General features: G+C 42.8%; 1 protein-coding gene across 7 annotated transcripts; it reads right to left on the bottom strand.

Moving 5' to 3' along the window:
• Window positions 1–24,878: 24,878 nt before the first annotated feature.
• Window positions 24,879–90,897, bottom strand: epha7 (eph receptor A7). 7 transcript variants are annotated; one of them, XM_071899252.2, is made up of 17 exons: window positions 90,742–90,897; window positions 89,040–89,104; window positions 87,600–88,269; window positions 73,840–73,995; window positions 66,639–66,974; window positions 41,063–41,187; window positions 39,330–39,498; window positions 36,967–37,111; window positions 35,918–35,973; window positions 33,880–34,005; window positions 33,230–33,415; window positions 32,749–32,810; window positions 32,310–32,519; window positions 31,855–32,070; window positions 28,823–29,016; window positions 28,020–28,175; window positions 24,879–27,045 (listed from the first exon to the last, which is right to left on the bottom strand). In XM_071899252.2, exons 1-17 carry the CDS (start codon window positions 90,833–90,835, stop codon window positions 26,931–26,933), a joined length of 3,081 nt encoding a protein of 1,026 aa, XP_071755353.1. In that variant the 5' UTR covers window positions 90,836–90,897; the 3' UTR covers window positions 24,879–26,930. The 7 variants fall into 7 exon arrangements, with proteins under 7 accessions (XP_071755353.1, XP_071755355.1, XP_078146228.1 ...); XM_071899254.2 differs by having other exon boundaries at window positions 31,855–32,004; XM_078290102.1 differs by having other exon boundaries at window positions 33,880–33,993.
• Between the last annotated feature and the right edge of the window lie 53,282 nt (window positions 90,898–144,179).

Raw genomic sequence — 144,179 nt, 5'->3', positions numbered from 1 at the left:
GAACGCCGGTGCCAGGGAGCAAAGTGATAATTCACTTTTGAAGCCATTTTAGCACATACTACATTACTAGGCTGAAAAGATTGCTATGTCCGTCTTTGGGTCCAACGCACCAAGACAATTACAAAAGTAAGCCATGCATATCAGTCATGCGCTGGCTTGAAATAAAGCCCAGCCATCACATCTCACATAATGCACCGATATAACCTTGTTTGGGAAATTGGACACTGTGGCAGTTATTTATTACTCATCACCTCTAACTCATTATAGACTGGTGTCACCTTTCATTTATAAAAATCTCCATATTCCATTTCACTTCATAACACAATGATGAGCAAAGGCTGGATCGTCTGTGATAGCCTTAATATTGTGTATTCCAATCCAAGAAAGTTTTTTTTTCATCTGTCAGATCAAAACGCTGTTGTTGTCTGTATTTGTTTACTTTTTCACACGCCCTGCACATGTTATACACTGTAATGAAGCAAGATGAATAACCCAACACACTAAAGAGGCAAGCTACAGCTAATTATCACAATGTCCTTGGTAAAAAAAAAAGACATTTATTGTGACAAGACAGCTGGTCTTTTGCATTCGGCCGGTGGACCAATTTGGAAATGTGATTTCACAGTTTCAAAAAAGCCTCTGAGCTGAGCCTGCAGTACCTATTAGACAGTTCAAGCCCTAGAACCAAAAACCTAAAGACCGGTATAATGTCAGTCTGCTAAAATTCTACCTAAGTTGTGTGCATATAATCCCTAAATAATGTAACATATGGTATTGACAGTGGAACCTGTACACTAAATCCCTATTTGTTCTTGGCCAGGAACGGAGCGCAGCAACAACTAAGTGGATTGTTTTCTAAAAGTACTCCATCAATCACACACCCACTGTAACAGTGTGTTTCCAATATCCTCCACTCCTCCTCTCCTCTCCTTTGGGGGGCTCTCCCTAGACAGAACTGGGCCGCTCCTCACAACTCTGAAAACAGGAGGCATCCCCCAGGTTCAAAGACCTCGGAGCAGTCAATGAGAGCCTCACTACATCCTAATGAGGATTAATACCTTACACCGAGGAAGCACATGGCAAAAATATCAGCCCCCGTGGGATATGGACTAAATATGACAGGCCCAAAGACTTCTTGGCCCTCAAGGATCGCGCAAAAGTATCTCAAAGGTTTGCCAATAGAAGAAGTGTGCTGGGGGAGATAACTGTAAAACTGTAGGAGAATATACTGTTGCCTCTTGTTTTGTTTATCGGCTCCCTAAAGCTTACATGGGTCCAGAGCATGGAACAAAGGTTGGGACCCCGAGCCCAGTGCAGAGGCTCTCCCTCCAGCTGGCCAAGGCCCGACAGATGGCTCCACGAGAGGCTGTTTGCAGCACCGCAACACACGGTCATATGGCAAAAGAAACTGGCCGTGACAAAGCCTGAAAATAAATACATAGAACACAACCGGTGGAACGGCGCGCGTCGCTTTTATGTGTGTGATTTGGCCTGACGATTGGTAGTCCTGCTCCGTAGCTCATTTGCACAGCTGGACGGCTCTAGAGGACATCGGTACCGGCGCAGTGGTCAGCCAAAGCTTCGACCCATGGCCTCCCGCTCCCCACAGACTCAGCTGCAGTCCGCTCCTCGCTGACAGCCTGAACCTGCAGTCCAGGCAGCAATCCAAGAGATGCCAGTGTTGCAGCAGAGCAGAGCCTCTCAAACACACTGTAAATGTAGCTGTAAACAATGACAAGGCCAGATACAGCGGTCCAACATTGTTTTTTGGTTTTTTTTTCTTACCTGTATTTACACGGGCTAGGTCTGCTGAGCACAAAGTTCTCTTTCCCCTCACACACTCACTTTGTACTACACATGTACACCAGGGAGAAGCCTGATGTAGCCACTGTTTTATGGTTTCCCTGTTTGTCAGTTTTCGCCGGAGCAGTTGGGGGCTCATTGTCTTATTATAGGGAACATTGTCAGGGGAGAGCTCATTCTCTCCCCAGATGGTACCAGCTGATCCAAAGGAATCAAACCAGCAATCGTCCAGTCACATGCTCCCTAATCTTCAGGCTTCTGCTGCTCTAGGAAATGGACTTGTTTGTTATGATTTACCTATGCTGCACATCCTATATATTATTCTGCTCTGAGCTATTTTTTTTTTGCCACAGGGCTGGTACTGTACGCAGAGGTACGCAGTCTGCCATCGGAGAATGTTCTAAGGCAACGGGGGAAAACATTTCTGATCAGAACCTGACAGGTGAAACAATGAGCTCTCCCGATTGGGTGCCGATGGAAATGCACCGCTGCAACATGCTGTAGCCGTTCTGTCATAAACACTGTTGAGTATTAATTGTGTTTCTGTCACACACAAGTTAATTACAGCCACCCCGGATGAGGCAGTGGGGTCCACTCCCCTTTCCTCTCATTGTGTCACATTTAATTTCATTTCACCAAACATTTAAATAGGTGCCACACTTGTTGTCTTTGCAGCTTTGGATCACTGTCATTCTGCCAAACTAGCACAACAAATGCACTCGCCTCCCAGTGCTGTCCAGCCCAAGCTGTGTTTCACATCGACACAAACTCAATTATTGTCAGTAATTACAAGTATCTTGGGGTGTTTGAGTGGAAGTCGAATTACAAAAGCTACAAAACATGGATTAAATCGCTTGAGCTCTTGATGAGAGGAAAGGGGGCCATTAAACTGTCTTTCAGATTCAATTGCCCTAAGTTATCCAAAACCGATAGTGTGGCCGGTAGTTTGTTGTTTATTGAAGGTTTTTGTGGTCAGGTTGAACAAATATGTCTTGGTCCTCTTCATGCACTAATCAGAAGGAAAACCCAGTCCCGGGTGGACCTGCTGCCTGGAAGGATCTCCTGAGCTTCTTGGAATGAGCAGTCAGCAATTAAAATATCATCTAAGTAAGCAAACCCCATTTGCCAAAGATTGGTGTCATGAACTCTCCTCTGAAACAGGAGAGGAGCTGAACCAGAGGCTTGACCTAGCCTGCAGATTTTACCAAATAATTGGGAAACCATGATAATGAAGATAATGAAGGAAAAAGGGCTTAGCATAGAGGTTCAAAACAGGAATTTCACAGCCCAAGATTTTTTTTTTGTCAATTTCTACAAAACAATTACCTTTCTGAATATATCAGCTTAATAGCTTTTTATTGCTACAACTTCAAAAGACAATGGAGGAAATGTTAAAAAAGCTTTGGGTGGCAAACAGAGAGGTTACAATTAGGTCAGCATGCTGTAATTGCAGGGATCTGAGTAAAAAAAAAAAACACTCCCAGAGGGTCTGTTTTCTGTTGCGACTGCTGCACCACATCTACAATAGAGCCTCGTCTGTTAGCAAATAGGAATAGCTAATATAATAATACAGTATAATAATGATTTATATTCTAAAAGGAAACGAAAGAGTGCCCTTGTAATAGAATTTTTCATTTGTGAATAAAAGTTACAATCATACAAAACTGTAAGTGCCATTAAAGATTTACTATAATGCCTTTTCAGTGGATTCTCATTATGCTAGATATACACAAGCAGGTCCTGCAGTAAGTGTGCCCTTGAGTGTATTACACATTACAACACATTCATTTTGAGGTGGTCTGCATTCCACATATAGGTAGCTGGCCACCTCTGGCTTTTTCAGGCTTATCATCACATCTGCTTGTCAAACCAAAACATTCATGAGTCACTTCCTCAGAGGCGGGCAAAACACCTCGCAGCGAACAAACCTCTGCCTCCTTACAAGCTCCCGCTCCGCTTCCCACCATCTATCCTCCTGCAGAAGTAGCTTCTAGAATAAGAGCCTTTAATGTGAGAGACACATGCAGGCTGTCCCAAGAGAGCAAAGTAATCTGATTTAAATTCAGCCAGCGGGGTCATTATCGCACGTTAAGCACCCGAGGACTCCAGAGGAACTCGATGCACACAGCATATAGATATATGATGGAAGGTACATGGTCTATGGTGTATATATATATATATATATATATATATTTATATATATATTTCAACAGAGCCTGCAGTATCTCACTATCATGCTGCAGAAGCACATCCCGCTGTACGCAGATCCAGAGGCAACAGCAATGCTGTAGACAACCGCAGCAACGGCAGGAGCCACAGAGCGGCCTGACCCACTTTCAGAGCCGAGTAGGAATGAAGTGTTAGCTCCTCCGCTGGGTGGGGAGGTGGGGGGGCTGGACAGAGGAACGAGCATCTTCTGTAACACACACACACACACACACACCAACATCACCTCAGGTCACACACACACACACACACACACACACACACAAATACACGCTCACATCAGTCAGCATGGAAAGTGTCAGGGTGTCAGGTAGGATGACAGACGCTCCGCCGGCGAGGCAGTGCGGTCTTTGAAGGGCCTGATGGGGCGTCAGTACCGTCACTGTCACCGCCCTTCTCACTATTACTGAGCTAATCACTTGGCCTGTCCACTACCCAGAAGCCCCCTGTGCTGCTCATCACATTAGCCAGGCAGGAAGAGAGGACAGATTTGCATTTGCCTTTCTTCTCTCTCTCTCTCTCTCTCTCTCTCTCTCTCTCTCTCTCTCTCTCTGTCTTTTTTCCCCTCTCTCTCTCTCTTTCTCTCTCTGCCTCTCTCTCCCCTTAGCTGGGCGTTAAAGAGCTTTGTTCACAAAATAAGAATTGTGATAATTAATGGCACAACATGTTTCTCATTTAAAATCTAATCTAAAAGAGGTGGACACAAATTATCTGGCCTAATTGAAAAGCTAAAAGCAATAAAACAGCTCTCCACAACCTTAATGTGATTCTTGAATGGGTGGGGAATGAAGTGAGGGGCTTGGAGTTGGCTAATATCAATGGTGGTAATGTACCTTCAATAACCTTCTTCGCAGTGCTGCTTGCCTAGACCGAGCTCCCGAATCACTATCTGTGGACACATTGTAGGAGAGCAAAATTAAGGGTGAGAGTCGCGCCATAGTGTTCCAGTATAATTATTGTTATGAATGTTTTTCCCAATGATAACTCATATGAAATGCATTTCCCTGAGTGTTATGAAAAGCTGGCCTCATGAAAGTAATAAAACATGGATGAAGATAGCATCCGTCTGTGTGTAAGTTTCCCAATTCCTCGGGGCTCGTTGGAAGATGATAAGATAAAGTTGTTAGCAATGACTATGTTTGATTATGAGCTGTCTTAGTTCACCCGGTTTAAAAATTTTTAAATGTGCAATAAAAAACATTAAAAAGTTATAGTTTTTGGCTTTCTGCCAGAGTAAACATTTTCAAAATCGGCTTCTCCAAAACAATTACCGAGAGGGAATAAGGCGAGAAAAACTTCAACCAGATATTATGCACTTCGGTTGAACTACATTTTAATAGAACGCGGTTTTGCTTAGACGAAGTTGCAGAGGTTTTAATCATCGGCAAATCTCCAGGCGGACAGAAAGGATTCACAAAAAAAACAAGAAAGGGCCGCATTTTGATCTGCCGGAGGGCCACAGGAACCTGACCCTCGCCACTCGGCACCTCCATGAGTCCATTGACAGCCAGCAAATTTGTCCCTCACAAACCGGCCCGTTCTCAGAGATGCTCAGACGGCGGGTGAAAGAGAAATCTACAGGCTAATTATCCCTGACCTGGGAGGATTTGGAGGACCTGCTAGGCATCTTCTGATTGGCCCTCTCCGGTTGTCAAGCCTGGGATTAGCGAGGACAGCGAGAGAGGTGGACAAGCCCCTGTGGTGAGCCAGTCAGCTCCCCCCCGCTCCTCCTCCTCCTCGCCGCAGACCTGCACCAATAGGCCTCTTTATCAGGGTGCGAATGGAAATGCCTGCCACGATGGCCACAGAGAGCGCCAAGTGTGGTATGTGGCTGCCCATTATGCTTGTCTTTTGTTGAAAGATGGTAATGGTGGGGAGCGCAAGGGGGGGGGGGGGATTTCATCTTTTTTCTCAGGCAGGCCTTCAAGCCCCAGAGTGGAGTGTGATCTAACTCCAGCAGAGTGTTTGATGCTTTCTTCGGTGCGGCCCCTCCCCGCATCTGGCCGGCCCGGCCGCGCACCGCGAGGCAGCGCCGGGCCTCTTATTAGCAGACGTCCAGTCCCGGCCTCCAGAGCGCCCCAGAGCCCCACCGGGGTAATGAGCGGGGGGTTCTCGGAGTAGCAGGTTAATGTGCTTTTATTGCCGTGGTGGAGCTAATAGAGTTGTGATGACTCTACACCTGCCACAGGCGGACGTGGGGAAAAAAGAAAAAAGCCACCGTGAAGTCTCCCACAGGGCCCAGGGCTGTCTGTGGGCAAGAGTGCAGCTGACAGATAAAGCATTTGACAATGACACATTGCTATGGGATGACAACAAAAATGACTAGAATTTTAAAACATACACTCTCTCTGTATGTCTGTCTCTCTCTCTCTTTCAACCCCCTCCTCTTTCTCTTTCTTCCATGCTAGTTTCTTCCTCTACTTCTTTCTGCCCTTGCTTGAATTTTACATAACCGAGAGGATAACAAAGAAAATTACATCCAGACATTAAAGGTCCGTTCTGTGTGAATTATTCCATGCTTTTTCCTCTCACAGACATCATTTGGCTGATTTTCTTTCACGGACTAGTACTTTTCATTCATCCACCCTCCATAAATTCTCCAATTATTGATCATTACACTAGAATGTTCTTCATTAAGGTTGCACTATTGTTTAGAATAATCTTAACACAGTTGGCAACAAAGTAATACTACAAATTAAAACACTCACTTTGCCTGTACAGCCTCATTCTATCCGGGACACTCACAGTTAGGAAGCATACTTTCACAATGTAATCTGTTACAGAACACTGAACACCGGCTTAAAATTATAATGTAATCCACTGGAACTCTGAAACTCCAATGTAATCATATTACTTTCTGTTGCTTTTGGATGGCTTTCCCTCCAAAATCCATACAATGCAGTTAAAACATTTTTTTTCTTACAGTTTAAAGTTTATATTTTGAAGTGTGTTGTCACCCTCTGTAAGAACTCTCAACCACTATTTCAAGATGTTACATTTTTTTGCAATTAGATTACTGGAATTTAATGACAAAATACATATATAATCTGACTCCCTAATCCTGCTCATACTGCTAATAGGTAACAAGATAGCTAGCGATGTAGATAGATAGATAGATAGATAGATAGATAGATAGATAGATAGATAGATAGATAGATAGATAGATAGATAGATAGATAGGTAGATAGATAGATAGAATTTTATTTATGTATCACTCCTCAACATACAGGTCAAACAGAGCAACAAACACAGTACCCCAATAAAAAGGAAGTTGAGGACCACTCATTTAGAGTTATGAGACACAGGCTAAAAATAATACACATAAAAAAAAATACTAGAGTATATAGATAGATAGATAGATAGATAGATAGATAGATAGATAGATAGATTGGTGTGGTAAAATTGTAAAATACAGCAACAAAAAGATAAAGGGATAATGACAAACAATAACAAAAAATATGCCAAAAAAAAGTACAAAGATGGAATTCCAGGAAACTGACTAATTCACATATCTATATCTTGACATGCAGTAGGCTATTGGCTATTGATTATAATGTCCCTTCTTCATGTACCCTTGGATAATCATACACTGCATTATCAACCTGTGATCTTAAATGCTTTCCAGTTATTCTGTGATGAAGTGTTGTCATTTACTTTTTTGGTTCCCCCACTTCCCCTCAACCTGCCTCGTCTACTTCTACTCCAGCTTCAGTCATTTTCTACATTTCCCAGAATGCCTTTTGACAACCCCCAGAGAAAGAGTGTGAACTAGTTCCCTTCAGCTGTGGGTTGCACATGTAGGTGGAGAGAGCAATAGCAATATAGCACTGTACGTTTTTCCAGTCGAGAAAAAGTGACAGTGGAGAGAAAACAATGCTGTGGTGTGCCGGTTGTTCAAATCACAATAAAGCCGCTGAAGAAGACGTTGAATTTCACACGCTACCGACGACAGATGTGCAAAGATGCAAACTGTGGCTGCATTGCATTCTGGTCTATTGAGGCTATTGTCATTGGTGAAATTGGTCTCTCTGCCTCTTCTACAATGGATTGCTCCCTGTATGAATGTTGAACATTGGTGGAAAATGGCAACTCTAGAAAGAAGCATTTGCTCTTTGATTCTGAGGGACTGACACCCAAACCTGATGTTTACCTGATCAAACTCCATTGTAGCTGCACTGGAAATATTGCGATGTGACATCATGTTGTCTACGTTTAGCCAGTTATCCGTGGGAATAAGAAAAACACACCAAACAACAAAATGGGCCCAGAAATGCAAATCAACAATAGTCGTTTTCAACAGTATTACAGTGTTTTAGGGTGGATTTTTCCTTTAATTCCAGCAGTGTTACAGGTGCCTCAGTAAAATAGAAGTTACTTGTCAGATTAGCTTTAATTCCATTTCACCCCCGCCAGATAATCACTGTATGACAAATCACTCAACAGTTGCATGACGGGGTTTAGTTTGACGCGGCACCAAAGCGACGTGGGGTTTGAGTGAAAAAGTTTCTTTTGCCAAAATGTAATCAGTTTGGAATTTATTTAATCCCTGATTCATAGGGCGAATAGTAATATGTCCTTTCCTTAATCATTGTGTCTCCAGCAGAGTTCAATAGCAAGCTACATTCCTCTTCCCAAGGTCTTAGACTGTGTGCACAGAAAAGCCTTTCATTCCCCGTCACATCTCTCTGACGACTGTGTAAAATGCATAGAACATCTAAGCGCAGTCCAACAGTCCTAAACAGTGTTGGTTCAGCCCCAACAATAATCCACTTTTTATCCTCCTAATTCTGCTAAAACAACAGATCGGAGCAGCTACATCTGACGGGAAGATTTCAACAGCTTATCTTCTACCTTTCCAATGATAGCTGACATACATTATTCCATATTCTGGATTGTTTTATTGTGTGTGTGTGTGTGTGTGTGTGTGTGTGTGTCTGTATGTGTGAAGATTGATATATAGTATCTGCATGATTCAAATGTCTGTTGTTATTCCCCTCAAAAGCAAACAGCAGTATACTTTCTGCATGTTTTAAAGTGGTAATCCGCAAGTTCGTCGATTGTTTGATTTTGTCGACATCTTTGTTGCTAAGCGCTCATTGCTGTGGTGTTTCTGCACTGCACTTCCCACAGATCACCTGTCAATCAAAGAGTGTGGGCGGGACTGTGATTTCTTTTTTCTTTGATTTCCTGTTGATGCAGTTTGAGTTTCTGTAGGTGGCGCTCTTTTCTTTGTCTGTTCAGCCATGGTGGCTATCACTGCTCATGCTAACTACCCAGTTCTTCTTCTGTTTATTCCAAACAAACTGCTGTTGCTGCTGCTGGAAAGGTAAAACGCATCACTTCCTGTGCGGCAGAGGATTTTTCCCGGTAAAGAGCTACCAGACAGCGGGTGTTTAGAACAGCAAATGTAAAAGCTTTTATGAACTGGATATAGGTTGAATCACTGCTGTGTTACATCAAACGGCGATAGAGAGTAGCAAAACAGACATTTATTTATTAGACATTTATTGCTTAGATTTCATATCGACAAAAAATGACACCTATAAAAGCTGCTCAACAATATACAATAATATCTTCTTCTGTACCAACAATGCTTTTGGCTGGACAGGAGATAAACGTGGAAGTCATTTTTCTCAGTTTCACTGCTAACACGGTTAGCACTTTTTGAATTCTGCATAATGTAAAACATGCTGTATGTTGATCAATCAGCTCACTCATTTTGATTGGCAGCTGCAGGTAACCATGTCTGTGCGTTGTCTTTGGCACTGATGAGCAGTTATTGAGACTGATGTGCAGTTAGCCAATCTGACACTGCAACAGACTGTATCATTCATATCTGTATGAAGTTACTTTTAGTCCCCAAAGTCAAGTAATTAGTAACCTCACTTTGTTACTTACCTTGCCTAAAGTAACTCGTTACATTACAAAGTTACTCTTTATTAAAAGTAACTTGTTAGAGTGCTTTTGCATTACTCACTTTGAAAACATGTATTTATTGTGCTGTCAAAGGTGTTGTCGATCAATGTTTTAATATGCAATGCAAGATTAGTGCTCTGTTTTTAATACAGTAATCCAATCTCATTTATACCAAGCAGATTTAGATTGCGCTTTTTCAATTAGCAGCATGTTGTGTAAATGAGATGCTGGGATTTGGGGATTTTCACTTAAGTTCATTTGTGCTAGCAAAAATTAAACAATATGAAAGTAAAATTAAAGTAATAATATTCTAATGCTAAAAACGAACTAATAATGGATTGCAAGAATTGAAAAACACATTAACGTACTACTTACCACAAAAAAGTAATCTGAGTACTCTAATGTTACCCCTTTACACACACACACACACACACACACACACACACCAGTCTGTGTGGCCCTAAGCAAACTCACCCAGGTATAAACTCGACTCAACAGAATCTGTATTTGCCTTCTTGGTTTAACTTATTGCATTAGTGTTTGCTTCCAGGCTGCCGTCACCTGATGTTCACTGGCACATCTAATGTAGTGGAAACATTTTCATTTGTCTGTCGTCAGTTCTGAAGCTCAAATCGTTCCCGGATCCTGGACCTCCTCCACGGTGTTTCCATCATGTCCCGCCTTCATAAGCGGAGCCTCGGCGCTGAATAGCACCCCATCGAACATACTGTGGTCACACAGGAAAGCTGGCCATTTATCTGTGTTTGCCCTGAAATCCAGCACTGCGCAGTACTCCCCTCTCCTCTGAAAGTGGGATTATGTCTCCTAAGGGGCCATTAAATCTCTAAACCCCAATTACGCCGCTACCATTTGATTTATGGGTTTATTTTTAATGACACATTAAAATGCAATTAGCATCTGTATCCAGAACAAACTGTGTGCATCCAATGAAGGTCTTTCAGAATAAATGACATGGATTCCCTTTCACTACATCCAACGGACTCTTTGGCACACTGTTTGGCCTCGCAGTATTTTACCACTTACTTTAGATGAAACAGCACTGCATTTAATGGGAGTCTATTAAACCCACATATATTGACTTCCTTAACAGTACAGCAGAGTAGGAAAGTTCCTGGGTTGTATCTTCAGACCTGGTACACAGTTACCCATCAAAGAAATCAAGTCTGATTTAACTAGAGAACACTCCTCCATTTCTTTTTTTTATTTCTGTTGGTTCGCTTTGCTCGGTAAAACACCCACACCCAGCAACTGTAAATAGAAAATCCGGCCACACAAATGCACACACACACACGCATGCCTGCACACACACATGCCTGCACACACACACACACACAAACACAAAAACACATAATGTACAGTAAGTGACAGAGACTCAAAGTGTTGAAATTAGCAAACACCTATCTGCTGTACTAAGACAATGCAGGCACACATGAATACACACACACACACACACACACACATGCGTACACACTGCATATAAATTCACTTGGACTTGCAGTTGTGAATTTCTGTTAGCAAATGAAAACCCATCGATTTTTTCAGAAATGTATTATGATCCGGTCCGACATGGATGCGGCGTCGTCTCCAGCCACTGACCTCAGGAATTGTCAGTAGATTTAATGTGGCTGAAAACACTCTCAGTCAATACTGCGACTGACCTACACAGCAAAGCAGAAAGACGGCGTCCCTTTAGAAAGTCAGCTTTAGACACGGCGAAAGGCAGAAATAGCACAGAGATCAGCAGCTTGCATTCCTGCATGCCGCGGTGCATGCTGATTGAGCTGCCAGTATTGTATTCTCATAAAAAATAGATTCACTTTACACAGGCCAGCAGACAGACCATCTTTGATATTCTTCCTCCTCTCTGTTTTTAAGAGCATCCTTTTTACAGCCTGCTGTGCCACTTTGATATCGAGGTTAGTTAACTACACCTTAACTCCTTATCAGCTTCTTTGATATATGCTGAGGTGAAACATTTTAGAAACTCGATTTGTCCGTGAAACAGACTGACCGGGTGAATCCAGATGAAAGGTGTTATTCTCGCGCTGGTTTCAGTCCTGAGAGCGAGGATGAAGATGAAGGGTGGGAAGAAAGATGTTTACAGGGGGTGATTGCACCTACAGTTTGTTTTCTTTGGCCTGAACTATAATGGAAAAGTTACATTTCTTTATTTGGTTAATTTCGGTTCACACTGCCCAATTACAAGAGGACCGGGGCTTGTAAACAAAAGTTACATGGACTCACAAGATGCTTGTTTATTGGACAGAGTTTTGGTCAACTGTCTTCTTGCGAGGTTGGAGATTTCGGCAGAAGAAGGGAGTTAAAACAAATCTAATTCCAGTCCCTTGTAACTCTAGCTAAGCATGATGGACTTGTCTGCGTTCTTTGCCATAGTTTACCTTTTGTGGTGCTCAAAACGGTTAAGAACACATGAAGAAATAGCTGAATATGAGCATCAGTCCAGACTGCAATTTGCCCAAACTAAAGGAGTAAACGGTCCAGAATTCAAGTAAACTGCTCCAAACCTGCTTGGTGTGAACATGCGCTATGTCTTGAAGCATGGATTGTGCAAAAGGGGGTGTAACTCGGTATTAAGAAGGTGGTATTACAGTATAAGTTCACCTACTGTCTTATAGCCAAGTAATTCAATTCAATAGACTAAACTGAAATGGTATGAGGCCAGGAATCTAAGGAAAGGGTCAAGAGTCATATTGCATAAATAGTGTTTTCCATGTTTCACAGCCGGCACACCCTTTGAGAGGCGATATCAGAACATGTAGTGAAAGGTAAAGTCGTTGGCTGGATGTAGTGACTATCCTTTGAACGAGGCATTGTGTGCAACGTTCCCTTTGAGTCTCATTGCTTTCTACACGTAGCTCGGCTTCTACTGTGCATCGATACCCAGCCGAGGCCTTAAGATGTAAGCCTCCTGCTGAGATCAGTTGGTTGTTTTTATCTGCGAAAAGTATCTCCATCCTAATATCACAGTGCTGAACACAATCTTGCACCTCTACATGGTAAAAGATAAGTTTTGGAATTGACATTTTTTTTTCCTTTTACAAAACTGTGCTCTCTGAGAGGAAGAATTCAGTACTTTAGAATAAAAAACAGCAAATGAAAAAACTGCTCCCAGACGTATCCTCTTCCTTTTACATGAGGATTTTTCCATATCTTCCAAATCTAAATTACAAAATACAAAACAGTGATTAAATCTGTATGCCATAAATTATATGGAAATACTGCCCATCTCTGCAACCTTTGATCCCCCATTACCATCTGTGTAGAGAATAAACTTTGCCAAAAGTCTTCATCGATTTGTTCCGCCCCCCTGAACTCTCAGCAATTTGGAGAGCACATGTGGCCACATAGATGATCAGGTGAACACACCATTTCATACAAGTGAAGCGTTTCCCTCCAAAATGAGATATCCACCATTTGAAAAGAAATGACTCTTACGAAATAACATTATGGGTTACTATTAAAGTTATGAGTCAGCTCATGACCTTTACTTATAAAATAGTGAGGTTTTTTGAGGACTGAATCATCTGTATTTTGGAAATATTAAACCTGCAGTAGGGAATTTCACACGTTGGCGGCTCCAAATGACAGCATAAGGTAAAAATTTCGCAGCACAATCATGTTGACCGAGGCTGGTCTGGGATGCTTTATAACAAAGGAAACCAAAGAGGCAAGAGAGGGAAAGATCTAATGTTGGTGAGTCCAGCTTTCTCTTGCTCACTGCTGTTTAGAAGACTCACTTTGAAGTCTTGATTCATCACTCCCTGTCAGCGCAGAAGAGTCCACACCTGACACCAGCATTTCATTTAGGCAGATAGGATGAATTTACAGCATCTCAATTAGTAGGGATGGGGCACTCTTCCCTGTTGCAGCACCACTTTGTAATTAAAGGCTGATAAGATGGGTGTGTTTTTACATAAAAATCTTCCCCAAACACAGCTTTAACTGATGAATTTCATGTAGCAATACATTTCTAAAACTGATATAGCTTTTGGGAATGAAATCCTTCAATTAGACATGCAATCAAATACACTTCTGCTGGATAGTCCATCAATGAAAATAAATTCCTTGTGCGGTCCTTTGCATTCTGTGGTGTTAAGGGAAACTACCTGCGTGCCGAAACTCAGAAACTGCCGCTTTTCGCCTTGTCCACATCTCAAATCATGCGCCGCGGTATTTTTATCAGTGAAAATTACAGTGGTTATGTTCGACAAATCAGAAGCAACAAGGAGGAACGACCTGCATGGGCGAGCGGCTGGCAGATCAAGAGGAGCCTGCACATGGCTGAGTTAGTGCACGGTGACAGCTGGAGTGAGTGGACTGACCTGCTACAAGACAGCAGCGTCAGCGGAAATGACATGAATACAATTGATCTTGGCGCCGCTGTTGGAGCGACCTTCTATATAAAGTCTGACAAAGGGTCAACAGCTTCTTCCATTGAGAGGCGTTTCTGCTTCCCAGCTCCACAAGTAAAAAAAATAAAATAAAAAAAAATAAAGTAAATGCCACTTTAAACCGGAGACGACACTGCTATCACCGCACGCAGTTCCCATAAGAAAGAGGCTGTTTTGCAGCAGCAAATTCCCTCATGCTACCATAAACCAATTAACACAGGTGGAACATATGGGTTCTGCAGACTAAAGTAATCACTTATGCAAATGTACAAAATAAAATTTGGAGGATTAATTGCAGCCCAGACACATGCGAGATGTCACGGTTTTATCATGTACAGAAGGAGATCAAAGAGATGTTTTTATTATGCATTCCTGTCGCTCATTTTGCATGTTCAGTGTCCCCTGGTACAAAACAATTCGTTAGTTTTACATATGAGGCTACAGCTGGCTGTTTGTTAGCAGAACTGAGACGCGTAGATTGAGATTTCTCAGGTAAAAATGAGACAAAACTCAGGATGATATTTGAGATATCTTCCGCTGATTATTGTGTTGTTTGGTTTCCACTGTACAGTTGTCACCAGTCATCAATTGCAAAGGCTTATGGGAAATAATATTTAGAGGAGACTTTTGTCAGTGGCTCCGTCTATCAATCACACAAATTACCTCTCACCTTGCAATATTTATGATAATGCAACCAATGACACAGTGTTAATTGCATCCATTTCTCACCTGTTCTGATGGTTTGACACACATATCAGGAATAAGCCAATTCTCCCAGTACTGTTGAGAGTCAATCAATCATGTTCTATCCTTTGTGTTTGATGAATGTTACATTTATGGTCACATTATTTCAGTTGTTTATCCCCAACCCCATTCCAGTTCAGCTGTTAATACAAAAATCTGACTTCTTTCTGGCAAACAGATATTAGAACAAAAGGCAGAGAGATACTAGATCTGTTTTTTATCAAGGTACATTGAAACAGTGAAGACAAGTTTACTCACTCGAAGATCCTGCTACAGTTTTACAGTGAGACTTCCCCTTTTTTCAACTTCTGAAAGCCAAGTAATCGGATTTATGAGGTTTTCACAGGCATCAAATCCTTTCTTCTGAAAGAATACATTACAATATATTGGAGAGGATTCACAATTCCACCAAGATGCCTGTGAACATCTTGTGAGAAATGCCAAGTGAACAAGAATACTGATTTTGTGACAGTCAAACTGGAGTGAAACCTGCTGGAAGAGATCCACTAATCCGATTATTTCATGCCTTAAAATCACTCCGCATGGATATTCAAAGTTATAAAACTGAAATAAATTATTGCATGTCTGGCAACAATGCTAAGTCAGCCTTTATTGCTGTAGGGAAGTAAAGCGCAAAACTTTTGCTTCCCAAGTCAACTTACCAAACATCAGCAGAACAGCACTCTAATCTTCAGGCAATCATTTTATCATGCATTTAGTTGACCTTTCCCATAAATCACAGCTGAATGATCCGATCGAACTCTGCAGGGTTTGGAAAACTTTTCAGTAAAACACCAGGCAGAGTTTCCCTTTCACTGTACCGGGAAGCGTTTCTGTCCCAGGCTTTATGTTCTGTCTCCTATATACTCAATTTCCCTGCAGATGTGCGCTGCAGCTGACAGCTGCATTAGTCGCTAAAATAGAACGAGCAATTGCAAGCAAAAATTTCTGGTTAACAATTACAGTTGAATAGAGATCCAAAGGTTAATTTGGTAATCAGTGAATCCGCAGTAATGATAGTCGCAATAAATTATGACAACAGGAGGGATTATCATTGAATCATAAAAAAGGATGTTTCCCGACTGAAATTTTATAGAAATACCTTGAAATTGGGCATGAAAGAAGGAAGATACAGAGAAAGTGTGGTGAGTTTTGGTCCAAATGTTTACAAATTACATTTTCAGTTCAGTACAATAGTTTCAGCAAAAACTCTCCAGATATATAAAAGATAATTACCATTAGTCAGTTAAGCTTGCTGCCTTGGCAATCACTTGATGATTTTGAATGATAGGAAAGATGGAGAGTGAAGGGATAACATGGGACAAACAAATCCACAACACCTGAAATCCATGTCTTATATTATATTATTCAATTCAATACTTTATTGCCATTTTCACAAAGGTTGATTGTAAATTAGTGCAGTGCAGCTCAGGATACAGTACAGTATAGTCCTTGACACACATTATTTACAGTCATACAGAAAGATAAAAAAATGTACGATGACACCAAGAGTATATTCACCCACCCAAGGCTGATCAAAATAGAATCAGGTCATGATGATTGTTTATCCGGCCTTAAGACTGACGATGACCCCTTGCACCATATACTACACTTCACGTGCAAACACACTTGGAAACCTAGTTTACATTCAATATACCACACCAAGGTCATTAGGGGACATGTACCCTATACATCATAGCTTGTGGCTGTAAGCACTTATTCAAAGGGGAGCAATGCACTCAAGGGCAGCATAGTTTATACAGCGCAAGTTCCCTCAGCCGGTATCTCTCTATATTAGTTCACCTCCGAGCGAACAACTCTGCACTCAATTGCACAGTGTGGGTCCAAATAAACATCTTCCATATCCCCGATGTGTCAATCCGATGCAAATGCCAGAAGACGTGACAAAGTGAATACTTCTGCCCCAATGTGTGATCCAAATTCAGATTTTAAGAACAGTGTGTCCCTTTCTGCTTTTTTTTTTTTTTTTTTTTTTTGTGCTTTTTTTTTTTTTTCCAGCAGTCTTTTCCATTAGACCCATGGGGTGAACACCACGGCAGGATCGATACCGGCCCCATTAGGGACCCCCACTGCGGCTGGTTTCTGAGCATCGACTCGCCCACCCCGGTCGCCGAAGAGACCCTACAGGCCCCGTCTGCCGCACTCATCCATCAGGCCCTCTCCATCGAGCCGCGGCTCCTAAAGGTATATCACAAGCAATGGCAGCCTCTCATGTATTCTAGTGGGGCGGCGTTATTATGAGCGGTGATTACTGGATACTGTGCGAGCGCGTTTATCAGCTGTGTTTATCAAAATCAAGCTTCCTGCGAGAGGACAGCCAAGCAGCTGTTGGCCAGTATGACTGGACCATTATACATTCACCCAACAGTTGCAGCGAATTGTGGCTGATTTCAAAGACTTTCGAATGTTTCCTGCAAATGTGTCGCGGGTGCTCATGCAAAATAAAGCAGGGAAGGGACAGATGTTAACAATTGCAGTTCATTTTATGAAAATCTGAAAATCTGCGCAGTCTAATCATTCCTAAAGGGATGGCACATCATGCACGTTATATATCAGTTTGTAAGTAATCTCAAGGCAGCGCTTCCAGTACAGTGATTGCATAAATACTGATCTATTGTTTTGTTTGCCTGGCTCCACTCGCCCGAGCCTTTGGGATCTTCCATCTATTCATTCTCCATGAATAATGTGGCACATCTCATGTCAGATGGAAAGATAATGGTGTCACAATGCTGGCCCACATCTCTCGCTCAGCACAATTTACAATAGGCCATTCTGTGATTTCCCCAGCACTTCATGCCTCACATTGCTGCCCAATGAGAGGCTGATTTGCAGAGAAGATGCATGTTCTGACCTTACACAGGCATACACCCACACAAATCACTCTTGTTGACCTCTGGCTGCATGGGATGGTACTGATCAATCCTGATTGTACCGGTTTCTGTGCTGTTGACAGGATGCTGGATACAGCGTTGCCTTGGGGGAGAAACATCGGCCTGTGCTTGTTGCTTCGCTTATTTTACTGGAACCCTCTGACAGTGAATGCTGCACACACGATGTCAATGAACTTTGCTCTTCGCTTATACCGCTCTTCACAATTTTTCAAAAGTTATGCAACAGCAATTGTGCTAATACATACAGCTCTGAACATCAAAATATAAAGAAGAAGCGTAGGCTACAGTACATATGTTAAAGACGCCCACATTTAGCAGTACAATATCTGAAATCAGTATTGCATGAATTGTCCTTGGCCCTCGATATCTTTTTGAATCCTCTTTACATTTCGTAGCAACCTCTTGGCCTTTGTAATGTTTAGGCTGAAGACCAAAGGTGATCAGGCCTTTGCAAAAAAATCTGCTTGTTTTTCATGGTGATATATTACCTCTTCACTATATGTTTCTGTTGGATCTAATTGCTGAAATTGTAATAGACAAGACTCTATTTATCTTTTTCACCTGTTTTATTCCCACTGTACTTGCTGGTTTTAATCCTTTTCTTTATAATTTTGATTTTAATTACATGTCTTCTATCGCTTTTTTATTGTTTCTTTTTTGTCTGTAAAGAACTTCATGACTCTTTTGTTATTTTAATTATTATTATCATCATCATCACTTCTATATAATACATTTTACAGTACTGTTGGATGGTGCATTAGTTTATATGGCTCAGCCGTTCTGGAAATAGCGCCCCAACTCGCCATCTGAGCTGCCTCAGCAACCGGCTAGCTAATGGCAGCAGCGCCGTAAGTCATTTTGCTCCAGTGTGTCTTTGAAGAAACCATCATATCTGCCAAATCCATCAGCCTCTCCCACAGAGGCATTTGCCAGCCTGTGAAACTGATCATCTACCTAGGGGATTGCAGACCATAGAGGGGGGGAGCCGTATTTTACTGCCTCCTTAAATACTTAATGCAGGAAGGTGCTATGGGCCTGGCCATAAAAAGGACTCTCTGAATCCAATGGCAGCCAAGCCGCTCTCAATCAAACAGCCTTAGGTGGACAGCGCTGCAAAAAGCATCCAGAGACACTTTTAATAAAGACCTTTGATGTATCTGACCTTAACAATACATTTAATCAAGATGAAATTTTGCTCCGGTTAAAAAATAGAAAGGTATAGATTTAGTATTCTTCAGGGTAAGGCTGTCAAATGTGCATCAGGAACACAAGTATCCATTATCCTTTGGTTGTCCAGGAGCAAATGGCTGTAATCAGCTTTGCATGAGATGGTGGTTTAGTTATCTATACTTTTCATTATCCTAGCATGAACGATGATACCCTACTTAAGGCAAGTTTGAATGCCACTAAGAAAAGACTCTGTTCCCATTATTGTAGAGGGGAGCATGAAGACTGTAGGTATTATCCAGAGACCTTTCTGCACTTAGCCAATTATTTTCAAGGTTTCCAGGGAAGAAAAAAAAAAAAAAGGAATTGTTACACAACAACCCTGAGTAATAGTAGCTTTTGTGTTTGTTCAGACGGGAAGTCGTATCGTTGCCCGATCGGTTAAGGTGATCACAGATTTTCTCTTTGAAATTTGTATGAAGTCATTGCTCATTAACTGCTAATTTTTCATAAAAACAAAGGGGTGCTTTTCAAATGCCCTTGTAACTGTCGCTCCTGCTTTTTAATTACCTTTGTCATATTAATTTATCCTTATTTGTCAATCAAGAACAGCGGGTACTTTGCGTTGAAAATATGATGTTTACTCTTCTAATGATGAAACCAGAGAGAAGATTAAGCTCAGAGACGATGTTTAATTTTCAGATTATTTTGTTGACATCCGACACCTCGAGCTCCATTCGCTTTTTTCTTAGGATTACACACAACATTAAAGGAAAAATCCACTCAGAATTTTGTTGTTATTTTTGTCGCGTCATCCCTCTGTCTCTCCTGTCTCTCTTCACTAGACTATCTAATGAAGGCCAAAAAAATGTTGTTGTTTGCTGAATCACAAATTCACCTCATCGGCTTCACTACTGCACACAGTGCATTTTAGCAAGTCCCATGGTACAGTAGCTGTGCTGTGAAAGAATAAGAATAAATAAAGTCTTTGAATAAGTCTCTCAGCTCTTTGCACTTTGACCCTGCCTATAATTCCCATAGAGCAACACATCTACTCTAATTTGGTTCCAATAGGAGGGGGCAAAGTGATTATTGGGATATGGAGATGCTTACTGAGAAAAAGATACAAATATTTTAAATTACTCAATATTGAAACGTGAACTGTATTTATTTGGGTTGATTAGCAACAACACTTTGGAATTAGAAATGACTGATAATCCCATCCCAAACTTTTTCTCCGATATCCTCAACATAATTAGAAAGGATTGATGCTCCCAAACTAAGTCGATGGCTAAACTTTTGATGAAGCACCTACAACTCTTTTTTAGGGCCCCTTTTCCCCAGAAATCACCTCTATTTTTCTTCAAGACAAGACCAACAGATTAAGTGTGAGAAGTCTACTTTGTTGCATCTGTAAATGCCGTGTTATATTTCCCCACAGAATACACCTGAACTCTGAAAAGCCAAGCCTTTGTTATTTAAATAGGTCATGATCTGTTTTCCCCGTGGAGTCCAACAGGTACACCATTATTCAGGCCACGTTCATCCTAATCAATTTCCACAATTTAAAACCATTCATCTCCATATCCGTGTTTGACTTCTATATTAGATGCAAAATGTCAGATAATAATGCCGAACCAGTGCTCTGGATTATTGCAGATTCACCAAATACAAATGATTTGTTTCCCGTTATCTTCCTCTGGCAGGCTGCCAGTTATCTCCCTGTTTTCTGTGACAGTATATCAGTTTATCAGAGAGATGTAGATGAAGCCATGTTGTATTCTGATTTATAAAGATTACTTTCAAAATGTAATCCATTACAAATTAGTGTTTACCTGCTAAAAATTGTGGTCAGCAACATAATCCATTGAAATAGTCAAACTATTGTTTTCACTTGCTTGAGGGTTACTTAGCCCCCAACATCTGAAACAGAATATGCAGTTAAATGTCATTTTATTACAATTTACATTTTGTACCTTTGAAAAGGGTTATTATCATAATCAATTAGTCAACAAGTCATTTAGCAAATTTTGCAGCAACAAAAGGACCAAACCATGTAAGATAATTAATTGAGTCTGCATTAATGCGTGTAATGCATAATTCCTGTCCAATCACAAAGCTGCAATTAGGGTCCTTACTGACAAACATCCATGATCATTGACTTGCAGTGTTAATGAAAGCTGCACAAGGCAACTTCACATGTTGGCGGCTCCAAATGACCGACACCGGCGATTTCATTTGGGCAAATAGGCAGAATCTATGGCGTCTCAATTAGGAGGGATGGGACGCTCTTTCCTGTTGTATAGCCCCACTTACGCTGATAAGATGGGAGTATTTTTACATAAAGTCTTGTCTAGAGCAGCTTTAAAAACAACTTGACACAAGCCCACTGTTGCACTGTCACTCTAACTGTTAAGTAGGCCAACCAGCCGCTGTAACACAAAGGCCACAGGTTCAATCCCTCCCACAGCAATGAGTCCTGCAATATCCAAGTGTTCTTTATAGCAAGACTCTGCACCGCTACCTGCTCACTCATTATAAGTTGCTGTAGCGTCACCTAAATGCTGAAAATGTAAAAATAAATGGTTGATGTGGGTATGTTTTGACATGACCTTTCAATAAAAGACAGCAGTAATTAGGCTAAAAGGTAGGAATACTGCTAAATCTAGGCTACATGCCGGAGGGAAGGAGGTGGCTATGAGCCCACTCTTCATCTTAAAGGAAAAATCCACCCTAAAACACTTCGACTCTGTTAAAAAAACAGCTTTTGGCCGTGTACCTTGCATTTGTGGGGCCATTTTGATGTTTGGTGGTGTATTTTTGTTTTTATTCCCATGGATAACGTAGACAACATGGCATCACACTATATCCAGTGCAGCTACAATGGAGTTTGATAGCAGAAAATGTTTCAGGGATCTAAAACATCGTCAGGTTTTGGTGTCAGTCCCTCAGAATCAAAGAGCCAGGGCTTCTTTCTAGAGCCGCCATTTTGGACCGACGTTCAATAGTCATACAGGGAGAAATCCATCGCAGAAGAGGCAGAGAGACCAATTTCTCCACTGACAGCAGCATCCCATAGACCAGAATGCAATGCAGCCACGAGACATGTTGTGTTTTGAGTAAGAGGTGCGTCCACAATCACAGACACGCCCCAATGTAGGTTGCCAGCTTACCAGCAGTTTGCCAGCTATAGCTATATTTATATGCTCATACATTGAACGCAAGTCCAGGCACATTCTCTGGGGGTTGTTGAAAGGCATTCTGGGAAATGTAGGAAATCTCTAACTGAAGTATGAGGCAGGTTGAAAGAAAGTGGGTACACCAAAACGTAAATTACAACACTTCATCACAAACTAACCGCTAAAATGCAACAGATATCACAAACTGATGATATATATCAGATGGTGGATTTCTCCTTTAACTCCTGACTATTGAGTATCTATCTATGGATTTTGGACATGGAGCCGAAGACAAAGCACCAGGCACAATGTGTATCTCAGCGTCACACTCCTGTATGTAGAAAACCCAAACGTTTAAGCAGGATCAGACTGTGCTGTAGGAGTTAATGGGAACTGAGGAGCAGCCACGGAGAGACACATGGACGGAAGCCAAATCTGTGTGAAAACCAAAACCATGTTTCACAGCGACAGCGGAGCGGCCTCGGAGACAGGATGGTGAGATGCCACTGGACTTACGAAAATAAATATTACAACTGCTGAGAGACGTGATCAGTAGAAATCCATTAGAGCCCCTTTGCCGAATTTGAATTGCATGAGGATTAAATTACAAAACAGGGGAAGTTTGGAGGACTGTGTGGAGGGTTTCTGGCTGTCTTATCATGTACAAACAAGTATGCAACCATGTAGTCACACACACACACACACACACACACACACATACACACACACACCTCCTGGTTAGACATAATGGTTGTCTAGGATGAGATAAATAATGAAAATACACTCAATCATGGTTACCCAGGATAAGATAAATGATGAAAACACTCCAGTGGACACCCACAATTTCTATAGAGATTGTATTATATTTCCAAAAATATATGTACAGTCTATTACAAAGGTTACAAAGCAAAAAGAATTGTCTATGTAACAAGAAATTGTCTAAGTAAATGATTTTACAGTTCTGCTGTTGGGGAAAATACTTTTGACCAGTGAATATTCTCAATACTTTCATCACAGAAAAATAAATAATAAATCGACATTTTGTATTACTGTACAATCAACTAAAAGGCAAAAAAATAAAACAAAGTAAAAGTATAGATGGAAATCCTATCAGCTGTCTTTGGTCCTAAATGAAAAAATTATGTACAACTGAAATCTTGTGGGTGACAATAATTCATCTGCGAGATAGAAAAATATAGTGCATTTTCAATGTATTCAGAGCTCACTACTGAGTAATATGTGTAAAAAACAATATAAATAAAATGTACAAGTTTTACAATTAGAACATATACAAAGTTTCCCTCGAATCTCGGATCTTTCTGACACAATCAACAGTGCTGAACTCTTTGGAATTATCCACCACCTTTCGTAAAGCGGTGTCCACAATTTCCAACTGTTGAACCCCAAGGTTTGAAAAATAACTTCATATTCTATAATTTTCTCTTATTCCTGAATCCAATCAACCCTCTACATCCTGCAGGTCTGCCTGTTTGTTTGTTTGTTTGTTTGTTTTTTTTAGTTGTTTTTTTTTGCAGAAACACAGCCACAACAAAACCCGGCTATTTTCCAGAGTTGAGCAACCTGAACTTCAAAATGGGTATGAAACAAGCTAAAACAGACAGTAAGGTGACTTTGTTGGTGAAGGTTACAGATGATTTGTATGGTGAATCGATTGTATCCTGGCCTTAATCTCAATTTGGCTCAAATTGCTGTTTCCCCAGCACAGGGAGAGGGACGGAGAGGCGTTTGACGGAGAGGGGTTTGAGGGCCTCCAGGGGCCCGCGATTTAAAATCAGAGCGGGGGGGGGGGGGTGAAGAGAGAGGACTGACTGCTGCCTGTGAACTGGGGAGTTTTGTGCTGACTGAATGACTTTACGCCGGTATTCAATTCAAAGGTCTGGCCCGGGCCCAATTGCTGAGCTTTGCTGTATGGATAAAGGGTGGGTGTGTGACACGGGGCTCAGCGCTGGTCAGAGCTGATTCCTGGTGTCCCTCACAAAGGAGAGTCCCTTCGGATGAACCTAAATGAAAATGGATCTAAGAGAGAACGGAGACAACGGAGAAAGCCACTAATGGCTTTACAAATGCTCGCAGTCGATGAGCTCAAGGTTGATTTCTGAAGAGAGGAGAGAAGAGAGAAGTTCTGCTTCTTCTATAAATGGGAGATTTACAAAAAAAAAAAAAAAAAACTTGCTTTGAAAAATATACATTTATCTATAGGTCACAGCAGCAGTCAGCTTTTTCAATAAAGGAAAAGTTATTATGATTTTCTTTTGTGAGTGCCAGCCCTCTTTACATGACAGCTGAATTACCACGCCGTACTCTTGATGGAAAAGAAATGAGAGAACCACTTATCAGAGAATACCGCGTTGAAAATGTATTCAACGTGACAACATTCATTTTTTTTTTTTTTGTATCATAAGGGGAGGCAGATGGCACCAAATAGGTTGATTGGCTTTTAGCACATCTTCTGCAGAGCCCCCCCCCCCCCCCCCCCGTCTCTGTTCTCCACACAAAAGGTGTACGGAAGAAAGGAGGAGAAATCTTAAGAGACACTTTAATGCGTGTTGCATCACATCGACGCCTGTGAGGGACGAGCAGAGACACGTGAACAAACAAGGGGGGGGGGGGGGGCTCCGGGATGGTCGGATGTGACAGCGTGATCTGTCTGACTCAGGCTGAATCATTTGGTCCTGCTTTTTCGTACCGAAACACAGACGGGACTCTGTGGGATTTCTGGAGACGATGACGTCAGCGCGGCTAATCGGCACCTTTCTAGTGTTTAGTGCCTCTCTCTCTCTCTCATCTTTGCCGCCACATATGCTGAATTCAACATTTCCATGCCCCTGTTACATCTTCATCAAGTGTTTAGCATATCATAGTACACTTTGTGGCAAAATACGACATGATTATTTCATTTGATGCCACAGCACGCCAGTTTACCGAACACTTTCCGTCCATTTTTTTTTAGGTCAAAGTAGATTCCTTTCCCCCGGCGGTGACTGAATTTTTCCAAAGGGTTGTCGCAGCACAACAGACACATGCGTTAATACCTAGCACCTTAAAAATCTCAGGTGAGGACCATTTCTACCTGGTAATTATTGCTCTGTTTGGTCGATCTCCTCCTCTTCACTGACTGTGTCGATCGTGGCATTGCAACCGCGTTCATGCACTTGATTTCATCGTTTCAAGTTCCAGATAAAAAGACATCACACTTAAAGAAAAGAAAAATAGGGAGCTCATCCAGTCACTCCTTTAAATAAGACCACCGTCTAAATGAACCGCATAAAGCATTGCCATTGAAGTGCCTAAAATAGTGGCAATACTTACTCTATAACACATTTTAAGGCAGTATTACTTCTAGAGCTTACACTTTTCATAGATTCACCCTTAACAATTGCATTTGCGGCTGAACGATGCACTATAACAAACACTGTGTGCAACATAGTATTTTAGGCAAAATGATGGCAAAACAATTTGCGGTGGCTTAAGTTTCAATTACAATCTTTCAATAGTGCTGAAACGTTCTGCTGAATAACTTAACAACTGTTCTGATTGAGGACATCTGACAGCAAAAGTCAAACATTTCCTGTGGTGAAGACTAAGACAAAGAATATTGCTACTCTGATATAAAAGTTTGTGATCATCCTAAAAACAATTCGCCTCGTGGGTGTCTCCTTAGTGTCGCGCTCTTCCAAAATTCCTTAATAAAAAAATGGGAAAGGTTGCGCTTTGCCATAAAACGTGAGCATCCATAGTTCAGGAAAAGTAGACAGCAAAACCACTCCGGTAGGCCTAAAACAACCATGTGAATACTATCTCTGAAGCCGAGGAGAGGAATACCATTTTCACTTCAACAACACATGGAGGAAAACACAACTCACTGCAAACAGTTAAAACAGCCCAGCATGTCTCAACACAAACTGGTAAAAAGTACCTTTTAATCTGCACCCAAAAGCTCAGTCTCCCTCTGCTTTTGGATAAGAGTGTTTACCCTGTTGTCAAGTCCAAATAGAAGAAAAATAGAGTGAAGAAAAAATAACTACTGTATGCACCACAACATGTCACTGTGGCTGACGCAAACAAATTGAACAAACTAGAAAATGAAATAAAAAGAGAGAGAAATTACTAAAAAAAAACACCGCAAGGAGACATTTCGTTTAGATTTTTTTTCTTTTTCTTTTTTAAAGGAAATCCTTAGTCATGGTGTGCACTTAAATCATTCGTTAAGTTAAAGAAACAAATGTCAAACTCCTTTTCCGATGCTCCATTTGATATGTGGTTGAGTTCCTAAGCGCTTCCACAAAAAAAAAGTCGTCTCGTCCAGGTAGTTTTTTTTTTTTTTGCCCTTTTCCTCTCTTTAGTGCCCTTTTGTAGAGGCGGACCACAATCCTTCACTGAGGAACAAAGGAATGATTTCACTCCAGACACAGCCGGAAGAGTCAGACATAACAGATGTCCGTATACTTTGACGATTATCCCGGTTACTGCCCAAGCGCTGCTCCAGATAGCTCTTTTTTAGCCCTGTCCAAGGCGGCCTGTGCAGTCCGTCACACCTGGACTCCCGTACCGTGGAGGTGCAGCATCTGGGCTCTCATAGTCTGTATGCTGCTCATGATCTTTTTCTGATGGCCCACCAGAGTGATCCCCAAGCTCATCACGTCCCTGCAAGACAGGAAAACTGCACATCAATCGACGTGCCGGAGTGTCACGCAAAACAAGCGAGATTTATAGCCTCAGGTATTTCATTAGTGTGAATAAGGAGTGAAAAAATAAATAAATCCGAAACATGGGGGACTTGCTAGTAAATCACAACGATGAAATTAAATGTGTTTGGTCACTTTCAAAGGATGAGGTAGAGAAAAAAAAGCTTGATGAAGCTGTGAATTCTTGTTTTTCTTTTATCTTAGGGCGCTTCACACCAAGCATGTTTGGAGGAGTTTACTCTTGAGCATTTGGCCAGGTGGGAACGATGCCATTTGAACTCAGGTGACACCAAATAACCGCTACGAGACGCCAGAAAATGCGAGTCTCAGTCCTCTTCCAAGCGAACTGCAGTGCAGTTTGTTGGGAGCGGGAACGTAATCCGAACCAACTAGAGGAAATGACCCCAAAACACAAGGGTTTATGGGTATAAGAGACGGATGTTGACATCTGATAGCCAGCAGTTGCTCATGCTTGGAAAGCCTAGCGTAACAAAATGAACCGAGGGCAAACCGCAGTCTGGACTGATGCTCATTCAGCTAATTCTTCATGTGTTCTTGACTGTTAAGAGACGGCAAATTACGGCAAAGAGCGCAGACAAGTCCATCATGCTTAGCTAAAATTACAGGGGTGAGAATCTGATTTGTTTTGACTCCCCCGTTGCCAAAATCTCTAACCTGGCAGGATGACAGATAACCAAAACTCTGTCCAATAAACTTCTGAGTCCATGTGAGTTTTATTTACAAGCCCTGGTTCGTTTGTAATTGGGCAGCGCGAACCTAAACAAACCAAATGCACAAATGCAACAAAGCAAACTCTTCCACTGTGGCTCGGACGAAAGAAAGCAAACCGCAGGTGTGATCACAGGCTTAATGTTGCAGGTATTAATGTTCTCTACTGATGCTTAACCCCTTGAGGGCTTCGTGTCTACTTACTCGATTGACATCCTGGCCACAGATTCCAGGGAGCTGTAGCCAGCTGCTGTGAAGTTGTCTCTGTATCGCTCCATCTTGATGGCTTCCAGCCACTCTCCCACTGAGCGGAAAGCGGTGAAGTCTGGTGTGCTCTGATCTAACAGTGGACTAATTGGTCTGCGGGATGAGCACAGAAGATGTTTATGTCTTATGTGAAAGGGAAACGTTCCACAGAAAACACAATCAAGCTGGAGACAAGACAAAAAGACAACCAAAGGCATCCAGTGGTGCAGTAAATTACGAGAGGGGAACAAACCGGCTGATTTGAGACTTCAATCAATACCAAATTCACAAACAGATGCGGCATGTCAGCCCTCTCACTATAAAAATATTTTTTTGCCAATATCTGCTGAATCAAAATGTATCTTTTTTTCAGCCGCCCATACAATCTCCATTAAATGATGCGCTTTTTAACCAGGTTTAGCCGCCTTTCTCGATCTCACATAGGGAAAGTATGTTCTGACTGCAAATAGAAGTCATTTGACAAACGTCAGCGTGGGGTCTGGAGTTCCCACTGCACTTTAAAGTAGCAGGAACTCATTATAGGGATTGATTTAAAAGCCCCGCTATTGACCATAAAGCCATGGAAGCTGCTTTGGGTTATTGATCCTCTGGGATTTATCTTTCATCTGTGAACTACAGAGGGTAAATCACCCACTGGACACTTTGGATCGTCCACTAATGTGGTTAAAAAAAAAAATAATAAAAAGCTTTATTGTATGAAACCACACTTCAAACGGACGATAAGAGGTGGATTCCCTTACCTTGTACATGTTCCCACTGGGGTTTTCAAGGTGTTGGGGTTGCGGATCATCTTATCAAGGATGCCAACTATCTGATCAAATTTGGGACGTTCAGCCCTGTCTTTCTGCCAGCAGTCCAACATTAGCTGATGCAGACCTGGTGGGCAGTCCATGGGGGCGGGAAGACGGTAGCCCTCCTCTATCGCCTTTATGACCTGCAGAACCCAAAACAGATGACGTCTTCAGTATCCGTTACTGCCAGATTAGTACAAAGTGAATAATTCATGCACATTTCACCCTTTAATCACAATGTTTGTAAACAACAGCGTCGGAACATAATCGTTTCATGGCTACCTACTGCCGATGCGCTGGAGAATAAAGGCCCTAACCAGATTTGATGGTTGCGTGCCAGTTTTGTTGCAGTCATGGGAACACGAGGCTTCAAAGCAGCACGGCTCACAGTAGCAGGGCCACAACGACGAGATTTTGGAGAATAACATCTAGCGTGCGGACGGAGGCATCAGCGGAGTTTCTCGTTGTACCAATTTCTATCGCACCAATCGATGCAGTGAAATTAATTAGAGCAAACCAGCGGCGTTGCTTCCCTGAGAGTCATTTTCCCACATTGTTCGTGCGCCTCGACAAAAGGCTGCATTTACACAGCTCTAATGAATAATAAAAAAGATCCGTCTGCATAGCCTTTCAACCTAATCTATTCTCGCTCCACATCATGCATGCAGTTTAGCACCAAGTTCATTGAAAGTCAATACCGTGAGAACACTAGGTGCAGTGGGCACCTTTGATTTCAGCCCCCACCGCCTCTCCCTGTATTCCGGGGATGTGAGGCTGTGTATTTTTCTGCATATACTCATCTATTATTCCTGTCAGGACCACTCAAACAAGAATGAGCCATGGAGGGAAAGGTGTCAAAACACTGAAACTGTTGAAAAAATGCAAATAATGTTCTTCCTGCATCCCCGGAGGAGCTGTTTGCCGACGTCTTGACAGAGCGCAAAAATTTCTGACATTGACGTCTGTCAAGCAGAGGGGCGTCAAAACACCACATACGCCACTTTAATGCCCGGCCGTCTTGTTTAGCATTTCTAACATCTGATTGTTCAATCAGCGGGCCTGCGGTTAGGAGGGGTGGAGAATCCTAATCGTGTTCAGCCCTGATGCTGTGGGTGCTAAACACTGGGCGCCATACAGGATTCTTCAGGCCAGAACACACCCGCCGGCCATCATTAATCAAAACGCGTCAGTGTCCGACAATAAGGGACAGTTTCATGGGGTCTGGCTCAGTTGGACTCCCTCAGTGGGGGTTGGCAGAAGCCCACAGTTAAAGCAGACAGCAGCACTCAGGGAGCTGTGGGCGAGTCAATCATCATAGCAATTTGTGGCATTTGTTAAAAAAGAATTGCCGGACTCGCAAAACCAAACTTGTTCTTTGAGGAAGAAAATGGGCGACGGCAGGAGTTAACGCTTACAATTTATCTATTAACGTAGGGCTGACCGGTTAATGCAAAAATGGCAAATCTGATTTTTTTTGCTAAATATTGTGATCACGCTTTTTAATTATGACTGTTTGTCTCAGTTTCAGGAAATAAAATGTTTTATTGCACTTTTGCACATTGGCTTATATTTCAGTGCAGTATTTCTAAAAGTAGCAGCAGCTAGAAAGTCTGGTTTTCACTCTCACTGTCTTACTCTTATTCTGGTCCTTATTTATGAAATTCAAGTAATAAATAATTACTACTTTATTTCTTTGGGGCGCAGCTACAACCCTAAAGCAAACTTTAGACAGAATCTGTACCTGCAGATTAGGACAGACACGGACTAATTTTGCGGTCAGTGAGTGAGTCAAGGCCTTTACATTCTGGATTTAACATCAGAGCTCATCTATGTCTTTACATTCCTGGCTTTTACATCTAAAACAAAGCAATGAGTGCTAAACTGCAATTTATGCATGAGTTGTTTGCTGTGTAATTACTTCAACTCTGCCATTCATATTGGCTCACATTACCATAACTCATTATGAAGTTTTTAAAAGCTGTTTGAATCAAAAGCATTTTGCACTGCAAGTCTTTTCCATTACTATTCTTAATGGTATTATTATCATCACACCTATTTTCTGAAGACTTCATTTTTATGCATGCCCTATTTTAGGACTATGTCTCCTAAGGCTGGATGCAAACTGCATGATTATGAAGCAGAAATGAATCATGACTTCTTGAACTAATTAAGCCCAAGGTTACCGTCCCAGCCGAACCGTTCTCATGAGGCTCCTGCGAGAACGCCTCGAAGAAAAACTACAAAGTGGTGATTTTTCTACATTTGTGTGGGATGGCTTAATTAGAGCGAAATCTGGTGGAAATCTTGTAATGCGTGTCTCCCTTTAGATGGTAGTTATGCAATGGGTTTTGCATTGGGACACAAATCTGATCTTGTCCATAAAGTAATGCATAAACCCCCGATGTATTCAGTCTTAATACTGGTTTGTTATTCATGAGAAAACATCTGAGAAGACATGAAGGCCTACAGAAAATTAGTATAGCAATAAATGATTTATGGTTCTGAAATCCAATTCAAAGCCCCTGGCACACCTCAGGAAATGTGAAAATCCACAGTTTGTTTATATCTGATGTGAAATGTTGCTGTACTGGAAGTTAGATTTTGTTGTATGTGAAATTTCAGTCGTGGTAAACACAGAAAAAGCACATGGGTTTAGGTGAAGATAGGCAAAGCAGGTGAGGAGACAAGATTGCATCCTAAATCTCCTGTGGCCTCTGAGTTTATCTCACTGAAATGTGAGAGATAATGTCATAAAATGTAAAAGATAAGATGTTTATTTTTACAATCATGAAAAAACATCCGTATTGGTGTTTCACAAGGGTTCCCACATCGTGGACAAAAGTCTGGCATGAGTATTTTTAGAAATGAAGCAGCGTCCTTGGAATTCTGATTATAATCTTTGGCTATGTGTGAGTCCCTTAGCGGGATGAAAAACCTGTTCTGCTGGTAAATGAATGACTTCATATCAGGTAGCAACTCACATCTTGATTGGACATGTCCCAGTAAGGCCGTTCCCCATAGGACATGACCTCCCACATGACAATGCCATAACTCCACACGTCACTTGCGGAGGTGAATTTACGATACTGGATGGCTTCTGTTGCGGTCCATCGGACGGGTATTTTTCCGCCCTGTTCAGTAAAATGCAGGTCAGTGGCTGGAGTAAAGATCAAATTCATTATATCCTGCATCTTCCCCTAAAACATCAATTAGAGAGAGTTTTGACGTTACACACAGGGTCAGCAAAAAAAGACAAAAGTTTCCGACAAACTTGAGCAGAGATTTAGCTTGTTTTGCATATTGAATGGGTGCAGGCATGCAGGGCCGAGCGCCCGCACTTCTGCTCTATTTTCATGCATTGGCTGTGACTTGATTAGAGTATTCCAAGAGGGATCTGAGGAGGGAAGGCAATATGGAGCCGGTTTAATTGACTCACAGTTGTTGTGTAGACAGCCTCCGGATCGTCGTCTATCACCCTTGACAGGCCGAAGTCAGACACTTTACATACGAGATTACTGTTGACAAGGATGTTTCGTGCGGCCAGATCTCGATGGACGTATCCCATATCGGAGAGATATCTCATTCCCGCCGCTATGCCCCGCAGCATCCCGACCAACTGGATGACTGTGAATTGACCATCATGTTTCTGCACGGCACAGAGAAACCAAGTCAGGTCAGCCATCTTCACTGACCATGAGGGAAATTTAGGTCACAGCACTGCAGCAGCGCTAGCACAGGATTCATTATATTTATGCGATGCACACAAGTCCTACTGCGGACATCCTGCTCTCTGTAACACTTAGAAAAGACAAATGCAAAGACTAGTCTAAGAATATTGCGCTTTAAGCCTCCTGTGTTTAGAAGGTGATACTCACCCTGAGGAAAGCATCTAATGAACCGTTCTCCATATATTCAATCACAATCATCACTGGTTTTCCTGAAAGAAAAAAAAAAGATAGATAAAAAAATAGAGTTGATTAATTGATACATAAATGTTGTTTACTTACATAATGCTCCACTACAAGTGACTACACAAAAACTGCTTCCAAGTTATTTTTAGCTGTGTGTTTATTTGGCTTTTAATTAAAAGTTACCATCTGCTCCTTTTATTACAGTGTCTAAATGAGAAAATGTTAAACAGGGAGTGTGGCTAATTTAATCAGATACAATGTCACTCTAACTATGGCATTTTACCTCCCAAAGCTAAATATACTGTAATGCAATGGATTATCAAACAGTTACAGCATTTCCAAACTGTCTCATGGCATCAACATAAAACAAAGAGCGTCTAACGATATTACAAAAAAACGCATATTTGCATTTAAGTGAGCACTTTCTGCATTTCCAGCTGGTTACCTCTCGTCACGACCCCCTCCAGATGAACCACATTGGGATGGTCAAACTGACCCATGATGCTGGCCTCACAGAGGAAGTCTCGCCTCTGTTTCTCTGTGTAGCCCACTTTTAACGTTTTGATGGCAACTGACACGTCCCGCTTCCCAGGCAGCTTCAGCCGACCGCTGCACACCTCCCCGAACTCTCCTGTGAGGGAGAAAAACCATTCATGACTGAGGGGGGCAGCGAGAGGAAAAAAAAAAAAAAATCAAGCACTTCACGATGACAAATTTATTAGTGTATTTTGAGACAAAGCAGCTGTGCTGTGGTGGAATACAAATTGGAGTGCGACATCTTGTTATACTCAGGGGAGTGTAACCAAGACCTATAATAAGACATGCTAGAGATGCATAGATACTGTCATTGACCGCCTCTGTAAAACCCATGTGGCAGCAATTTTTCAGCGGCGGGTATCTTTGCAACTACGTCTACAAGATACGGCCCACACATTAATTGCAATGAACTTTTTCCCCTCTTTGCAATTGCGCTATCAATATACAATGCATAAAGCTGTGTCCCTATTCAAGGTGTAAATATTTGGCTGTCAGTGTGATATATGAGAGCACAGAGTGACTAAACAGAAAGAGCTGAGAGACACGGGATAGGCTCACCTGCTCCAATAACCCGCTCAATTTTAATGCAGGAGGCATCCAGCTCCTTGGCAAATTGATGGACAGCCCTGTTTGGGTCCTCATAGGTTTCAGGGTCAATGTACGTTTTGGTGCCTGGAAATTTAACTGTAGAAAGGTAAGAGGATTACTGTTACGATTAAATATGCATACTGCGCACCACCGGGCGCTTGACAGGCAAACGATTACCAAGACCAGTGATTCAGAGGGAATTGCTTAACAGTCAGCTGACGGAAAAGCACCGGTGTCAAAAGGTTTTTCACACAGGAAAATTCATCACAAAAGAGAAACCAAGATTTTAGTAACCTATGCATGGCAGTTTTGTGAGGCTGTCAGCTACCTTTCACCTCCCTGTAGTTGAGACTCCCTCAGTTAAGAATAATCTGCCTCTGGTCTACATGTCGGTTTGTAAGTGATCATGCTTTGTGGTTTCACGCTGCATGATATCATACTGCACTGCAAATATCTACAGAATGAACTGACTGACGGAATAGTTACGGCGCCTCGGGCAGAGATTTTTAATCAGTCTTCAAACAGAAAATTAAGTCCTGCTTTTACCGTGAAATCTCAAATAACAATGATATGGGAATAGTTCATGAATATCCACGGGGGCGGTGTAGAAGTAGTTTGAAGAAAAGAGGAAAAACAAACAAACAAAGTGGAAAAGGTTACAGAAAGGCCAGAGACGGGGTAGGGGGTCATGATAGTATTTTTAACAGAACCCTAAATTAACAGCAAATTACAGTATTATGCACTATTAAGTTAACAGACTACTCTTGGGGACTATTGCACTGCGCATTCTAAATTCCTCTGATAACAATATAACCTGTCAACTTTAAAATTTAATGAGATACTACAACCATAATACACTAGATAAACGCTGGAATGGGCACACCAAAACAACATAATTGAATTGCTAGTACCTCCGGGCACATCCAGCTGAACAGAAAGGCATATTCTCTGCATTCGGGAAAGGCATGTTGGCCGATCCAACAGAGTAAATACAACAAATGCATTGTGCTCCAGCGAGGGATGCTGGCAGCTGAGATTTCCCTCCACTTGCTCCTATAATTGCTTCGTCCATCCAAGATGTCAGTGGATCTGATAGGAGATGTCTTATCACGACTTCCTCGCCACTACACGGCAGACAAATTGGGTCTACATGTTGAATTCACACGCTATCTAGCTTCTGTCGCCCTGGCAGCCTCTCGTCATTTGATATTGCAGAGCGAATCCCTCCATTAAGCCCGACACTATCCTTGTTTGTGTTCTCTGCGAGTTTTTTAGCAGGTGGACCTATGTGCTGCTGAGGCTGATCTGTCAGATACTTAGCAGTGGCCAACCTGGGCTCACCAGGACTGCCTCTGCTTTAGCGGCACGCTTCGTGACACCCCTGACCCTTTGTTTCCAAATCAGCAGTTTGCCTACAGCGCAGATCATTACGGCTCCAGTTGGGAGGCTGTCTGCAGCTGCATCTCCAGGGGCATCATTAGGGGTGGTGTATCGGTGTGGAAAAAAACCCCTCTTACCGATATAAGGCGCCTTAAAGGAGAACCCCGAACGGAGCAAACTGTGTGTACAATTCAGCCCCACCAGACTCTCCATGTCGCTCTGTGAAACTGTCTGGGTTTTGCCTTTTTTACATTTTTAAAGAATACTTCTTCCTCGCGGCTCGACCTTCGCTCCCTCTCTGACAACTGTCACATTCATGTGTTTGTAGTTTCATAGACTTGACGTCTTCATCTCACCAGATTGGTCTAGCCAATCGCCAGCAGATGTTAGCCTGATTGTTCCCAGCTTTGACTCAAATCAAGACCATCAAATGAATTGGGATAAAACAGTAATGCCTGTCTTGGGGTTTTTAGGCACCCTTGCTGTTCAGTATGCAGTGATTGAGATCTTTACGTAATGTGTGCGGTTGTGTGCATGCATTTGCGTGTGTGTGTGGCTGTCTGTCTATGTGTGTACATATATGTGTGTGTGTGTGTGTGTGTTTAAGCTGATGAATGCAGGCACTCACACTGGAAGTAGAGTTCCTCGTCTCCCTCCTGATCCGCCTTGCTGTACCCGCAGTGCCTTCACAGGGGGAGAGGAAGAGAGTCGCAGAATCAACTGATTGTGCGGAGGAAATAAACGCTCTAATTTACAAGAATTTTAATGTGGCAACTAATGCCGTGCATGACAAGTCTCTTAAGAAACCCAGCTGAGCGGCACGAGCTGCGAACCGCACAGCCTAGCATGGGAAAACAGCTCGGCTCTGTGAATCACAGAGTCTGATCTAGAGTCGGCATAATAACATCTAACATATCAAATAATGCATGCACTGTAAAGGCCTGTTCAACATGTCATGTAATATTAATCTGTAATATTAACGTGTTGAAGGTTCCCTCAAGCACAAGGCTGGTCTTTGAGCATAAAAAGAAAAAAAGGCTTGGTGTGGGAAGGTGCAATAAGCCACAAGTGACGGACATGCAGTTAGATGGATGTATAGTACATGAAATTACATGTGTGTAGCGTGTGTCTACACTGTTCATACCACATACACTTTGAAATGGCCCCATGGGAGGCAGGCCGTGATGTAACCCGATGGAAAGGAAGCAAGCTCTGATGAAGTGACATTCGTGCGGATGAAAACACCTATGAAGTATGTGAGGGAATGGCGGTAATGACGGCTGAAAGATACAGTGGGAGTGATGCTAGTAGAAAAAAAAAAAAAAAAAAAAAGCCCTGCCATACTTCATCCTGCCCTCACGCAGGAGTAGCACACACTCTCACACACTCACTCGGACATTCTCTCTCACACACACACACACACAGATGTAGAGCCGAACCCCCTTATCACTCTGGAGTACTCATAATGGCTCCATTACCCACCCAAAAAAAGAAAAGGCAAAAAATTCACCAAAAATAGCTTAAATTTGTCTTCACAGTGTGTGTGGACTGGAAAATGATGCATCACAACCCATTAGCACAGCATGCCACAAGATGATGGGTGCGCGTGTGTGGACGACTCCATGGCTATGGAGGCCTGTGAGTGACAGAAAGGCTAATTGACAAGCGGAGACTCACAGGAGCGGAGAGTCAATGGGGCCCGCGAGAGCGTACCTTCTCCCGATGATGAAGCCGAACACCATGAACACCAGGATGATGGTCCCCGCCACGGCCACCACCGCAATGATGATGACGGGGTTCTGCTCGCTGGAGACAATCGCCGCTGATGAGAGGGAACACACACACACACACATGCAGAAAGACAGAAAAACACAGTGTGAACTTCAGTACATCAAAGCCTTACGATCTGCAGGACATAATCGAGCCCTATGAGTGGCACGGAGATTGATAACCCACCCTCCCCCTCCTCCCTCTCTCCCTCTCTCTCCTGCCCTCTGAGAGAGTGAGAGAGAGAGAGAGAGTGAGAGAGAGAGAGAGTGAGACGAGGAGGGACGGGTTCTATTTTTGAGCCGTCCTCATACACACGGCTCTACTGTTTCAGAAAGTGGGCTTAATAGTCCCAGACGGCGACGGCGATGCCCTTCATCTCAAACAAAGACACATTCAGGTTGGATTGTTTCCCATTCAGAGCTCTCACAGTGGTTAGACTGTTTGCGTTGACAAACTGCCGATTGCTCCGAAGAATGGCTTTTGCCGTAGCGCCGCGCATAAAGTCAATGCGCACGGTGTATGAAGGGGGGGGGGGGTGAAATTCATGCATTTTAAATCAAGTGGATCTGCGCTGTATAAATACTCGGAAAGAGAGTAATGATTATCCGCGGCCTGTCTGGAGCGGAGAGCAGCTAGCCTCATCGCCGGTAAAAATGTAGCGTCATGCGATCAGCTGTTACTCAATCAAGCTTGAATATCTCGCTAATCGTCTATTGTGGGAGGAGCTAAGAGCGCTCAATTGTCATATTACACACTTGTAGCTTTGCATACCGCCCTCTTAAGACACCAATGGGGGGGGGGGGTTCAGTGTGTCGGTCAAGGACACTTCGACTGGATCAAACTCGTGAACTTCTTGTCACAGGACAGAATCTGCATGCATGTAACATGAGCATTAATGTGTGTTTTGCGATTTTTGTGGAAAAAAAATGGCAGAGAGAGAGAGAGAAAAGAGAAAACCCTGAGATGGAAGTTGCCGGCCTAAACTAATGAATTAGGAATGAATGAATAAGAGACTAATGGGGCCTTTCATAAATCAGTAAAGTGCTTTCAAATTAGAGGAAAGGTTATGAATCAACAATTCACATATAACAACAACAATGAGGAATGGGTCATTAGGGGCAGTTCTGGCTGTGTTCAGGTCTATTTGGATGTCTGAAATTCAAGAAAGAGAGAGAGAGACAGAGAGAGAGAAGCCTAAGACTGAAGTTGCCGGCCTTACCTAATGTGTCTCCATTCTCGCAATATGTTATTACGCCATACATTATGATCCATAATACAAACAACTCACAACAAACACCATCACTCACCAAAACTCACAATGACTCACTCTGACAATTAGGGCAAATCGAATGTAACTGATTAGATTTAAATGAGTTTATTCTCTTGACGGCACCTTGTCCGTCTGCTTAGTAATTTTTCCCATGACGTTTTGTCAGTATGAAATAAAAGCAATTTGTGTTTGATTGCTTGAAAGCAAATAATTTCCCTGGGCTATTACTACAGTAGCATGTTGGAAAAATGTGTCTGGAACATTAACAGGTTCGTGCATAAATCCTCTACAAAATGATGTGCCGATCCATCGCTGTGGTCAAACTCTCCCTCTGTTGGGTGTTTGTCATCAATGCCTTGGGAGAGGTCCTAATGGCCTCTGTGGGCTTTCCATTAAAATGTTGATCAAACTGACACAAACCTCCAGAAGTGAGGAGGTTGAGTCTCGACCAGAAGTGAAATTCTACGAACAGATGCAGGGAAATAAAAAGCATAAGGAGGGACAGCGGTAGCCATCATAGATCGATCCTCATATAGTGCTGCAGTGGCCAATGCAGCCTATTCTTTCCTACATTTTCTTAAAGTAATGATCTGCAACATTTTCATCTAAGTAAAGGTCTGTTTTGCTACTCTCTATTGCTTTAACACAATAGTGGTTCAACCTATATCCAGTTCATGAAAGCTTTTACATTTGCTGTTCTAAACACCCGGTGTCTGGTGGGTCTTTCCCAGGAAAAAATCCTCTGACGCACAGGAAGTGATGCGTTTCTGACAGCAGCCAACCGCGTTTTTGTTTGGAATAAACAGAAGAAGAACTGGGTAGTTAGCATGAGCAGCGATCGCCACCATGACTGAACAGACAGAGAAAAGAGAAACTCAAACTGCATCAACAGAAAAATCCAAGGAGAAAGACGTCACAGTCCCGCCCACACGGTTTGATTGACAGGTGGTTTGCAGCAGTAGTAGTGCAGCAGGCGTGTGTCTTGTTGTGCGCAGCCTACCTGTGGCCTCCTCCTTGGTGGTGATCTCCAGTCTGGGGCCGTAGGTGCCGTAGCCCGCCGCGGTGAAGGCCCTGATCTGGAACACGTAGGCCGTGCTGGGCTTCAGGTTGTTCACCGTGGCTGAGGTGGACTTGGACTTCACCGTGGAGTAGATGCGGTCCTTCTGATCCTGCACAGGGAATAAATCAAGTTTCATTCCAAAAAAAGAGATATCCGAGCTGAAAGTAAAGCTCATAATTGAGCGCTATTGAAGTTTTGGTTATCTTAATTCCTTTGCTTCTAAAACAGATACACTTCAGAGGACGCAATTACCTGCGCTTTGCAAATGGAATGAACATGATTTAACAGTGTTTCCCCCAAATACATATACATTTAGAGGTGGAACCATGCAAATATATTATTCATTTTAAAATTCGGTCTATATGAGAATGAAAATAAGCGAGGGGCAATAAAAATCGGTTACTGCGAGGCTTTGTAATGTTTGTAGATTTCAGTAGATGTCACATTTGAATTCTTGAGTCGAATACTACTCACTTATAGAGTCTGCCATACACAGAACTTAAAGACATACACTACCAGTCAAACGTTTGGACACACCAAATTCTTCTTTATTTTTACTATTTTCCACATTTTAGAATAAAAGTAAAGACATCGAAACTATGAAATAACACAAATGGAATTATGCAGCGACCAAAAAAGTGTTAAACAAATCAAAACTATCTTATATTTTAGACTTTTTAAAGTAGCCGCCCTTTGCCTTGATGGAAAGGCAAAGGCTTTGGAAAGAAATTCATACATAGGCATCAACTTCACTATTTATATTTGTCTAAGAAACAAATTTCAAGCATTTAAGCATAAGCCTTTAGACCAAAATGGCTTTAAGAGAATGAAAAACATAATACATTCAATCAGGTGTGTCCAAACTTTTGACCGGTAGTGTACGACAACGTCTTCCACATCGAGGAATCCATTTGGATGCACAGGCTGCACACATTGTGTATTTTGCTGTTGATCTGTAAATGTTTTGCTCGGCAAAAGCCCAAATGGAATGCCAGGGTCTGTTAGGGGTGTAGTCGTTGTTTCCAATTTTCCACTTTTACAGCTGGGCAGACCACAGCCACAGTACGTGACATAGGAGACTGATTCCTCCGTGCGTGAGAGGCTGCGGCCAACAGGACTGGCATGCACAGCCCCGCTACCCAGCCTTTGATTTGTGGGGTTAAAACTCGCTCCATTAAACCTCGCTGTAAAACGCTGATATGTTCAGACTTAAAACACAGGGGGGAAGCAGTGGTGTAACCTATGTGAAGGGGAAAAAGAGATAACAGTAGCAGATTGTTAATTCTGGCGGTGCAACAGCCATGCAGTGTGTGTGTGTGTGTGTGTGTGTGTGTGTGTGTGCTAGCATGTGCGTGGGGGGTGGCTGTGAAGGACTACAGGCTGATTAAAATCTTATGAGCATCTCATTCATTATTGCAATTATGAGACAAAGAAGGTACTCGCGAAATCTTGTGAATTCCACTCACAGCAGCATGCAGATAGAATACAAAATGAAGAGTAGGCAAAAAAGCGAATGTAAAGCCGAGAGATGGAGGGGGAGGGGGGAGGGGTTTCGGGAGGGAGGGAGAGCGGCGGTTCATAAAGACACACACAGTCACACACACACAGACACCAACACATGTGCGCTGACATGCAAGACGGGAGCGTACATCAGTTATTTGCTGCCAACTCACCTTTTCATAGTATTTGATTTCGTATTCTGTGATGACCCCGTTGGGTTGCTGCGGCTCCTGCCAGGAGAGCTGGATGCTGCGCTGCTGCACTTTCTCCTTGATGACCTCGCTGACCTGGGACGGAGCTGTTTAAACAAGGCATGTCAATAAGCGGAGGGCAAACCAATCTCTGCACACACATGCATACACCCAGGCACAATCAGCCACACATAGAGCCCCGCTCCGCCCTGTCTCTCCGCCACTGAGCTGATGAATATTCACACGGCCGCTCCTAAATGTTTACACCTCATGATCGAAATTTCAATTATAGTGCAAACAGCGGAAGGTAGCGTTATCCCAGTCAGTGTAAAACTGCAACATGTAGATTATGAATGACAATTTGGTTAAATTAATTCCAACACTGCCGGTGGAACAAGCAGGCACTTATTCTCCCTGATGACTGAGGTGTTCAGAAAGCCTCTCAGAGGGAGAGGGATGTACCTGTAACCTTATGGCACCAGTCTTATGCACGGCAATTATCTGTTGCTCTCTGCATGACTCAGTTTAAGTGTCTGGCTGCCAGTATTAAGTGGTACCACATTTAAATTTGTTAAACAAGTGTACACACTGCCTTACTTTTTTTTTTACTGTCAATACTCAAAGTTAAGTGATGTCACTGAACTCATGCAGATGAAGCCTAAGCCCACTGTTGTCCTGTAATGGCTCTCATATGGCTCTATCATCTACTGCAAGTACTACTTATACTACTACTACTACTGCTTCTACTGGTACTACTAATACTACTACTACTACTACTACTGGTACTACTAATACTACTACTACTACTACTACTGGTACTACTAATACTACTACTACTACTGGTACTACTAATACTACTACTACTGCTTCTACTGGTACTACTAATACTACTACTACTGCTACTACTGCTACTACTGCGACTACTAATACTACTACTACTACTACTACTGCTACTGGTACTACTAATACTACTACTACTACTACTACTACTGCTACTGGTACTACTAATACTACTACTACTGCTACTACTACTACTGCTACTACTGGTACTACTAATACTACTACTACTACTACTACTACTACTACTACTACTACTGGTACTACTAATACTACTACTACTACTACTGCTACTACTACTACTGCTACTACTGGTACTACTAATACTACTACTACTACTACTACTACTACTACTACTGGTACTACTAATACTACTACTACTACTACTGCTACTACTGGTACTACTAATACTACTACTACTACTACTACTACTACTACTACTACTACTGCTACTACTGGTACTACTACTACTACTACTACTGCTACTACTGGTACTACTAATACTACTACTACTACTGCTACTGCGTCTATTACTACTGCAATTACTATTTCATTATCATCATCATCATCATGATTATAATCACCATCATTTTTAAGCATTTTTCTTAAAGACCCCAGTGACTGCAAAAAAAAAATTGAGCAAACTTTTTGGATTACTATAGCGTACTCTAAGGAGATGAGGCTAACTAAAAAATTGTGCTTACCAGGAATTTGTGCTGTAAACACCCCAAAATCCTTTCTGTAAACATACTGTGAAATTTAGATGACTCATCCTGCTCTTGGGGCGTAATATTTTAATTAACATGTCTTAGCAAGTTGGAGAGGCTGTCCTGGGGACGCCTTTCCAAGGTAAAAGCCACTTGTCACGAACTGAGCTCCAATTTCTGTGTCACGGGCTCTTTGGCGAATCAGCAAAGTGTTTTCAAATTAAAGGGAAGGTTATAAATCAACAATTCACATATAATAAGGAGGAAAAAAAGAAATGGTCAATGAGGGGCAGTTCTGGATCTGTTTGGGTGTATTTGGCAGTCTGAAATTGAAGTTAAAATACAATGAAACTACAATTTTTACATTTAAATTTTATGTATTTAGCTGATGCAATTTACAGTGGTTGCAACAGTACAATAAGCTTTAATTTCTATATTGTTAATACTGTATGACAGCAATATGTTCTAAAATCTACAATCATACAGTATCAATCAGGTGTAATAATGTCCTGCTTTATTTTTTAAGAACCGCCAAAGAGAACAACCAGCAAGAGAAACAAATGGGATAGTGTGGGATAGTGAAGCTGCTGAAGTGCTGATGTGTCTGTGCCATGTTCAGTGACCCGGCAGGAGCGGACCTCTGTAGCCTTAATGCAGCCTGACCCCAGATTGTTTTAAGATGACCTGCCACTAATGACTCCGGCTGGATTAAACCCTCATTAGGCCTCATCGGCATTCCTGACAGTAATGCACACGACAGCGGACACCCGAGACCTTGTCAAAAACCTGCTGTTGTGACATGTCCCTCATAATCCACCCAAAACACAGGAACAATGTATCCTTTTCAACGCAGACGGGCGGTCAAAGGGACGATTAAGTTTTCATTGCCGACTCACAACAAGCAGTTAGTGCAGCTTAACTTAGTCCAATTTGGCTGCTTTCTCTGCCCTCATCCAGACGGCATCCTTGAGATGCCGCCTGGATCCAGATCTTTGTTCTGGTCGGAGTTTATGGCACCAAAATATGTGTTTTTCTGTGCTGCTGTAATCTGGCATTTGCTTTCACCTCCTTCAGAATTCTTTTTGTACTAGAATCAGTTGAGATGTGGAGTATTTGTACCATTTCTTCTTGGCCAGATGGTTGCATTGACTGTTTGTTTTTGACCAAGGTTAGGGAAAGTTGCTTTTAAAAGTAATGAGTTATTTTACTAATGCAATGCTACACTGTTGCTCTGTTTTTAAAAGTAAGCATATAGCCAGGCATTTTTCTTTTGTCTGCACAAAATGCTGCGGGATTTTCACTTTTTCTACTTTTAAATTGCACAAAACAACAAAAATTCAATATGAAAGAAAAGTAAAAGTAACAACATTCTAATTTCAAGAAATAAGTAAAAACGGATTACAAGAGTTGGGGCCACATGAGTTATGAGTTTCCACAAAAAGTAATGTGTTACCCCCAACACTGTTTATGACACAATCCTAATCTCCCTCTTTGCTCCAAACTGGGGCAATATGGGTGATGCTCCTCACAGCAGCTCAATGAAATCTGTAAAGTAAGTGTGACACCCAGAGACTGATGCTACTGAAGACCTTGTAACTCCAAAAATGTATTAAGAAGTAAATCCTTTATTTCAAATTTGCTATTTGAAATAAAAGATTTACTTTTTAATACATTTTTGGGTTAGGGTTTTCAACCTAACAACAGGATTTTAGCGGAGATATCGCCTGAGCGGCAGAATCAGTTCAGGGTATGATGAGCTACTTTAAAACACAGCTTCTTCTCCCTCCACAGTGTGACGCAGGCTCAGTCACCAGATTTGCCCCATTTACCCCCCTTTGGCCTGCGGCTGTAGTAGCAATGACTCAGCCCGTCCCGTCCTGTCCTGACGAGCCCACCTCCCCCCCCCATCACTCCCTCACTCCGCCACGGGTGACAGGGAGGCAGAGTCCTGTGTTTCCACAGGGATCAGGAGACCAGCGGACGGCATTAGCGGATGCGGCGTTCAAACGGGCTGAAAAGGTGATCATTCCAGGAAGGCGATTTTCAAAAAGCGGAACGAACGGCGCCGGCCTTAAAGCGGCCATTTGTATTTCTCGGGGCTGTGAATAAGGACCCGGGTTGAGCGTTAATTCTAAGGAAACCGGCTCCTCTGGCTCTCTCTCTCTCCCCCGTGGATCACTCAGCCAGCACTGTGTGACAGCCATTAATGACATACTTAATATCATGGAGACCAGAGCCAGTCAGCCACTCACGGACTTTTAACATACCTGTGGGGCTTAGCGTGGCAGAAAATTGTATAATTGTTATGCCGGTCTTAAAGAGACTGTTTTGGAAGGCATTTGTGCATTCATTTTGCATTAGAAAATGTGTTAGTGACCCCTAACACCTCCTCCTGTAAAGCTAACTGATCCAGAAGCCAGTCTGCACCGTGCTCTGCATTTGAATATCTTATGAATACATTAGACACTGGGTTTTTAATATCCTCTTCTTTCACTCAGCCGGCTGATTTCGACTCGGTGGCGGCGGCGGCGGCGGCAAAATGCAAAGCGGAGGTAGTTCATTACATAAGTGTCTTTCTCTGCCTCCCTGCTTGCCTCATGGACCATACCAATGCTATAAACTCATATATTAATTACTGGTGTTTTCAAGATGTGCTCGAGTATCTCACGCCTACGGAAACCGTCTCTGTTGAAGTGCACAAGACTGCTGGCATTTAACTGTGTTTTAAAGGTTTTTAACTAATCCGAGCAGGAGATTACAATGTCAAGAAAATAACATAAAAATCCAGTAGGCACAATGATATCACTGCAAACAAACACCTGACAATATCAAACAATGTAAAAGAAATGTGTTTGACAAGGGGAAACACTGCGAACATTTTGACTTTCATTCAGAAATTGACTGAGCTGAGTTTCCATTGATAATATTGATAATACACTACGGTTAAACACTTTTTTGAGTAGCGTAGATTGAAAAATCCTCAACGTATAACCCAATCGCAGCAAGAATCTATGTTAACATACTTAAAAAATTTACACTGCCAAATAAATTCTTCTTTAATATACTGTAGGTCTCTTCAGTTTCCTCTTTTGGTCACCACAGGGCTGAATATTTACAGTTCATTGTGTTAGGGCATCTGACTAATAGATTTAAGCCTTTTTTAAGACATCTTTTCCAGGAGCCTATTAAACATCGAGATCGGCGACAGTATGTTCCCAGGCAGGGTTGACACTAACGAGGTATGACATAATCAAGATTACTTCTACTTGACACTGTGACTCCACACAGCAGAGCAAAAAGTGTCTGGTATTAAATGTTGGCGACTCAGGAGAAATGGACATTTAAGAATGGGAAAGGATGTGCTGGTGTGTGTGTGTGTGTGTGTCTCTGCAACACAGACTCAAAGCATTTTGTGAAATGAGGACAGACTGAAACCCAAATAATTCCCCGTGAAAGGATTATGTGACACTAGCACAAAGTTCAGGTTGAGGTTAGGGTTAGTGAAGGGAAACTTTGGTTACAGTTAGGCAACTCAAACAGTTTAGTTAAGGTTTGGGTTGGATAAGAAAAACTGCAGCTGAAAAGGAAAACTTCCCTCATGGTATAAAAATAGTTTGCATGAGTTGGGAATTGAACCCGGGTCGCCGGAGCTGAAGGCAAATGCGTCTGCACATCCGCCCCCCCCCCACCCCCCCTGACCTCCACACCTTTACTTTCCACCGCGCTGTTCCAGTGTCAAACTGCTGCCTGTTTCTAGCCGTGTCTCCTCCATGTAATCCTCTCCTGGTGGGGAAACGTATCTCTCTCACTTTCTGCACGGAGCACGCGATTTGCATTTTAAGACATCGCGCTCATTTCACAAAGATTTCATGAGGCCAGGCTGTGTTTTTTGCAGCTGGAATGCCTGTGTGTGTGTGTGTGTGTGTGTGTGGGTGGGTGTTTATGCATGGATGTGTGCATGTTTGCTTGTGTTTCTCCATGTGCAGAACCCAGTAGAAAGTGCGTGGGCGGGTGGATGGTTTGTGCCCCCAGGTACTCCCTTACCCACCCGGCTGAGGAGCTGGCCAGACTGAAACTAGCTTGTGGCCTTGCAGCGAGGGCTACTCATTCACTCAGTAGGGCCACGCACCTTGAGCAAACTTGAATAAAAAGGAGACATGAGAATTCCCTTTAGTGCCGTGTGCACTCAAGAGCAGGCTCAGTGAGTCAGATAGTAAAGTGCGGAGGACAATAATAGACCCGGGCTTTGATGAATGTGAGGGGAACTGTCAAAATCGGCGTGACAAGTTTCTCGCTCTCGGGCTTCAGGGGGCCGGTGTCTCGCCGGTGGTGACGGGACTCCGCGATGTATTTCAGCAGCCGCCGCCCGGTGCCGTGTCACCTCCGCTTAGACCCGCGCGGGAGGATAGCGAAGGCGACCGATGCAGACGTAAATTGTTCGGCCCGTTAAGTAGCGCTTTCATTTCGTGGGAGGGATCAAGGCTTCAGCTTTCATGCGGATGACATCGCTGAGCGGAGTCTTTTGTAACGGAGAAATTCCCAAGCCTCTCCCCAACCACGCCTATATTAGGATTACTCTGCCACTCCAATCTGATCACTCGGCGATCTAAAACTTTTACAAGGCATTCATTAGGAAGATCATGCGGATGGTAGCTGCACGTTAAAGCTGCAATGCCTCGTCCATCAGAGGGCAACGGTATAATTTACTGGAACATTTCTATAGCGCAATGATTCTAATTCATTGTGAACACTTCAGGTGGAGGTGCATAAAATACCCTTGAACTAAGTGTGTTTGAAAATAGAGTTTTAAAGAGACCGGCGGAGGACAGAGTGCTCGCTGCATAACAATGCCGGTCGAGGCAGGGACACCTTTAGTGGCCATGCAGGGAGGTCAAAGGCGGCTCCATTTGAAAGCAATTAGCTAGGCCTGATTTGAAGGAGACCTAGGCGGGGTCTTTCATGTTCTATAGGGCTGACAGCTCCAGAGGTGATGGGATGATTATTAATACATATCTGATGCTTCACCACTGACAGCTCAACAGGACTATCAAATTTCACCTCATTATTTCCCAGTTCAAGGACCCCACCATCATATATTCATTTCTATTCTCTGGATCAACAGAGAGATATCACATCAAATTCTCTTTGCTCCAGACTTTTTCTTAAGTGTAACGTTGTAGTTGGACGGAGATGTACTTATCAAATGATGGTGGAATATGTCATGAAGGAAGAGCAGCTTGCCAATGAGAATTTCTTTAATTAATAAAATCCTTCCTTCGGTCCTTCCCGTGTTCAAGCAAGGAAATGTGTCCTTTGTGTGTGGGTGTGTGTGAGCTGCTGAGTGCATCACCCACACCTAACAGCATAAGTATAGCCTTGTGCACAACTGTGAAGCCAGGAATCAGAATCGCAGTGGAAGGTCAGTGGGGGAAATTGCATTCATGCTACACTGACATGCACACGCAATGCGCAGTGTGCATGATTTCCCCTCCAGTGCCTCCTGACAGGGAGGAGTTCATTTTAACCCACAGTGGCGTCCCATGCTGTGCTCTCTCTCTTATAATATCAAAATGCCATTCAGTTGTGTAACAGATGCAGAAATCATTGGTCAGCTTTGTTACATAATTGTTAAGCCAGCAGGGACCCCGCTTATTGAGGAACCACTCAGCTTCCTTGTGTCGGTGTCCAAATTAGGGAGCAGGGCTGGCAGGCTATCATCAGCGGCTCTTAGCACACTCCCTGATTTCTTCAAGTAAACGGGAATTGGGTCTGCAATAGCCATATTTATCTTCCCTCATGTGGGGCAAGAATAGCCTAATCTCATATCTATTGTAGCATGGCCTTAATTCCCATAATCATATAGCAGTAATGGTGATGTATGAGAGACAAATAATGTGCAATCATTTTCTGCCTATAAGGACCGAATGCTTAATGTGTTTTAAGGGAACGACGGTATGATGTCTCCTTGCGTTTTTCCCCACAGAAACCAGGTTTTAAAAAGGTCATAATGATTAGCTGGACTGACGGGAAATAGTAAAGTGACTCCAGTTACAATTAAACATAAGAAAAACTCAAAAAAGTATAGTGACATGTAACATAAACACAAGACGGCATACTGCGGCCACATTGTGCCAAAACGGCTGATCCAGGATTGAGCCTCTTTATGTAAAATCCTCAGATGTTCTCATATAAGGGAACACAGAGGCCAGTTGTATGTAATAAATGTCCCTAGCTGCCAAATAAGAGCTTTTGTTGACTTATTCTGGCAATCATAATTATAGTGACAATAAACAGCAGCCGGCATGTGTGCATGTGGAAGGGATGGGGCTAAACGGTTTGAGATGCAGTCCTGTTTCAGGGAGGTCGACCTGAAATAAATGACAGGGTCAAAAACAGAGGAAAAGCTCCACGGGTTTGTAAATAAATCTCGGTTTTGTTCAGAGGCCGTTTTCCATCTGAACCCACTTAATCAGAGAAAATCCCCAAGAACTGCCTGGCTGGAAGATGTACAGCCCGATATCCCCATTCTTAATTGCAGAATTTCCTGAGATCCACAGAATTCACTGCCGAGACAGCCTGATGAAGTCATAAAAATATGCCATGCTTGGCCAAATCCCTTTTGGTGGTGAGCCGTATTATAATGATGCTATCTAACTCCAGCTCAGCACATAGAATGTCACAGAGAATACACTGTGAAACAGACAGGCACGGGCCAGATGAGAAATGAAAGAACTGGTACTTGCAATAATGCAGACGCTTGGCTTTGCTTATCCACTGCCTTGCTGACCTTTCTGGTACAAGCAGCTGCAAGGCATGTCTTTTCAAATACATGACCAGGCTAAGCAGAGATATGCGTTTGCATACACAGTGGCTTTATCGTTTATCTTAATAAAACAAAGACTCTGGAGTGAAAAGCCACAGAGCCGATTACGGCAAAAGCCCAGCGTAGTGACTGTGGATATTTACAGGAGTTGCTAAGCAGCCAAAAGGCCTTCCACCTCTTTGCTTCCTTTAAATGTCAAAGCAAAGCCCGAGGCCCCTGCTCAAATCTGAAGCCTTGATTGGACATCTGAGCTGTATGGGGATTGATAAGTGAGATAATTCACGAAATGCACTGTGCTATGGACCGATGGGGCGCGCCAGGTCAGAATCCTGAGGCACTGCTATTATTCTGAGGTTTCAACCCTTACAGTCACACTTATCTACGGCTTCTCACAGAGGCAACTGCTCCTGACTGCGTTCCCGTTCCCTTATCGCCAGTGAATAAATCTTATGTTTGGCATCAGGCATGAAGAATATTAAAATTCTAAATTAAAACTCCACTACCATTTTGCAGAATGGGGGGGACATATGATCGCTGAGGGCTGGCATCATAAACATCCATTTATTATAGAAATACCTCTGTCATCAGGAAGATGATCATATTAATCAGTGCTCATATGCTCTTTAATCACAGTCTTGGACAGGATCCATCCCAGGGAAATCATATCCAGGGCCCCTCCAGCCGCCTCTGTAATTTTGCATGGAACAGTCTGGTCCAACGCACTCTGCTGATTGCCAGCAGATCCAGGCCAAGCCTGCAGCTCTCTGAGACACCATACAGTTAAGTCTATACCTGTGGATTAGAGTCCAAGGCAGACAAGCATGGAAAATGACCCTGCTCCATACTGTGGACAGTTGTGCAGCTTGCAGTATAAGAACCTACGTCATTATCACCCGCCTGGTGCTGTGTGGTCAGGTTGCCGAGCACCTTGAATCTGTCAACAAGTTCAATATACTACCAGATGAAGTGACAGACACACATTCCAAGTTTGCTTATTTGAACATTGGACCGGGGGTTTTGTTATTTCATTTCGAAAGAAGACAGAAAACAATCTACTGCACAGCAAGTGGGACACATCTGCGATTGTGTATACATACTCCATTCTAAGGGGATTGCTCTCATCGTGAAAGTGTAAAATGAATTGGTTGCATTCAGCAAAAACCTGGGCACCGGTTACAATACAGAAAAGATGGAAAACTATGAGAAAGAAATGCCTCTAATGAAGCGGCGACTCCTGACGCCCCTGTGATTCTGACTTCTCCATTTTAAAGGTGTCTTATGCCGTAAGCAAGCGGAGGCATTAACGCTTAGGTCACATTCACGCTGGTAGTCGTGAGGTATGCTCCGGCTTTTCTTTTTTTTTTCTTGAGTCTAGCCATAAATCCCACACTGATCCAATAAATGCCACCTTCAAAGCCCCACCTAGCAACGCCTAATTCTGCCTCACACTTTCTGTCTCCACCGCCGCGCAGAAAACAGAAATGGCTTGCGGAGGTGATAATGACCTTACATGGAAGTCGCAATAGTCAAAGTGGGTGTTGGGCTGAGCATAACTCATTTGACTGCGACAGCCGAGTGTGCCTCTCCATGCGAAAAACAGCATCGGCCTGGCTGGGCAGCGTACGGGAAAGAGAGCAGTGCACCGCCGGAGTACATGCACCTGGTGATAAGGGACAAGGCTGCAACGCCCACCAGACTCAGCAGCAGCCCGTAATCAAGAGGACGGCCTGATGCCGGCAGCCGCGGTCATGATGAGTAACGCAGGCCCAGACACTCCAGACAGACCCGGCTCTCCTCAGCTGCAGACAGCCAGACAGCTTGTGGGACAGAGATTGCACAAAAGCCTACTTAGCCGCTGACTGTAGTTTTGGGATTGGCTTTTTGTGTCTGTCATCAGCGGTGAGCTCTTCTATCACTCATCTGTCTGCTATGAGCTCACTTGATGTCTTCTTTATGTTCAGACAAAAACAAAATGACAGGACTCGAAGGAAACCAGACGGCAACGCGCACTTACGGCTGGGCGTGTCACTTGACTCGCTTCGCACTCCGCAAAAACATGTGCCGAACATATTTGTCCTCGAGGAATACTCCCCGCATGCAGAGTGTTGACGGCTCATGTGCAGCACGGCATAAAAAGTGTTGATCCCTTAAATGATTGACCCCCCCGCCAGCCACATCTACTGTTCGTATATTCTATTAGTTTATGGAAGCAGCTAACTGATTATGATTAATGACTGGTAAGCACAGAAAGAGACACACAGTGACTGGGTCTCTATGGGGCTTATGGATATCACGGGATAAAACAAAATATCTCATGCTTCTGAAACAATTTCAGAGTTGGTTTGCCACAACTCACTGCTTGTAACAATCTGTTTAGATCAAATTTATAACTATGATTTATTATGAAGTGTCATATAAAAGCTGTTTGCGGCGCTAAAAACCCATTGGAGTCTTTCGTACCCACCCATGGTTGGAAATTAGGCAAACAGCAGCAGAAAGAGCCGATTATTCCCAGACTCGAGGACAACACAGCCTTCCCTCTACCCCGAGAAACAATTGCGGATTTCAAATGGCTGCAACCTAAACTGTGCTGAGTGACCTGCTACCTGTAGAAACAAAGCTCGCTCTCAGGTTGCCCGGTTGAACTCGGCGCAAATCAGCCCGAGCTCCCTCTGCCCTACAAAGGCACATCGAGTGTCCTTTGTCCCACCTACGCCCCCCCCAGCCGCCGCTGGCTTCCAGGGTAAGTGACTGGCCGTAATCACCGGGCACAAAATCAGCTTCACTGCATGGAGAGAAGCCCAGCAACACTGTAACACCTGCTAGATAAACAAGAGTGTTTCCCTAGAAAGCAGGGCCCTAATCCTCTTTACCATTCTTTTCTGGGGAAGAGGATAATAATAATGCCAGTGTTTGGGAGAGATTCGTACCAACTCTCAGCTGGTGAAACTGGCTAAGTTGAACTGTTGAAAGTTGAATGACCTTTGACCAAGGAAAGAGAGCTGCAGGAGGCCGCGCTGAGGGGGGAGCTGTTGCTGTTCGCCATCCTGATTGTGTATTAAAGGAAAAATACATCCCAGAACACTTTAATACTGTTAAAAAAATAGGTACTGGTGATGTAGCTTTCATTTCTGGGTCCATTTTGTTGTTTGGTGGTGTATTTTTCTTATTCCTGTGGCCAAATGTAGGCGACTTGACATAATGTCGAGATATTTCCAGTGCCGCTACAATGGCTGTACAATGGAGTTACAATGAATGTAACAAGTTCTCTGGGGCTTGTCGAAAGGCATTCTGGGAAATGTACGAAATCACTAACTGAAGTAGAAGTAGACGAGGCAGGTTGAGGGAAAGTGGGTATACCAAAAAAGTGAAATAACAGATTACTTCAATGGATCAATGACAGGTTGATGATATGTAACAGTGTAAGAGTATCTGTGGGTGGAATTTTCCTTAAGCTGCTCCCTAACTTGTGTTTAAATTCACTAATCTCAGGAGTGTTGCAATGTTTTTCACAAAACAAAGCCCGCAGCTTCTTTGAATGTATTACTTATTGTCTGTGAAATTATTTGTTGTCTGTGGAACAAACTATAAATTATGCGTTCAGAGGAGTGTATGTGAGGAGTGTGTGAACAATGCTTCATTCTTCAACAGTTTGAGCCCGGGCTCACTATGATGTCATTATTGCAAGATAATTATCCTCGAAAATGTATCTTGGGATACAATTTCATAGCTTTTTTTCTTGGAGCAAAGTGTCTCTACTTTGCTGCCAACTACTATATTGGACCTGATAATGACTCTTTCTTCTTTGTCTGGTTACTGCAATTTACTTCATGTTGCACAATCCACCATCATCATTTTAGCCTGGGTAATATGAATAACAGACACTCTAATGAGATGTCAGAGATCATCGGTGAAGCCGGAGAGAAAATACCAGTAACAGTGAGAAAGGCTTCAAAACACTGCTATGAGCTGAGCAACATAATACATCCAGTGCGCTGAAGGTGGCACCTCGTGGCATTAAGCAATCCAGAGAGGTAGTTTTTGTAATAGCTCTATTAACTCTATAATGTTTTCTCATTTTGGGTGTTTCATGGCTTTGTGGTGAGCTTATGGCGAGCTGCTTAAAATGACAGAGCCGGGGAACGGTCAAATAAAACTCTGGGCTGGGCAGATGAATCAGCTTCTCTGCTGTGTAAGAAAGAAACACCGCCTGTGGAAAGTATTGAAATGTGAGGGGGGGGGGAATAGAAAAGGCTGGTGGAGCCCTTGAAGTCGGCAGCCTGATTAAAGTTTGGAGATCGGCCAGACACGAAAACTCAATCTGTACTTACTCCATATATATATTTTTTTTCTTTACTCAGAATTGTATTTCTATTTCCTCAGAGGGGGAAAAGGCAGGTAGAGTGCAAAGAGAAGCTTCTGTCAAAATGGTTCTTTACGGAGGAGAAAAAAAGGGATAAAAACCTATTCCTTAATCTTTCCCCGCTGTAAATACCACGCTCTGGTCAAATAAATTCTCAGCCTCCACATGGAACTAATCAGTAGTCAATGCCTTGAACACATTGTGTTGTCACTTAAAATGCCTGGCCCAACGCAACTGCCATTAGTCACACGGGGACAATTAAAAAAGCTGCCCCAGCCTGTCCTTTGTATATCTGTCTGAATTGCCTTAATCCTTCACTATTAAACTGAAGAATAGTTCGTCAGGCCATTCATATCCATATATCCCACTCTGCATTACGGCCCTGCAGACCTGTTGTGGATTCAGGCTCAGAAAACAACAGCAGGGGGTGGGAGACTGGCTGTTTGTGATGCAGATACTCTACTAGAAGAGGACCACCAGCAATGTAGAGCTCTCTCTCTCTCTCTCTCTCTCACACACACACACACAGTATATCCGTTTGCCAATTTATCGGGCGATAATCAAATCAAAATCAAAATCAGCCAGCTAATATCGTCCCCTGCTAATATGATGGAGGTGAGGCTGTGATTTTACTCGACTGCTTTCGAGGTGTCAGTGTGTAAATCCTGCAATGAAACCTGCCTCACCCCGCCTTAAGGAGCTGCTAACCCACCTAAAATAATTTAATTAGTATGGGTTTTAATGGAGAGTTTTAGAGCCCCGTGGTCTAAATGTTGTTTCAGAGGTTTTTCCACCCTGACGAGAATAAAATTCAAGGGGGGGAAACCCTGAATACTTTTTTTTGGTGAATTTTCTGGCATGAAAACGGTCAAATTTAAAGATATTAAATAACGCCTATCAGCAGCTTCAGTACAAAATCATTGGAATTGGTATCAGCTTTTAAAAGCCCATATCAGTCAAACCCTAATAAACAAACACTTTTACTACGCGTATATGCACATACACATATAAACAAATGCAACGCCTTCACACTTGCTTACAGACTGCAAGTCTCTTAACAATGGCCAGAGAGGATAACCGCACCATCTGAAATTGGACCCAAAGCAGCTTAAGGTTGTGTACCGTCGGAGTGGCAGAGAGCTCGCAAATTGAGAGATCAAGTGAAACATGTTGATTAAGACCAGCGAGGTGTCACATCATTGTCAGCCTTCGTGTATTGGCCACAGGATTTGCCATTACTGTAATTGGTGATTTTTGTCTGATAGGCAGTGAGGGAGACGGGCTTAAGACTTAGTGGGAGGGCCGGACTACCGTTTGCTTTCCAGGGTGCTGAGCTTCTCCCAAACCCCATCCCAATTACCCCCTAACAATGACAGACAGCGGCTTTTGCCACTCTTTGTGTCAGATGGTATGTTTACTTAGCATATCCCCAATCCACTTTGTCACCAGTTAATTGGAGAGTGGTGACTTATTGTAATGCAAATACCAGGCATGTTCACACAATTTAAAGCGAGCTACCTTCAGCTGGCTTGAGGTGACAAACTAACAAAAACCTGGCTGGCTGTCTGGGGGGAAAAGCCCTCTCCTCCTGAAGCAAGCCATGCATATGCCTTCGGTGTAGCAGGGAGGCAGTGTGTGAGGATCCGCCATTATAATGTGTACTCAGTGTCTCCAGTGGCTGTCACATGCTGCGCGCTTTGGACATCCGGAATGAATTCATCTCGCATAAAGTGTTATCAAACGTGATTTAATTTCAGCCAGAAAGCAGAGGATGTTATCAGCAAAATGTCAGATTAGCAAGCTGAAATACATCCAATCAATGCATTAAGGCGAGGTAGATGTAATTTAATTTTGCATACTAGACAAAATCAAATAACGTCATAACATTAATAACTGATTAGCTCCCTTCCTGAGCACTTCAGGAGTGCTACACAATAGCCAAACCTGGTGAAAATATAGGGTCTCTGCAGGCCTTTAATTCAATCTCTCATCTAGAAGTGTACTGCCAAAGTATACTGGTCTTAACACTCATTGTGACATACTTTTTGGCAGCATTCAACACCGAGTCGCCAGTGTGATAGGGAGACGATTTGGGAGGAATTTACAAATTTAATTAGCTCAGTCTCTGAGGATACAAGCTCTTCCAAGTTTCATTTAGATGTAATCTTTCTTTGGAGAATACTTTTCCGCACACGATTCTCACAGAAGAATATCTCTCCTTGGTCTGTACTGTACAGTATATACTGGCTGGGTACTTGCAGAGAGTATATTCACATCCAAAGTGGCAAAAATCGCACGCCTTCAGCATGAAACGGTAATAAAATGCAAATGACGCATTAAAAGGAAAAATCCACCCCTGAAACCTTAAAACAGCTACATGTACATTTCATTATTGGGCCCATTTTGTTGTTTGGTGGTGTCATTTTTATTTTTTCCCCTGGATAACTGTAGACGAGGTGATGTCATGTTGAGATATTTCCAGCAGCTACAATGGAGTTTAATAGCAAAAAGACTTTTCATCTATCCAAAAAAAAAAAAACGGCAAGTTTTGGTGTCAGTCCCTCAGAATCAAAGAGCGAGGGCTTCTTTCTAGAGCCGCCATTTTCCAACCGATGTTCAGCAATCATACAGGGAGAAATCCATCCAAGACCAATTTCTCCACTGACAGTAGCCTCAGTGGACCAGAATGCAATGCAGCCAGAAGACACGTTGAATAAGGGGTGCGGACGCATTCTGGGAAATCACTAACTGAAGGAGAAGTAGACGAGGCAGGTTGAGGGAAAGTGGCTTCACCAAAAAAAAGTCAATTACACTTCCTCACGAAATAACTCCTGGAATGCATTGAACATCACAAATCGCTGATACCTAACAGCGTCAGAGTGTTCGAGGATGGATTTTTCCTTTTAAGTAATGCAAGCAATATGCATTATTAGCAATATAACGCTCTTTATTCCCACATATATTTTCCTAGACAACCACCGGTCCGTCAGCCGCTCCTCTGAAACACAAACAAGGTAATTGATCAGTTTCCAGCTAAAACGAGCTGTAAACTTGCTTTTTTTGCCAACATTCTCCTAAACCACAAGGTTAAATGGGCAATTATTTTCTCGCGACAGGCCCCTCTGACGCTGAAGGAGCGCTCCGGTTCGACCCGATACCCTTTTCACAAATTCTCTTCCAGCTGTCCGAGGGTGTCGCAGAATGAGCACAGAGGACGGCGAGCGCAGAGGGCGGAGGAGAGGATCTGGACACTGATACAAAGGGACCGGTAGACTTCGCGAGGCCCGTGGCTGTGTTACCTTGTCACAGCATCCCTCATGCCCTCACTAACTTCTCCAGCCCAGATGTGGAGCCCATCTGCTCCACAGCCAATACCAACGTCCTGGCGGATCCTTGGCTGCCATAATCTTTTTACTGTTGTTTTATACCAAATCATTAAAAGCAGCGTACCAGATGGCTGTCATATACTCCCTCCGCTTTGATAAAAAAAAAGGTTTTGGTACAGCGCTGGCGGATCGGCACACAAGGAGGAGGACAGCTGAGGAAACTAGCAGGTGTGCAAGACGAAACTAAGTCCCGGTCAGGCCGAAAAGGCTTTGAGGCGACAGCTTTGGAGGGTCAAAAGGTTGCCCGTAATTGCCAGCGGCCTTTTGAGTGGTGGCAAATGGAGTTTGGAGCTTTCGGAATTTTTTTTTTTTTTTTTTTTTTTTTTTTTTCAAAGCAGAAGTGGTCTGCCACAAACTCATTATGATTTCCAAGTGTGATGATCTGAATAAAGGGGAGGGGGTGAAGCAGGGGGTTGAAGACATAATTAGTTTTCCTCACTGCAGGAGACAGTATGCTGATGAGACAATGAAAGACTGAAAAAGCAGAGCTGTCAATCTCCCGCGATTCTTTCATCCCACAAAGCACCAGTGAGTAATGCTCACGGACCCAAAAGAAACACGCTGCAACCGAAATACACGATTCTGTTACACAACGCAAACTTCTGCCAATTCCGCAACCGTAAAGCATTTCACAGCCCTCGGTAGGGCGGATTAAAAGAAGAAAAAAAAAAAAAAAAACACGGTTGAAAAGAAGGTGCTTTCCAGCAAACATGTCTCAGGTAATGTTCGGTTCAACAGTGTTGTCTGAATAGAAATGTTCTCTGCACAGAGGCCGTAGTGACAGGCTCAACGAGACTGCAAATAGATATCAAATATATCTAACACCAGGCTGATGTTGCTGTTTTCTAGTGTGTGACAGATGAAATTTTTCCTGTCACACCGGCTAACACTCTCCGGGCGCGGAGCGATCCCTCTGCACCGCCAGACAAAATACCATCGCCTACAGGAACCGGCGATCAAGGTCTGGAGAATAGTTTAGCTATTGACTGGGGACTGCTGCTGTTTTTGTTTGTTTTTTTTACTCTGTCCAGTAGGGGGAATTGACTGCCATTGGGCACCTATGACACGCAACGCTATTTGGGTTTTATTACCCTTGGAAGTCCTTTTAACTCCTTCGGCAGGAAATGAAACACTCGAATGCCTCTATTGCAAAGTGCTGGAGCCATTTGCAGCCGGGGCTGTGACATGCCAAGCATGTGTTCCATATAAAGAGAGGTTCTGGGAGTCACAGGTGCATGCTGACAGGGTGTGTGTGTGTGTGTGTGTGTTTGCATGGATGTATATGGAGTGGCGTGTGAGAAAGACAGAGTGAGAGAGAGAGAGTGAGAAAGATAAAGAGAGGGAGAGAAAGAAAGTATTTTGGTGTTTACTGAGGCCTTACAGTCGCCCGTGGGCAGTAAAAGGAGGGCCGCTACATACCAGAGCCAAAGCCAGCCGCCTTTCCTGACCAGTCACCGGCTGAAAACACACGACAGCTTTCACCATGGAGCTCCTCGCTGTACACAAAAAAGCTGAGGTTCTCTTTTCGGATGATGTTGCTGGCTAAATGGTGCCTGCTAAAAATGATTTTTCTCACAAACACTGAAACAATCAGCATATAAAGGAGGATTACGCACAGCCGCGACCATTTTTTTTCTGATACAATGAAAGCTTTGTTTCTGAACTTGAGAACACTGTGTGCTCTTTATCGGTGCTAAATATATTTCCATTTTCAGCTCTTTTGTTCTCAGGTCACACAGTTATTTATCCCACGCTTCATCTGCCGCACCAGACTGACTACCTCAATTAGTGGCACTCACTGAGAGACATTAATAAGTGTCCAACAAACCTGAGATGGAATATATTAGAGTTCCATTTTCGTCGACAGTGACATTTCTCATCAACTACCCCTCAGGTCTGTAATTTCACTGAGCTCATAATCTGCATCTGCAAGGTGCGGTGCTCTGTAACCCCACGGTGGCATGTGAAAGGACCGGGCGCTCTTCTCCGAAATCTATTCACGCATTGTTCTCATACTTTTGTGTAAAAACGCACAGGCACAAAGTAAGCAGAGAATTCAAACAACAACTGCTGTTGCCTTGATAAATCGGCGTGTTGGCGCTCGCTCGCTCGCACGGCAAGTTCATTTACATTCATTAACATAACGCATGCACTTATATCTTTATTTTGGAGCTTGGAATGGATATGATTGGATGGCATTTCTCCGCAAGTGGAAGTATATGCTGTTCTCCTGAGGATCGCTGCAAAACCGACGCAGTTTAAGAAGTGCAAGTTACATTATAGGAATATAGCACGATAAATACATTGCATTGAGCCATCTAGCTGCATTTTCGCAATCATATCATTAGGTTACAGTAATAAGATAGGATCAGGACCGTAATTAGGCAGGAAAATGACACAGGTCTGTTTTTGGGGTGAAGCATGGTCAGCCACAGCATTCTGAATGAATTGCCAGTGTTTCTTAAAGGAAGCTTAAAGTTTATTTTGCTTCCTTGCTAGGGCTGCTTTGTTTAAACAGATAACAGCTTTCAAGATAAAGAGATCATAATAATATCGGCGTCACTGATGCGTAAATGTCACATTTTGGGTGGATGCTTTTATCCAGAGTGACTTAGAAAGATTGAGCAGGTAACGGTTCAGTGTCTTGCTCAGGAAGGATACAAAGCTGCTCCAGGAATTGAACCTGCACACTTTAACTTAGCGGATTGTCACTCTAACCACTTGGCCACCCCGCCGCCAACGTGTAAACATGCAGATAAGGCTGTCTAGTCAAACATTCTTCGAATGTCTAAGCTTCCTGCTTCATGCCTGGAGAAAAATCCTTATTTGTTTACACATGGTCTTGAGATATCCTAAAATATACACGCAAATCTCATACCCCAAAAAACTTCGATAACTGCAACAACGCTTGGGTAAACTCGTTTTGTGGCCAAGTTCCTCAAAAATGAGTTGTCAAATGTCTCGCTTGATAAATGAGACCCGCTGACGTTCTTTTTGAGAGAAAAAGAAGTGATTCTAGAAAGGTGAGGGTTTGACTGAAAAGCTGACTTGCTGTGTGGAAGGTAAACAGCAGATTGACTGCCAAAAAAAACTTTGCCTCAATCTCTTTCTGCTGCCTCACAGAGGTCTGAATAATTAAAGGCGTCTCTGTCTCTGCTCCAGGGAAACGCAGCCTATAGGATGAAGCTGAATAAGAATCAGCATGCCTTTTTAACTTCCACACACACACACACACACACACACCCAGCTGAGCGAAAACATCAGAATGTTGCAATTTTTCAGGCAGGTTTTAAAATAAAATGATATCATTCTCCACAAATGTTCCAGATTAATAACACACCGTCCTAACACAAACAAACGGGGTTGACAACGTAGTTTCTGTCAACATAAACAGAAATAATCCATGGGAAAACAGAAAAACCTGAAAATAAATGAACATGACTTTACTTCAGTTACTGGAGTTACAATAATAATAGTACTATTTCTACTACTACTACTAATAATAATAATAATAATATCCATCTGGGAAATTACATATTTTGACAAAAGCTTTCATAACAGCAATAGTAAAATTCACTTTTGACTATTCCCCTGTTTTGTATAGATGTGAAAAGCCAAGTATAGCCAAGTGCACCTGCTATTCACTTGCTGGAACAAGTGAATTCTCTGTGTATGTGAGTGTGTGTGATCATGTGTGTGTCCTGTGAGTGTGTGCTTGCATATTCATGTGTGTGATTATGTGTATATAGATGCAGGGCTGCAGTTCTTGAGTCCGGTCTGGAGAGCACTTCTCTGACATCCTGGACTCGTCTCGGTCTCACGTCTATTTTGACTCGGACTTGTCTCGGTCTTATTCAGTTGGATGTTGAAGGGTTTAGTACAGAACTAATGCAGATAGATCTACATCTCTGTTGATCCTTACTCTTTAAGCATTATTTTTACATTTGGAAAGACATGTACACGGTTTATTGACCTATTTTGGTCTTGAATAGGACTCAATTTGCTCTGGTATCAGTCTTGACGTGGTCTCGACCCCTTTGGACCTGGTCTTGTCTCAAAAAATGACTGGATCTGGTCTTGACTAAGGTCATCTTGACTAGGGTTAGACCGATATTTCAGTTCGCTGACACATCCACCCCAATATTGGTCTTTTATTAAATATCGGATATCAGCAGGTCAATGTTGTCCTTTCCTCCCTGACCACAGCTACATAAAAGTCTATAAAACCTGCAATCAAATTGCAGTTTCTTTGCACATGTTATTTATTCATATTGTTCAATTATGCCTTTTGTAAAGTAATTGTTAATTCAAAGGCAGGAATGTATCCCAGTTTACCATTGAATAGGTGTGGTGGGTCACTCTGCCTTAAAGAGCTGCTAATGCTAAAAGAATGTCACTAGTCTGGGTTTCAGTGGAGAGTTTTAGTGTCCCATGATGCTCTAAATGCTGTTTCAGAGGCTTTTCCACCCTGACAAGAATAACATTCAGGTAGAAACACTGACTTCTTGGAATGTCTGGGTGAAATTGAAAGCTAGCTAGTATCGGCACACAATATCAGCTATCGGCAGCTTCAACGCAAAACTATCTGCACCAGCAAAACCCGTATCGGTCGCACTCTAGCCTTGACTAAAGCCCCGCATGAATGTGTGTCTGCCTGTGTCCTTTCCAAGGCAGTGAAACAGCCCGTTCCTCTGACAGGTTGCATGAACCAGGAGAAAAGGACTGTCCAACGCCCGCGATAGGGACCAAGCGAAGGGGAAAGAGGGGAAGGCGAGCTTCTATGAGGGAGGGCTCATTCAAGCACGGCAGATTCAGGGGGATTTAGGGGGCTCGTCTGCCAGCAATAAAAGGCTGAAACAGGATACTTGGTGAGATTAATTACCTAGATAGGCCACGATAATGCCATTTAAATGGGAAAGTAATTAAAGTGCACCTTCCATGAAAATTATTCATTGCTGACGGATTGGGTGACAGACAAATCAGGAGGCATTTACAGAAAGCTACAGGTTAAGTGCTCCGAGCTGCTGCTCTGAGACCACCACAGTTTTATTGCAGCTGTTGAATCTTACTGCTTTGCCCAGCTCTCATCAAATTACTGCGAGCATGTGGAGTGTGGGGTGGGGGGGGGAAGAGGGTGAAAAGAATGGGCTCCCAGGTAACGTAAAACCAGGGACAAATGCTACAAAGGAGGATCCGCTTAACTAGAAAATTACACTGCCTGGCACTGGTCAGTGGGGACTGCTTGGAATCAATCAATCCATTCTGTTTAAGGCCACCATGGCAGATTACAACACAAAGGGAATAAATCAATGGGCGTATTGTTCCCCAAGTGTTACTTTCACAAATGTATTGAACAATATCCATTTAGCGGTGATAAAGTGTCAATAAAGTGGCCATATAGATTACCGCTGGGGAGCTGGGGTATCAGTTTGCACTGACACCCATCAGCAGTTTCCACTTTTTTTTTTTTTTTTTTTTTTTTGTAACTCATCAGTCTCTTTTAGAAGGGAGTAATTATCTAACCACAAAACAAACATTGTCATCGTACCTTCTGAACTCCAGACAGACAACTGCTGATGAACAGAGAGGAAGACTTGAACATTTGCTTTTTCACACAACGCAAGGGCAGGGAGGCTTTTCAGATCAAAGTGAAATGCTTAGCTTACATTCTTGCGTGCCTCAATGCATTTTTTTTCACTGAGAGATTGTAGCAAAGGGAATAGCCCGTTGTTCTCTTTGAATGTTTAAGTAGGTTTGTACTTGAGGGGACTACAACATCCTCCCAAGTTCACACAGTGTTGCACAACAAAGTGCTAAAAATAAACACAGAGAAAACATCGTCTGAATCCATTCACTGATTTCTTTCTTTTGACGAACATTTCTTACTCTCATGAAATAATTTCAGCGTGTCCCTAAGTTAGAAAATGTTTTCTATTATTGCTATTCTGAGCTGTTTCAACTCAAACTCATCTCTACAGTCTAAAGGTCTAAATAATGCATGTGGTTAAGTCACACCCTTTCTCTAGTCTGACTCAAACATCAAGTCTGTGAATACTTCACAGCACAGCTCAACAATTGTTAAAGTTGGTATGTGAGTGTAAGCGGGCTTTGTGCTGCTGGCTAATACAAGCAGTCAGCATTACAATCAATTTCCACAGGCTCTTTCTCTCACTCATTATATTGTTTACACCTCTTGCTGATCGCACCTAAACCCCATTTCACTGGGCTTGGACACAGCACACACAGCACACACACAGCGCACACACACACACACACACACACACACACACACACACACACACACACACACACACAGGTCCTGTAGCCTTTCCCATAACCAATTTCGAATCCTATTTCTGTGCCCTTCTCCACAGTGATTTTTCTGGCTCAGAGATGTGAACACTCACTTGAATAAATATTAATGGTTATTCTATGAGAAATGGCCACTCACAAGCGTGCTGGAAGAACAAAAGGCCTTGTTTACAAGCGTGCTTGAAGAAAGCTACGGTGCGGAGGGCAACTGCAGCGTTGTCAACTCACAATAGAGTGCTGATTGAATCGCACACTAACTTCCAGCGTACGCCCATGGAAAAGAGGCTGAAATCTTCAACACGACAAATTTCCATTCACCTGCTGGGAGGAGAGAGCTTGAGAAATCAAGCTTACGAACTTGCAGCCTCTACTTAAACTCATTTAAGACAGAGCTGAGAGGTAATTAGGTTTCTGGGAACAATAAGCACTCAGCACCTTGTGTAGCTCCAGCCTCACTCCAGACATTTCCTTTGGTGTAATTAGGGGAGGTGTGAATTCCTCATCAGATGGATCACCATCTGTATTCACACACTGCGTGTTCATTCCCCCGGTCCCCAGCTACTATGTACATGCTGATTATCATGCAGGAGGTGGAGATGGGGAGGGATGGAGGATGGAGGGTTTCTCTTTTTAAGGTTCTTTCACCGCTATGGGGCTCTACCGCCTCACCAGCAAAGGTTAATCAATTCTGAATGATGAGCCGTAAAAGCTTTAATAATGCAGTCATTCTCTAATGAGCGGTCCTGCATGCTTGCTCGGGAAGGACCGATTGTTTTAGGAAGCTCCGACGTTCCAATTACAAAGCGCTCAAGCATTCCCTAACAGCCCAGAGAGCACTGGACACAGTGAGGCTCCGCTGAGCAGGACGATGAGCCCCGCGGCGCCCGGCTCGTTTCAGGTCGAGATGGGAGGTCGAGAGCGAGCCGTCAGGTGGGCGTCACCCGCCGACTATTACCTAGATGTTCTGCATTCCAGCTAAAGGCAAATGATCTGCCACCTTGGTGATTTGGTGGGGTTAAATCGATATCGGCACAATATTGGCCTTTTATAAAATATCAGATATCGCCCAGTCATGTTATTATGGAAGTATATGAAGTTTCTCCCTGACCACAGCTACATAAAGACCATCTGTAAAACCCTACATTGAAAATCTGATTTTGCACATTTTATTTATTCATGAATTCTTTTCAATAATAGTTTCTGTAAATTCATTCTTCATTTAAATGTAGTATTCTATCCCAGAGTTTCCCTACCATTGAATAGGTGGGATGGCTCACTCTGCCGTAAAGAGCTGCTCACCCTAAAATAATTTAATTGGGTTTCAATGGAGAGTTCTAGTGTCCCATAATGGTCTAAATGCTGTTTCAGAGGCTTTTCCCACCTGACAAGAATACAATTCTCGGGGGAAAAATTGTCAAATTTAAAGCTACTGAATATCAGCACAAAACATCAGCTATTGGCAGCTTCAATCCCCAAATATTGGTACAATTACCTACCTACATTACCCTGCACTGTATAGGTTAGGCAGTCTCATATGTCAATCAAAGACAGAGGAGGATTATCTTGAGGTATTCTACTGTAGCACTTCAAATGGTGCCACTTTACTTGAAACAATTAACATCACACCATCTTGGCCAAGCTCTTTCACAATAGCTGATGGCTGAATACTCCGCCGGGTTAACAGAGTAATTGTCTGTTGTCAACATGCCACGTGTAATTATAAGTGACTCTGAAAGAGCATGTGTTAATTGTTTTTTTCTGCCTTTTTCCTGCAGGTCTCCCCCCTCCCGACGTCCTCGTGTCCTTGGCCGGGGCCGACCCCTCGGCACATTCCAGCGTGTGTCTCTGTCACGAAGCGAGCCACGCCAAATACATCATCCCCACTGTTTACCCCACACACACCCATTCAACTGGATGCCTCTCTCTCTCTCTCTCTCTCTCTCTCCCTCTCTGTCTTTCTCTCTCTCTGTCTCTGTCTTTCTCTCACTCTCTCACACACATCTCCTAGAACCTCTGACATATTTATTTTGTTAATAAATGCGCTTCCCTTAAGTGTTTTGTTCTTTTCTCTTTGGCACAAGCGGGAAAAAAGTAAGGCAGTATGACGAAACCATGTAGTAAAATACGGCCTCCTGAAGATTTACGCTTTGAACTTTTGAGATAGAAAGATGGCAGGTGAGCGGCTTCGCTTAATACGATACTAAAACTGTGACGCGAATGCCAATGACTAAACCAACACGGTGAGAAAAGAAACCAGGTGATGAATCATCGCGAAAAGCCAGAGGGCGAGTTTAGTTAGCCAGCAGCGCAGGTTATAATAAAACATGCAGCCAAACTTTCAGTTCACTCTCTTAAACAACAGCCAGGCTTCTTTTAATCACCACAGTCAGTATACCCTTTTGGGCCAACTGTTTTTCATGGATGCTCGAGCATGAAAGAGGAATCTTGTTTGGTGGATCCATAGAAATAATGAATAAAAAAGCCTTTAGAGTTTGTCACCACAAAATCCAGCATTTTAATTATAGTAGATTCCCTTGAGACTGAGCTGCGCATAGTGGCTCTTAAGGTACCACTGGGAGTCTGCATCATTGCTAGGCTAATAATGTTTGCCACCGTAGTGCTGATATACACATTAAATTAATCTGGGTAATATGCAAACTGGAAATATTATGGATCATATCAAACTATGGTCATTAATGCTAATGGGGAATCATTACGGTAGCTTGCAAGTGAGAGGTTTTCAAAATTAAACTGTCAATCCCCATGTTCCTGATGCCTAACACTCGCTCAGCTGCAGGGAAAGGTTGAATTCTATACTACTATATTTTATACCCTGTTTACTGTGTTGTGTGCCTAGACCGGTTATGGCCAAACATTTCCCAACTTCGGCTTTACCTTGAAAGGACCTTTTCAACTCGAGCCTATCCAGAACAGCTCAGCACATCAAGTGTTTCTTTCAAGCATTAACATTTCCCTCTACAGTAATTCAATCAAAAAAAGGCACTTCCAGCCCACACACACAACTTTTCAAAGTGCAAGTCAACATCATCATGAAAGCTGTTTGGGTGTAGCAGGGCAACAATGACTGGGATGCAAGTGATGCACAGCTCTGCAGAGGGAGACTCCTTACCTGCTTGGCCGGTTGCGATGCTGACGGCGGCGAACAGCCTCTGCGTGCGGCTCAGGTCGGACACGCCGTTGACCGCCTCCACCTCGAAAGTGTAGTTGGCGTGGGCGAGCAGGTCCACGACCGTCACGTAGGTGTCCACTAATCCCGCCTGCTGGGGAGAGTATCCCACGTTTCCCCCGCACGGCACGCACTCCTCCGGCTCCCAGCCGCACCGCCGGCATATAATCCTGTAGGTGACGTCGTTGCGCCCACCCGTGTCGGCCGGCGGGCTCCACTCCAGGCCGACGGTGGTCTGGTTGATGTTGTAGACCAGGTTCTGCGGCGCCGAGGGAGGTCCTGTCAGGGGCGGACACGGAGGAAGCCAGAGTTAAATAACCGAGTGCCAAGGAAAGTGACAGCCAAGCGTGTGCATTGACTGGATCTGTGCTTTCACTGTTCTCCGAAAAACACTATGGGACATGCCAGCTCTCGCCCCAGAGCCAAACACTGACACTCAATTATAATAGGACTCAGATCCAGAAAAAAAAATGGTACAGGTACGCAGAAGGGAAGTCAAACTCCGGCAAGCGCCAAGGTCAATGTAATAAGGCTGTGAAATAAAAGGTGCGGAGTGCAGAGTTTCAAAGGGAAAATCACTTCGTAGTCATAGTTCATGCAACGCTGTTTTTATATCAGTCCAACTTCATCATCTATGAATTATCATTAAAGGGATAGCCCACTGGTCTAAAATCCCCAACACTCCTTTACATACATGCATACATTAGCAGCAGCAGTTGGTGATTCATCCAGGGCTTTGGTTTGTTTACTTGGAGAATTTTAAAAGCATAAAATGTGCGGCTGCTATGGAAATGGCTGAGACACGGTTACGTGGGTAAATGGATGCTGAGCAGGGCATCAGCTGCTTGAAGCCAGAGACACTCGCTCACTCTCTCTGTCGCTCTGTTCCCCGAAAACATACAACTATCCCACCAGGAGACAATGGGTTTACTGGCTTTGCTTCTCAATATATCACGCAGACAAGACACTTAAAGTTAATGTCTTTGAAAAAAATAGAGGCAGTCTGAAAGTCTGACTCACCCAGGAATTTATGAACAAGATTAAAACCCAAGTTATCGGCGCACAACGGCCGCCATATAGAATATCACTTGACATACAATAACCACCAAATTCCATACTCCCAAAACTGCAGTTCAACACAGACCATTTCCCTGGAAATGTTCGCGTAATGGCAAAGAGATTAGCTCATCTCATAAAGCGATGAATAACAAATTGCTGCTTTTATCATTCAAATTCCAGGCTTTCGGTTTTTATGACCCAGATGTTGATATAAATAAACGGAGTGAATGCTTTATTTCCCCCTAATGCAGTAAAGATTATGACTTGTATTCTTTGTTTATGAGTGTTTTAAAAAACATCTTCATTTCCTTCACACAGAGAGACTTAAACGGCTCCGTTTTTCGTGCGAACTCTTCTTTGAGGGAATCTTGGAGGGAGGGACCTCTCTGGATCATCTCATTAAATTTGTCACATTAACTTACAAATAGGTCATGCATATGCATAGAGCCAAATCTGCTATCACAATATTCGGCCTCATTAATACAGCACTTAGTTGTTGTTTTTTTCCCCCTTATTCCACCCAGTAGAACGAATGGGCTCGACGGAGGCATCCATATTCATGATTATTGGGCGAGATAAGAGAGAGAGGCTGTGGACTCAGAAGATGAAAGAGCCACCTGTGGCAGGTGAAGTGGAGAGGAGTGACTACTGATAGCAACACTCGACTTCAGCCTTGGCACTGACACTCGACCTGCGCTCTCCATCCTCCTCACGGACAAAGGGAAAGGTGTGCCCAAACACACACACGCATGCACACGCACGCGTCTCGGGGCTCTTTTGTGCCGCATTTCCATGGCCACGGTTACCAACGATAATATCTCATTTTGCTCATGCCACTCTCATTTGGGTCTCAGGTGTCAGAGATCAAAGCGGCGATTTCTCACTCACAAGAGGCAGGAGGAAATTAGATTAGACTGATGCTGGATCTGCGTGACCTTTGTCTTTTCTCTTTTGTTTTCTAGTAAGCCGCGACGCCTTTCCCCTCCTCCTCCTCCTCCTCTCACTGCTTCCTCCTCTTCCTCGCCGTCGCTTTGTTTTGTCAGGGTGTGCTCCTGTCTGGATTCGGCAATATGAAACTCTTCTGCCCCCACTTTACCTGCAGCACAGATTCGCGACGCATCCTGAGCCCTTCGCCGTCTGGCTGCTCATCCTCATAGCTCAAGGGCTTGTCGCTCTCTCCCTCTTCTTTTACTTTTTTTTTTTTTTCCCTGTCTCTCACTCCCCCACTCTCTGTCTTATCTCTTCATGTTCTCTCCTCTCACCCCTCCTCCCAGTCAAGTTTCATTTCACGGATTAGCCTGCCATGGCCCCCACAGTCTGAAATGTCTCAATCACAAGCTAGCTTCTCTCCAACACCGCCGGTGTGACCAAGCATGGGTGAGGGAGTGTGTGTGTGTGTGTGTGTGTATCTGTGTTGTTGTGTATAAATATATATATGCAATATGTGCATGCACAGTTTATATGTGTCCTGCCAATTCATTTGCATGCTGTCATAGCGCTTGTTCTCCAGATTTCAACCTGTGAACCTGTGATTTTATTGAATAAACAACCCCGGTAACACATTCTCACTCCCATGTGCAACAGCGGTGAGAAAGCAACAGACATGCCTTCAGTCGAACAGAATTACCCAGTCCACATAATAAGCTTCCGTAGAAAATGCCGTAATGTAGCGGCTGATCGTTTTTTTAGGTCATGTTGCAAAGCCCGTCTCGACTCTGCGCAGAGTTGTGAGACCTGAGTAAATCCAAGCTTAGGAGAGAAGAATCCAGTGCTTATCGGCCTTGAGAGGTGCTCTGGGCCGCCTTAACCCTCCACAGCCTATTAGCTAGCTGCGCTCTAATTGGAGAGATGCGGGGAGAGGGGCGGTAGGGCCGAGTGGTATTCAAATCGCCCATGAGGTAATCCTTACTCTACAAATGTGTGTTGTGACCCCTTGACCCGGCCTCTAATGATGTGGCTGCAGAAAAGCCCTGCATGAGGGAAGCCACGAAGAGGAGTGCAGAAACGAGTACTTACCAGTGTTGTCACAATAACCCAAATTTCAACACTACTTCAATATTGAATTTGAAATTGAATTTTATAAATGTTTGATACTTTCACTGAGTGTGGTTCTGCAAGCTGAAATTCCATTTCAGCGTCGCCTCTGGAGAGTTTATATGTGCAGATGGCATGTGGAGAAGTGGAATAGTAAAAAAGTAAAAGAACGATTGTAATAGATGAGGTTCAGATTCACTGAGATTGTGTTCTGAGAGATATCTACACATTTTTTTTATGCTCCTCAGTTGGTTTTGGTCTTATTCACTGAGAAACTTTTAGTGAATCTGTGCCTGAGCCTCAGTCTGGTTACTGACAGTGGATTGCAGCAGTCGGAGTCAAGCAGCCGAAAACACGAAAAACAGCATCAAACAGTCCATAAAAACATAAAAAGCCCTATGCAATGTTGCTACATAGCTGTTAAGTTAAGTTTAGTTAAGGAATTTGGCAAAGCATCTCAGTGACTCTGACGTTCCTTGATGGTTTTCCTTGTTTGCTGTGGTATTGCAGCAGTATTAGTTTTTTGGATATTAAACTTAGCATTGGTATCATAGTCAAAATTCTGATATAACACTAGCTCCTATGTTCTGCGGCCCCTCCTAGTAACTCCAGGCAGGATGGACCTTCTGATGTCAACTTGTTGAGGTGGCAAATTTTCGAGGGGGACGACGGGGGGCTGCGAGGGGGGAGACGGCTGCTCACAACTGCCCTTTTCAGCCCCTGCTAGCGCCAGCACCGCTCACAGCTGTTGCATGATTGATGCCCACTCCCAAACCTGTCAACAACTCCAGTCTGTGCCCTGCCTCTGGAGAAATGCCTCCCAGCCATCCCCATATATTTCATTTTCTCAGGACTTTGCATATGAATGGCGTGGACAAATATTCTATAAACAAAAGCGTTTCCTTTTTTCGCCCCCTCCCTCTCAACGCATACCACATGGGAAACAATGTATTTGGGGCTGTGTTTTTGGAACTTCTTTCCTCATCTTTATTCAGCGTGGATTTGGCTTTTCATGTCCCCACATTACATCTTCATCTCATTTCCTCTCAAATCCTCATAGACACATTCTTAATCTCTGTGTGCCAGAGATCCATCTCACTGTTTGGCCAAGGCCTACGATATGGTAGCTTTACAAACCCCTATTTAAAAAAATCTGTCAATCAAGCTATTTGTTCAGGCAGTGCAAATTCATTTTCAATTACTATTCACTCCTGGTCTGGATGAGGCTTGAAAAAGAAAATCACAGTGACTATTGGTCATACTGATTTAATCCAGCAGTGATTGAGGAAATGCACGTACAGAAAGCCATGCAAAAAATTCTACAGGGCGAATGAGGAGGCGGGTGAAGTAATTCATACAACTTAAAAATACATATTTACATATAATGGTATGGGGTCATTAAGTGGAGACCCAAAGTTAATGAAAATGAATAATGGAAAGTGTGCATTAGGCAACTTCAGTAATTACAGCACTACTTTGCCAAGGTGATTACCCATAGGGGAACAGCCAGAGGACACGGCAAAGAAGTGGGAACTTTTTTATTCTTTCTGCTGCATGTGTGTTCTGTCCTTGATCAGTGCAAGACGTTACAGCGAAGCGTTAACATCCGATTAGGATGGTTGGAGAAGTGAGTAATGGACCTGTCTGCTGTAACAGGATCTGTATGGTTGGTTCCATGGTACACAGAGCCTTTGGTTTGCTGGTTCGCGGTCACTGCCAGGAAACAAGCACCTCAAATTGCTCGGCCTGAATTATGTCCTTGTTTGTGTCACATGGTGCGGGGAATTGAGTTAAGCAGACAAATTTGGGTTTGGTTCAACAGTGAAAGTAGCACAGGTTAATGTGGTAAAGGAATATGTTAATATTTAGAAATGTAGCTCATTCATTTTTCTTCACTAGACACTAGTCAAACCAAACTCCTTAATTTTTAAGGGATTTATTCATGGGTTGATTCATGGAGACGCTAGTAATTAAGGGTTTTTATTTTTGTCTTTTGTGCACGGTTTACAGGGTTATTAATGGAAAGTTCCTGTATCCCTGAATTTTTCATTAGGCTATATTAGAAAGTAAGCAGTCAAAAATTAAGGGGGTGTTTAAGGGGGTTGCGATGGGGTCTCCACCATTAATAACTAATAATAACTAATTTTAAGGGGATTTTGCATGAATTAAGGGGAATTAATGTAAATTCATGTAAATGTAAGGTTATTTTAAGGGATTAGTGGTTGGTAGTGGTTTGTAGTTTCTGTCAACTGGATTGTTGGCATTCCTGTTTGAAACCATGGGACCCAACTAGCTGCAAGTCCCCGACTAGCTGCCCCTTCATTTACATGAGGAACGCTAATAATGCCAAGTGGCTATTTAAAGACAAGTACAGAAACCTTTTCCCCCAAATGTGTCAAGTGTTCGGATAGGAAAACAGGCAACTACAATACAAAACAGAAGGCTGATGCTTTAATGATAGATAATATGTTAGTGGGACATTATAACTCAGATCCTTGATAATAACTTTTCCCCGCTCAAGACTTCCAGTCATCCAAGTGATTGATCGTAATCATGTTCTCGCAGCCCTCTATCTGACTCAGTGTTTTAAAGATAATATTTTATTCCTTTTTTTTTTTGAAAGATTCAGGCTCGCCGACATATTTTCAGTTTTACCCACCACCCCCAGAAAATGTATTGTTCCACCAGGGTGCTAAAGCTCCTATGAAAATCAGCTATTTTCAAGGCACTTTCCAAATAATTTATGGCTGAAACAAACACTTCTGGTTACCAATTTCACACAAACTTACTTGTGCACTGGGGTTATTTGGAGGTAAAGAGTTTGGGGCAAGTAGAAGTAGAAATGTTGCTTAAAGTGTAGCTTTACAGGCAGCCATGACTGACAAAGATACATTTTTCATATGACATTTACAACATTAAGACGCCCTGTGGCTGGTAAACCCAGGGCGACTCCCACATCCATAACCCTAACTATATTTGACTCTCTGATTGGTTTAATAGATAGACCAGCCAAGTCAATGCTATAAATTCTGTTAGTTGCATAATATCTACGCTATCTACTTTATCTCTTTCTCTCTCTCTCTCTCACACACACACACACACACAGGGACAGGCACACACACGCAATTAGAGATTCTGACTTGGCCTACTTTGGGTGTGTGGGGAGAAAGTGGCAGCGCTCAGGATGTAAACCAGGCGATGTTGACTTCCCGCATACATAACTTGACAGTTTTAGTTGTTTTTAATCAGCGGGAAATGAACTAAAACAGATTACCGCAATCTTAATTATTATTTTATCCACTCTCTGTTTTTTAATAAATTGGTCAAACAAATGATTGAACTCAGTTTCTCGCAGCCTCTAGGCAAATCTCGGAGACTGGAAAACTCTCTTGCGATACATTATCAGCAGAGTGAAGGCACACAGATAAGGTGCAGAGATTGTGTTTAGGGGTCCTGTTTGGCTCGATAGATAAAGCGCAGCACTAACGCTGCCAGGGTTCGGCCTTCCTCTCCCCGGGTAAAACATGTACAGTAGCTGGGAGGCAGCAGGAAAAACCAATCCAGCGGCACCTTGAAATGAACTCGTTTGAGAACGGATTCGGGAGCAAATGAGCCCCACCCTTCAAACCGAATCCCCCGGCCTGTGTAAATAAGCCATCAATGGCTGTCACATAGCTGCTACATTGGCCAGGACAAATGGAGACGCGGGGCGCTGCCTGGGCCGGTGCTGCCGACTGTAATTGCAATCTTTTAGACGGGAAATGGCAAATTGCTCCTCTCATCATTAGCAACCAGCTAAGACAGAGAACAGACACGCAAGCCTGCAAACATAATTATAATGACAGACTGGGAGGCAGGGTGACTGCTGCGACTCCGGAGAGCATGGGGAACGAATCCAGGGCTTTCAGGAGACCGCTGCAGATTCGGACGTATCTGGCATGGGCAGAGCGGTCCCCGGAGTGTGTTTTCCTGTGTTTATTTAAATTCACATCCTGGTAGCGGGGCTGTCCCGTGTTTACCTATAGCAGCGACGCGGCGGGAGGCTACTTACTCGTGCAGGCCACAGACGGCGGGTCGGACAGCGCTCGGTAGTAGCCGTCCTCGCAGTCGCAGCGCCAGGAGCCCTCGCGGTCGTTGAAGCTGTGCGCCGGACAGCGAGAGCACTGCAGGTCCTGGGAGGAAGACTTGTAGAAGCCGCGACCGCACGCTGTGGAAGGAGAAAACAAAAAAAGTATGAGGCAGGGGGAGAGAGGAGGAGGAAGAGAGAAATTGGACTAGTATTATGGGGGGGGATCTCATGTAATTAATGAATTACTCCTTAACCTCTGTGTCTCGTGAAAACACATTTGCATGACATAATGAAATTCAATGAAATCACCGGTTGTCAGCGCTACTGGTCAAGATTTTACAATTTGTCACTTCCTGATTTAGCAAAACTTGAAATTTGCGCTGAAAATGGCTTTCAAAACCTTCCCCTATAGATTCCACTACTGCCTCCAATTTTCATGACAGCAGAAATATAGAAATCACATGTCTAGAAGAAGAAGAAGAAAAAGAAATCACTTGCCACAAACAAATTATGGCTGAAACAGTTTGATTCACACAGGATTAGTATTACCAGGGAACCTTTGTCTTCACCAAAATATAGAATTTTTTTTTACTTTTAAAATCCCACACATGACGTCCTCAGGTGACATTAGCCCTGTGCGAATGCAGCTGCACAGAGGGTTTGGTTCACACTTTATGAATTCCCGTCATGAAGAGGGCATGACAGAACAAACCATTATGAGTGTGTTCACATCTCGAAGCTTTGAGTCTTTGGATCAGCCCGCCCCTCAGGCTTCATCAGCAGGCTGAGACAAACGCGTTCAAAACACATCAAAAATATCCCGTCGGAGCCTTTGCCCCGGGAAAGACGACAACCTCTCCCTTTGAGAGAAAAATAACAAGGCTATTTGAATTCTGACGAATCCTCATGCCGGTAAAGAAGTCGAGCTTGTTTATAACCTAGTCCCGTTTCTTAAAAGGAAAGCTGTTCAGCAGAGTAGGGAGACACAGTAAGGAGTGAGCTTGAAAAAAACACAGACATATTACCTTTGACCAAATAGGTGAACATGAGCAGGAAATCAAAATCAAGGAATAATCTCCACTCCACCATAGGCATCACTGGCTATGTGGTCAAATAACAATTGAATAATTACGGCCTTGATTTTAACTACTTGGTCACTAAAATTAGACATAATTGCTGTGTCCCAAGAGAGCCAATCAACAGAATGACAAGTACCATCAAGGCAAAAATGTCTACCAAAAGCAGAAGAAATGCAAACGGCAAAAAGTAAACAGCACAACAAATACAGTGATTCATAGGAGCAGCATTGTGAATCACATGTGCTAGTCAAGTTCACGTTGAAGTATTAGTGAACAGTGAAACGTCTATTTCGGGTCTGTCTTTTTCCGCCTCAGTGCTTGAAGTCGGCTAATCCACAGTGACCCGCTGTTTGTGGAAAACCGAGCTAAGCCTGGTGAAAAACTGCAATCTAGGCCACGTGATTTCTTAAACAATCTGCGGGAAATCTATACTTCTGTGAATAGGTCTGCATACAAACTATCAAATTATACTCAAAATGCATTTTTCATGAGCCGCTGGGGGAATGAGCAATGATTTTCATACTAGGTTCGCCAGTTTCAGATCTCTGTTACGCCGTTTTTTTTTTTTTTGGTTTGTTTTTCGGGGATTCAAAATATTGGCCTATAGCTGTGTGACAGGTCTAGGATAAGAAGGATGGAGGAACCCGAGTTTCCTCATTTTAACACTTCCACAGCAGCATGGAGAGAAGGCCGAGGCACTGGGTATCCCCATTTCAGCTACATGAAAGCCCTGTCATTCTCTATTTATCGCACTGCAACAGCCTTGTGAAACAAGACCTTTCTTTTTTTTTCTTCAGGAGGAGGAAAAAGACATGATTTTATCTCTAATCTTTCTTTACCTGTGAGAGCTGGTAATTGAAAACAGAGCCACGAGGCTGCGAGCGGCGGGTCTTGAATGCTGACCGGCCCGAAACATACACACTCCCGAGTCTGCGAGCGCTTACTCATCATATTTAGCTGCTCTTACTGTATGTACAGTGCTGATCTGAGATAGCATTGGACAAACACCAGAGTAATGCACGTCTTGTTGCGGTATCTGATATGGTTAAGTAAATATTCCCCAGTGGATGCCTGTGTTGATAATGACACTGAACGGCTCTCTCTGCAGCAGGTTAAAGATTGGCCAGATGCCGTTTAAGAGGCTGCTTTCTCCCACCATGCGAGGCTGTTTAAACATTCTGATAAGCCGGCATGTCTGTTTGCCTTTGGGTTTCAGAGAGCTCATCTGCTGGGTGGCCAGTGTGCGGAGGGGGAAAGCCCGGCAGGGACCGGGGCCTATCTCCCGCCGCTAGTGCCACTCCAGCGGATGAGAGGATCCACAGCCCAGATTAAGACGAGCACAGGCCCCGGGATGGGAGGGCTTTCAAAGAGTCAACACAACTTGAACTTGAAGAGTTTGCGCGCAAAACATGGTTTATTTTCCACGGTTTTTCCGGTGACAGCCCTGTGTTTATCAATGTGTCTGACTGGGTCTGGCACCCGGAAATGTTTACAGAAGCAACAAGGCGGCAAATTAGGCCTCAAAATCAAATGCCTGTATGACATGGGTAGCTAAGTATTTCAGCAGCCGCCGTCCTGTCCTGTCCTCTCCTCTCCTCTCCTCTCCTCCTCTCCCCACCACTGGCAGCGCATTGAGTGACAAGTACAAACACACCCGGCCCGGCCCAGCATTCCTGTCCCAGCAGCGCACACACACACTGCTGGCGAATTCCCACTCCTGGCACCAGATGCTGTAAAGACACTCTTTCGCTGAGATGCCGAACCGCTAGGTGAGATTGCATGATAGTGAGTGATAGGTTCTTTGTCTATCGTCCCTGCAGCAACACCCCCCCCCCCCCCCCCCCCCCGAATGAAAATATCTATGAAGCAATCAATTACAGCAGGTCTGTTCACCCTGTAGCCTCCTTAACTGACATGACTGACACCCTACTGACAAAATACTGACACGCAAACACGTTAAAACAGTGTTCAAACCTCCTGACACTTCACAACTTGCACTAATTTGACACAAGGACTTACAGACCAGGTAATTACATCGGTGAGGATGAAGCGTATGGCTGGCGACTACTTGAAAAAGGCCTATTTTTGTAAGTCTGGTCTTCTTCTGGCAGGCGGATAAAGGCCCGACTAATGGCTTGTGCTTGTTGACACAGGCCCACTAAAAAAGCGAAGCGCGCAGACACAACAGCCACCTCATTTACGACACTGAGAAATTAGTCAGTCCTCAGAGAAGCGGGGTTGAGGTTAAGCAGAGAGGGAGGAAAGAAATACAAGTCTTACATTCCAGCCGGCTCCTCGGCAGGCTACAGAGCCGGCATCTGTAATTTCCCTTCCAGTGGTCAAGCACTTTTCATTCAGCGATGGGGGGGGGGGGACAGGCTGCAGTCAGCAATTTTACACAGAGAGAAGAAGAGTGAGAGAAAGGAGAGGTCCTCGGAGCGCCGGGATAGAGACAGTCAAACACTCCTGCGACTTTAACGTCTCGATCGCAGCGCGCGTTGGGACAGAGAGCGAGACAGAGCAGCCTTATCTTATGCAGACACACACACACACGCGGAAAAAGGAAAAATGGATTTCTGTATTTTTCTAAGATACTGGTTTATTTCTTTTTTCCTCTGCTGCCAAGCTTCTTAGCATTCTTGAATTACGTCCAACTTCTCTCACGCTCTGGCAGCGGGACGCATGACACTGTGGATGAGGGACAGAGCGGGAGGGGGAGCGGCAGTGACCTCTTACGACAGCCTGACATATCCCTTCCCCGGGCCAGAATAGAAAATAATTATTTCCCTTGTCTGGGTGTGACGCCATGGCACTTGGGGTTTTTTTTCCACCCCTTCGGTTAATCTTGCCCCTTTGCTGACCGATCGGATTTCAAAAAAAATCTCCCTATCGCTGCGGAACAACGGCTTTTCTATGTATTCATCGAGTCGCAAGACACTGGAAAACAAGCTTCCTCGCTCGCTCGCAAACCCTCAAATCCAATCAAGGTTACTATCCTTATTACTAACTGAGGACAGAGGGCACTGGAGGGTACAAACAGGCCATCTGAAATATTGAGTTTCTCCCCCATCTGTCTCAATGTGCTGCAGTCGTGGTTCAAAGCGACTGCAGTGTGTGGGAAACGCAGGAGATTTCCCCCCTCTGTTCTGCAGACTGTGAGAGCCGGAGCGAGATGGACGAGCGCGGGCCTTTCTGTCTCCATGGCCCAACCGTGATGAGTCCTGTCAGAGCCGGGCCTCCCCCCCTCCTCCTCCCCCCGGCCACCCTCCCGTCCGGCCTGATTATGTGTTAAATCCGCCCGTGTGTGGGGATGGATGTGGAAAGAATGCGCGGCGCGGCGAGCGGAGCGGGGCTGCGGAGACCCGGGGAGAGCAGCCTGGAGATAGCACCCCATTAGAGTGATAAAAGAGGCAGAGGGAGAGAGCAGCCGACAGGACCAACATGCAGGCCCCGCCGCTGATGAATGCCAGGTGGAACGGGTCAAGCGCGATAAAGGAAACAGTTTATTTTCTTATTTCAAAAACACCATTGCTTTCCTTAAACAGTCGCCGCGGCCGTGGCCGCTGCCGCTCCGATAGGGAAATGTCTTTATAAATATCAACTATAAACACAGCGGCGGTACGATGGGAAGCCTGTCGTCTGTGGTTTTCAATGAGAATGTTTTCCCCCGGTGTCTTTTCCTCTATCTGCTTGATTTTGACATCCAGTGCTGAGCTGGCCTAGATGCATAGCTGTGAAAACCTACCGCATTTTCTCCCTCCAACTTGTTGTTTGATCAATTCTATTACTCTGCAACTCAATGTTAATACCGCCATAAACGTTCTCAGTCAGCAATTTCAAAATGCCCTGTGTCTAGCTAGATGTTCAGACAACCATGAAATGCTATTTAAAAATCCCACTCTGGGTTTATGTTTTTTGGTTTTACTTTCGGGGCATACGATTAGGACCATGACCACGCGTTATGACTGGAGAAGGATGTCAATAGCTCTCACAGAGCTGATTTCTAATGCATTAATGTAGCCTAAAGGGTACGTGTGTTGCTCTGATTAGATGTGACTTATGTTCTTGCCTCAATAAATAGTAGGCCTGCATGTGGACATCCATCAAGCTCTGTTTACTGGCATTTTATGCACGCTGAACTATAGCGGCATCTCTTTTATGGACTAAAGCCTGTGGTATTTTCCACTGCAATGTAGGAGGCAGTATATCTTGTGAGTAATTTCACAGCAACGCAGGCGGACCTGGGCGAAATCGTGGCTGAATATATTTCTAATACTTGAAAAAACAAAAGGACTGCTGAATTTATTTTATCTTGCAGGTGATGTGGCTGTACACCTTAAAGGAATACATGATTTATGTATTTAGCTCACTGCAGTGCTTGCTGACGTTTTATCATACTATGTATGTTTATCAGACGACACAAGCTACCTCTGATTCATCTAAACTGCTGCTGATATTCTTGCTGCACATCAGCAGGATGATAAAACAGCGTCTTTGCTGAAATGTTTATTATGGCAAAGAATTATTATTCCTTTATCTATTCAAATACCATATTCAAACATGTTTTGCTTGGGTCTGAGTGATCACAGTAACACAGGAAGCAGCAGGTGTTTTTTTAGAATTCCTCTCCATCTAACGTAGCCCGCTGCACAGCTCTAAATCTCCTTTTTCTTTCAATAAAGCAAGAGAAGCTGAACAGCTGGGTTTTTGCCCGCAGACATGTTAATCTCCCACCTAAGAGAGGCGAGGCGCCTACCCAGCTCCTGGAAACAGTGGCAGAACACACAAAGAAGAGGAAAGAACTGAGGCCCTGCTGGAAATCTCTTCGCGGGACAGAGATAGAGTTTCAATGTCAAACCCCTCCAAACAAGCTCATTTCAAACACCTACACCTCCTGCGGGCTGCCGATGAAGAGGAAGCGAGAACGCGGCTACAATGAGGAAGCGAGGGAAAAGAGAAGTCAGATTAAAGGAGCCTATGAAACATCAGTTTAAATGGTTAAAGAATCCGATGTCATATTGTGCCGGATTCTCCCTCCGCCCCACCCACACATACTTGGAATGGCTCTGTCTGCCTGGTGCTGCACTCCACACATACAGACAACCAGCCCATTCATCGGAGGTACCTGTGCTTAGCGGGAGATAAGTAGCTTTCCATGAGAAACAAAGAGAAGATTAGCATTCCCTTACACAGTGTTGGAGGGCACGCAGCTTTGCCCTCTAAGCAGGGAAAACCCAAAGGAAGTGCCTGCTTGGTTGTACTGAGCAAAGATCAAAGCCAGCTACTGATTAACTTATACTAAAATTATAGCTAATGCGAATGCTAGGAAGCTATAACTAATGCTACAGCCAGTCAAGTACTTTTAGTTTGTCCTAAAAGTAGGCCAATTTGGAATTTATTAGCAAAATAATTAACACATCATCAGGCCCAAGTCAAACTTTTTTCCTTCCTTTTCATGTTTCAAAATGAGTCAATTGAACTTGCATTGGCAGGGAATTATAATATCTGTGTAATTATACTGCAAGTGAGAATACTGCCTCTTGACCATCATATTTTTGTTTGCTTCAGCTTGTTATCCTCTCTATGAAGCAACTAACTTTAGCCTTGCTCCCCATTATCACAATGTCAAAACTCAGGATCCGGAGAAAAGTGCTAAAAACTACGAAGCCGAGGTCATCTGCTGAGGCTATGAGCGAAACAAGCAGGAGAAAATATGAAAATAATATGATCTCCCTCCAAAAAGACAACTGTTTCAGCCGCATTAGAGCCGCTGCTGACAGCAATACAAATTATAAACAACAAACTTGAACACCTGTTTCCTCTTTCAGCTCGCTGGCTGATTTACTGCATGGATTTGGGGGTGGAAAATGAAGGGCATTTTAAGATTAAATCCATTACATCAGTGCATTTATAGCCTCTCGCTCTGCCTGAGCAGGAACTGTATCTTGTATCCGCACAAAGTATGTCTTCTTCCTAAGAGGCCTCCACTTCTTTAATTTATCATGCGGTGTGAGCTTTTTGAAATGGATTCTCAGTGACATGGAAAATGTCCCTGCCTAATCGTCTTTTGTTTAGTTCATTTAACTCACATGGCAACGGGAGCGAGGGCCCTTAAGGCCAGCCAGGCGGCTACCTTTAATGGAGGAGGTGGTCAGCTCTAAAAGGAGCTCGGCTAAAAGACTCCACAGAAGAGACGAGCCTCTGCTTTTCTGGGGATAAAAGCAGGGGGTCCAAAGGTCTGACCGATCCAAAGCCCCCCCCGCAGCCGGAGCGAAATCAGCACTGAAAATGTCCCCAGTCAGCAACTAAGCATTATCTCTGAATTGTGCCAATGCCTACCAACCCTCCTGACCCAGCCCCCACCCCCCGTCCCAATCCCCCCTGGTCCCACTGCTGTGACAGAAAGGCATGGAACAATGTCAAACCAGCCGCTAGTCCCTACAGCGGCCCGGCCCCTGTGGCCTCCCGACACACAAAGCCGCCGCTTTGCCCTCAGATGCCCACGAGTGCTGGTGCAGATCCGGGCTGCTCTTAAAGGACAATTCATCATCAATTTATGACGCTCAGGACGCATTCCAGGAGTTATTTTGTGATGAAGTGTTGTAATTTACTTTCCTGTTGTCCCCACTTTCCTTCTCGCCGCCTCGTCTGCTTCTACCTCAGTTAGTGATGTCCTACATTTCCCAGAATGACTTTCGACAAATCCCCAGAGAAAGGGGGGATCTATATGCTGTGTTCCTGCGGGTGGAGAGAGCGATAGCAATCGTGATAGCGTAGTAAGTTTTTCCAGTTGGAAAAAAAAAAAAAAAGTGAGCGGAGGGAGAACAATGCCGTGCCCGGTTGTTCAAATTACAAAAAGAAAACAGCCATCAAAGAGGGAGTTGTATTTCAGTTGTATTTACGCTGCTGAGAACAGATCCAAAAAGGTGGAAGCTGCATTCTGGTCTATTGAGGCCACTGTCGATGGAGAAATTTGGGTCTCGGCCTCTTCTACTATTATGGATTTCTCCCTGTATGATTGTTGAACGTTCGTAGAGAAGATCTTGCTTTTTGTCTCTGACGGACTGACACCAAAACGTTACCATTTGCTGTTGATTTTAGAAGATAGATAGACGTCACATCATCTGGGAGTTTAGGGTGGATTTGTGAAGTGACGATCAACAGACAGCACCCAACTCTCCTGTCAGTGACACATTCACAATCACAACAATCATGATAATTACGCAAACTTACGCAAAAAGGTCAAATTATTGGGTTTGGGTCAGAAGGCTGAGAGTGTTGAGAGTGTTTTTTAATTGCAAAATCCACATAAGACTTAAGATTCTGCCGGGGTAATAACTCAGCGTAGACCTTCTCATTGTCTTCCTCACAACAATATATCGCTATATTCCTCTGCGGTGCGTTTACTCCGTCTAACCCCTTGTTATGAGAAAAGAGAGTTTATTCTGCTTCTCATTAGTACAAACCAAACCATAGTTCTTTCCTTAGAGGATGCAAAGAACACAAAATGTTTGAAATCGTGATTTGGCGATCTATAATAAACAGTATTCATTTTAATTCCATATCCAATGTCCCTTTTAAATATACACTACCACTTCCAAATGAGAAGTAAAAGAAAAAATAAGACGTTTCCCTGGATACAAAGAGGACTTGCTTCGGCTGGTGCCAGGCGGGCTTTCTGTGGGAGCCGACTGGCCTGTCAACACGTCAAATTAAATACAAATGCTTCATTTTCCATACAAAAAAAACCTTCACTGGGAGGCTCATTTCCACAGTCGGTCGGCTTGTTAAATATTTGCCTCAAAGTCATATTCATAAATTGAACCGCACTGATTCATACGCTTAGCTCAAACATGGGGCAAAGGCAAAGAAACAAAAGTCCTGTCATGACTAATTATTTGCTCCGACTGGTTTTCAATTTTATAGATATCATATGGAGATAAAGACGGATCAAAAACGGGGCTAAAACACACAACCTAAGCATAGAGAAATGCGCCTGAGAAGGACAACAGACGGCCGGTGTCTGGTCACTGGTAATAGGTTTCTCCCTCACCTGTCTTCATAAGCTACGGGAACTGACTCATGCATATATGAATTTAAAGCAGTTGATGGTAAAGCCTAATCCACTCAACAGTTGTAGGGGCACACACCTTGTTCAGAAAACACTATTAGAAGGCAGTAGTTCAGCATCAAAAACACATCTCATGGCGTTATCTTACAAATGCCAGCCATCTAATGGCTCTTCTTGCTTGATGTTATTTCAAGTCAACAGGAAAAAAAAAAAAAAAAAGCATGAGAGCTATCAGTCATCAGTAAACAGGTCTTGGAATCTGACCCGCCAGTCCAAATTTGAGGCCCTGCGTTACGTCGCGTGAATAGACAGAATGCAAGTAAACATTCCTCATTCTCACGCAAACAAAGGCATATGGTGCGATATGTTGGTAGGAGACTTTGTTAACCCCCGAAAGGGAGACCTTTGTGACTTTGTGTCAGATAGTGTTATTTCCAAGGTGACACCGGGGTCCACATTTGGCTATGCATAAGGTCAGTGAATATTAACTTCATTTACACATGGCTGCAGACGGGCACGGCCCCACAATGGAGGCCTGCCTGTTGTGCTTAGTAACGTGAGCGGCCCGGCTGACAGGACACTGTCAGGACGGAAGATGGATGATCGCAGCAGTTGACCCCTGATCGCCAGAAGAGTCACCTCTCCGGCCCCCTCTCTCTGCATGACAAAAGAGCCCTCCCCGCGGAGCGCCGGCCCTCATCTCCACTTGCACTAACAGGTTCAGACATCACCATCGATCCCGCTTCCATACCTCTTGCAATTCTAAGCTTTGCCCTTTTTAGCTATCCAAACTGTGGCACAGATGTCTTTTTTGTAATTGCTTGCCTGCTGACTGGTTGAGAGGGATGTGATCAGACAGGCGAACTCCATGTCAGAAGACAATGTCTCTGGTGTTTAGTGCTGTGTCCCTGTGGCATGGGGGGTGAAAGTGATATGTGACTGGGCCGGGGGTCTTGCCACCTTAAGAGGCAGCAGGGAGGGCCGTGTTGTCGGTGGAGCTGCCCCTCTGGGAGGCTTCAGACCGCTGGCTCTGTGCTTCAATCTTCCTTTAAGAGGAAAATCAATAACTTATTACATAACTTCACACTTTTTCCCCCCACTTACATCCATAGCAGGGAGAGCAGGGCTTAAAATGTGCTTAGGGTGGCTCAGCAGCAAGAAAACCTGCTCTTTCCTCCCAAAGATTTGTGTTAAAATCAAAGAGTGCTCTACAACACAGAAGGTATACACCAGCATGAACATAATTCAGTGAGAGAGCGTGAATGTGTGTGTTTATATCTGAGTTTTTGTCAATTCGATATCAAGCAGTTTGTTTTTCCCAATCACCCAAATTATACACAAAGCTTTGCCGATCTCTTGTATGAGGCTGTACACTGTCTATCTCGAAATCCTCCTCAAAGTGATCAATTTTAAGACAAGGGGGGACTGTCAGCCATATTGGTAGGAACATCCTGAGCATAGAACACCACATCTGTGTGTGTGACTGCTACCTGCCAGGCCAAACAACAAGGAGGAAAAGCCCTGGGCTGTGGAAGAATGCTACTATTCACAGGAAGCAGACACTGGCAGTGACAAGACAAGCTACCATCCATCACCAAATTATTTCAATCTTGAGTGATTTAGGTCCATTTTGGTCTCCTGTGGATTCCGCGTGCAGCCGTCATTTGCATAATTAAGCTCTGGTAGCGGTTGTAAAAGACAGCCATTTGGTGTATTAAATTCACACCTTATCAATCAGGGGAGCGTCAAGATGCATGAGGACCTCCTGACTCTTGGCTTCCTGGCTTCATTTGAAATGCTAAGTGCAGCCTTTCCTGCCCGGGCCGCCTGGTGGCTTCCATACACCTTGGCTGCTGCGGTCAGACCCCGACTGCTAGGCCCGTCCCTCGGGGGCGCGATCATCAATCAGTCTCCGACTAACTTCTGTCCCGACTCCCTGACAGCCGAGATGGATGGTGCCAGCGTCTACAGGATGCTGTATCCTCTCATTAATTCTCTTGTTAGCATGTAGCGATAGCGGTAAGATAAGGCATGTTTTATCTGTTTACCCCAGATACAGGCCTCTGCCTTCTGGAGTAAAAAAAAAAAGTTAGGGTCAACGGTTAATTATTTCTCAGGCAGTAGTTACTTAGTACCACAATGATGCGATGTGTCAAAATTGGACAACAGACATTCCCGGGATTGAGCAAAACAAAGACACCAATGTCTGTCCACAAGGGCCCTCTCTCTCTAAACGACTCAGTGGCTCCATTGCAACGAGTAGCCACCGCTAAACAGGACCAGCGAATGAATGGGCACTATTTTAACACCACGAAGCGCCTCGCAAAATGAACCCTGTGCAGGCTGCGGGACACTTCAACTGGCCTTTTTCAACACCCATTACACTGAGGCCAGTGAGCGGGGCGGCGGGGGAGAAGAAGAAGAGTGACATTTACTGCCACAGATTGCCACACAAAGAGTTAAAGAGAGACAGAGACGGGGAGGGAGAGGAGTGAAAGACAAGCGGTCCCTCTTCGCTGACGGTGATGAATGAGTGGATCACAACACGTTTTGGAGGAGGCCTTTGCATCCACAGAGGGGGCTCCTCAAATGACATGACTGACAGCTCAACTCACTTGCTCCACCTGCACCCCCCTCCCCCACCCCCACACCCCTGCTTAATATTTCACTAGGCGGCCATGTTATAATCATAGGATCCTGCAGATACTGAAAATAGGACAGTTCAGGACTATCTTTTAGTGAAGGTGCAGCATCAAGACGAGGCACCGTCAGAGAAATCAACTCAACCGAAAGAAGCTGTACTTTCACAGAGCCAAGAAAAGCTAGTCCAAGGTCCAAGAGGCAGGATCTCACATTTTTTATCGGTCACAGCCACTTGGACTTATTGCGCTGGTATTCAGCTGATAGAAATAGTTTGAATAGCTTTTAGATTTGTTCTGGGGAAACTACTGAATGGACAATTTAATGTCAGTAGAGCCGCTAGAAGAACTGCTGATGGTGCACCGTGATTCTCATTTTATTTAGATTAACTACCCCTTAATACAAAGGCCTCCCATGCCTCAGTGGAGATAAAACTCATAAAGGTGCAGTGTCAAGACTGGAAATTGATCCACATACACACTAAGGAACTGTTTTCAGGCATTATACTCAAACGGTAAGCTCACTGTGCAACTGCCTATATCTACAGGTATTTGTTTTAGTTGACAATTGAATCGATTAATTAATACAGGGATGCAACAGCCTTCTGTTCTGAGAACATTGAAGGCTCTGAACACAATAATAAGGAAAGGAGCAGGTAGCTTAAATTACTTTGAAGTGCAAAGCCTATTGCCTATTATGTTGCTTTGTTTTCCCGGTGGAAATAAATCACCGGCTTTTTTTCACCTAAGGGCACAACTGTATCTTCCATCTATGCATACTAAAATAACAAGAGCAATAAAAAAGGAACTCCATGGGGTTGAACCAGCCATACCCTCTTAACATTAAGACATAGCATAACTTGAGGCAGGCTGCGTTCCTCTAAATTACATGGCCTAATATATTTCATTAACACACCTCCCTCAGTGGGGTCCCTAATGGATGACAGCATGGCATAAAAGCTTGTCTGCCAGGGTCACTAATTTGTTCTTAGACGCATTCCGTTCAATTATTACTGGTCGGTGCTCCTCATAAGCTGCTTAGATTGAGGTTGCCCACTTTGCAAAAAAAAAAAGCCAGGCTGACAAGGCAGGGCACTTAAGGTCTGTGACCTAAGTCGCCCCCTTTTAATCCATAGTGATTTTTATCTTTCAAGTCAGGTGGCCACTGAAAGTAATCCTTTGAGCAATTAGAGTGACAGAAAACATTTTATTGTTAATTGCCGTGGCACGATCCTGCAGATCATGCGCCGCAGCGACACAAGAATCCGAATCCACCGAGGCTGTAATTGCGCTTCCTGTTAGGCTCCTTCATAAATATCCTGAGGCCTAAATGCCACAGTATGGCGGCTATTTGTTTTCCTTCTCTGTCAGGGTCATTTGGCCGGGGCAGAGAGATACTGAAAGATTGGCTGGACTTCCTCTAGACCTGTGTATTCTGCAAGTGATTGTCTTGGCTCGCTGCCAGCAGGAGAGAGAAGTGCTCAAGCTGAGGAGCACGGAGCTAAACTGAAGAGTAAGTTATTATTTAATCCCAGTGTCAACAGAATCACGGCTATAAATTAAGAGCCTGATAATCAAACAATTAACATGGATTCCAATTATTACATTGAGGATGTCTGGCCTCAATACTTTATCCATCTTTACTGCTGTCAAATCAGCTAGTTTAATCCCATTTGCCAACAAAACTATTCAGCTTTGCCTAAATTGTCATTTACCTGCTTTGCATAATCAAAACACAAATACTCCCCAGTTTATTGCTTGTTTTTCTTGGCTTGCCTTTTCTTGTGTGAAATTCAGGATGCCCCTGACTGATTTCTAAAAGTTAATTCGACAGGAAACAACTCTGGAATTTGCTAATGGCTAAATGTAATTACTAATAGAATAAACTGTTATACTATGACATGATCAAAATTGGAGTTTGTGATGAAGGCGAATAAAAGTGCAACAACTCACGTTCACATGCATCTCCCTTCTGATGAAATCCTGCTTTGCATATACATTTCCCAATGGGCACCAGCCATTCTCCTTCGGCGCTGCAGTGCATCTTGGGAGAGTTGTCGGCCTCCTCCTCGGCGTCGCTCACACACGTGCCCTCGACCTCGACCAGCGACGAGAACTCTGATCCCGTCACCGTGTCTGGGAACGTGGCCAGGTTCTCAATGATAGACCAACACTTCTTGTAATAAACTTTGACAGAGACCAGGGCGATACACGCCCCTACATCCTGGAAGGCCAGGTAAAAGCCCCGCCTGGACAGAGGGCCAATTATGCGCACTTCAGTATTCAGCTTCATCTTCCTCTCACCCAGGTCGCCCTGGGTGAAGCTTTCATCTGCTGCGATTGTGTCAATTTTCACGTACTGGCTCTCTCGTAAATTCCTGCCAACCTCCGAATCGGTTTCCTGGTAATACAAGTTGAACGTCTCCTTGCAAGTCCCCACCACACCGGGTAGACTGTTACAATCCCTCAAGGTGAACTTCAGTTCCACAAAAATCCTCTGGGCATCGCCCTTCTCTATCCAGTTAGTCCGAAGCCAGTTATTCTGATTGGGCTCCATGACCTGGCAAACCTGGTATGTGCGAATGGGGGTATAGTTTTCATCCAACCCGCTGATCTCTTCCCACTGAAAGAACAAGACACATTTAGTCCATTAAGGAACAACTTCTTGAAATGAAATTAACTGATAATAAAATGTGAGTTGGAGTAAAGCCATCAAAATGAGACAGACATAAAGATGTTTAATGATTGGCAATGAAGCCTAAACTAGAGATAATTACAGTGTAATAAATGTGACAAAGGTGTATAAGTGTGACATTAAGAATAATCCATGAACATTTTTTGGGGCAATTCTACTGATTTCAGACATTGGTGAGAAATGTAGTGCTGTGTGCGCAATATAAAGCACAGAATGAGGGGAGATTATAAAAATGTGATGCAGCAAATATGTTAACCATTAATGTTAGTTGAATTTTAATCATAAAAAAACATACATGAGCCTTTAAACGATGATTATGTTGAATTCATCTGCTTCGGCTCACATTTTTTCTTAGAAAGTTTCAAGAGGCAAAGCCTATTTTAATCATGCGGGCAAGTTGGCAAACTATTCTGGGATGCTTAAGGCCTTTGTGCACTGAATGTCAAAAAAGCTAGAGCTTTGAGGCAGCCTTTCACGTACTTTATCTATTATTCTCGCAAATTTGAGAGAGAAAAGTCTGTGAGAACTGAGGAATACACTGCAAGGTACCTCAGCGAGTGTCTCTGATCCCTATGTATATTTAATTCCCACCCAAAAATATTATTATTCATATCACAGATGTGGGACATCAGAGAACTGGAGAAAGTAGATTGGTAATTCATCCATGTGCCAGTGATGCGGTGATTCTGCAGACTTACCCCATTGGGAGGATAGGAGATCCACTCCAGTTCTGTCTGCTGTGCCTTGGAGTCCAGCAGTATCACTAGTGACAGGGGACGAAGAGGCAGGTGGTTAAATCTCACCGGGCACTGGGGCTGCGTATTACTGATAGGCCACACATCTATAGCGCATATACCCGTGACCTAATTTCTATAGCAGCAGCTAAAGCAAAACATGCAATAAACCTATATGCTACAGCAGACAGGTCCTGGTGTCTGCAGGTTCACTTTATAACCACTGACACGGCGCGTGAGGAATGAATACAGACACACACTACAAACACAGGATACACCAAACACCGGTCAGAATATTTTTATATATGAGGGGAATTCATTACGCATAGGATTTAGGCGCATTGTAAAGTAGTTGTTGTGGGTTTATCTTATGTATGGCGACGCAGTCAATTTATTAAAACTAATTTCAAAGTCTTTCTGGTGCAAGTTCTTGCGTTAAGGTCAAAGGAGCGCACCTGTCTCCCTCCCGACGCATACAGGCGGTTATGTTGCGGAATATTTGAAGCTCGAATCGGCCATAAAACAATCCTGAAACCATCTAATTGGTGGCTTGGTCGTTAGGCGGTCATCTGCGCAGGGAAATGTCTTTAATCAAACTCGGACGACGCTTGTTTTATCTATCTGGAAGCGTGCGAGAGCGCAAAACGTCAAACACAGCGGAATTTAATAAAACAAAGTTATTTATAGCTATATTCAATATAAGACTGCTCTCCGAGAAGGGATTCTGCCAGGACGCACCGCCGACAAAATTGCTCCTCTCCCCATCTTATTGGAAACTGTCTGGTATCGAGGTAATTTCCCATCTACGAAATCCCGAGTATAAACACAGGTTTTACAATTCATAGCAGCAATTAAATCCAGTGAAGGTTGAATGCCGCGCTGGGTTATTATGCTATAGTTTTGGTGGTAATCAAAATCAATACCGTGTGATTTTTACGCAAACAGTCCATATAATTTCATTAATTTAACTATCGACTGCAATCTCATCAATTAAACGTGCCAATTTTCCTGCCCGTGTTCATTTGGAGTTGTTTAAATCCTGGGAGCATTTCTTCTCTTTTCCAGTATTTTAGCGCCTCTGATTCGGGCAACTTCAACGCCGCTGGCAGAAGGCTTCGCATCAGAACAATCTGCTGTATTTTCCTTACAAGAAATAGACTAGACAGGACGAGACGAGGCCACTTTGGAAGAAATAACCCTCCGACTGGGTTTAGACGGCTTACTCCAACGAGCCTGGGACGATCGACCCGCTGATATTACCTCGTCAGTCGCGATAGATTGTAAATCTATAATAAGAAGGCTAGTTAGAATGTCCGCGTATTTGCATTAGAATAAAATACAAACATTTACTTCTGCGTAATCCGTATTCTACAGCGTTTAATTGCCGTGCGTAAAACACCGAGAGGTCGCTTGTAACAGCGGAGGAGTAGACAGCACTGTCATCCCCGCACACTGGCTTCATGTAATTGCGCTTGTCATGAAAAAAAAAACCATCCATGTTTTTTTTAAACTTTTGACATAAACGAAGAGTTGAATAATCGGAAAATACAGCAAAGCCCTCGCGCTGCTCGGTCCGGACACATCTCAAGGCGACTGGCTCAATTTCGGGGGATGTCATGTCAGTAAACGCGATGGGATGGGAGAGAGTCAAAACTTTATAACTTACCTTCCTTCGCATTCTGTGCTTTCCCAGTGTCTACATAACAACATAAATGAAGGCAAAATGTAATCCACAAACACGGAATCGACGTGGAAACCATGGTGTAGTCGTAAATTTTAATCTAGACCGTACTCGCTTTGCCACCGTTGCGTGTGCTTCCCATTGACGACACTAAACCGGCTCTATGTACAACTATCCGCTGTTCCCCACTCAAATAGCGTCGGCGGCTGCTGGGCGGAGACTGGAGCACAAGTGATGTCACTCAAGATGACTGGCAGCAGAACTGTCCAATCAGACCCCGGGGAAATACACGTCACGAATCCCGAGGGCCAATGAGAGCGTCGAGGCGGCTATATGCGAACGCAAGGAGGAGAAAATGTTGTCACAACTTGGATTAGACATTTTTTGGTTTTCTTGAGGAAAAGGGCAAGGGATGCTTTAGTACAGACACAGACACACACACACACACACACACACACACACTGCAATAGTCTGTGCCAAGAGGATTTTGGATTCAGCTTGGTAGAAATAGCACATCAAAAAAAAAAAAAAAAAAAATGATGAGTTGTCTCTTCAGTTTTCCCACTTTTTTCATTTGCTTGTTTTATGGCTGGTTTTTCTTACTCTCCCATTTTTTTCACCATTGTTTGATGATTTATCCATTCTCTGTAATACTTGATCAAGAACCCACAACTCTGTTTGTCAGTGTAATGACTTTTAACACAAGGCCCACTTTCAATAAAACACACTTTACTTGTTATTTGGATAAAGGTTAGTATATTTTTGCATGTTTCTAACTTATTTATTATCTTCTTATTTTCTTATTATTGTCACTGACATGGTTTATTTCAAACGAAAGCTCTGTACTTTCCCAGTCATGGACAGTGCATTTCATTGCAGCATTGCTTTAATGACAGCGCACTTCATAATGTTTATTACTGATTCATGAATGAGATTAGTCCGAAGGTGGAGATATTTCACCGTCAGTACGAAACAAAAGAAAAAGGAGAGAAAAAAAAAAAAGGCTTCATTCAGCTCCTGGACTCTAATAAGTGATGAGGTTGCCTTTGATGTCGAAGCCAGGCATTGTATTTGATGGAAAGACATTAAATGGCGTGTTTATCTTCAGAAGGTCACCTTAAGGAAGGGAAAGCCCCACTGAGACGGGCCATTGAGACGACAGGACTTGATTCATTATTGTGTTGCTGCTTGAGAGACTTTTACCGTAAAGACCGAGCCGCTGGGGGTCTTAAACAGTGAATCAAGATAAACAAAAAACACAATTAAAGAGGGTAAAGTTAATTTCCACTTTCTCAGATGACTTGGCATATCACTTAAAAATTAAAGCATAAAGCAGAGCTCATTATCCCTTTACATATACAGCATTTGTTGCAGGTCACTAATTAATCTCCATTACCTTCCAACAAGCAAAACAGCTGTAATTATGGCCCGCAAATATTGATTAATAAACTGTGTACATAAAAATGGACAGAGGCAGACAAGGACTCACTTCAAGGTTTATTTACCTCTGTTTTTTGTTTTTTTGTTTGTTTGTTTGGCCTGTTTATTATGCAAATGACTGTTAATCCTTTTTGCCCTTGATACATGACTAAATTCTGCATTGTACTGTATTCATAATTATTGTTGAATTAATCTGGCTTAATGTTACCTTTATCATAAACCATTTTTTGTGATCTGTCATTACCACATGAACAAGCCGCCTTTGATCAATCAAAGTGAAGACAGTGTGAGAAGCGAGATCTCAGCGTTTGGTGGAACTGTGGCGTACCGCAGCGATACAGTACATACATTATGCGCTGCCTTTTAGGTTTTCAATCAACAATACTTGAATATTCATAAGTATTTGTTATTCGCTCTCAACCGTTGGCTTCCCCTGTGACAGGCACCGGCCTAGAGTTTCAAGGCTCCCTCCTCCCTGGAATGCATTTCTTAAAATCAGGGACAAGAAACAACAACAAGGGTTTGTGCGTCTTCACTGTTACTGTTTAGCGCAGAAGGACTTCACACTGTCAAGACTCGTATCCCAACAATAGCCTTAACCGGTCCACTAATTTGAGATATTTCGCTGAATTACAGGCTGTCTGTTTCATCCTGTTATCATCGTACCTAATCTAAACATGTTCACTGTTGCCATGGCGTTCTCTAATTAAAGCATTCCTGTTATCCTCATGCTGTGTTCATATGGAAGTGACACTAAGCATTAGAGGTATTATGTTCGGCACTGACAGTAATGAAGCTAGTATCATCTTGCTCTCTCTTCACCAAATTGGTTCGGTAACAGAGAACTCTATAGCGTGTGGCATGCAAAAAAGGTCATTTGAAGTCTGTCAAAGCTGTGAAACCCTGATTTTGCGTGGCGTCATGCACGTATGCGCCGGCTCTCTGCAAGCGGAGCCTTTTCGAGCTAATTTAGGTCCAATTGGCGGTCTGTCATAACAGGCAACAATGATGAGGGAGTGGCTGGACGGAAGATGCAGCTGTCGCTACAAGACGCGCTGTGGAGTGTTGAGGCAAACTGTGAACTGACAGACACTTAATGGTCCCATTTAGGCTTTTGAGGACCCCCCAGTTGTGCAGATATCAGTGACAGTGTGACATCATTCATTTGGGCAAGAGGAGGCTCTCCAAAATCACAACTAGACGCCATCTACGGCCAACGCGGGACTAGTTACACTCATCTGCAGCCATTCATTACACACACACACACGCACACATGCATGTACCAGAGTTTCCATTTCCACTGAATGGAGGTGGGTCGCCCTGCCTTAATAAGTAGATGCTAACCCCCTTAAACAATGTCATTCCCACCTTAAACTATTTCATGGGTTTCAATGGAGAGTTTTTGTGTCTAACAATGGTGTAAATGCTGTTTCAGAGGCTTTTCCCCCATGACAAGATTACAATTCTGGGGGAAAACCAGCATGTACATGTACATAAGTACACACACACACACACACACACACACACACACACACACCAGTCACATGATTTGGACTCAAGTCAGACTCAAGTCACAATTTCAATTGCTTGAGACTTGACTTGACTTTGACTTGTACTTTGATGACTTGATAAGATTTCTAAAGTCTTGACAAAAGATTGAAAGTTATGAGATTTGTTCCACCAGACGACTGAATTTAAATTCCGTTTTCTGTATGGAATGATTGGATTTATTGAAGGTGAAACTGATTTTGATCCTATTAAAACCATATTGCACTGAAAAGTCCTAGATATTTAGTTTTCTTTAAGATATTAAATTGATACTGGACTCTTGATTTGTTCTGACTTGACTTGGTGTTCTACATTTAGACTTGAGACTTGACATTAATGACATGGACTTGACTTGGACTTGACTTGGTAATCTACATTTAGACTTGAGACTTGACTTGAGACTTGTGCCTCAAGACCTGAGACTGACTTGGGACTCAAGTGAAGTTGACTCAGTCACACCTCTGACGTGTGTATGTATGTATGTATCTAACATTTAAGCAATGTCCTCATCAGCAGGCAGCGACAAGCTCCTCTTTCTCAGTGTTTCCTCCCTCCGGCGCTTGAATTACAAGTCTTAGCTAGACAGTCCCAATGACTGCCGAGATGTATAAAGAAGTTAGTACTACTCATGTATGCACTTCTGTCTGGTTCCCATGCTGCACCTCTCTGTCTGTGTGAGTAAGTAGTGAAGAACCGCTCCGCAGCTCGTGGGGCACGCTGCAGGCTGATCCTGGCATCCAGGCAGGGCGGGGGCAGTCTGAAGTCTGCCTGTCAGGCCCTGGAGGAAAACACCACCCAGAGCTTTAATAGCGACCATGAGAAGCAGCCCAGAGGCCCTGTCAAATGGCGGTTTGGTTGTGCAAGCAGGCAATTTGGTTCTTTTTATAGATCGGTAATATGGAATGCCTGTCCCGTAGGAAATCTCAAGTGTTGAAAATTCAACTGGTATTGTTGTGGGGCAGCTCAAACCCATTTGCACCTGACACCGTTTTGTTGATATAATCACATTCCTGTCGGAGTCTGTCTCTGGCTCTGGTGAAGTTTTAAAATGCAAAGCACTGGAGAAACAGTAATCATACCAGGCAATTTCCCCTGTGTTTAAACTCACATATGCCTTGGGTCTCAATTATGAAAATTGGTTCATCAGAAGACATGGAAATCTACCGGAAATTCACATTTCTTTGTGATCCAATTAGTCGTTTTAAAGTGAGATTTATGCAAACCTACTTATTAAGCAAATTCCTCTCTGGCATGTTGCTCTACTTTCTGGTTTTGTTTCTAAACAGTTACAGGTACTACAGATGTGTGTTGTGTTTTAGTTAATGGGCCATAGGATCTATGGTGTGGCAACCTCAGAGTAAACAAGCTGACTAATTGTCGCAGCAACACAGAAAAAAGTTTTCAGCTGTAATTTAATTACAGGAAGAACATGAAGAAGACTGGAATATTAGAGGAAAAACAAGGCTAATGGAGCCTCAAATGACTCAAGATTTTCACTGTTCATAAAAAAGAAATGTAGTACTTGATGTGTCCACATTAAAGATAACCACGTATCAAGACAATCCTTTTAATTTAAGTTTGATATTTCAATGCAAGTGGAAATTAATTAAAGCACTAATTCATCTGTCTTGTGCACATAAGACATTGCTTTTATAATCCAATTTCAAACTAATCCAGGATCTAGGCTGTTCATTCACTTTAAACTAATATAGAGGCTGTATATTTTCTGCAAAAACTCGGTTTCAGTGAGCTAGTTATCTGCAAATGTTGCAGTCTACTGGCTTGATGGGACCTGAGGTCTTCACTGATGACTGGTTCATTTCCTATGTCACTGGTGCTTTGGATATGCTTGTGGGATTGTTGAAATTAATGTTGACAAATGAAGATATCCAGACATCTATGCTTATGGAAATCATGTGGTCAGCTTCGCCCTACGCAGCTCAGGCGCAGCGATGGGATTGGCTCTTCCACCGTCATTGTGTTGTTTGTTTATTTAGGAATGATTAAAATGGCTTCCCTCTCGCTTGCCCAGAATCCCACAATTGAGATTTCTGAAAAAGAACTTGCAGCAATGAAGCAAGTGAAAGCTGAGGAGTGGAGCAATTTGGGAACTCCTGTTTTAATGCAAATGTGCTGTGTCTATAATAACAATACACTGTGAAAAACAAGTCATTTAGTCTCATATACAGCCTTCAAATTTTATTTTTCTTAAAACAAGACAACAATATCCTTGTCTTCCCTTCTTTTTTGTTTCCTTTATTTTTCTTTGTTTTCTTTGTTACTTATTTGTATCTATATATTCATATGTACATATATTTTTCTAAAATGTATTTACAATGTATGTACTTGTCAGAAAAGTGCATTATATCATTGCATATGAATATCTGTTGAAATGCTCAAATAAAGATAATTGAAAGAAGAGAACAAGAGAAAAACTAGAAATAACCGCCTCGCGGTTATTAAGTTGCAGTTTACATCCATGTCTGTCCAGACTCATAAAATATATGTAGTGAAGACTTTGAAGGAATTTAACAAAAGGTTCAGACATTTGTGTGAAATTTTGTCATAATTAGCGTATGAATTCTTGAGTTATGGCCAAAAAACGTCTTTTGTGAGGTCACAGTGACCTTGACCTTTGACCTTTGACCACCAAATTCTAATCAGTTCATCCTTGAGTCCAAGTGGATGTTTGTGCCAGATGTAATGAAATTCCCTCCAGGCGTTCCTGAGATATCGCATTCATGAGAATGGGACGGACGTGAGGTCACAGTGACCTTGACCTTTGACTTTCATGAATTTTCTAGAAATGAGTGTCAGTATCTTGAAACAAGTCAGAAAAAGGCAGATCACTGCACTACTATCAAGAAAATGACACTTGATTCTACAAAAATCTTGAAACAAGTTGATTTGCATTGGAAACAGTTTTATTCACTTGTTTTAAGAAAATTAAGATTTCTCAATAATAGACTAAATGACTTGTTAAGATGGAAATTTTTGCAAGTCACAGGCCGCTGTTGAAGCACAATACTTTTCTGTGTAATAATTTATACCAACAGAAAGTGTGTGCATGCTATGACATAAGGCTGTCATGCATATTAATAGCGTGTGGCGTGACATGTTGGTGCAGCTCGGTGCGTTGCATGTACAGGATGCTGCTGCTGCTGCTGCTGCTGCTGGAGATGTAAACGCACAACTGAAACCACAAGTTAGCAATAGCATTGTTCAGCTGCTCATTCAGCTATAAATCTCATTTCACGAAGCGAAAATAAGATCGAGTAACTCCGTCCCTCTCAGGTACTGTACAGCAGACAGTTAGGTACATCACCAAGATCCAAATGCAGTAACGGTATCGCATTACTTAACTGTCTCCTATAAATTAACATCCTCAGAGAGTGGTAGTGTGTGTGTGTGTGTGGGCGGGGGAGTCAGTTAGGTATTTCCATTGCGTGAAAGAGTAGAAGGTGGCCCCCTTGAATCTGGAGGATGCCCAGCAGAAAGGTGTTTTATTTCACTGTTTCTCCAGCTGCCTGTGCTGAAATGCTGACAGCATCCAGTTTGGCGGCGTTTGGCCCGCGTCTCTTCCCCCGGCCGTCTGTCCAACTGCTGTCCTCGGCCCAGACGCAGCCTGCCGCCGCGCCGCCTGTCTGGCACCCGCGACCCCTGAGAAATAGATGTCCTCTTTTACAATTCGCTCTTTAATCAGCCGCCCGCACAATGCACCGGCCGTTTTCACATTCGGTTGAAGCTGTTTTAGGTGTGGGGAAAATAAAATTCGCCGTCTATCTCCGGCGTCCAGCGTCTGATTTAGTTGTGCATTTCACCACTGGAGAGAGAAAAAAAGGCAATTTTAATGCCATTCAACAACATCCAACAGGCGATGCTATTTTTAAATAAATTCATAGCAGGGGAGTGCATAAAATTAACATACCTAACAGCGTGTAAATACATAAATGTCCCTGCAAAAGCCAACAACATGCAAATAAGTTTCTGCACAATGTTCTTTTGACTGCAGTCGTTCACAAATATTGCTGAGAGGCACACAGAAGACAGAATATAGCTGTCAAACTTCAACTCAAAAAAAATCTTCAGCACTGTACATGAACTGGACAAACCACTGTGTATTCCTACAGTGTCAAACCTAGTGCCAAAAGTGCCAAAATCTCATTTATTTCTTACTTTTTTAACCCTTATTTAATCAGGTAAATTGACTAAGGGCAGATTCTCATTCACGGCAACAGTCTGTGGGAATAGTTGCAGCAGGAGGAAGGTTTACTTAAACACACACACTTATAAATTATTGCACATGTAATCGATCGTTAGAAGAAACGTATAAAACTGATTCTCATGGTAATATATTTGCCTACAGCGGACGGCGTGAGCGTGATTCAGAAGTCGCTCTTGGAGAACCACTTCGTTATGAATCTCTACCCAGATACATTACTAATTCATCAAGACTTTTAAAAAAATGGCAAAGCTCCGTCATCTGACAAGTCTGAGGAAAAGTGCTCAATCCACAGCTGATTTCACACAGGCCTACAGCTTTCCAACAACCAAGGAGCAGCCTTGGGAGAAACTTGCTATCATTATAACATCAATCGCAACCCTACTCTCTTAAACTCCTTCCACATTACTACTCTTTTCAACCACATCAGCACTGACTTAGATGGAATATACGGGAGCAGGTAGTCATCCTTTAACACCGGCTCCCGCCTGTGTATATATTAATGAGACGCCACTGGCTAGCTCCAAAGTTTTGCTGCTCATCTCTGTCATTAAAACACCCATGTGCACTTTTGACTCCAGATTCAGTTCATTTTCCCTTTAGGGAGACAAAAGGGATTATGTAAGATTTAAAGGGATCGGCCCACATCTAGCCCCGCTCCTCTGTTCCCTTTTCATCTTCTGATTGGGGTAATTCTTGGTTGGAGTAAAGGAGCGGGGAGAAATGCTGAGTGGAACGCGGCTTTGAAGCAGGGGATGGACGCCACTCGCACTCAGCTCTGCCCATGCTCTCTTTGAGCGGTGCACAGGCGGTGGAGTGCCTCTCTCTCTCTCTCTCTCTCTCTCTAAACTCTACATCTCCACCACTTCTTCATCTACTTTCTGCTTCTATCGCTTACTTTCTCCCTGTCAACCTCCCAGCTCTGCTGCTTATACACTGTTTGATCATTTGCATTTCTCCAGCCTATATTTCGCCCGCTCTGTTTATATTTTTACATTAAAGCGGTAATCCTTCAAATCCTTGTTTTTTTTGGCGACATCTTCGGTGATATGCAGTCATTGCTTATCAGGATCCTATCCATAGTAAATTAGTGCAGTCTGAATAAATATTTCCTCCACTCACACAAATCAAATCACATAAGATCTGTAGATATACTGTCACCCGGATACTGGCATTGTTTATGTTTTGATTCATTGGACTGGAGTTACTTTTTTGCTCTAAAGTTTGTTGTTTGAGTTTTTGATACAAGGCCTGATACGTGACCGCATGTGACCTCAACACGTTTTCAAAGCTGTTAAAGGTTTGTTTACTTGTATAATATTTGCAAATGCTTAGGAGGTATAGTGGGTTTAATGCATTGTAAAAATGTATTTTCCATTTACAAGTGAAGTTCATTTTCAATGAATTTCCACAAAAATCATGACCTGAAGTTCATTATTCAATAGAGGATCCAGTCTGTGGAGGTGTTATCGTTTTGTCAACCAAGGAGTTAAGCAACCTGTTTATCCTGTAAAAACGGTCATAATCTGTTTTAAATTTTTGACACCAGTCATTCTGTAAGAGTAGAGAGTACCCACCCATTTCACTTTTGGAACGAAACCTTTCACGTTAAACCCTTCAGGAATATAGGCTGTGTATATAGACAAAATTTGCATCAAATAGATTCTGGCTTATATCTTTAAAACTGAGCGAGCGTCTCCAGTGCTTCCTCTCTGAACCGACCCTGCTTCCCCTCTTTTTATGTACATCACAGAACAACAAACAGAGTCTTGCTTCCCTGGTTCTGACAGCCACGCAAAACCCAAAGTCACACAAGTTAACAAGTGGCATATTTTCACATGCTAATTCAGTCGCCCCGGGAAGTGGGCATGCAACAGTGACCTCTCTCTGAGTCAAAGTATGCCACTAGCATATTAATGCCAACGTAAACATAGCGAAGGGGTAAATTACAATGGTGGGGCAGCATCCTCTACATTTTAATCAAAATGATATACTGTTACTACTTCATATTTGTTTTCGCTGGAGCGTTCTCTAAATTTAAAAGGTCAACATGGTAACTCCAAGCTATAATTGTGAAGCAGCTTAAGGGTAGATCTTACATATCTGTCAAAACAGAATTTATGCAGAATGGTCACTGTATCCGAAAGTGACCTACACTCTTTAAAAACAGAAGGAAATATTGTTTTCAGAGCGATGGCATGGTATAGAGAAAGTGGTTTTCATTTAAGGACAATCCATCATTTCAGTATTGAATCACATACAATTTTTGATTGCTTTTATATATTAGATTGATCCTACAACCTTTATTCACTGTCACAAACTACCAGACAGACACAAACCAGACAGGATGACAGTTGTGCCCTTACTTAACGCTAATGTTTCTAATTGTCATCACACTTGTCAAACATTATTCTACACTATTCTTCCTACGAGTCGTTTGATGACTAGTCTCATATCATCATGCCTGAGCCTCATTAGAATCAGCAGCCTTTTAGGTTTAGTTTATTTGCACATACAAATGACAAAAAACATCACAGAGAGAAGAAACGCAAAATGTGTGGGTGAGACAAAGAAACCTCAAACAAAACCTCCTATGAAAAACATCTCACCCCCAAAAGAAGAAAGAGGGAAAACAATGAAGGATTAAACAGCGATTAAACAGAAATACATCATAATGAAGGATTGAATAGAGATTAGCCAGAAACAGGTACAGAAACCAATATATATACAGAATGAGAGAAGTGAAGATGAACGCATACAGTGTACCTTTACTTAAATTAATGTTTTGGAATGCTGAAATCTTTAAAAGGAAAAAAAATGAAAGAGGAAAAGTATGCAGTCTTCGCGCACAAGAAACTTTTTTTGAAAGTTGTAAAGCGTAACTTTAAAACCTTTGTAACCTTTTTTCTTAACGTGTCTGATAGGAGGTGGAGATTGAACCCACACATTTCTGATTATGTCAAACCTGTCTGCACTCCTGCCAAGACAGAAAAGACTGTTTGTCTTCCAGGGCTGGAAGCTGGGTCACCCCATCTACCTTGAAAAAAAAAAAAAACCCAACATAACAGCATGTGTTATTACTTCCCTATACGAAATCCATATGGATTCACACCTTTCAATCCATTACAGCTCGCTGTCACCAAACATATCCAGTGTGAAATAGTGTGAAGCCCATAACCTTCCATGTTGCAAGCATAAATTCCACTACAATACGCATTTCTTAGAGAAGCTGGTAATGGGTTTATTGAGGGTTGTTATGGGATGTCATGAAGAAGGATATGCACTTTGAGACACAAATACAACAAGGAAAACATATTCTACTGAGAGTTTTATGAGTCTAAATCTAAAATTAGATATGCACTATTTGAAATACATTACTTGAACAGCAGCTAACTTTGGTTTATCCAACATGGATGTGGCTTTTTGGAACCAAACCCTCCATTTGTTACCACATCATGAATTCTCCATTTATATGACAGAACCCTAAAGGGAAAAAACAACACCCGAATGAACTTGCCCCAAACTAGAAACAACAGCCAAGACTCGCTGACGCAATCAAACTCAGTGAACCCAGGTTAACCTAGGTCAAACCTACACCTAAAAATTAACATACTACCATTTTTTATGTAGAAAATTTTAATGACTATGATGCTTTTAGAAAGGTCTTCTGGAAAAGATTTAATCAGATGCAAACATTAAAAAAAGCAGGACCATACACTGCAAAACATCTCCACCTTAACAAGTCATTAAGTCTATTGAGTCCTAAAATCATAATTTTCTTAAAACAAGTGAAAAAATCTGCCAGTGTGGTTTGATAATTTCACTTGATTGCAATGCAAATCAACTTGTTTCAAGAATTTAGTACAATCAAGTGTCATTTTCTTGATAGTAGTGCAGTGATCTGCCTTATTCTGTCTTGTTTCAAGATATTGACACTCATTTCTAGAAAAAAACAAGTGAAACTGCATTGGAAACAAGTGGAGCTATCTCATCTCACTGGCAGAATTTTTCTTTTGGTTTAAGAAAAATAAGATTTGAAGGCTGAATATGAGACTAAATGACTTGTTAAAATAGATGTTTTTTGCAGTGTAGCTGTACCATGTAACAGCGGACCGTCAGAACCCTTATGTGTTAGTGTGCAGGTCAGAGAGTTTCCTTCTCTTCACATCACATGACAATATTTGACCTTAGTCTGTATGACTAAGGTCAAATGTGGTCATTTACACATACACAGTGCCATTTTTGCTCCTTATTTCCAATGAAGTACCTGGGGGAAGCAGACAATGTGGAATCATCCAAAGCCATAAAAGCAATAAAAAAGTGACAGTATGATTTGTGACTAAGAGGATAAATACGAGGAAAAGCATCAGGCGTAGGATGAGATTGAGATACTAATCAGTTTATGACCCATAAGATGCTTGGAAAAGGCCAAGAAAGCAGTTTGGCCGGAGCCAGGATTGACAAGACAGGGCATGATACATGAATTTACAACAGTTGGAAAAGCCATACTTCATACAATGTTATCAGATAATTAAATCTCAAAACAATTGTGCCACACATCTTCTTATATGTCTGATTCAACATGTGAAATCGAAACTGCCACTCTGACACACAAAGGGCAAGAATAGACACACTTCTTATTCCCGGAGATATCGCAGCAGCAGAGGATTAGGAAAGTCGGCGTTGAGAAGAACAAGAGAAGCGGTTATTCCTTATTTTCAGGAGCTTTGCTTAATAATAGCCGCCATATAACAAAGGAACTGTGAAAAATGCACTTTATGGGTTTAAACCATTGTAAAGTTATATTTGCCGTTAAATTGAAATCCTGTTCCCCTGACATAATAGATAAGGCATCTGAAATCATAATAAGTCACTTTAACAGCTCATCAACTTTACAGTAGCCGCTGGCTTGTGCTCTGCTTTACATTTCTGTGGCTTGTGGGCTAATGTACTCCCTGTCAAAACTGCTGAAACGTGAGTGACATCCCATGACAGCTATTAAAACACATTCCCTCCTAAGCATCTCTCCAGTCTCTCCACACAGGTTATGAAGATGAGGGGAGAAAACGCATTGCTTTGAAAATACTCTTTCCCCTTGGTGATTTTGCACAATAATTGTTTTCCACACCCTTGGGCTAGTCATCAGTGTAGCTGCCACATCACCACATGATATTCATGATAATCCCATTAGTCTCTCAATTGCAGTGTTTCAGGACCTGTTTTGTATCAAACATTTTGCGATTATGCAAAATGCGATACAGTGGGTATTTTCAAACGTGTTGATTGCCTTTCCACTTACTTGTCGGGGCTTGATGATCTTTCTAGGTTTATAGCGTTACAGGTTTTTTTTTTTTTTTCTTTCTCTATAACCTATGCGATGACTTAAGGCAAGACGACACAGTTGAGCAAGCTTGAATCGGAGTCCTGCACGGGCACGCCGATCAAAGCGCTCCTCCTCCCCATGCCTGTGTGTTGAGAACATGTTTTCAAAATATATGTATGCAGGTCACGTCCTTCCACATCGCTCTCACTGGTCAAACAGAGCTGCCCGTTGTGACTCATATATATAAGGAGATATTTTCCCTACCATATAGTTTATGCTATGGTTGAGTTGCCTCCAGACATATGCCACCAACTGAGACATTTCCATATAATAGTGGATGTAGTGCTGTGGTTTCTAAACCTAAAACTGCACCAAAGGGTCAGTACCGAGTAGTGTTGGGGGTTACATGTCACTTTGTAATGGGTTAGAGTACTCAGATTAGTTTTCTGTAGTAACTAGTAATTTAACGTATTAGTTTCACATTTTTGTAATACATTATTTTAAAACCAGAATGCTGCTACTTTCATTTTTCTCTCATATTGTTTCATTTTTGCTGGCTCAAAAACTTTAGAAAAAGTGGAAAAACAAAATGTAAATCCCGCAGACAACATGCTGCTAATTAGAAAAACACTATCTAAGTCTGTTTGATATAAATGAGATTGCCTTACTGTTTGAAAAACTGTGCAATAGTCTTGCATTGCATTTTAAAACAATGATCAACAGCACACTTGGCAGGATATTATCATATCATATTGCTATGGCAGGTTTATGAAGTGGGTTACGCAGAAGTTCCAGCAAGTTTCAACAAGTTACTTTTCATAAAAAGTAACTTTGTAATGTAACTGCTTACTTTTTAGCAGTAGAGTAACTAATCGCTTTCCTCAACACTGGTATCGACTACACAATAGTGCCTATAGGGGGTTTCTGCTGCCTTAGGAAAGCATTAAGTTCCTTTAAATCCTTTGTTTGATTTAATTTGATCCAGCTTCATGAGTGCATTCTTTGGAAAAATGTCCCCTGCACCAAACCCTCTGTTGTTACCTTATTCTCCTCCCTGCACTGATTGTTGTTATCTTTTCTCGTCTTTCAGATCCTGATAAATATCTCTTTCAGCATTCTTTCCTTTCATGACCTGTCAAGGAGACTCAACCATGAAAGTGCAAGCTGTCAGAAAGGGTGCGTCCAGTTTTTGTTTTTCTCACCCACAGAATTTGCACACACAGATGAGTTTTCATCCGTTCCCTGTCCCCACTTTTCTTTCATTTCTGCACATAACAATTTTACGGTTTGGGATGCCACATTATCCCATGTTGACAACAGTCACATGCAATCATTTGTCTTCTTAACGTCTTGCACAACTAAGCAGTTCAGACATCCCATCAGATTCCTGTCAGCTTTCTTTTTATCTGTAGTTTTTCATCACCAGAACTGGAGCACAACTCAAGGAAATTGACACTGTCGCTTTCCTATTCCCCCTCTGGATTTAATTGCAGGTCATGTTTTCCTAGCACATACCTCGCCATGGGTAAAGAATCTACTCTACTACTGAGGTAGTATTAAACCTGCAATAAGCGATATCAAACGTTATAACCAATCCTGAACCTAATGTGTGCTATGTGGAGATTTCATTGAGACATACTGATACAAACCAATATCCACACAGCAGCCAGCTGTGTTGCTGTTTTCACCTCTTTTCAAAAGCTTGTTTTTCCGCTCCGGAATGAAGCTCCTCCCACTCAATTCAGTAGCTTTTCATTCTTTTAAAACTAACTTGGCTCCTCCCTCTCTGTTTGAAAGCGGCGTTCACCCCCTCCCATTCCTGAAAAAAAGTCTCATAATGGCGGAATCGATAAAGCGAGCGAGTAAAGTTGTTAAACTAGTAAATTTGCTACCTACCTCTTCACTTGTCATTGTTGGACATGTAACCTTCAGCGGGAGAAAGATCTGGCAAAGCGAGACCGGCGACACTCTGTAGGTACATTTAGCTTAGCTATTATCCTTTAGCTTTACTAGGTTTGTCCTTAGTAGGCCTCTGTAGTGCAGTAGCTTTGCTGTGCTTTATTTATAAATGTGTTGCGGTTTCTGTCACCCCCCTAGTGGTCGGAAAATCGCTTATTGCAGCTTTAAAAAGCTGAAATGGTGTACTGACTCAAAGTCACAAGCAGTGGTGTGCATAGACTTCAAGAGGGGCCTGGGCCAAACTCTCTAAGAGGGCCCCTCTGGGATTCCAGGTGGCTCAGTTTGGCTAAGGTGCCTGCTATGTAATTACAATGTTTTGGGTTTGAATTCAGCCTGGGACCTTTGTTGCTCTCTTTACCATCTTTCTTGTGTCACATCATTGTGAACTGTTTAATAAAGCATAAATGTCATGAAAATAATGGATAAATAAGGATCTAAAATGCTGTACAAAATTAATTTCTGGTGAGTTTTGTACATGTACATATTCTTTCATACTTTCATTTCTGACCACTCGATAAATACAATATAAAAATTCCATGTATACAATGAAATGCAAATGAAATATCCAATAGGACCCTACCAAAGTAGTTTCTTTGTTTAGCAAGATGCTTTCCATTTCAATTTCCCAGGAACTAAGAAAAAAATATGTTTTTACAAGATAAGCAAGCACTCAATCAATATTAATAATTCTGGATTGTGCCACTCAGTTTATAATAAATAGCAAGCTTTGGTATTCAGTAATTGAAATTCTCACTTTCGTCCACAAGTTGCAGTGTTGTATCAGAAAGAGCAGGTTTGAACAGCCTACATAATAGTGGAATTACTGTGGTATAAATGCCCTTAAGGCGGGTTGTATGCCCCCCCACCCACCCACCCACCCACACACACACACACACACACACACACAGATAGATGTGTATATATAATCACGGCAGATTAATATGTTTGTTGTATGAAGTTTGGAAGGGAGAGGACTGACTTTAGATGCAAGCTTATTTGGCAAAGAAAACAAGCCAGATGACAGCTTGGCTTAGTTGGAGGCTCTCCACTTAACATTTTAGCAATTTTTTTTTCAACACAGTGTTCTGCGCTTTTTATAGCTCCGCCAACATTTTTACCCAGGATGAATCTAGTTGTTGATCTTATAAGCTAAGGATTAGAGCCAAAGAGACCTGTGAAGTGTGAAGACGCACACTTAATTGTTACCTTTGATATTTGATCTCGTTGCTTTATCTGCTTTAATTTCTCAAAACAGAACCCTATTTCACACCTTTTAAATGGTTACGACTGATATACAAAACTATTTGTGTACAGCGTCAATTATATTAAAATGATTTTGAATAAAATTTTTCCTTACCATCTATTGTCTGCCAAAAGCATCTATTACTATCACACTAAAACACTGTTATTTCAAAAAATACCAGCTGTATGTGCCAATGAATGCTGCCATAGGCAAAAATAATATTCTCTATACCGCTGAAGAGTGTACAGCTCACATGTTCTCATCATTGCCTGCTACAACCATTCACTAACCATGAACACATGAGCGTTGGTACACATAATGCCGTACAAAGATAATTATAAGTCACTGGCAATAATTACGTTCCTCATTCTTTTATTGCTGGCAGCTGGCACAAATCATAATTTTACTCACGTTTGGATGATTTCACGGATGCGTTCAGAATTAATAAGTGCGTTACAATTAAAAAAAAACCTAAAAAAAAACCACATTATTCACTTAGGAATTCCTCGTTCTTCATTCACTCATAAATGCGCTACTTATTGTCACTCGATAAAATGATAAAAATCATATCATTTTAATGTGGGTATGTTGTGAGCAGTAATGGGAATTTTAGATATTGAACAGTGCTGCTGGGAGATTTGCTTCCATACTGGAACAAGGTTTTGGTCTGGGTTCATGTAGCTGGGAGGCTTTCAGGAAGTCTTGTAGTAAGTAAAGCCGTGTGTCTCTTCCCACAGCACTTCCCTTTTTGTTCTGGGCGCTACAAGTCCACCGACGGAAGCAGGCTGCCTGAAGGGGCGAGGGCTACAATTGACTGTCTGTTTAGGGAACATTTGCTAAGCCTGCTGCATAGAATGGAGGTAGGGAGGCAAATATGGAGCAGACTCACAGGACTTCCCTCCCCAGTTTTCCCAGCAGGTAGAAATGGACAGACTAACAGCCCAGTTTGCTTATCTCTCCACCCGGGGCTCCAATTCCTCCCACAATCCCTCTCCACATGCCTCTCCCTGTTGGTACTCCCTGCGAGGAGGTTTTCTACATGTCGGCTACAGTATGTTGTTTTAAGGAACAGTAGATGGTGGTGCTTCGTACGACCTGTCATCAGCACCTGCAGTGCCTTGTTTACATCCTATATCCGAGTGGGAAAGCATGAAAGACATTACAGTTTTTCCCAAGGCTTAGAATCCACTCTGGAAAGTATGAGTTTTTGCTTTTCTCCAGTCCAGACTTGCGTTCCACCTTCATTTTCCTTGCAAGCGGTAACACTTTCACGATATGCGTGTTGTTGGACAATGTCTTTACAGCATGATCCATTACTTACTCACTTGTCTCCTCTGACTCACATCCATCTGTTTGTGGTAAGTGGCGTGGCTAAGTGTTTGCATGTAATAGGCAAAGCAAGGTGTGCCTTTTATTCATTTGGCTGAGGCTGTGACTCACAGGCGGCGGAGCTACCCCCTTCTTACATGCAGTTCAGCTGTGATGAGTCATAGGTACATTTTGGTTATTACTGCCTGCAATTCATATTTGCCATACCTCCACCAAGGAGGTAATGTTTTTGTCTGTGTGTTTGTCCGCCCGTCCGTCAGGCCGTCCGTCTGTTAGCAGGATATCTCAAAAAGTTGGGCACGGATTTGCACAAAACTTTGTTTGAAGCTTGGTTATGGACCAAGGAAGAACTGATTAACTTTTCATGTTGATTTGCCAAAAGGGGGCGTGGTGGTGGGACCAAAAGGTGGTTGTCAGACATGTTGGAGGTCTGTGCTCTACTGAGCACATTTCCTAGTTGCCTGTGTATTACGGCCTTTAGAACATACAAACTGTATACAGTATGAAGAATAGATTTCCAAAACATCATTTATCCGTTTTGAGGGAAAACACATTAGCTGAAGTTGATCCTTGTGCCCCCTTGTTTTGATTAATTCAAGTGCGCAAGATACAAATCGTATCTTTTGGTTGATTTGTACAATAATTAGCTTTTTTTTTTCATAATTTCATAATTCATGCTAACAAATTCATTAACACAAGTTAATAAAATGTGGGTGTGCGCAATTTAGCTCCTTCAGCAAGATTCAAAATGATTTCACTCACTTATTAGTTTAATTTACTTGATTGCAGTGATTTTTTTAGTGTAATTAGCCTGATATTTTGTTAAATAAAGATATACTTAGTTGAATGAGGCTTTGATAAGGTACAGTGGATAGATTTGTTGATTACTTCAGGTAAAAACTCAGGGGATGAGTTATCAAGGCACCATGCCAGGCGTTATTGTTATTACTAAGCAACAACTGAAAAGGTTATTGAGAGTTAATGGGCTCTACCATCGTCAACATGAACAAAGTTAGAGACGATGAAGGTATAAGAGTATTGTTCAAGCTCTCCAACACAGAGTCTCAGAAAAGGAGTCGGTGCAGTCACACTGGCTCTATGTGTGCATGTTATATTTCTATTTGTACACTTTTTATGCAACTCGAGCACACGTTTTATTGATCCATTTTTCCCTACAGAACAGCTAATGTAATATGCAGATACTCATGTCATTTTGTCAAGTGATTAATCAAATTACCTACTAGTCTTTAAAAAATAACATGATTGGCTTTTCATTTTTAGATGTCAATGATTTTGTAAGAAGAGGTTGAATATCTTACTTTGAAACTAAACCCTTGATGTGATTACGTCTGATGCCAATTTTGCATTGACTAATTTTTCTCTCTCTTATTGAACAGATCTTCTTGATTATCCGAAATTAAAGGGGCACCAAGCACTTCTAGCTGTATTTAAGTGTTACGGCTCAAAATATTTATTAAAAGAATAAGTGCATGATAAAATAGTACTTAATCTACCTGATTAGACAGTGATTATTTCATTATACACACCACTGTCGATTGGTTTGAAATGGAAAAACCAGGACAGTGAAACGAGTTTCCAGTGATGTTTGTTACCACTGTGTTCCCCTGAAGCTCAGCACAGGAGGGCTCGTCTCTTTTCATTCAATTAATCCATACTCACTATGTTCACTGAGAAAATAATTGCATTTTCATGTTCCATTATTCATAATTTTGCGCGAGAAAAAAAAACATCAGCACTAATCAGGTTCAAAGAAATGTGATAGAATAAGTGGTGGATGTATTGTAGTCTGGATAAGACATTACAATAATGAGCGCGGCACTTGGGAGTTACAGTAAATCAGCCAAGGGGTTGCCTAGCCCTAATTTATGCACCCTGCTTTTGAGAGACCTCAATGCTGTCTGTGGGATCAGACACTCAAGTCTTAACTCCCATTGGTCACATGGCACTTATCTCAAAGAGGATTATCATTAACCTCTGCATACTGGACAAATTCCCTGCCCGGCTCCCTCATTGTCTCCAGCTAATTATCTCCGAGTTTAATTGGCTAAATAAATCACCGCTTTGCCTTAACAACTTTGGTGTGGGGTAGACGTCTTGAACTAAATGGGCAAAGGATATCGAATCACGAGGTCATCTGGACATATTGGAGAAACAGCGGGGTTAGGTGAGCAGCGCTGGGACTTTTCGCTGTACAGTTTTTTCTGTCTATAAGTTCCACAGGCGAAAGTCAAATCGGGGCATGTTAGGTTTGTGTTTGGGGCTTTGGGAAATACCCTTCACTGAGGAGCTGTGTGGCTCACTGTGCTCAGCCTACTGTATACACTGTAAAAAAAAACAGTCCATCTTAACGAGTCACATTCAGCCTTCAAATCTTATTTTTCTTAAACCGAGGGAAAAACTCCTCTTGTTTCCAATGCAGTTTCGCTTATTTGAGGAATTTTCTGTGAGTATCTTGAAACAAGGAAGAGAAGAAAAAACACACTCCTATGTAGCTGAGGTGCCGGCTCGCAGGTCATAAACATTAAAAGAAGGGAGAAGCCGCACACGCGTAACTCGGTGCAAATGTTAAATTTAATCGACGTTTCGGCACATAATGCCTTCTTCAGGATAAAGAAATCACAGCATCTCAGTGACATTTATACCCTACAAAACAGGTGCTCCAAATTAATGACATCACAGGGCAATCAACCCTAGAGCAGCCTAGAGCTAGAATGTCTAGAGAGGCCATTCATAATCAAGAAAGGCCATTCACATGCATTTGTCCCAAGAAAGGAGTATCTTGAAACAAGTCAGAATAAGGCAGATCACTGCACTTCTATCAAGAAAATGACACAGAAAGTTGATTTGTATTGGAAACAAGTGAAATGATCTCACCCCACTGGCAGATTTTTTCACTTCTTTTAAGAAAATGATGATTTTTAGGACTCAGTAACAGACTAAATGACTTGTTAAGATGGAGATGTTTTGCAGTGTATTGCTGTGACAGGCTTTTAAGTCGGGTCCTTGAAAAAGTGCAACATCCACACCCTTCATAGCGCGCATGCAAAGTCTGGCAAAGGATTACTCTATAGTGATGTGATTATACCCGGGCTTAGCTCAAAACGAGGTCTGAAAGGATTGAACCTGTAGGTGTAATAGCGGTGAGACATGTAAGTCTGTTAGAACTCAAGTGTGCGTATCAAGTGGTAAATATGTTGTCAAGCATGAACCTGAAATTCCTAGGGCAGATTGGAGGCGTGACTCTTGTCCCATTTCTCGCCGCGATGGTTTAAACGTTCTGAATAGCCAATAGCGGCGGATCCGGCGCTCAGGTTAGACACAACCTGTGGTGCATCTCTGAAATACCTTGTGAGATCTGTCACAGATGAAACCCGCGTTTAATAAAAGGCAGCGTGTTGTCAGCTCATAACCAGAGAGAGGTTTTCACACCATAGCGGCTTATCCGGGGGGATTTTCGTGCTTTTATGCATCTGCTTAAGATTTCCTTCAAGATGGGATTTTTTTTTTTTTTTGTCTCTTTGTGAGTCAGGAAGTCCAATGCTTAGGCGAACAGCATGAGTCTGGTTCTGTGTGGGAGTATACGTTGGGTAGTAAATTGCTTCTGACACATTCTTTACCAACTATCTCTTTGTGATAGAAACCAATGAATAAAAATCAGAAGCTATTTGTTGTCCAGTGCTGAACGGTGAGGGACAGAAGAGGCTCTTTTAATCCATGTAATGGGTTATTGACTTTGACCCCAAGGGGAATATATTTGAAGACATAGCATGATCCTTTTTTACTTACAATACAGTTCAAGCGATAGAACAATCAGAATACACCTACACCTCTATTTTCTCACCTTTTCCCTCATCTGTTTAGCATTCTGACACCGCCGCAGTTAAGCCATTTCTTTTCAAAGGAGAAACAAACTGCTTCTGAGTCCTGTATAATGGTAGTGTGTAACTGCCTACTGCTACTACTGATGCTGTTACTACTACTACTACTACTACTAATACTAATACTAATACTAATACTGCTACTACTACTACTGCTGATGCTATTACTACTACTACTACTATTACTACTACTACTAATACTAATACTAATATTAATACTACTGCTACTACTGATGCTGTTACTACTACTACTAATACTACTACTACTACTAATACTACTGCTATTACTGCTACTACTACTGCTACTACTGATGCTGTTACTACTACTACTACTACTACTATTACTGCTACTACTACTGATGCTGTTACTACTACTACTACTACTACTACTACTAATATTACTACTACTACTACTACTACTAATATTACTACTACTAATACTACTACTACTACTACTACTACTAATACTAATACTACTGCTATTACTGCTACTACTACTACTACTGCTGATGCTATTACTACTACTACTATTACCACTACTACTACTACTACTACTACTACTACTACTACTATTACTGCTACTACTACTGATGCTGTTACTACTACTACTACTACTACTACTACTACTACTAATATTACTACTACTACTACTACTACTAATATTACTACTACTACTACTACTACTACTAATACTAATACTACTGCTATTACTGCTACTACTACTGATGCTGTTACTACTACTACTACTACTACTAATACTAATACTACTGCTATTACTGCTACTACTACTACTGCTGATGCTATTACTACTACTACTATTACCACTACTACTACTACTACTACTAATACTAATACTACTGCTATTACTGCTACTACTACTGATGCTGTTACTACTACTACTACTACTACTACTACTACTACTATTACTACTACTACTACTACTAATACTAATACTACTGCTATTACTGCTACTACTACTACTGCTGATGCTATTACTACTACTACTATTACCACTACTACTACTACTACTACTACTACTACTACTAATACTACTGCTATTACTGCTACTACTACTACTGCTGATGCTATTACTACTACTACTATTACTGCTACTACTACTGATGCTATTACTACTACTGCTACTACTACAATGCCGATGCTATTACTACTATTACTACTATTACTACTGCTATTACTACTACTACTACTACTACTGCTGATGCTATTACTACTATTACTACTGCTATTACTACTACTACTACTACTATTACTGCTACTATTACTACTACTGCTACTACTGCTACTACTACAATGCTGATGCTATTACTACTATTACTACTGCTATTACTACTACTACTACTATTACTGCTACTATTACTACTACTCAGTAAGAGTAAGTTCAGAGAATAATCTTAACATACAACAATAACAAATTAATACCACGCCATATATTTGTCATTACAGAAGAGCCTCCATGCCAAGAATTTCAGATGAAAGGAGAAGCCAAACAGCCTTCCAGAGTTCAGTTTATTTCTGAAATATTGCTGTAAATGAGAGCGTTATTGGCAGGATTGTGGGTGTCTTTGAGCATAACATAAAATGAAGGCATGTAATTCTAAATATAATATGCAAACGATGAGAAAAAAATCCTTTTTGTGAGGATTCTAAAAATATTCTGACAGTCTTTGCTTAGTTTCTAACCAAGATGCAGAAATTCAAATTGAGACTAGAGATCTAGCTTGGTACTTGCTGCCCACAGCCAAATGAGAGTAGGTCCATATGGAAAATCACCTGTGGACAGCCATTAGCCAGCTATTTTCTGGGGTCGAATAGCATTTATGATTATGTTGATTGCCACAGTCAAAATCCCATGTCAAAGTTTGTTTTAATTATACAAAACAGGTGTTGCAAAGCAAGAGACAGATAACAGAATCATCAACCGCATTTGCAAAACAATGAACATAATGCGACAGATTTGTCCGTCATTTAAAAGACTTTGCATAATTATGCCCCCGTTGAATAATTCTCCATAATTACTCATGCACTAATGCTCACCAAGAATAGAATAGTGTTCAGTAAACCATCAGTGAAAAAGTAGATTTTCTGTAATTGCTGTCCATTCTTTTTAACCTCCAATTTGAAAGGCCAAGTGTATTTAAATCTACATTGTGTTTTCAAATTCTCATTTTGGACGTCACATTGTTCAACAAAATGCAGAAAATGATATCAAATCAAGCTAATGAAAAAGAACCCATTCACACCAATCCAAGGTGAAACAAGGTGCCAATTTAGTCCTGCCCTCATAACCTGTTATTCAGCAGCATACTCATATTCTTGCATGGAGGACTCCAACATTTGTGATTTTCTTTTCTTTTTCTTTTTACTTTAATTGAAGGTTCGGTTGGTGCTTAATGGATTAAAATGTTGTGTGACCTTAGAGTCCATGACAGCCGTTCAGAAACATTATGTACTTTTAAAAAAGCATTAACGCCAATTTAAACAGAAGTCTTTTTGCAAAGTGGACTTTTTGGAATTATACGGTTTTTATCTTAGTGCAGCAACACGCAAAAATGTGATTAAATTGTTCTTTTCCTTGTCAAGGTAAAAGATGAATCCGGGTCCATTTGCCCAGAATAACCTGCTTAAGCCGTGGTCAAGCTCCAGTCAGTTCTTGGCAGCCCCACAGGGCCCAAAAGGTTTGGCTGAGGAGTTTTTAGTCCCAGCATTGTCAATTTCTGATTCCTGTCTGGGAGAGGTAGGAACAGACATGGGTGTTTTTTTTCACTCTCTCTTGCAGGAGGTGCCAACACCTGAAGGTAAACAACATACAGGAGGGCAGCGGGGTCAGAGCTGCGTCTGGACTCAGCCTCTCCCCACAGACTGAGGCTGTCAGAGCCTGGATCTGGCCTGTCTGGAGCGCTGAGAGGAGCTGAGCCACCGCGGCACCTGGGCTGACACCACGTCAAGCGCCGGGGCAGGGACTGTCATGGAGAGGGGCTGCCTGCTGAATCCCGGGCTCAGTTTAGCATGCAGACCCTGTGCAGCAGGGCTCATGTTTTGGAGGCCCCTCCAGTCAAAGGCCGGCGGCGGCTTTGCAGGGCTAAATGGCTGGCCAAATGAACCTATAATCCCTCGCAACCGTTCAAAATTTATGGGCAAGGAAAGAAGACAGGGGGCCTCCGGTGGCTCACAGGGTGGTGCCCGGGCATATCAAGGTTGGGGACAACCGGAACACTATATCAGCAATCTCATCTGTAGCCCTGCAGGTGCCCTCCCACACAGAAACTGCTGTGGAAGCATGCAGGGCTGAAATAGCAGTGAATGTGTTCCTTCTGCAGCCCAGAGAAACAAAATACACTGTCAAAATAGTCAGTATCAGTATCAGAGTTACGGCAATCCATAAAAACAGATGGAGTGAATTGTGTTGCTGCACAGCAACCTCCTCTGAATAGTCAGGCACAACGTCAGTGGAATATAAAAATCATATGAATGTTTTCTCTCAGCTATTCACACTACATCACTTGCAAACATGAGTTTTGAGTCTTTTCTCTTCCTCGTTCTCTTCAAGCTTAGATTCTCTCACCACTGCTTCACTATACATGCAGTCTGATCTGCTTGGACCAGATGTTATTTACCACATAATGCACTTTCCCCACACTGGTGGTCATAATTAATACTTCATATTTTATATGTCCATTTTTAACTTAAAACCATAACCATTTTGCCCTCAAAAATAATTCATCGTGAGTGACTTCATATCTCTGAAGAGAATCTAAAGTAGCGCTGTCTTGTCTCTATCACTTCAAAACATCTAACCCTAAAATAATTAAGTTTCCCGTGTGAAATTACGTTGGGACCAGCACGGTAAACAAAAGTCTTTTTTTCCTGGGACCAAAGAAAGACTAACACAACATGAATTGGGGCGGTGGTAACCTAGATATTAGAGGAGCAAGCTTGTAACCCGTGGTTTAAATCCTGGACCACCTGGGAAAATCTGGGCAGGTAAAGTTAATGAGAAAGCTCAAGAATTGCTGTGAGGTGCTGTTGAGCCAGGCAGTTAAGCCCCGACTGCTGCAGCTGCCAGGTGTGAAGGTGTGTAACTGTGTGAATGTGAAGAAGAGTCTTACTGTCAGGCACTGAGTTGTTTGCATTCTCATAATCTGAATACATACCTTGTATCTTCATCATAGCGAGACCTTTTTTGCCAGTGTTGTCACCAAATAGTGTTTTGACAGCAGAAAGTTGGAAATTTCCAACTGAGCGATCCAGTGGTCCAGCTTGGAAAAACCAGGGAAGAAACATGGACGCCTGTGAGATTGAATTTGTCCGATGTAAAATACTGTTCCCCATGCAACAGCTAATGTTTTATCAATGATATTTGGCAACGTTAGCTAGCTAGTTAGCACAGAATGTTGGCAAATGTATATTCAACTAATTAACAAGGTGTTTTGATGGATTTAAGATCATGCAATGCGTTTAAGTTTACTTTGAGGCTTTTGAGGAGATAAACATATTGTCGCTGTCAGGTGAAAACCCTGTATCTCCAAAATGTCAGCTTTTCAGGAACTAAGAAAAACAGGCTTGTTTTAGCTTGATCACGATGCATTTTTGACTTTATCCCCTGGATTTTCTTTTGGTTTCATAAAGCCCAAGAGGTCGGAGAATTTCCTCAACCCTCTGAGGAGCATGTAAACCTTCAGCTGAAATGAAAACAATGAAATCATCAAAACTGGAGTTACATGGTTTTCACAGGACATGCAAATAATGCTGTGTAGCATTTATAGCGTATGCCGCCATGTTGACATGACATCAGATAACTGCAACTAACTTGGAAATCCTGCCTGAGTTTCCTACTTTTCCAGCTTGAAGGGCCGTTCCTTCTGAGTCTTCTACTCCGACGCACCTCTCCCTGCCTATACAGTCCCACAGCCAATTACATGACCCATGGCCCTCACTAGTGTGCTGGAGACGGGATCCCAATTACAATTTGCCCTTTTGCATTGTTAGACCTTGCAGCATAGTGTGAGGGGCTATTGATTATGCTTGTGAATCCACAGCATCTCTACCTATAGATTTACAAATGAAAATGAACATCCTCATGATTGATTTTCAGCTGTCTCCCCTCATGTGTGAGTAAAGCCAGCGGCGGCGTTTATGTGACTCGCTTTGATGCCTGGAGACTGATGGCATTAAAACCAAGCAAACTGCAGGTTCAAAGACTATGACAATCGTTTTGAGGTTTAGAGCTCTACCTTCTGGAGCGCAACCCAGGCCATTTAGGTGGTTTACGTATGTGCGTGTGCGTGCGTGCATGTGTGTGTATGTGTGTATGCTGTGTGTGAAGCAGCACAGAGTTTCCCATACCCAGCTGGCTGACCAGAAGCTTGGTTTGAGGGAGATTAGGTTGCTTGTGTATCGGCTTTAAAGTAGGGGACAGGACAAGCACCTCAGCCTGACCTTTTCACATCCCTAGTGGGCCAATTGTCCTGCAAATCACCAACATGGCAAGGATCATGTTTGAGCAAGAGCTTAACAGCTCAGAAGGCCTGCAGGACGGCACTTGATGACTTATTAGAAACAGAACAAGGAGTAGAGAATGGAATAGCTTTGCTCAGTCCCACCCTCAATACGGCTGCAGATGTCTCCCAGGCTCAGCCCGTTCCCATGGTATTTGATTAGTTTGTCATGTCGTAATGCAGATTTGTGGGAAAGTTGACAGCTAAACTGTGAAAACGAGACAATCGACTGTACAAAATTGTGTTTGGTTGTCTTTTGATAAGGCTGTTAGGGCATATTCACACCAAGCTCCTTTACTTTAGTTTGGCTTCCTTTAGGTTCATTTGGACAGGTGAGAACGATGCCTTTGGAAAATCCGACTCTCTGTCCTCTGACAAGAGAACTGTGTTGTGGTTCGTTAGGAGTGAGAACGTAATCTGAACCAGCTGCAGGAAACAACCACAAAACGTAGGAGTTTATGGGTATACAGAGATGGATGTTGATATCTGATTGCCAGCTTGGAAAGCCTAACATAACAAAATGAATGAGTGAAAAATTAGCGTGTTCCCAGAGAAGAGCGCAAACAAGTCCATCATGCTTAGCCAAAGTCACAGGTCCCGGAATTAGATTTGTTTAAACCCCCCCACCCCATAATCTCTAACCTCTTGGGATGACAGGTTACCAAAACTCTCTCTAATAAACAAGCTACTTGTGAGTCCATGTGACTTTTGTTTACAAGCCCTGGTTCACTTGTAATTGGGCAGTGTGAACCTAAACGAACCAAAAGCAAAATTCCAACAAAGTAAACTTTTCCACTATGGTTCAGATCAAAGAAACTGAACTGTAGGTGTGATCGCACCCTTGGAGATTACACAGAATACAGACCCGCTGTAAACAGACAAATACTGAGGAAACTGACATCTGCACACACACACGCAGACACTCTGCCTCATCAGGTCCATCAGATTCAAGACCCATTCCTCTTCACAGCAGCCGTCATGCTTCTTCTGCTGTGTACTGTATAATGAGAAAGCATTAAAAAGCACCCGCTCGTCGGTCCGCAGATCATTACTTAGAGACTAAACTGCCACGCTGCATGTTGCATTTTAAAACCTCTACGTGGGCTGCAGCGTTGGCCAGAGCGACACTCATCAGCGCAGACAACGCTCCTCTGCTGTAGGTGGTAGACCGCTTGGCAGCAGATGAAAAGTCATTTTGATTTCCCCCTGCAGTCGGAGATTAATTAAAATGCATGCAAACTGCGCCTGTTTCTCGTCATAATTTATCCATAACTCCAGATACTAAATAATAATAATCCTGCTTTAAAAGGGTGTAACTTTGAAAAATTCATGATGGATTAATTAAATGTCTGTTTGTGTCTTCTTTCAAAGCCCAAGGCACTCTTATGCACTTTGGCCGAACCCAAAAAATTCCCAATAATGAGATTTTCTTTCAAGCATGTGTATTGAGATCATTTTTGTGTGTGTGCGTGTGTGTGTGTATGTGCATATATGTGCTTTGGGGTTTTCTGTTGGATGTGTGTGTATGTGTGTGGGTGGGTGAGTGGGTGGGTGTCCTTGTTTGAAGTTGGGTTCAACCCAACAATTAAAGAAACAAACAATCTCTCCATATGGGGGCCATGCTGATGAAAAAAAGCTATCCTGTTTGACTAAGTCTTTAGATCTGAAGATACTTGAAAGCCGCTGTGCTCTTTTGGTTACGTGTGGCGACTGTGGTGAGAAGAAAGCCGGACAGAGCGCATGAGTTCAAAACAGATAAACAAATAACAACCTCTCCACACTTTTCTGCAGTCGGTCGAGATTATAGCCACCACAGCCCACAGTGCATAAACAGCTTAACTTCAATGTCTGGATAAGCTTTCGACAATAGTTCCTTTGTGTAGATAAATATAAGCTGCATATTCACAATACTCTTTCGCCCGTAACCGAAAATCACAATCATAGGAAGCACAGCTCGAAACCTGCAGGTGACAGAGGCAGCAGCTTACGACAAGACAAATAAAACCAAGTAACGCTTCGGGGCGCTTTGCATTTGGGCTGTGTAGTTGGGTAAGGGCACGGAGTCTTTGCTGCACCAGCTGCAAGTCTCAGCACTTCCAGTTGGTTGTAGTGGTGGAGGATCGACGGGAGGCAGCCCGAGCCCCGCCGGGCTGTTTGTTAGTGTAAGGCATCTGTTCTGTTTGTCAGAGAGACGCCCCTGGCACTGAACCCCCCTTCCCCACCAACACAACACTGTGCAGCGTGGCAGCAGGTCACCTCTGCAGGGCCGAGCGTGCAACAACAGAGAGAGAGAGATGGAGTGGGAGAGGAAGAGGGAGAGCGGCTGAGAGGGCAAAAGGGAGAGAAAGGCTACGTTCACACTGCAGCTGAAAGTAACGCAATTCTGCTGTTTTCCGCTTACATGTGACACAGATCCGATGTTTTCTAATCAGCGTGAGCAGCAAAAAGCTGAATGGAATCACATTTTTTCAATTCCGATCGAGGCGACATGGATATGTGCTACAAAATCAGATCCCGAGGCATGTGACCTACATCCTACTTGCATTTTAACGATCGCATCAGCATGTGTCAGCGTTGCTATGACAATAATCTTACGTAGTAAATCCGTGACAAATGTCATAATTGTGTGGAGAACAATGAGACGCAACGATGGAAAGAAAGCAAAATAGCCAGCTTGATTGTATTTAGGGAGCTGCCTCAATTCAGCTGAAACTCAAAGGCACACAAATGTGTTCAAAACAAGCAGCAGAAGAGATGAAGTACCACAGTGGACGTGACATCTTGTGTTATTGTTGCTTTGCGCGCGCCTGTCTTATTGAGATCGCTGTCGGTTCATATTGGTATCAGATATGGGTTACGTCCTAGAATAGATATGAACAATCATCCAAAAAAATCACATATGAGCAGCGTTTTGGAATTGAGCATGAAGGCCTGCAGTGTGAACGCAGGTAAAGAGGCTGCTGTGTGGTGTGTGCATGAGTAAGAGACAAAGAGAGAGGGGGGGGGCTACAGTGAGAAAGAGAGAGAATGTGAGAAAGCGAGAGCGAGAGAGCACACCAGAGGATTATATTGATTGGATGCTGATTGAGTTAGAGATTGGCCAATCTGATTTATTGACTGTGCACATCATCAGCGTGAGTGATTACGGGCTGAGCTATCATTTAAACTGTCGCTGTAGTCACGATAATCTCCATCGGCTCTGATGCTATATTTCACTGGGTGTCATGTGGCTGTATATTCAGAGGGTGCAACAGTGAGGCACCATGTCAGAAATGGACGTCCGCCTGGCATCCTGGGGACGGGCAGGGCATACCAAAGACTGAACCTGAGCCTCTCAGTGGAGGATTGAGAAAACTTCAGCGTTGTTCACGCTCCACTGACTTTCTGTCTGCTTTTTCAAGTCTGCGTCTGTGATTGAGCGTGGCTGGACGGGGGAAAGTGTGTGCATGTCCGGGCCACAGGAAACATGAAAATCTCAGTCTGCACTGAGAGGCACGTTCATGTTTCTCACCCGATACCCTTGATCTGCTGTGCAGCGATTTTACCCGTCCCTCTCCCTGTCTCCCTGTCCCCTCCAGACTTGCAGATCCACCCCCCCCCCCATACCTGCTTACACATGTCAAACTCTGATTTAGGAAGCAAATGTTTATGTTTCTTCTAAATCCCTCCATTCAAACAAGAAAAATATATATGTCAGCTCCGTCTGCCCCTCGCCAGTTTTGTTTTACACTATTTAAATGCGCAGTGGGGGAGAGATACCTCATTAAATGTGAATTTTTAAACAAACACCCCCTGCAGTTAAAATTGCAAATCAATGCTAATTGTCTTCTCAAGGTAAACACTAAATGATGCTAAAATAAGCATGGTGTGACAGCAAAGTGTATCTAATCTGCACCGTTGGGAAAATCTGCATGACTTCCTAAAATAACAACAATGCTTGTGGCAACATTTGAAGTATTCATTCACGTCTGATGTAAAAGCTTATTGAAATGTTTAAGATTGCGGCGCCTTCGCTTCAGTTCAGGGAAAGAGGGCTGCACACAAGGCAATACCTTCACTATAATTCCCCCAGTAATTTACACAGGACAACCAATTTACAAGTCTGCGTGCTCAGGTCGGTATCAGTGGGGCGGCATTGTGAATGAAATTGAACCTGACTGGCTCACATCAACTCCCAGTGTGCGCCAAACTGATTTTCTCAGAAAAGAGCCTTCCTCCTCCACTCTTTAACTGTTTTCACTAATATTTTTGCAGAACACAAGGTGAGGGTGTAAGATCACAGTATCATCACTTTATTTCCTGTAACCTGAAATGAAAACAGTTCAGAGAGAGCAGAACAGACAAAAAGCAGGTGAAAGAAACATAGATCGTCTTGTGTGTATCATGTCAGATGTGTCATGCAGGCCTGGAAGCTCTTGCTAACGTTTTGCATCACCGACAAGTCGTTCTTCGTTATTTGCCTGATCTGCTTGCCTCTGAACTCTCCCTTCATCCATTTCATCACCTTGCAAGAGAGACAGCATTTTCAAAGAAGCTAACCTACTGCTCACTTGTGTTAAAGCGAGCCGTCTGCCTGTAGATTTGAAGCAGAGCGGGCTGTCGCGGCACTCAGCCGACCGTCAGTGGTGTGCAAAGTGATGGAATACTGTTGATTAGCTACAGAGTAAGTCACGGCATCGATGAACACGCTACTGACACTGGGTTGGGGTTGGGCTTCTACATGCGTGCTGCGGAAGAGTAAATCCAAGTAAATGGACACAAATACATTCAATACAGCTGTTAAAAGTATACGAAAGCATGATCATGGCATTAGCGAATAGGAAGATCCGGGTTCGAGACCTTGCTGTAGTGTCCTTGAGCAGAACATTGAATCCCCACCAGCTCCAGGCTGCTGTGCTGCAGCCGACCCTGACCTCTGACCTCCCTGTGGAGCGGGGCAAGAGAAAAGAGAATTTCCCTGCAGGGATCAATAAATTATCACACTGCACAAGCTTAACAGGCAATTACTTTGACTTTATCTGTCTACATGCCGTAACGATCTTGTGCTAATTATGTTTTTTTTTTTTTTTTTACTGTTGACAGTTTATCTTTTCTTCCATAAGTCGAAAATGTGACATTATAATTGGACCAAACAACACCATCCATAATGAATTGTTAAGTTCATAAATGCCCGAAAAATACATGTGTAGGTGTGCAGGTGTCGAATGAAAGATCAAGTTTTTGACAGTTTCTGAAAAGTTAGCTTTTTTGAAAACACTGTCTGCGTGAGTGAGTGATGTGTGTGTGTGTGTGTGTGTGTGTGTGTGTGTGTGTGTGTGTGTGTGTGTGTGTGTGTGTGTGTGTGTGTGTGGGCAGTTTCATTAGGCACATTTCATCCCGGTGATATCACAAACTCCTTGACCCTCTTGGCCCTGCAATCTCCCACACAGGCTAAAAACAAACCCGTCTAAAGCAACAGCAAGATTGAAATAAATTAAGTTAGAAGCAGGTTAAAGGTTAAAGAACCTGTACATATGATTCTGTTTGTTTTTTTATTATTATTTTTGGTTATACGTGGGCATGTGTGATATCCGGGGGGAGGGTTCTGTGTGCATGTATATTTTCTCTATGTGATATGTATTTTAATGAGTTTCCTTGCGTATGAAATGTGCTGTACAAATATAATACAATGCAAATGTTTGACTTGACTCTTTGCTTCTTTGCTCTTTCAAACTCGGAGGAATTCAAAAGCGACACAGGATGCCCATCAGATCCTCTCCTCTCCCACAAAAGTGTTGTCTCTGGTGGAGATTTTTTTCAGAATTTCATGAGGCTCAAATTCTGCCCGGGGACAAAACCTCTTTATTATTTCCTCCCACACACATACGCTCCTCACAGTGATGTTAAAACGATTCGAGGAAAACAATGGGCGCAGAAAAAAAAGGCAAACTTTTTTCTGTTGTCACCAAAGGGAGTAACTGTAGTGTTTGATTTCAGCCTGATAGGCGATCCTCCTGAGGCACGCAATTAATATTTAACTTGATAGGCTGGAAAGGCAGGCTTTGAGCAAAGTGAGGACACATAACAATAGAAGCAATTTAAACGTGCAAAACGAAACTATTCAAAAACTGGGGATCATAAGTCATCTATGGGCAATTGAAAGGGCCAGTGTGCTGGACTAAGGACTCAACATTCAATTAAAAATGTGCCATTTTATCCCGTCTGCTGCCTGTCCCCCATATCTGTTGCCCTTTGTGAACCAGCCACGTTCATATCAATTACTCATATGTGAAGTGAGGTTGCATGCCGCCGCCGCAGCACGGAGGGCATTCTCCGGCTGCCAGATTCAATCTACGGGGTTATATTGTTTGCAAATAAGTGTAACGCTTGTAATTCCCCTTTAATTGATTATTCATCCTTCGGCGACCTCTGACCCCCTCTCTCCTTTCAACTCCTCCTGAGTGAAATCCAACCATCTCCTCCAAATTATTCTTGGAAGCTCCCCCGGAGAGGCTGACATTTTGCCCTTTCCATGCCCAGTCATATCTTGAAGTAAACATTCCAGTGTATGAGAGCGGCTGCATTCCAGCGTTCAGGTTACACCAAGGCAATCCTTTCAGAAATGTGCACATATGTACACAAAAACACCAAATCTCACCTACAAGGGTTTTATCTAACAGTTATTTCTATTCCACTTTACCAATTTAACCTCTATTCTCTCTAATTCCACTTGAGTATTTTCCACTTTCAGCACACATGGCCCAGCAATATTAACACATTTATATCAGAATTGTAGATTACTAATATTGAATAATAACATACCTGCAGGTTTAGTGGGCAGAGAAAGAACTGACTACTGACACATTATATTTGTATCATGAAGAAGCCATCACACACAGCAGATGTGTGTCCAAAAGTATCTAAGTAGGGGGGGTGGGTTTGCCGAAATGAACAGATTAGAAGCTGTCATTCTATCTCTGAATTTTGCAACTAATTTGCAATTGTGGTAGTGGGTCAATATTTGCATTCGCTGATATATTCTTTTCTCCTCTCCTTCCCTCTTTGTTGGACTGTCAGATGCTGATGTCTTTGTTAGTGACGTTGCTGAATGGCATGTGGGATCAGCCTTTGACTCTGACTCAGGCGCACTGCATTAAAGGCGAACTGGGATGTAATTACAGCGTATGGAAAAATTAAGTTTTCAACAGCCTTCTCCGCAGATAATTGATATAGACTGTTCCAAAGAGACATCATCTTGTCATTTGTGCTGAGTAATGTTACCTTTTTAGTTATAGATAGTCTTCCAAAAGGCAGCATATGTATTTACACTACATGGAAAGTCCATTTCACTTGCTTTCTTATAAATAATTACTTTCCCCTTCCCAGGAGAGCTATATATATTTTCACAAAGTGTTAAAATTCATAGGCTTTTCCCAGAACGCAGGAATTATGGCTTTGTGATGGATTATTTCTTTATCTATTTTGACTCTCTATGTGTCCAGGTCCTGCAGACTGCTCTAAATTGCACCGGGAGACCATAAACATTTTTGAAGCCATTCTGCGCATTTGAACTGTCAAGCTTGCGCCCATTCCCCACTCATGGGCTCCTGGTATATTTCTATTCCTGCAGCTCTAAAAATATCCGGGGCCATCAGATTCTCAGCCCCTCAAAGACCTGCTGCTGTAGCAATGGAGAGGCCGCGAAACACGCCATTAGATAGATTTGAGGAAGACAGATGACCTGCGTTGGGCAGCGGGCGAGTCAGGCTGCACTGAGTGTGTGTGTGTGTGTGTGTGTGTGTGTGTGTGAGTGGAGGGGGTGGGGGGGTTGGAGGGGAGGCGTTTTTTGGGCAGAGAGATATCCGACTATCAAGGAGCCATTTGGAAGAGGCTGTCACCAGGAACGAGTGCAATTCCCCGACAGATAGGCTGAGGGGAAGACATTAGTGTGAAAGGCAGGGCGGGTTCGGGGTTGTTGGGGGGAGTGATGCTCCTCTCAAACGGAACACCAGGGACGATTAATACATGACCAGAGGCAGGGGGCGAGAGCTCGTCGGAGGGGGTTTGGAGGACTTGTGGGGGGCGCGGGGGGCGCGGGGGGTGGGGGGGGGCATGAGGGGGAGTTAATGCTGCTTATCAGGATCACAGGGAGGCTTTGGGAGGCTGGGATGGGGCCAATTTAACACATGGGGAGACACACTCAACACCGGAATCAGCCAAAGATAGGCTAGATTAACGATTCGCCCATTTGTTTGTCCCATTACCGGGGCTTTCTCTGCTATGTGTGGGCGCCGGTTCGGTCTGGAAAAGCAGGCGACCTGCGCAGGGTAGCGAGGAGTTTTTTTGGAACGCGGAGCCCACAGATGCTCCCTAAAGAGCCGGATAAGCTCTTCTATCACAGAAGACATAAGCACCCACTTCAGTCTTCCTGTACTTGGGAGAACAGAGAATGCAAATGAGCGGGCTGCTCTCTGTAAATAAACTCGCGCTGAATAAACCCTCCCGATTCGGCAACTCGTTCAGGAAACTCACCTCAGCTGCCTAATGAGTTTGCTAATTTGTCTCAGATTCGGTTTTACAAGATGCAGACAGTGTGTTTGTGTTTATCCGCTAGCGCTTGTTTGGATAGGGGGGGGGATGCGTGTTGAGTAGACGGATCGTAATTCTACGCAGCAGCTGGAGACCAGGAGGAGCCGGACAAGCCTCCCCTCTCCTCTCCTCTCCTCGACTCTCTCTCTCTCTCGGCACCGTCGCCCGAGTGCGAGCCATATATCTGGGAGCGCTGGCGATGTGGAAGGCAGTCATTACCAGAACAAGTGATTTCTCTTTCAGTCTGGTTCATGGGTCAATTGCTCTCTCCCTTTCTATTTCATGGCAGAGTTGGTGGGATTGAAGCTCGCCCCTAACCTGAGCTCCCCATTCCCACGCATTCTTTGGGCTATTGAATCCTCCGGAGCCTCACAGTTTGCACTTGTGCTTTTGCAGCATTGTGTTTTACTTTATTGATCCTAACGAGGCAGCGATTTGTGTCATCTGAACAGGCGCCCTGTTTGTCCAGATTTATGTGCTCTGCCTTCAGTGAAAATCCCTTCCCAGTAAAATCTTTAACACCCCTCGCTGTCCTCTTATTGAATAACTGTCAGCTGTCTTTTGATGACAGAGTTTAGCGCTTTACTCCTCTCTGCAGCCACAAAGGTCTCGTCAGACGCAGCCACAATAAAGGCAAATACATAACTGGTAATAAAAAGCGTGAACCCAGACGTATTTTGTGTGTGTATATGGTCAATACGTCAAAGCATAATACTCATTTAACGAGCTTTTCTTTCTAGTATTGCAAGGTTTGTCGTCTTTCTCTGCACTTGCACATAAGTCCAAATTAAAATGTCTGCAGGCAGTATCTTTCAAACAACATTTGGTCAGCAGGCAAAGCAAGCCAAACATCTTCTGGACTCCAGGTTCAGCCGCAATGACCTGCAAGTGTTGCTTTCATTTTTTTAAGGATAATCTTTATGGCGTTTCTGCTATATTTGATTCTGAACAGCAAAGACAGACAGCAAAAATAGGAGACAGAAATGGACTAAGACGTAAAAGAAAAAAAAAAGTGTGAACTCAAACTCGCAGCGTAGTGAGATCGTGACATGCGGCCTTGCTCGCTGAACCACCCAGGCACCCCGCAAGTGTTTATTTTTTTACCAGGACAAAAGACACGTTTCTCTCTGCAAAAGCAAAATAGAGCCGGTTGGACCGGATCCCAAGAATGCCGACATGGGTGTTGTCGCCGCGCACCATATTGTCCGGGTTTGTCTCTCGTGTAGCGTCCAGCGTGATTCACTGGAACGCGACCGGGGAATATTGATCCCCGCGGAGCAAAGCAGTGAGCGAGAGAGAGAGCGCGGTTGAAACATTTTGTTAAAAACCCGAGTTGAGGCGTACAGTAACGAGGAGGGCAGGATCTCTTTTCTCCTCGTCCCCACAAAAAATAACACAGGTTTCCGAGCCTGTTGTAGTCGGGGTGAGGGGGTCAGCGCCTGTTATTACCTCATCTTGTCCCTGTCCCGGCAGCCCCCTCCCTCCCGCCCCACCACCTCACCTCACGCTGGCCCTCACTTTTGAAGGCATTTGTGTAAACACAGCTGCGTGGTTGACATTAAAGGCCGTTGCTCCTTTGAACCCCCCCCTCTCTGAAATATCGGAGGGTCGGAATACACATGTATACCCCTCCAAACAAAGAGCGAGCCATTAAAGTTGCATCAGCCCCCAAAGGTAACGGGATCTCCTTGAAGCTCAGGTGCGACAAGTCACACTCTGATTTAGCATCAACAAACAAGGACAAACACCGCTACTGGGAGAGAGTCGGGCCATTGACACACTGCGTGCGTTACCGGAGCCGTGTGATAGCAAACTGCAATCTCTGCAACACAGGCTTCTTCAAGGAGGTCGACGTTTGGTGCCACTTTTACTCGGGGAATAAAAAAAAGTTAGAGGAGAAGGGCTGGTTAAACACTGCTGAATCCAGATTTCTTACTTTATTTTGACAACTCTGATCCCCCGTTTTTTTTATTTTTTTTATTTATGTATAATGTAATTGAAACTTTACCTAATGAGTCGAGTGACATACAGCAACAACTTTGAGAAATGACAGGGCGGGGGGGGGGGGGGGGGGGAGTTACCGAAAGCATTAAAGCGCGATGCGGAGGGGAAATTGATGCGGTGCGGTGTGGTGCGCGGCGCTGGCAGGAGTGTAAGACATCCACAGAAATCAAGTCTGATTGTAAGTCTTATTAATTAATAACATCCCAGGAAACCAAAGGCTTTAAGCGAATTATGGGGGCAGCGAGCTCCAAAGGCGCACATGTAACCCAACACACCGAACCGGATCCCGCCACTCAGCGTCTGCGCGCAGCAACGGGGAAATCTGCTCAGTCGAGTCGAAAAACAACCCTAATTTGACGGCATTCTGTATTCTCATATTTGGTTTGGCTAAAGCCCAGGTGATTGATGTGGCAGCAAACCTGACTGAGAGAGACTCAGTGTTGTGTTGATGGTCTACTTCACTCCATAATCAGGTGGGGGGCATGTGATTGATTTTAGCCCAGTTTGTGTGCATTCCTCTGCTTGCCTGTATGTGTGTGTGTGTGTGTGTGTGTGTGTGTGTGTGCATGGGCGAGTGTGTGTGTGTTTTTCAAGGTCTTGCTACTGTTTCAGATTACCTGGCTTGTTAGGAAATGCCTACTAGTTTGTGTTTTTGTTCCTTACATTTTTTTTGTTTTTTTTTCTTGCAGTCGGCAGATTCTCTTCCCGGCACTGAAAGGCCTCTCCATCTATAATATTCTAATCAGGTTGAGAAAAAAAAAAAAACAATATTGCACTGAGATGACACCGGTATTGCTGCATAGAAATGGGAAAAAATAAAAAATAATGGCTATTTGATTTAGAATTGGGTCTGGAGCTGTGTGTGCACTGTGCAGACAACACTTCCTTTTCTGACTGATATTTTATTCAGAGCCGCTCATCGCGAGACATCTCAAAGACATTTGGGAGAAATGATACATGTCTTTTTCACTGCAGTAGGTATGAATCCTGTTCTGCGGCTGCCTTGTAAATTATGACTTCTCTCTTGAGCGGAGGAAGCTTTCCCCACTCCTGTGAAGAAGTGCCATCATCTGTTATTATTATTTCCAAACTCAAGCTCGCTGTTTCTGCGAGCTTGCAGGCAGAGAAATAGTTTTGATTTTTGTTACATTTCACTTGTGGAGCCTCTGCAATTAGCCATAGCATATATAATGTCAATCATTATCACTGAAAATGTCTACACCTTTTAGTTCTGATGTACTGAATATGCCACTTTGGAAAAAAAAAAAAGTGTAGGTAGTGCAGGAGTGAAAAAATCCATAATTGATATCTTTCACCGTTCAGTTTAAGTGCATACATTGAAGTGGTTGAATGGGATATTAATACCAGCTGTCACACTCCAGAGTTCATGCTAAGTGGAGCGACGCAGTGTTGTTGATGAATCCACATTGATAATGAAAGCCTGCACATTTAAATCATGAAGCTCCGCAGGAGGGAGAAAAGAAAGGTGTAAAAGAAAGAAACAAAGAAACAAAAGAAAAACGCTACTTCCTATACTTTCTCCATACTATTTATCTACTCTCTAGGTCTCACTTGTATCTGCAAAAACTGACAAACTTTTAAGTAATTTTATCTTGTATGCAGACTCAAGCTTATTTTAGGATGTAGACTTTTTTTTTTTCAGGATAATGGAACTTGTTTCAGGACATTTACTTGGTAAAAGTGAGATTGTCTTGGAGAAAGTTTCTTGTTTCAGGATTTTCTTCATGGTTTTATGATGATTTCTTGAAAGAAGTCATTTTGTCATGTGTCAAGTGAAATTTATCAAAACCAGCAAGACTATCTGCCAGTGCAGTGAGATAATTTGACTATAAATATCACAAAATACGCCTCATAGGTCTGGAAACAAGTTAAAGTCACTTGACAGCCTGACATTATTTTGCCGTGTAGAGATAAATGAGTGAAATGTGTGTCTTTGTTGTGTTGTGTGTGTATGTTCATGTGAAGAAGGTGGCGGGTCACATATTTCCAGACCCTGTAGGTGTTTCTTTCTCAGCTGAAGTTAGAGAAAGTACGCAGGACATAAACAATCCACAGGTATCACCTTCCATAGCGGGTCGATCGGGCCGGTATCGGGTGTGATGTCGGAGTCGGCGGCGTTTCCACTCGGATGGAATATTTAACGAGTTTGATGTATGGTGGGCACCCAGATCCAAGCGCAGCGTAAATAAAGGTCCGGGACGAGGGTCTCATGTGAGGGGGGAAACAGAGATCTGCTCCTGGGATCATCGGAGGCTCTCCTGGGTCCGGCGTACCGGCCGACAGGAAGGAGGCCCGGCGAGGCGGCCGTAATGACCAAACACAACGCTGATTGGACATCTTGCATGCATTAAAGCGGGTTAGATGATGCACTGTGTCCTTCAGCCCGTGCAGATCCGATAACAAAGCCAAGCTGTATGGGGTAAGGCGATCCCATCGCAGGGCCGCGGCTGCAGGCCGCTGCCTCCGCTCCCAAAGAAACACCTCACTGTTTGAGAGCGATGAAAGTGGAGACCTTGGGATGCACGCAAAATAAAAAGAGTCGCATGCGGACGCAGACATGTGGGAAGCATACGGGGGGAGTTTCCCTCCACATGAGAGATCTGGCATTTGAAGAAAAGTTACATCTACACTTACAAAATGGTTGACTGCAAAATTAAAACAAATAATGATGCTTTTTAACTCATAGCAGGTAATTTAAGTCCTTCGTTGATAAAGTCCTTACACTAAGTGTGAGAGACTGGATGATCTACAGTGTATTTTAGAGATTTAAAGCTGCACTAGGCAACTTTCCATGTTCACGGCCCAAAATGGCAGCGACATGTTTGAAGAATTTGAGCTTAAATACCCAGAAATCATGTAGCGTGACGTCAGTAAACTGCACACAGCACAGTTATGTTTACCAACCGGCCGGTCTGTGGTGTTTTATACTAAAGGAAACCAAAGAGATGAAAGAGGAAAAGATTGAACGTTGGTGACTCACTGCTGTTTAGGAGACAGTTTGGATTTTGCTCTCAAGTTTTGATTTGTCTCTTCCTGTGGGTGGAGAAGTGTCCATACCTGACACCAGCATTTCATTTGGGCAAATAGAACAAATCTATGGTGTCTAAATTAGGGGGTATGAGACGCTCTTCTCTGTTGCAGCCCCACTTTGCGATTTAAACTGATAAGACAGGTGTATTTCCACATAAAACCCTTGCCTGGAGCAGCTTTAAAAGATAACCTTCAGGTATGGTTTTATATTTTTCTCCAAAATGGGAAATGAACTCATCATTTAGATGAACTCTTCATATCTTATCCACTAAACAGCTGATGACAAACAGATATGAACACACGACACCGTTTTAGCAAATGGTTTCTTTAGACCATATTTAAAAACTCCACACTGCGAGAGGCAACATAAAACCTGATGGAGAGGCGAGGCGAGGGGGGTCGGAGGGGAGGGAGGGGGGGGTAGATTCATATGTTAATGCAGACTGTCATCCACACAACAAGGCTGAAGTTACCCTCCAGTACAGTAAGGCCCCGTCCGTCTAGCAGCCTCTCTGGATGGTCGACATTCCTGGAGGGCCCCGGAGTCAACCAGCGTCTCAAATGGATTGAGAAGGAGCAACGAGTTCAAGTCTTTTCACATGACACCCCTATATCTGTCTATTGCATATTCATATTAGGGCATGAAGCTCTCTGTGCTGAAGTGTGTGTGTGTGTGTGTGTTATGTCTGTCAGCGTTACTTTTAAAATGAATTTGTTACTTTACTTTGCTACTTACCTTAAAAAGTAACTTGTTGCGTCACAAAGTATTATTTGCTTTATTAAAAGTAACTCTCTTAAAAGTACTTTTGCGTAACCCACTTCAAAAATGTATCGTAGCAATACGGCTTGTGCTGCTAAATGTGTTGTCGATCATTGTATGAAAATGCAATGCAAGATTATTGCTCTGTTTTTAAAACAGTAAGCCAATCTCATTCATACCAAGCATACTTCGTTTTTTTTTTTTTTCAATTAGCAGCATATTGTCTGCACAAGATGCTGGGGGATTTTTACTTTTGATACTTTTTGTTTCAATTTTTAAACACAAAAATGAAACTTTATAAAAATTAAAAAAAAGCAACAACCTTCTAATTAAAAAAACAACAACTAATAAACTAAAGTGTTAAACAAACTAAGCTGTTAAAAAAAATGCTCTAACATGTACTCTAACATGTTACAAAGTAAATACAAGGTAATACATTAAAAGTTATGAGTTATCTCTAATGTACTCTAATGCATTAAAAAGTACAAAGTCACTTTTTAACTCTAATGCAGTAAAAAGTAACCCATTACCCCCAACTCTGTATCTGTCTAAGGATATGTGTGTGCGTGTGTGTGTGTGTGTGTGTGTGTGTGTGTTTTTTCATTTTTGTTGTACTTCATAGAGTTATGAATGTAAATGAATGTGTGGCATTTCAGGACATGTTGCAGGTTAGGTCAGTGGATAACTCTGCCTTCAACTCTATCCTTCTCTATCTGTGTGTGTGTGTGTGTGTGTGTGTGTGTGTGTGTGTGTGTGTGTGTGTGTGTGTGTACAGAAGTGAACGAGCTGCAAACTCTTGTTAGTATGAAGGCCCTCAAACATGTCAGGAGTCGGCTAAACCTCTGCAGCCGCAAGCTAACACAATAAAACTATCTGTCTTTGTTTTCAAACCGCAAGTCATTGCAGGTTGTACAGATGGATGACATGATATGATGGGTGATATGATTTCTGACAGAGAAAACAAAAGCCCCTCTCCTTTTTTGTGAACATAATCAGCTGGCAACAATTTCCACCGAGCGTCACTTTGGTGTATATTATTGACATCTTTCTATTCAGCGGGATAATATCTACCAGTTACAACAGCGCCTTGAATTAGGAGAGCGTAGCTTTATATCGACTCTGTCTTGTGATGACATGCGTGGGAAAGACAAATCGCGGGGGTACAGTTCCCATTCAGCCACAAGAAGAAAAGAGAAACATACGTCTGGCCATTAATTATCTGGCGCGGACCAGCAGATTTGGTTTGAGGGGAAACAAAAGGTGTCTTTTTGGTGAGATTCGTCTCTTGGCTCTGAACTGACTTCTTTGCAAGGATCTATTGTTCTGCTTAGAGACACAAGAGGCTCACAAAGACCAGCAGACACACACACACACACACACACACACACACACCCCCTCCCCTCCAAGAGCTGAATGATAAGTAAGTAGTTTCCAGTCAACAGCAGCCGCCCGGCCACCAGTTGATTCAACACAAAGAGGAGATAAGGTGGCAGCGTTTCATCAGGAGATTTTATTTTATTTATCAGGAGGAAATAATTACAATAATGAGCCATGCTTAGCATGTTAAACTCATTTTACCCCCGTTTTTTATTTGCAGAATAGAGTTCACCCACCTGTTGGTCCTGACATAATTATTTATGATGTAAATTCAATGTACACCGCATACTAAGTGCTATCAAGTGATGCAATACCTTGAAACTGTTATTTGAAGATAGGCTTTTATAAGAAAAAAATATATATATAATAATGTTTTTCTGAGAATATAATTGGTTTTTTTGGTTATATTGGTTGCTGTTTGCATTGTGATTATCACCAACTACAGTTGTCATAGTTACCCACTTTTTTTTATTTACCTCCATTATAATCACTGTTCACATCATTTTCATATAACACAACAAATGACACACATATGTGTGTGATTGTGATTGATTGTTTTTGTGATTGCGATGAGAAATCAGCTAATGTCTTAATTATCTTTTTAATTAATTTTTGAACAGTTACATAAAATTAATATTTTTTTATGTAGGTTTGAACAGTTATAGACAGGTGAATTTGTGAATTGGTGAATGCATTTTTATCTTTGAGCATTTTGGTGCGGCGATGTTGTTCCTGAACACACACACACACACACACCCCACCCCTCTCCTCATCCAGGACACCAACCCCCCCCCCCCCCCCCCCCCCCCCACCTCCTCCTCCTTCCCAGCCAGCTCTGTGGCTGAATGAAAGCTCAGAGAAAATAAAGAGATCTAAATGTCAGCGGGGAGCTGAGTGCATTCCTCTCGCCGTGTCCCAAGACCGGTCACCCAGAACAACTTGTGATCCTGGGACAAAGCTGACGACAGCAGGTGGCCATATGAAGAAATTTTCCTCCCAGAATTAGATCTTATCCCAGGGAAGTGCCATTGAGTCATGGATAATACCCCCCATCCTGCTGGGTCCAGAAGGATTTTCATTTCAATTTCTTTACACAACGATGCTTTTCATCTTGACCAGGGTGAGATGACAGTGCGCAGCTATGAAATAAATGGGGACCAGTTGAAAGGCAGAATTATCCCCCAGACCTGCAACATTGCCTGGAATGCCCCACTGTTTCCATTCATGTACATTTGTGTCATTCTCAGATGCAAGAAAAAACTCTCACACACACACACACACACACACAGATAGATAAAATAAGAGCGGGGGGTGGGGGGTGGGGGGGGGGGTACCTATCCATACACACATAAGCTTTAATCCAAACAGGGTTGGTATTTTATAATTTCATCTCCTCCTTCTCTTTCCTCCCATCCCTGTTTTCTGGGGGCATATAAATGATGCATGAGGACGGAAAGGTCACCCCCAAAATAAAAAAAAGCAATTTTATCACATAGAAAATGGTAATTTCCACTTTTTCTTCTTTTTTTTTTTTTTGTACGGCTTTACAGTTTGATTTCTGGTTAAGAAATGCCAACCCTTACAAAGGGCGAATGCTTCAGTTCGATGAAGGCATCCTGCACACAGACGCTGCATGATGATCCGAGGTCACACTGTGTGATTCAAGCCAACTTATGTCTTGATGTCAACCAGCAGCGTCGTTAGGCCTGGGCGTCCGAGGCTACAGCCCCGAATGTTTTATGAATAGCCCTGGATCTAAAAAAAAAAAATGTTTTTCTTTTTACAAAAATAAGAATAATAAAAAAATAGCCCCGGATCTATTCATCTGTCATTCCGATCATGCATTAAAGCCCTCGAAAATAATATGATATCGTACGTTTTGGGTCCTCTGTGTGTTATTCAAGCAGCAGATCTACTTCACACTACTTGTGTGAGAGAGAGAAAGAGAGAGAGAGAGAGCGCACACCAGTTACAGGGCTTGTCATTGTTGGCATCTGGTGGTAGCTAGCTAGCTAATTCACTAAGGCAAGACTTGAAGGCTATGGATATAAGAAGCTTTTTCAAAAAGAAAAAGGATGAAGGCAACGAGGCGCAGGCGAGGCTAGAGGAGGTGGAGGAAGAGTTATCTCCTGTTGCTGTAGCTTCATCAACATCAAGGCTCTTATTTTTTCTTAGGGTTTTACTCCTGCTGCTGAAAATAAAAAATAATAACGAAGTTGAATGAGAACTCAGATTGCACTCATTTTGTTCGATTTCATGTTGTGAAAGCCAGCCTACGCACCTGACCGGAACCTTTTAGTAGAGCACAGTGTCTCACATCTTATATTCATTTTACTATGAAATAACTTGAAAATGGTGCAATTATCGGGTGAAAATCTAAAGATTTCTGGGCTGGGCTAAGCCCCCAATGTCAACCTATTTCATAAGACACAATTATAGCTAATCAGGGACGTCAACGCCCAACTGGTATTACAGGCATAAACTGTCAAATCCATGACTTAGCAACCTTCAACTTGGACTCTTACATCCTTTCATTAAATTAATTACAGTTTTCTTAAAATGAGTCCTTGCAAAATGAAAGGGACATCGTATCCAAAGTGCATGGTGTCTGTATGGAAGGTTCTGGGTAGAATAATGTGCATTACTTTACCAAGAACCTCTCATAAAGGGTTCTACTGTATGTTACACCTATAAGGTTTCAGAGACAAAGCATGAGGACCAATTCATGTTCTAAAATGAAAACATACACTTCAGAAAAAAGATCATTCAAAACCTCTTTGTGGGTTCATCAGTATAATTTTTCATGGTATGCAGCACACAAGCTTTTTTGTAACTTTTTGGCCATCCCTCTGTAGCCGTTCTATTTTTGAGCTGTGCCCATTTTCCATTGTGGCTGCCCAATTCACACAACTTGTACACAGCTTGTGACTTCACCCTGAGAAGAGCTAAAGTGAACATTTGAAAAGCGCTAACTGTGGTTTTATTTTTCTGATGGATGACTTTGCTGGGAACTGAAACAAAAAACCTTGTATGTGCTGAAAGCACAGTTTTTACTCAGACTGTAGATGACTCAAAAGCCTAAAAGGCATATTTAGGAGAGTATGAAAGCCAAGTGCATGTTTCCTGTGAAGGCACTATTTATGAATAGTACCATGCAGTTGTGTATTTCATTTAGGCTTTATGTCATCGGGGTTCATCCAGATCCAAGAACATGCTCTTAACCTCAGCTGAAGTCTCATGGAATATATTATCGTGTTTCACTCAAAATTAGGTTTGCCTCAAATGCAACACCAGCCGGCCAACTTTAGATCCGCATGCATGTGTATGATATTATGTGGGCTCAACCCAGCTTCGACTTAAAATACATTTAAACCACAATATGAAAAAATGTATGTAGCTACTGTATGTGTTTTAAATTACTGTACATCAATGCTGTTCTGTCGAGACTTCATCAAAATTGTCTGCAGTCTTCACCAGAATCCCACGCTACACGAATTACCGAAACTCCAAATGGAATGGGCTCAGGGAATAGAGAACGCTGAAGACATTTGCAGGAATATGCCGGGTGCTTTGCTAATTTACCTACATGATAAAAGCAAGCATCCTCTGAGAGTGTTTGTTTAAATGCAGCATGCGCCTATTTATTAAGAGCGGTACATCATGCGCCGATACCCTCCTCTAGCTCCTCTCTCTGTCTGCAAACGGTGGTCACACGGGGCCCGCGCCAGCCAATCTGCTGTCCCAGCCTCACCTTTCCCGGATCATTTGCTGGCTAACACCTGATACTTTCATGTTGCTAACTCGCGGGCTGCCCACAATTGCCTTGCCAAATGGCCTGAGACCACCTATTCTGCAGGTCCCTATTGTGGATCAGTTGAACCCCGTCCAGGAGCAAACTCTGCCTAATTGACCCCATATGTTCTCCCAGAGTTCAGATCCACCCGCCGGCAATATCTATGGTTCAGTACCAAAATCGCTTAAATGCAGACTTCACGCATATATAGGCTCAGTGATCAAAGGAACAAAGGCTGTATTGATCAGAAGGCATCGAGTCTCCAAGATAAAAAACAGCCTTGCTTTTATGGCCAAGAAAGAAAACAAATTTTCGATGAATAAACCAAAATCCCACAGCGTGTAAAATGCCACAAATACACTGCACGAATGACATTAACAGGCTAATTTCAAAAGATGAGGAGACATGAATTATTTTAATTAGTGCCATTTTAATGTTAGAGTGTTTATCTTGTCAGTACAGTATGTCCTGGAGCCTGCGCCGTGTTCAAAAGCTAGTGGCGAGGGGCTTGAAAAGACGTGTCTGCCAAAGAGAAGGGACAAGCAGTTGGCAGGACGGCTCGGAGTCAGCTTCTATTGGCAGCTGCATGCTGTGGAGGAGCTGCTGCTTTGTGTATCCTTGAATTTTAATTGTAGCTAATGTGCAGGTTTTCAAGTGAATTTCTAGGAATAATCCATGACATTTTCATATATCTAAATTGTCGTTTTGCTGCTCTCTATTACCAATTGATATAACACAATAGTGATTCAACCTATGCCCGGTGCATGAAAGCTTTTACATTTGCTGTTCTGAACACCCAGTGTCTGGTAGGTCTCTCCTGGGAAAGACTTACCAGACCGCTGCACAGGAAGTGATGCGTTTCATGTTTCCGGCAGCAGCAACAGTTTGTTTGGAATAAACAGAAGAAGAACTGGGTAGTTAGCATGAGCAGCGATAGCCACCATGGCTGAACAGACGAAGAAAAGAGCGCCTCCTACAGAAACTCAAACTTCAACTGAAAATCCAAGCTCCGCCCACACTGTTTGATTGACAGGTGATCTCTGGGCAGTGCAGAAACACCACAGCAATGAACGCTTAGCACCAAAGGTGGAGACAAAATAAATAAATAAAAAGAAACTTGCGGATTACCACTATTTAGCAAGTCTAAAAAAAATTATCATCACATTGCGTATTTACATGTATTAATATGAACATAAAGGGTTTGTGTGTGGGTGAGAGAGAGAGAGAGAGAGAGAGAGAGAGAGAGAGAGAGAGAGAGAGAGAGAGAGAGAGACAGATTTTAACTTCAAAAGGACTCATGAGTGCACACAAACAGCTTGGCCTCTGTGGCAAGCCTCCCATTGTGCCGGAGGAGAGCACCAAGTTTTGCAAAATAGCCGCTTCAAACTGGTCCTGCAACAAGCAGTCGGACAGACAATCTGGAACAAATTGTGATCTAACTCTTGGTGGAATTTGCAAGTGTTGCCTATGAAAATATAAGCAATTCAAGGGGGAAATCTCAAACAGAGCGCACATATGAATACGAGTAAAAATTCATTCTTTGACCCAAAGGGGTATTGGAGGTTTTAAAAGCTGTCAAAGAACAACAGAAGTCATTAAATCAAACTTGATCACTATAGGTTGCATGGTGTTGATTGGTCTATTAGGATGCAGAAAATTATCATTTTGTTGCATTTGATTAATTGTGCTCATTATAAAACAGTGGAGGGACTATACATATTTATTGCTCTACTGTAGTTTTCTGCTTTATATTTATATACCTCATTATTTGTGTCCAATTATCAGCGCTCAATCGTTCATAATTCAATAAATGCAAAGTAATGACTTCCTTTCGGGACATAAGAGTGTGTGGGAGGAAACTCAGGCGTTGTTACTGACTGCCACATGACAATCTGTTTCAGAGCCGACTCCCTCAGTTCCTCTCCGTCGTTCCAGCAGCACGGTGTGTTGAGGTGTAATTGCATTATCACATTCCACACAAGCAATCGTTCAAAATATCTCCCAAATGAAGAGCGAGATGAACCTCCACTCCACGAGTTTCTAACTCTCACGGAAGACATAACAGGGAAAACATCGACTAATTGGTTTCTGAACGACACTGAAGAAATTACAACACGTGTGCTGCAATATGTGTCGATTATGCTGCCCGATTATCAAAAAAATAGTGGAAGAATGCACTGCCAAACCTATAAGACTCTACCTGTGACTCACACTACTTGAAATCCCCTGTAACTCACAACGGAGGAAACCTTTAAGTCTACTGTCCATTTCCACACTGCAAAAAATGACAAGCCAATCTTTCAACTTTCATCCAGTCTTAACTTTCTCAGAAAACAAGTTAAAAATCTGCCAAAGGGGTGAGATGATTTCACTTCTATGCAATGCAGTTTCACTTGTTTTAAAAATCGCCTAGAGGGGCGTCCTGGTGGGTTTATTTTATCCCAGACAAACCTCTGTGGCTGCTGCCGGAAACGTAAAACGCATCGCTTTCTGGGCGCCAGAGGAATTTTCCTGAGAAAGATCAACCAGACTGTTTTGATACAGCAAAGTAGCAAATGTAAATGATTTAATGAAGTGCATATAGGTTGAGTCACTATTGTGTTCAATCAGTGAGAGAGAGAGAGGAGAGTAGCAAAACAGACATTTATTTATATGAAAATGTCTTATTATTACTTTATAAAGGACACTGGGCCAGCTTTCTGTTCTGTGCTTAATGCTGTTAGAAACCCTCTGAAGTGAAGATGAATGACGGTTGGTGGCAGAGAAACTCCTCAGCAGGGGGGGGGTCACATGCTTGACAAGGCACAGGTGCCCCAGCCACACATCCTGGACCGTCCCGTCCGTCCTGAGGCCTGGTCAATGGACCTATAGGCCACTTCATCACCGCCTGTCAATGGGACAGGCCGCTCACTGTTAAAGTGCACTGGCCTGGAACGGGAATGACGAGTCCATCATTCACTTTTACACCACAAATCCATGGGCCATTAGAGTGGACGTTACTTATATGGCATAGATAATGATAAGAATAAGTAAGAATTGGACGAATGTGATCCTGTGTGGCTCTGTGGGTAGAGTAAGGCTGTAAGACTGCGAGGCTTAAGGGTTTCTACTCTCTACTCTACTGGGGCCACTCATGCTAAACATGTATGCACTCAAGATGCTGTAAGCTGCTTTTAATAAAAAAAGTATCCAAGCAATGGCACATGTTAAAAAAAAAAAACATCTCAAAGAGAACTGGACCGGATTCACCTCAGGTGGAGTGGCTAATCCTCTTAGGTTGGCCATTTAAAGTAATTATCAGAGGTATTTTCATATAAATAGATGTCTTTCATTATAAATGTTTTGTTATTCTCTATTGAATCTGATTTGTGGAGAAAATCGTTTTTCAGATTGCACAAATTGATTGTGGATAGGTTCCTGCTAAACCAGTCGTTTCATCAGATCCAGTTGATGCTCTGTTTTTTCTCCTCACAGACCCAAAGTGTATGTACTGTATATGTGTATGTATGTGTGTTCATGTGTATGTGTATGTGTGTGCATTTGTGTGTCTGTGTGCATGTGTTATCGTTTGCATCTAGTGGTTTGTTATTATTCAAGAATGAATAAATCTTGCAGTGGATTATCGCATCGAGGTTTGGGTAGCTTGTGCAGTTTTCAGTATGACAGGTCATTGCGACAGCTCAATACACACACACACACATACACACACACTGTCTAAAAACACCTCTCAAATTTGCATAGCATCCAGTTGGCAGCCATAACCTGGAAGTTTACAATTTAACATGAGATTACCAAAATCAAACAGTACCTGGATACTAGAGTAGGTAATCATGGTTAAAATGCCCACACTTTAATGCCTCCTGCCAATGCAAATAAGTAAACAGTCTATTTGTCAGGATGAATACATTAACAACATTGCTTTACAACAGAATAACAAGTACTCGCTGTAAATCTCCATCTTGTGCAATGGCCAGGGAGATTTTAGAGCAGCATGAAATAAGCTTTGAGACAAGCAACCGTCAGTGTTTGGAAAGTTTCCAGAAACATGGGGCTTTTCAAACCATGTGTTAAAAAAAACACATGTCAATAGTGATTTCATTTCTTTTAACAAGTCCTGAACTCACGGCACATGAGTGACAACGACATTGTAATGCATTCTCCATTTCCTCTACAGACCATACAGGTTATTATTATTTTAATCACTATTGAAACAACCAAGTAAACAAACACTTCATCCGTTTAGTTTGAAACAGTGGCAGTGGCGGCGCTGCTCAGAATTCAAATCTGTGAAATGTTAATCTCCTTTCATGGTCCAGGCCTCCTTGCTTTTGTCCTCAGAGGGACTCCCACTGAGATGCGTGACTTGATTTGAATAAGAGGCAGAGAGTTGGCACCTCGCTGGAGAGGCAGCACTTTGTGGATAGACTTAGATCAGATAGATAGGAAAAGACTTTCCCAGTGTGTCACAGTACTGTTCCTTGGTACATCAAAAATGGCTGCCATCGAGTTTTTTTTATAATGTTGCCAGGGAAATTAGCATTTTTATGAAAGCGGTGTTCACACATTGGCGGGTCCAAATGGTTTGATCTTTAATAATGAAATCATGAAATCAGAAATCATGTCAGTAACCTGCACACATCATGTTCAGTGATACTTCAATACCAATACCAAAGGATACTAAAGGGATGAGAAAGGATAAAGATCTCATGTTGCTGAGTCCAGTTTTCTCTGGATGGAGCACTCACTCTCTGCTGTTTAGGCAACAGTTGGTATTTTGCTCTCTAGTTTTGATTTGTCACTTCTCGTGGCGGGTGCAGAAATGTCCATGACACCAGAATTTCATTTGGGCAAATTGGGTGAATCTATAGTGTCTCAATTAGGGGGAATGGGACGCTCTTCTCTGTTGCAGCCCCACTTTGTGATTTAGGACCAAATATACTGTATGGCCATAAAATGTGAATTTATATCCCTCCGGATTCTTGAGATACATTCTTCTCTAATACATTTTTCATCTGTGACATGATTAATGTTTGCCCGATTCCCAACATTTATATGTTCATCTTGGTACACGACAGTAGGACATTGTTGGGATGTAGGCTACTTGCTCTTCTGGGTAGAGTTTCCAGCCCCTAGTGTCATGTAAGTTAAAAATGGCTGGGAATAAAGTCTATTGTTGAGTAGAAACAATTGCCCTACAGAAATTGTGTATTACAATCCTGGGAACAGTTCAGAAATAGAGAGTAATAGAGAGTAACAAGTCGTAGGTGTGTTGAGGAGATGATGGTAAAAACCAACCGGATTTGACTCCAAAAATAGCTCCAAAACAGAAGCACAAATCACTATTACATCCATTGACCTTCTGCCAGATAACTTTTTAAAGCTTGGATTAAAAAAAAGAAGAAGAATGACTCAATTTTGAACTCTGATCGATTTGGGCGGTGCAGTCCATTCTATCTGTTGAGTTTCTGTGTGTTTGGGGCACACTCCAGGAGGAAGGGGACCGTTACAGTCGCTCCAAGCCTGCTGTCAGCCTGCCTTATTGATGCCCGTGCCACCACCGGCTCACTGAGTGATTGCTGGACGGACATCCCCCTGATTGATGTGACAGACAATTGGCTTGATGTTTGAACCCCCCCACCCCCACCCCTCTACCACCACCACCCCCCCCCCCCTCCCCCACCCATCCACCCTTCATAGAACAGAGCCCAGGAAAGGCAGCGAGCGGCGTGTGGTGTATTTTCATTACACCAACCCTGGAGAATAACTTCAAAACTTCAGGATTGGGGTTTATCCAACAGGCCGGCTGGCATCTGCGTCAGATTGATGCAGTCGGTCCAGTGATGTAAAGGGACTCTATGCCCCCAAAAGACGTTTTGTTGACGGATTCAAACAGCAGCAAACCCTATAGGGACCGGAATCAATGAGCGGTTGTCTGAACTTTATTTGCACTCTTACCCAAATGACACAAAGTTTGTCAGGTCTAATACTGTCGCTGACATTCAAATCATACTCTGTGATCAGCGGTTTGATGAGTAGCTAAAGAACGAACGAACGTGCGTTATTTTTTAAACATTTTTTTAATCGAGAGGCCTCTTTTACAAACTCCCCGCTGGAGCTGCGCGGCTGATTGTCAGAGCCATTGTGTTCGCATTCGTGTCGCCGCGTCAAGTTCTTTCATTCGCCGTGTCAGAGGCTTCAGCGATCCACTATTAAAGTTGTGTTATCTGGTGGAACCGGGCCACGGATGTGACAGCTCCTCGCAGCCTCTTCAGTCAGGCGGGGCCGGCTGGTGTCAGGGAGGAGGGGCGCGTCGGGGGCCGAGAGGCTGAGGTGCCGCGAGTCCCTGATCCTCCGCAGACGTCCCCTCCAGCCGGCTCTGCGGAGGCTCGATAAGGAATTTTAAGCACTCATTGTAAGCAGGAGAGGAAAACCTTTACTGCACAGACTGACTTTGAGAGGACGTATTTTTTCCGCCTCATTAATTTCAAGAGGCGAACTCTCACGTTATTATAAAAAAAGATATGACATGTTCATATACAATAACCTGTACTTCTTTTCCATTTCTCTCCTTTGTTTTGGGGTGTTTTTGCACCTGCCTCATTTATTCTGTACCTAGATTGTAACTACATCATTTTTTTTATATCCACATATACATTTTTACTGAATTGATTTATTTTATAAGAGGTATATTTGCTGAAAGAATCACTACTGTGCTGATTTTAATTGCTTGATGACAAAATGGAGGGTACAGAACAATGTACAGCATGTTAAAATGTCATTGTGTTATTTACTGTATATCTAATAGTGGCTGGACTTGGCGCCATATTAACAGCATAGTAAAAGCCTTCAGGATGAGTGCTGCTGAAGATTTTTACCCTTCTTGTACCACCTGGGCGCAGTGTAAAGTCCTGCAGGCACAAACCGCTAAACGCAAAAGATAAAACAGACATCGAAGAATTACTTACTACCGCAGCACAACCAGGACACTTGGCTTTGCGTTTGTGCAGCACAGCTATAGGCCTTCACCAGCTGGTTCTGGTGTAATTAGACCAGAGGCTGAACTCTTTGCCCATTTTTGGGCAGATGGATGCCTGGGAATGAACCCATCCAAAGAACTAACGCCTTGCTCCCGGAATTGCCCATAGATTGATATGGGAAAGTTGGAGCTATGAACAGATCAAACAAAAACAAAAAAAAACTCTTGCTGTTGGCTCTGACAGAAGACAGAGCGGGTCTTCCACATGCTTCACTGTGAGTGAAGGTCCTCCAATGTTTCTGCTTCTCAGTTGTCAGTGTTAGATTGTTGTCTTTCTTTAGCGGACATCTGCATTGCTTCTGGGGGAGAGCAGTTTTAATGTTATTCTTTTATTTAGGGCTTAAAAAACTAAAAT

Source organism: Centroberyx gerrardi, chromosome 18 (assembly GCF_048128805.1).
Source record: "Centroberyx gerrardi isolate f3 chromosome 18, fCenGer3.hap1.cur.20231027, whole genome shotgun sequence".
Classification (NCBI taxonomy): domain Eukaryota; kingdom Metazoa; phylum Chordata; class Actinopteri; order Beryciformes; family Berycidae; genus Centroberyx; species Centroberyx gerrardi.
The sequence above is the reverse complement of the archived record's forward strand: the minus strand, read 5'-3'. Positions and strand labels throughout refer to the sequence as shown.

Bases quoted from the DNA above. Each gene is read 5' to 3' on its own strand.
- epha7 (XM_071899252.2), bottom strand. From the start codon at position 90,835: ATGGTTTCCACGTCGATTCCGTGTTTGTGGATTACATTTTGCCTTCAT. The intron at 66,975-73,839 runs GTAAGTAGCCTC...CGCCCCTGACAG, and splicing joins GCCGTCTGTGGCCTGCACGA to GACCTCCCTCGGCGCCGCAG. The intron at 27,046-28,019 runs GTAAGTAGACAC...CCTGTCTTGCAG, and splicing joins GTGGCCAGGATGTCAATCGA to GGACGTGATGAGCTTGGGGA.